We start from the raw sequence: 144,179 nt of genomic DNA, 5'->3' as shown, positions 1-144,179 counted from the left end.
GAACCCTGTGGTACCCCCATAGAGACTGCCAGAGGACCGGACAACATGCCCTCCGATTTGACACACTGAACTCTGTCTGCAAAGTAGTTGGTGAACCAGGCAAGGCAGTCATTAGAAAAACCGAGGCTATTGAGTCTGCCGATAAGAATATGGTGATTGACAGAGTCGAAAGCCTTGGCCAGGTCGATGAAGACGGCTGCACAGTAATGTCTTTTATTGATGGCGGTTATGATATCGTTTAGTACCTTGAGCGTGGCTGAGGTGCACCCGTGACCGGCTCGGAAACCGGATTGCACAGCGGAGAAGGTACGGTGGGATTCGAGATGGTCAGTGATCTGTTTGTTGACTTGGCTTTCGAAGACCTTAGCTAGGCAGGGCAGGATGGATATAGGTCTGTAACAGTTTGGGTCCAGGGTGTCTCCCCCTTTGAAGAGGGGGATGACAGCGGCAGCTTTCCAATCCTTGGGGATCTCAGATGATACGAAGGAGAGGTTGAACAGGCTGGTAATAGGGGGTGCGACAATGGCGGCGGACAGTTTCAGAAATAGGGGGTCCAGATTGTCAAGCCCAGCTGATTTGTATGGGTCCAGGTTTTCCAGCTCTTTCAGAACATCTGCTATCTGGATATGGGTAAAGGAGAAGCTGGGGAGGCTTGGGCGAGTAGCAGCGGGGGGGGCGGGGCTGTTGGCCAAGGTTGGAGTCGCCAGGTGGAAGGCATGGCCAGCCATTGAGAAATGTTTGTTGAAGTTTTCGATTATCACGGACTTGTCAGTGGTGACCGTGTTATCTAGCCTCAGTGCAGTGGGCAGCTGGGAGGAGGTGCTCTTGTTTTCCATGGACTTTACAGTATCCCAGAACTTTTTGGAGTTAGAGCTACAGGATGCAAATTTCTGCTTGAAAAAGCTGGCCTTTGCTTTCCTGACTGACTGCGTGTATTGGTTCCTGACTTCCCTGAACAGTTGCATATCACGGGGGCTCTTCGATGCTATTGCAGTTCGCCACAGGATGTTTTTGTGCTGGTCGAGGGCAGTCAGGTCTGGAGTGAACCAAGGGCTATATCTGTTCTTGGTTCTGCATTTTTTGAACGGAGCATGCTTGTCTAATATGGTGAGGAAGTAACTTTTAAAGAATGACCAGGCATCCTCAACTGACGGGATGAGGTCAATATCCTTCCAGGGTACCCGGGCCAGGTCGATTAGAAAGGCCTGCTCGCAGAAGTGTTTCAGGGAGCGTTTGACAGTGATGAGGGGTGGTCGTTTGACCGTGGACCCGTGGCGGATACAGGCAATGAGGCAGTGATCGCTGAGATCTTGATTGAAGACAGCAGAGGTGTATTTGGAGGGCAAGTTGGTCAAGATAATGTCTATTAGGGTGCCCATGTTTACGGATTTAGGGTTGTACCTGGTGGGTTCCTTGATGATTTGTGTGAGATTGAGGGCATCAAGCTTAGATTGTAGGACTGCCGGGGTGTTAAGCATATCCCAGTTTAGGTCACCTAACAGAACAAACTCTGAAGCTAGATGGGGAGCGATCAATTCACAGATGGTGTCCAGGGCACAGCTGGGAGCTGAGGGGGGTCGGTAGCAGGCGGCAACAGTGAGAGACTTATTTCTGGAGAGATTAATTTTTAAAATTAGAAGTTCGAACTGTTTGGGCATAGACTTGGAAAGTATGACAGAACTTTGCAGGCTATCTCTGCAGTAGATTGCAACTCCTCCCCCTTTGGCAGTTCTATCTTGACGGAAAGTGTTATAGTTGGGTATGGAAATCTCAGAGTTTTTGGTGGCCTTCCTAAGCCAGGATTCAGACACGGCAAGGACATCAGGGTTGGCAGAGTGTGCTAAAGCGGTGAGTAAGGCAAACTTAGGGAGGAGGCTTCTGATGTTGACATGCATGAGGCCAAGGCTTTTTCGATCACAGAAGTCAACAAATGAGGGTGACTGGGGACATGCAGGGCCTGGGTTTACCTCCACATCACCCGAGGAACAGAGGAGTAGTAGGATGAGGGTGCGGCTAAAGGCTATCAAAACTGGTCGCCTAGAGCGTTGGGGACAAGGAATAAAAGGAGCAAATTTATGGGCGTGGTAGAATAGATTCTGGGCATAATGTGCAGACCAGGGTATGGTGGGGAACGGGTACAGCGGAGGCAAGCCCAGGCACTGGGTGATGATAAGAGAGGTTGTATCTCTGGACATGCTGGTCTCAATGGGTGAGGTCACCGCATGTGTGGGGGGTGGGACAAAGGAGGTATCAGAGGTACGGAGAGTGGAACTACGGGGTCCATTGCAAACCAAAACAATGATAACTAGCCTGAACAACAGTATGCAAGGCATATTGATATTTGAGAGAGACATACAATAAGGCATAAAGTGATTGCAGGTCATGATTGGGAGAGCTAGCTAAAACAGCAGGTGAGATAACAGCAGCTAGTCAGCTAACACAGCAACAGAAGGTAAAAATGGCGACGACTGGGCAGAGAGGGTCGGATTAACTACACACAGATCCTGAGTTAAGGCACAGAGCCGACAGATAAAACACAAATAAACAGAATGGAGTACCGTGAATTAATGGACAGTCAAGCAGGCATCAGCTATGTAGCCAAGTGATCATAGTGTCCAGGGGGCAGCCGTAGATGGAGTAGTGAGGCCTCCACTAAGCTAGCCCGCGGCGTTTAAAGTTAGTAGCCCGGGGGGGTGGTCTGCTCAGACGGAGGGGGTCTGCTCAGACGGAGGCCGGTTGAGGGCACAGCGGATGGGGTATTTGTCTGCAGACCAGACGTGGTCGTGTCGACAGAGAATCCAAGCCGGATGGCGGTGGCGAAAGAGAGGTTGTGAGTTGTAGAATTGTGTTTGCTAACTGGTGCTAGCTTCGTGATTCAGACAGCTAGTCATGGGTAGCAAGCTAGCAGAAGATGGAGGTCTGTTTTTAGCCACGCCGTGCAATTCCGTCGGTAGATTAGTGGGGTTCCGTGTGGTAGAGGGGACCAATCCAATTGTCAAAATAGTTATAGTGGCCTAAGAAGATTGTTCGATAGACCTGTTCAGATAGCAGTCGATATGCTCAAGACAGCTAACGATTAGCGGGCCGCAGTTAGTATATGGACGTTCAGGTTACGTCGCGATGGAGGGGCCGGTTGAAATACTCCCTCGGGCAGATAACGTCGGTATCCCAGTCGTGAAGGCCCGGTGGGGCTCCGCATCGGCAGTAAAACGGGTCTGGATAGGTGATTGTAGCCCAGGAGTGGCTGATGGAACTCTTCAGCTGGCTAGCTCCGGGATAATTGGTGTTTGCTCCGGAATTGATGTTAGCCGATAGTCACTCGGATAGCAGCTAGTTAGCTGCAAGATCCAGGTGTAAATGTCCAGAGCTTGAGGTAAAAATCCGGGGATATGGAGAGAAAATAGGTCTGGTATGCTTTGGTCTGAGTCGCGTTGTACAAAACTGGCAATAGTTTTCCGAGCTAAAGGATAGCTGATGAGCGCTAGCTGTGGTTAGCTGAACTACTAACGTTAGCTTGTGAGCTGGCTAACTTCTGGTTAGCTTCTGTTGTAGATTTCGGATACGAGGTGAATAATACTTTTGAGGAAGAAAAAAAAACAGATCCGCACCACATTTGGTGAGGTGGGTTGCAGGAGAGTGTTTTGAAGTTGAGTTTTTAAGAAGAAAAGAATATATATATAAAAAGATATGCGAAGAAAAATATATAAAATATATATACACGGGACAAGACGAAGACAAAGGACATCTGACTGCTACGCCATCTTGGATATTGATGATACTGGATACTGGTTACTAACGAATGATAGGGAAGGTTCCATAGTGGGCCAAGCCGATATGACGGCTAACAGTAGATACTGGTTACTAACGAATGATAGGGAAGGTTCCCTAGTGGGCCAATATGACGGCAAACAGTAGATACTGGTTACTAACGAATGATAGGGAAGGTTCCCTAGTGGGCCGATATGACGGCAAACAGTAGATACTGGTTACTAACGAATGATAGGGAAGATCCCCTAGTGGGCCAAGCCGATATGACGGCTAACAGTAGATACTGGTTACTAACGAATGATAGGGAAGGTTCCCTAGTGGGCTAAGCCGATATGACGGCTTGGTGGACAAAGGGAAGTGGGCGTGGACTGAGATAGAAGCGGGAAAGACAAAAGGGATCACTACACACAGTTGATAAACTGTGAACAACAGTCCATCATTACTTTAAGGACCACCACAGGAATGACCCAGAGTTACTTTTGATGCAGAGGATAAGTTCATTAGTTACCAGCCTAGCAGAAATAGCAGCCCAAATACAGTTGAAGTCGGAAGTTTACATACATTAGCCAAATACATTTAAACTCAGTTTTTCACAATTCCTGACATTTAATCCTTGTAAAAATTCTCTGTCTTAGGTCAGTTAGGATCACCACTTTATTTTAAGAATGTGAAATGTCCTGGCTGATGTCTTGAGATGTTGCTTCTATATATCGACATAATTTTCCTACCTCATGATGCCGTCTATTTTGTGAAGTTCACCAGTCCCTCCTGCAGAAAAGCACCCCCACAACATGATGCTGCCACCCCCGTGCTTCACGCTTGGGATGGTGTTCTTAAGCTTGCAAGCCTCCTCCTTTTTCCTCCAAACATAACGATGGTCATTATGGCCAAACAGTTCTATTTTTTTTTTCATCAGACCACAGGACATTTCTCCAAAAAGTTCGATCTTTGTTCCCATGTGCAGTTGCAAACCGTAGTCTGGCTTTTTTATAGCGTTTTTGGAGCAGTGGCTTCTTCCTTGCTGAGCGGCCTTTCAGGTTATGTCGATATAGGACTTGTTTTTCTGTGGATATAGATACTTTTGTACCTGTTTCTTCCAGCATCTTCACAAGGTCCTTTGCTGTTGTTCTGGGATTGATTTGTACTTTTCGCACCAAAGTACGTTCACATCTAGGAGAGAGAATGGGTATCCTTCCTGAGCGGTATGGCGGCTGAGTGGTCCCATGATTTTTATACTTGCGTACTATTGTTTGTACAGATGAACGTGGTACCTTCAGGCGTTTGGAAATTGCTCCCAAGGATGAACCAGACTTGTGGAGGTCTACAATTTTTTTTCTAAGGTCTTGGCTGATTTCTTTGATTTTCCCATGATGTCAAGCAAAGAGGCACAGAGTTTGAAGGTAGGCCTTGAAATACATCCACAGGTACACCTCCAATTGACTCAAATTATGTCAATTAGCATATCAGAAGCTTCTAAAGCCATGACATAATCTTCTGGAATTTTTCAAGCTGTTTAAAGGCACAGTCAACTTAGTGTATGTAAACTTCTGACAACTGGAATTATGATACAGTGAATTATAAGTGAAATAATCTGTCTGTAAACAATTGTTGGAAAAATGACTTGTGTCATGCACAAAGTAGATGTCCTAACCAACTTGCCAAAAGTATAGTTTGTTAACAAGAAACGTGTGGAGTGGTTGAAAAATGAGTTTTAATGACTCCAACCTTAGTGTATGTAAACTTCCAACTTCAACTGTATATTATTCGAAATGCTAATCCTTTGCACACGAACGCTCACTCATTCAGTAATAATTGCAATCAATATATATTTACGCCCGTGTGCCGTTGTGATCTGTTGGAATCCGGTCCGTCTGCTGGAGAGTTTCATCCGAGTCTCTCTCTTTCTGTTTCCCTGAAGTTCAAAGTCTTTCTTGGTTAGAATGGGTACCTCAGATTACCATTCAGAAATGTTCTCATAGAATAGATGTTTCGTCGGTTGTCGGTATTCGCATCCCAGGTTTACATCATTTCTAGCTGCCCCCACAGACCCACCAATGCTCTTATTCTGTAGGGGTCGATAGTCTCATAGTTGAACCATTTCCAGCCGTGTAGCCAATGCTTCACGTGGGATGGTTTTCTAGTCTTGGCACTCAAACCTGTGCCACCTCAGCTTACACCATTTTATACAAGAATTAGATGCAAACCCCATAATTGAGAAATGTACACATTGAGACATAGTTACGTGTGTTTCCTGTCCTCTCTGAGGTGACCAAATGAAACACACTCAACATAACTGTCCCTTAAGTGTCCACGGACCCTTCCCACACTCTCAAAGGTGGACATATAGTTTAATTTTCCCATTTTGGGGATTTAGGAGTTCGGCCACGTGAAATCCTTTGTTCACTCTGTGGTCTCTCTCTGCATGAAAAGGGGGAGAGAGTCTCCGCCAGGAATTTACTACCTGAGATAACAGAACCTGGGTGTAGGAAAGGGGGAAGCCACAATCTATACCCAGAAAAGGCCACGTCATGACAATATGGAGTATGTCAGTTTGAATATAGAGTAGATCAGATTCCATGTGTTTAAATGGTCCTTTTTTAAACTCTGACTCTGTGTGTTTATCTGGGTGTCTTTCCTCCAGCACTACAGATAATACAGTGATATTTGGATGTGATGCATTTGCTCCATTGTTTACATTTGCATTGTTGGCCCACTGATGATTTAATGACATGAAAATATTCAGACTGTGTAATGGAAAATGTTAATTGTATATGTGTCCACATAACTGAGTATGTGACTAGCCTTGTGAAACTGTCCTATTATAATCTCCTGTTCCTGGGAGTATCATTCTGTGTTGCAAACCAGCTGCACCTGTGTCCTTGTATGAATAAAGTCCCTCCCAGGAACAGGAAACTAAAAAGGTATGTGCCCATCACCTAATGCTTCAGGAATTCAAACTGTCTACACTGTGCTGTGTAACTGTTATTCTCTCTGAGCTCAGAAATAAATAATCTTGGTTTGACTTGGACTCCAGCAGATCCTTATTTTATAATATCCACCACAACTCACCCACGGATTGCTGTTTATTAGTCTCAATGAAGAGTTCCTCTTTCGACTTTCCTGGTGGCATTTACAAGCCTCCCACTGATTGAATAAACGTTGTTACCCGAATGATGAGATGATTATTTTATTTGTCAAATGGCAACCAACCATCAATCATCATGTCACCAATATAAGACCATCAACATGTATTGGAATGGAGCATCAAGCTCATCACATGCTCTTTCACCACCCTGTGAAGTTCATAACTTATTTCATCTGTAGCCTAATAAACTACATTGGTTCCCAAGTCGTAGAGGGAGGACCACACAACATATCATCACGTGACTCCAAGTTAACTAAGATGTGATGGTTATTATATAAATATTTGCTCATAAAGGAGTTTCCACCTCCATTTCTCACTTATACATTTTTACTGACACAAAAATACAAACAAATTGTCAAACGAAGTAAGAAATTGTCTGTCGGCATTTATAAAAGTGTACAGGCATTTCCTGTTTCCTTCAGCCCGGTCATTACTTTTGAAATGGTTGGATCAATATCCACCTTCATGATATGGATGAAGCCTGATTTGGAATGTCTGAGTAGTTCTATCTGATGTCATAATATTTAGAATGTCTGAGTAGTTCTATCTGATGTCATAATACACCCCTCTGATAATCAAGTGATATTTGGAATGTCTGAGTAGTTATATATGATGTCATAATACACCCCTCTGATAGTGACACATTTGCTCCATTGTTTCCATTTCAGTTGGTTTCCCACTCTGATGATTTATATCTGACAGAGGGACTTTAAAGGAATAGTATGGTGACATCTTAGTGTGGTTTGAATGAAATAAGGTTATTAATCATAAACTCCTATAGCAACAATACACTGCAGCTTTGACATCAAGAAGAGAATGGGCTGATCGGTGGTGGTGCTACTCTATAGGTAAGGCTGTCCAATATTAATGTTCAATACACACAATAGGTTGATCGGTAGCCAGTTAGCTGTGCTGCTATATATATCTTAATTAACCACGTTTCTGTGGAACTGTGGTTCCAGCTCTCTTCAGGTCATTGACCAGGTCCCGCCGTGTAGTTCTGGGCTGATCCCTCACCTTCCTCATGATCATTGATGCCCCATGAGGTGAGATCTTGCATGGAGCCCCAGACCGAGGGTGATTGACCGTCATCTTAAACTTCTTACATTTTCTAATAATTGCGCCAACAGTTGTTGCCTTCTCACCAAGCTGCTTGCCTATTGTCCTGTAGCCCATCCCAGCCTTGTGCAGGTCTACAATTCTATCCCTGATGTCCTTACACAGCTCTCTGGTCTTGGCCATTGTGGAGAGGTTGGAGTCTGTTTGATTGAGTGTGTAGACAGGTGTCTTTTATACAGGTAATGAGTTCAAACAGGTGCAGTTAATACAGGTAATGAGTGGAGAACAGGAGGGCTTCTTAAATTAAAACTAACAGGTCTGTGAGAGCCGGAATTCTTACTGGTTGGTAGGTTTTCAAATACTTATGTCATGCAATAAAATGCAAATGATTTACTTAAAAATCATACAATGTGATTTTCTGGATTTTTGTTTTAGATTCCGTCTCTCACAGTTGAAGTGTACCTATGCTAAAAACTACAGACCTCTACATGCTTTGTAAGTAGGAAAACCTGCAAAATCGGCAGTGTATCAAATACTTGTTCTCTCCACTGTATAGCTTGATTAACCACATTTCCATCCAAAGTTTTTATGTCAGTAAAGTCATACCGTATAAAAACTCACGACAGCTGTGATGGAAACAGGAAGTTGTGATCGGTGGTGGTGTACACTCTATAGGTAAGGCTGTACAGTCAATGATGAATGTTCAATTCTCACAATAGGTTGATCAGTAGCCAGTTAGCTAGCTGTACAGTCCAATATGAATGTTCAATACACACAATAGGTTGGTTATGGAGGTGATGTACCACATTCAAAGTCCTGCAATAAGAGCTAAGATGCTAATATTTGTGTAAACTATACATAGTTGTGTTCTGTGGTTGTCAGTGAGTTGGCTGATATCCCATTTAATGAGGTCACTCCACAGTTAAGGCTGTACAGTGACTATACAAAGTCTACACTCTACACTTTGTGTTAGTAGCTGATGACAGAAGTGACAGCCTGTAAACACATCTAAGTTTGACACCGTCAGTGATGTTGAGCAGAGAATCAACCAGATTGATTCACAGTCAGTGTTGTTGAGCAGAGAATCAACCAGATTGATTCACAGTCAGTGTTGTTGAGCAGAGAATCAACCAGATTGATTCACAGTCAGTGTTGTTGAGCAGAGAATCAACCAGATTGATTCACAGTCAGTGTTGTTGAGCAGAGAATCAACCAGATTGTCCATGTTGAAGATACTCAGGTGCATAATACATTTTATTTGTTTAATTCTGTTTTATTCAATTAGAAAATGTACTCTGATTGAGAACAAGCACATCTGTGAGCGTTATGCATTATAACATCGATTGACTAAATGATGACGTTGACAGCTTTGTAGTAAAACCAGGGTTGGAGTCAATTCCATTTCAATTCCAGTCAATTCAGAAAGTAAACCAAATTCCACATTTTCCTCATTGAAAACCATAGAAGAGAATTGGCATTTTCAGTTTACTTCCTGAAGGCAGAATGGCAGTGAGATGCCACCCTCCTTCTCACATCCAGCCTGTTCCTGATATTCTGGTCTACATACACCAATGCAGAATGGCAGTGAGATGCCATCCTCCTTCTCACATCCAGCCTGTTCCTGATATTCTGGTCTACATACACCACCACAATCACTTACATTGCATAAGGGAGGTATTCAGACCTCTTGACTTTTTCCACATGTTGTTATGTTACAGCCTTGTTCTAAAATCGATTAAATTGGGATGTTTTCCTCATCAATCTACACACAACACCCCTTAATGACAAAGCAAAGACAGGGTTTTAGACATTTTTGCAAATGTATTTTATAATTAAAAACTGAAATATAACATTTACATAAGTATTCAGACCCTTTATTCAGTACTTTGTTGAAGCACCTTTGGCAGCAATCACAGCCTTGAGTATTCTTGGGTACACCTGTATTTTTCTCACATTCTTCTCTGCAGATCCCCTCAAGCTCTGTCAGGTTGGATGGGGAGCGTCGCTGCACAGCTATTTTCAGGTCTCTCCAGAGACGTTCGATCAGGTTCAAGTCCAGGCTCTGGCTGGGCCACTCAAGGACATTCAGAGACATGTCCCGAAGCCACTCCTGCGTTGTCTTGGCTGTGTGCTTAGGGTCATTGTTCTGTTGGAAGCTGAACCTTTGTCCCAGTCTGAGGTCCTGAGTGCTCTGGAGCAGGTTTTCATCAATGATCTCTCTGTATTTTTTTTATTTTTTATTTTTATTTATCCTTTATTTAACTAGGCAAGTCAGTTAAGAACAAATTCTTATTTACAATGACGGCCTACTAAAAGGCAAAAGGCCTCCTACGGCGGCTGGGATTCAAAATAAGAGTACATTTGCTCTGTTCATCTTTCCCTCGATCATGACTAGTCTCCCAGTCCCTGCCGCTGAAAAACAACCCCACAGCATGATGCTGCCACCACCATGCTTCACCGTATTTGCTCTATTGTTTACAGGATGATTTGTATCTTATAGAGCGTGGCTTTAAGGGAGTAGTATGGTCACATCTAGATAAAAACGAATGTGAAAAATGAACAGAGCAAATCTGTATTAAAACACTACCTATTCATATAAGTATTTATTCAACATTTACATATTCATATTAAGCTTCTACGTCTGTTTACAGGACGGTATTATTTGTAAGACGTAAGAGAAAATATATCAGCTTATTGTTAAATTATTATGACGTTCTTTCCAGTACAAAAAGTGTAGTAACTTGTTTCCAAACTGCGTTACCAACTCCAGTCAGCAGATGGCGGATGTGCGTCTTTTAGGTGATGCTTCTTGCGTGACGTATAATTTACTGGACGGAACGCTTCTTCACCAACAACAACGCGGCTACTCTTTCATCCATCTTGGTAGCTTGCTAGCCAACGTACGACTGAAAGATTGACGCTTTAGACCATGTTAATGTACATTATCTAATCTCAATGTTGTAAACACAATTCGGTTGACCTATCTACTGTTTAACTTTAACCTAATTTGCTTGTTCAATTTGCAAACTTGTTAAAGATTGATGCTGAGCCTAGCACTAGGCTAGTCGCTAATGCTAACTCGCTAGCTAACTCGCTACCTAACATCCCCGACCATGAGTTCGCTAAACTACTCAACCCCTGCTAAAGAAGAGGAGGTCTGCTGTACGGAGAAAGAAGCTCTGGCGCTGAACATTGTCGTGGAAGAAGAAGAGGAGGGTATTACAGTGAAAGAAGAGGAAGAACCTTTCATAATGAAAAAGGAGGAAGAGGAGGTTGTTATAGTGAAGGAAGAAGAGGCTGTTATAGTGAAGGAAGAAGAGGCTGTTATAGTGAAGGAAGAGGAGGCTGTTATAGTGAAGGAAGAAGACGCTGTTATAGTGAAGGAAGAAGAGAAAGAACCTTTCAGAATGAAAAGGGAGGAAGAGGAGGCTATCTCAATAAAGGTGAAGATGGAAGACGTTTTTGGAGTGAAAGAGGAGGAGACAGAAGATCCGATTAACACCAGTGAGTACTTTCTTAAACATGGGCACAAACTATGCAGTTGTTGAACTAATGTGTGGTTTTAAGGGGCATTCTAATGAAGTTCTACACTTGAATATGTTTCAAGCAAGGATGCAAACAAACAACGCATACACAGTTGTATAGCGGCAGAACAGGATACCGGGTAGGGAGTGGGCTATTTCAAGTTTTTCACTCACCACGTTTATTCCGAAAAATGTCTGTCCTCACTCTGGTAGCCTATGGACAAACATTAAGAATAAGCTACATGGTGAGTTGATCCCCTTTTGGCAGCTAGTTAGCTAGGTGAATTGATCATGCTACTTTGTATGCGGCGTTTGTTGGCATCCTTGTACTTTACGAAGATTTTGGAACAGATTCCTGTTGGAACGTTCCACAAATTATACCCACCCGTTTCCTACTGTTTACATTCTTAAAGGTTCAGTCTGCCATTGGTACATTTATTTTGGGGACTTTTAAATTAGATGTATTGAATTCTCCATGTGGTCTATATTAAAGTTCCCCTCATCTAATATAACAGTCTTTTCAAATTCAATATTGTTGCATAATTTCTACTTAAAATATCAAAGGGACACAAAAGGCACCCATTTAGTAGAACGACCCTTTAACATTTGCATCACAAACAATATTTTATAGTCCCTTTTTAGACACATTCATGCCTATTGTAAGACCCAATGAATCACAGTGGTGGAAAAAGTACCCAATTGTCATACTTGAATATAAGTAAAGATACCTTAATAGAAAATGACTCAAGTACACGTGAAAGTCACCCTTTCACATTTGCATCACAAACAATATATTTAAAAATCATGATGAAAGTTACCATTTCTTTTGAGACCCTATGATTGTAATAGACGGTTATAAGTTGAGTGTCTGTTTGATGTTGTCATTCAAGCAGGAGAGAGACATGACTATGGTGGATCCTCTGGGGAGCCTCAACAACATCCTGATGCTGACGAGTCAGAGAAGAGTCTCTCCAGATCAGAACACCAGATGGTACAGCTTGGTTTGGTCTAGCATACCGCTTGCTCTATCTGGGTCTGGGCTGGGTTTCTGTAAAGACACTTTATGACAACAGTGACATCAGCATCCATAATGATATGTATCTGTGTCCCCTCTTTATGGTTACCAGGACAACGCTAGCCCTTCCCCCCTCCCGGAGTCCCCGTTTCGTGCCTCTCCTGGTAGCACCTTACTGCTGGGTATGAAGAGGTTGTCTGTGCTGCTGGTGGACTGTAGGAAAACAACAGTGCTGAGTGGAACTGTGAGAGGAAGAGAAGAGAAGAAAGGATCAGATTTGACTCAACAAAGTAAGTGTTGTAGTTCAGTTTGAACATAAACAATAGATCTGTCCACTGGTATCTGTTACCAGGACAACCAGCAGAGTTCTGTTAGTTGACAGGAAGATAGACTGGTATCTGTTACCAGGACAACCAGCAGAGTTCTGTTAGTTATACAAATACAAAAAGGCACTCGCACATCTGAGCAATCTTATTTGCAGGTGCATGGCATCAATTGAACAAGATGAAGGAAAAGGAAACCGCACACTGCTCTTGATAGTATCACCGATATTTAATAAGCTTACGTATCGGCCACACGGCCTTCGTCAGAGCTTTTGGGATTTCTTGAAAGTTGCACCCTTATGTAGACCTGGCTCCACCCACATCCGTTCTACACATCGAAGGGGGTTGGAGGCAAAGGAAAATAAATAAGTGCTACCAAATATAACAATGTGCATTTCATAAATATTACAAAAGTGTATAAGGCGTATTGAACACTTCTGTATAATCTCAATGAGGACATAGCAAGTTCATTAGTCATTGGGTACATCATATGAAAAACGTCAGAATAATCTACAAGAGATTATCAAAATCCAACTTCAGAGACTTCGAGAGAAAAAAGAAACACGTTTGTTCCTGCATGGCACCACTCTTAGTGAGTATTGGCGCAACAAGCGCATTCCAAGAGGACTGAGAATACAGAAGGAGCCTACTATAGGTAATAACGACAAAACTTTCGTTCAGCAATGGGGTGAAATACTCAACAAATGCTCATTAGATTTAATGCTACTTATCGTGGAACATGTGTCGAAGGAAGTGAAAGAAGTTGAAGTTAAGATTAGCGAACATGAGGCTATAATGAAGGAGATTCTAGGACCTAATTTTACAACCATAGACGACACGATCAAGCAGTCCATTGGGAAATACAGAGACTCTCTACAAGCAACAAAAATCAGGAAATACCAGCGAGACACAGAGGATTACCAGCTCAACCAGGTGTACGCATGGGAAGGCCCAAGGACAGGAGCACGCAGAGGCCGACGGAGGGACGCACCGCTGATCGGGGGACGCAGATACGCAGCAGCGGGAGGACATGGAAACTTGGACACAGAGGCATCCACCGAGAGCGAATTCCCTACAGACAGTGACTCCAGCTTCCATGGCACACAGTCCGTTTTTTTAGCCCGGAAGCAACAGAGGGCTCCACGAAAGAAAAGAAACGATGCAGGAGAGGTAAGCGGTCGAAGAGGAGACCAGGAACACAGGCCGTGGACACGGAGCTACAGCGGGACGCGGTAATTAACCTCTCCAAAAAAGACCTTACTGACGCTCAAGTCTCAGTCTTATCCAAGGGCCTCTCTTTTGTACCTACATGTACAGATAAACCATTCGATACGAAAGTAGATCTGTTTAAATTCTTTCGCAAGATTAAACTTAAGCATGTGTTTTCGCAAAACACTGATTCGGGCCTAGTAACACATCAAGGAACTGGCACCCATTTTAAGCCCAAAAGCAAATTCTGTCCTATGGTTAACAACTCCTCGATTAATACCTATTGTAGGTTAGTCGAACAAGAAGCCATGTCAGTATATACAAGACAAACAAAACATATTCAGAAGAATCTCACGAGAACAGAAGAACTGGCACTCAAAGAATTAATGAAAGATTCATCTTTGGTTATAAAACCTGCAGACAAGGGTGGTGCTGTGGTTGTTTTAGACTATGACAAATATAAAGAAGAAATTCAGAGACAACTCAGCAATGAACGTTTCTATAGAAAACTGAGTGTTGATCCCACACAGGTGTTCCAAAGGGATATTTGCTCTAATTTGGAGCAAGCCCTATTAAACAACCTTATCTCAAAACCTGAATATGAATATCTTTGTTGCAAATGTGCCATACGTCCATGCTTATACATTTTACCGAAATGACACAAACCTAAAACACAACAAGGCAACTATCCAGGCAGACCAGTGGTTGCAGGAATAGGCTCAATGCTAGAGCCATTGTCAAACTTTGTAGACTCTTTTATTAAATCTCATGTGCAATCATTGCCATCACATGTAAAGGACTCTATAGACTTCATAAACAAGATCTCACCAATAACGGGTTTAAAAGAAGACTGTATTTTGGTCACATTAGATGTCGAGAGTCTTTATACCAGCATTCCCCATGTGGGGGGGCTGGCAGCACTAGCACACTATTTGGGAGACAGAGATACTAATGAATATCCACCAACAAACTTCATTCTAGAGTTGGCTGAATATGTTTTGACGTACAACTATTTCAGGTTTGATGATGAATACTATCTCCAAACGAATGGAACATCGATGGGCTCTACATTTGCTCCGAGCTATGCCAACCTCTATTTGGGTCTTTTTGAAGAACGTTTTGTTAATAATGAAAACGAGAATCCATTTTTGAATAAAGTCCTTAAGTGGTATCGATATATTGATGACATTTTTTGTATATGGGTAGGAACTGAAGAAGAACTGTCAGATTTTATGGCACTACTCAATGACATTGACCCCAATCTCAAATTCACTATTGAACGTGACACTAAACGTGTTCATTATCTCGATATGTGGATTGAGAAATCAAATGGAACCTTGTTTACAAGTCTATATAGAAAAGAAACGGACAGAAATACTCTATTACAGGGTGACAGCTTCCACCCTGAGCCATTAAAAAGAGGACTTCCAAGAAGCCAGTTTTTCAGACTGCGCCGTATATGCCGCTCCGCAGATGATTATCTAGAAAAAGCAGCAGAGATGCGCATGAGGTTTCTAAAAAGAGGCTATTCGTCACAATGTGTGGATGAAGCTCATAACTTGGCATGGGGGAAAACAAGAGATGAACTGTTACAAAAAAGACCCGCTAAAGCTACAGAACACTCCGTAATGTTCACAACTACATATACTTTGAATTCGCGAAAAGTGGGAGAGGTGGTCAAGAAACACTGGCATATTTTATCATCGGACCCAGCTTTGCCGGCTGAATTTAAATATCCACCACGTATTGTGTATAGGAGAGGTCGCAATTTACGCGATAAATTGGTTCATGCCAACTGCCAGCCACTTAAGAAAATTAGCCAAGCACTTTTACGCCCTCTACCAAATGGTAGCTATAAATGCAGAGGATGCGCACAGTGCAACAATATGATGAAGTGTCAATATTTCTGTCACCCACACACAGGAAAAAGGTTCCAAATAAATGACATTATTACGTGTTCCACCACCCATGTTATTTACATTATTAAATGTCCATGTGGGCTCTGTTATGTCGGTAAAACCACCCGCTCTCTCAAACAGAGAATTAGTGAACATAAAAGTTCAATCAGGAGAAACGACAGGGATTATCCAGTCGCTGTACATTTCAATGACATGAAGCATGACATTTCCACCTTTAGATTTTGTGGCATAGAGAAAGTTAAGATATCAGACAGGGGAGGTGATATTAATAATACTCTGAGTAAAAGAGAATGTTTTTGGATTTTCACCCTCCAGACATTGTTTCCAAAAGGACTTAATGATGAAATGCCTTTGTATGTTATGCTGTGAATTGGAACATGAAATGTGTGTCTCTTGTAGATTATTCTGACGTTTTTCATATGATGTACCCAATGACTAATGAACTTGCTATGTCCTCATTGAGATTATACAGAAGTGTTCAATACGCCTTATACACTTTTGTAATATTTATGAAATGCACATTGTTATATTTGGTAGCACTTATTTATTTTCCTTTGCCTCCAACCCCCTTCGATGTGTAGAACGGATGTGGGTGGAGCCAGGTCTACATAAGGGTGCAACTTTCAAGAAATCCCAAAAGCTCTGACGAAGGCCGTGTGGCCGATACGTAAGCTTATTAAATATCGGTGATACAATCAAGAGCAGTGTGCGGTTTCCTTTTCCTTCACAGAGTTCTGTTAGTTGACAGGAAGATAGACTGGTGGATATGGATGTTATGAATATCATAATACTGAAAAAGGATTCTGCCAATGAAAAGAGAGAAACCAATAGACCATATAAAACCTTGATGAAAGTTAGCTTTGGAGAAAAAGTTTCAATGATCCGTTGTAAGGTGCTTGTTTTACAAAAACTTTTCCTTAAAACATTATGGATGTTACATTGCCTGTCCCAGTCAACTCCCCTATCTTTACAAGACTGTAGAACAGGCAAACTAAACTCCAGACACTGTTAATTAATTAACTAATACTGGAGGAAAGCTGTGATCAGGCTGCCCACTCAAGAGAAAGCTTCAAACTGTAACCAGTGCCTGCAACCTTGTTCAGGTTATCAATCAACCTACCAGGGTAGTTACAAACAGTAAAGAAATTAAATCATCAACATATTTTGATCATATCTTTACGGATGCTGCAGAAATTAGTTTGAAAGCAGTATCCAAATTCATTGGATGTGGTGATCACAATATAGTAGCCATATCTAGGAAAACCACAGTTCCAAAAGGCTGGGCCTAATGTGCTATATAAGAGGTCCTACAATTGTTTGATTCCTATGTTGTTGATGTTGTAAGGTTATTATTTTCACAGTTAATAACTCACGGACACTAGAGAAGCTTTAACCAAGTTGATTTATTCCCAAAGGTTCTGTACATCTGTAATTCAGACATCCCAACATTTGTTCCATCCAGATATATATCTCACTTAAGACACTCCTCCTTCTCTCCAATCCTTACATCTTATGGTTCCACAGGAAGAGAGTAAAGAGGGTAACAGGATACCAAACCTTTATCTCCCTGATGAGAATCTGTCCTGACCTCAACCCCTCCTTCATCTAATCCACAGATGGCTGTAAAAACTGTTAAATCCACATGGATTGATGAGGATTTTAAAATGGTATGATGAAGAGGGAGGCAAAAGAGATGGCAAATAGGTCTGGCTGTATAACTGATTGGCAAACGTATTGCAAATTGAGAAATCATGTGACTAAACTGAATAAAAAGAAGAAACTACACTATGAAACAAAGATAAATGACATGAAGAATGATAGTAAAAATCTTTGGTGCATCTTCAATTACATTTTGGGCAAAAAAATCAACAATGACGTGTCACTGGTGTCTGACAACGTGGATGGAAAATGATTGAGGATAATAGCGGCCGATATTGCCACTCCTATTTGCCTTGTCTTTAATTTAAGCCTACTAGAAAGTGTGTTCCCTCAGGTCTGGAGGGAAGCTAAAGTCATTCCACTACCCAAGAATAGTAAAGCTCCCTTTACTGGCTTAAATAGCCGACCAATCAACCTGTTACCAACCCTTACATTTAAAAAAAATAAATGGTGTTTGGCCAGATACAATGCTATTTTACAGTAAACAAATTGAGACTTTCAGCTTATAGGGAAGTTCATTCAACAAGCACAGCACTTACAAATGACTGATTGGCTGAGAGAAATTGATGATAAAAATATTGTTGGGGCTGTTTTGTTAGACTTCAGTGCGGCTTTTGACATTATCGATCGTAGTCTGCTGCTGAAAAAAACGTATGGCTTTACACCCCCTGCTATATTGTGGATAAAGAGTTTTTTTTTTTTTATGTAAACTTTATTTAACTAGCCAAGTCAGTTAAGAACAAATTATTTTTTTCAATGACGGCCTAGGACTGCCTTGTTCAGGGGCAGAACGACAGAGTTTTACCTTGTCAACTCGGGGATTCGATCCAGCAATGTTTCGGTTACTGGCCTACCGCTCTAACCACTAGGCTACCTGCCGCCCCAGAGCTACCTGTCTAACAGAACACAGTGTTCTTTAATGGAAGCCTGTACAACAAAATCAAGGTAGAATCAGGAATTCCCCAGGGCAGCTGTTTGGCACCTTCTTTTTTCCAATCTTTACCAACAACATGCCAATGACATTTGAGTAAAGCCAGTGTGTCTATGTATGCGGATGACTCAACACTGTACACGTCAGCTACCACAGCGACTGAAATGACTGCAACACTTAACATAGAGCTGCAGTTAGTTTCAGAATGGGTGGCAAGGAATAAGTTAGTCCTAAATATTTCTGATTACCTTTAGTTACATGGCCTACTATGCTAATTCTGTAGCGGTATTGTTAGAGGGGGGTAAAGATAAAGATTTTGTTGGGGCGCCAGGCAGGTATTAACCCTAGTTATTAGAGTTAGTTATTACCTATTATAACATTATTATTATAAATATGATTAAAACCGAAAGGATGAGAGTAGAATAGATAGAGTAGCGCTTCCAGACACATTCTAAACATGATGGAGTCTTAAAGGAGGACTGTAGCATCTAATGATGAAACATTATGGAGTCTTAAAGGAGGACTGTAGCATGGAGTCTTAAAGGAGGACTGTAGCATGGAGTCTTAAAGGAGGACTGTAGCATCATGAGGTGGTCACCTGAAATGCATTTCAATTAACATGTGTGCCTTTTTAGAAGTTAAGTTGTGGAATTTCTTTTCCCTAAGCTTTAATTTGGTGTATTGCACTTGTGAATGCATGGAAGTTAAATATTTCTAATAAAAATATATATATTTTGCGCTCTGCAATTTCACCGGATGTGGTCGAAACGTTCCATTAGCGGAACCCCTAGCCATAACAGGTTTTAATGTGTTTGAGCCAATCAGTTGTGTTGTGACAAGGTAGGGGTGGTATACAGAAGATAGCCCTATTGGGTAAAAGACGAAGTTCATATTATGTCAAGAACAGCTCAAATAAGCAAAGAGAAACAACAGTCCATCATTACTTTAAGGACCACCACAGGAATGGGAGACCCAGAGTTACTTCTGATGCATAAGTTCATTAGAGTTACCAGCCTTAGAAATTGCAGCCCAAATAAATGCTTCACAAAGTTCAAGTGCTTTGTATCTTGTGCTTTGTATTTTCGACGTAAAAACAAGTTTTGGACTTCCACACAAAATTACTTCTTTAGTTATTTTATGTTTAAGGAAGTGTGTAGGTCACATTCTGTATCATACAGCTATGAAAGTTATATATTTAGAACCACCTGCTCGATTGGAATCTAGCGACGTCCGTGTCTTCAGTGTCCTAGAACTGTCTAGTTTTTTGTGTTCTGACTTGTAAAACAGGATGAATAAAATAAGTAATGTAAACATAGCAGTAATTGCCAGGAAGCTCTACATTTGTTTTAAAATCACACTATAATTGTTAAAACTGGCCTCAGGTTATTGAGAGATCTGATTTAGGATTTACCCTCGTAGCAAGGTTGTTTTATCATGTGGAGGTTTCATTCGGGTCTCTATTTAAAAATAACACTGTCTTTGGCAGGAGAAAGACCAGACTCAGAGGAACCAGAGCCAGGGACATCCAAACCAGCAAGACGACACCAATGCTCCCACTTTAGAAAGGGTTGTAACCGGTTATGGGACCTGAAACAACACGAGAAAATACACACAAGGGAGAAGCCTTACCACTGCTCCCAGTGTGGAAAGAGTTTTAACCAGAAAGGAAACCTGAACCTACACGAGAGAATACACACAGGGGAGAAGCCTTACCACTGCTCCCAGTGTGGAAAGTGTTTCAGCCAGTCAGGGGAGCTGAAACATGAGAGAATACACACCGGGGAGAAGCCTTACCACTGCTCCCAGTGTGGAAAGTGTTTTGGCAGTTCAGGGAAGCTGAAACAACACGAGAGAATACACACAGGGGAGAAGCCTTACCACTGTTCCCAGTGTGGAAAGGGTTTCAATCTGCCAGGGCATCTGAAACGGCATGAGAGAATACACACAGGGGAGAAGCCTTACCACTGCTCCCAGTGTGGAAAGGTTTTCGGCCGTTCAGGGGACCTGAAACAACACGAGAGAATACACACAGGGGAGAAGCCTTACCACTGCTCCCAGTGTGGAAAGGGTTTCAGGCGTTCAGGGGAGCTGAAACAACACGAGAGCATACACACAGGAGAGAAGCATTACCACTGTTCCCAGTGTGGAAAGGGTTTCAATCTGCCAGGGCATCTGAAACGGCATGAGAGAATACACACAGGGGAGAAGCCTTACCACTGCTCCCAGTGTGGAAAGTGTTTCAGCCAGTCAGGGGAGCTGAAACAACATGAGAGAATACACACAGGGGAGAAGCCTTATCACTGCTCCCAGTGTGGAAAGAGTTTTATGCTTTTAGGAACCCTTAAAGCCCACGAGAGAATACACACAGGGGAGAAGCCTTACCACTGCTCCCTGTGTGGAAAGTGTTTCAAGCGGTCAGGGGAGCTGAAACAGCATGAGAGAATACACACAGGGGAGAAGCCTTACCACTGCTCTCAGTGTGGAAAGTGTTTCAGCCGTCCAGGGGAGCTGAAACAACATGAAATAATACACACAGGGGAGAAGCCTTACCACTGCTCCATGTGTGGAAAGAGTTTTAATCAGAAAAGCAACCTGAACCAACACAAGAAAATACACAGAGGGGAGAAGCCTTACCACTCCTCCCAGGGTGCAAAGTTTTTGCCCATTTAGGAAGCCTGAAAGAACGCATGAGACTACACACAGAGGAGAAGGCTTAGAAATTGCTCAGACTGGGAAAACATATTACTCATCACAGTCACTTGAACGTCATGAGAGAATCCACACATAAGAGAATAATTACTTGTATATTGATATTTCACATCTCATTGACTTAAAATTCATCAGAGAACATACACAGTGCTCCCATTGTCTTATATTGTTGACTGATAATGTGTTTACTTGTTTTTACCATATGAAATTAAATGGTACAGGGTATACTCAAACATATAGTTGTTTGTTTTTATTAGAAAACATGAATTTAATATGTAGTATGTCAGTTTGAATATAAAGTAGATCAGATTCCATGTGTTTAAATGGTCCTTTTTTAAACTCTTTGTGTGTGTTTATCTGGGTGTGTCATTCCTCCAGCACTACAGAAAGTCAAGTGATATTTGGATGTGATGCATTTGTTCCATTGTTTACATTTGCAATGTTGGCCCACTGATGATTTAATGAAATGAAAATGTTCACAGACTCTGTAATGGAACATGTTAATTGTATGTGTCCACATATCTGCGTATGTGACGAACCTTGTGAAACTGTCCTATTATAATCTCCTGTTCCTGGGAGTATCATCCTGTGTTGCAAACCAGCTGCACCTGCTTCCTTGTATGAATAAAGTCCCTCCCAGGAACAGGAAACTATAAAGATATGTGCTCATCACCCAATGCTTCAGGAATTCAGACTGTCTACACTGTGCTGTGTAACTGTTATTCTCTCTGAGCTCAGAAATAAAGAATCTTGGTTTGACTTGGACTCCAGCAGATCCTTATTTTATAATATCCACCACAACTCTCCCACAGATTGCTGTTTATTATTGTCTCAATGAAGAGTTCCTCGTTCAACTTTTCTGGGGGCATTTACAAGCCTCCCACTGGTTGAATAAACGTTGTTTCCACGTCATTTCAACAAAACAAATCCATGTGATGATGATAGATGTAGAAAACTGATTGGATTTGTAAAAGCCATCAACATCAGGTATTTTTAGTTATTTTTCATCCAACTGGCAACCTAAATCCAATGACAGGTGACATTTTGTGTTGATTTCATGTTGAATTCACTTTAGTTGACGACTCAAAGAAATGTAAATAGAAACTAGATGTTGAACTGACGTCTGTGCCCAGTGGGCTGGATTGAATAAGTAGCAGGTGTTGGATCAATATCCACCTTAGTAGCTAAGTTTCCATGTAATTTGAGACAGATTTTCATGTGAATATTCAAAAATCTGCATAAAACAATATACGCAATTTCCTACCAGAAATGTTTCTATCAAACATACTCATTGCAGATAAATGGCTTTGCGTGCCAAACTTAAATATAAATATTTGAGCATAAAGGAGTTTCCACCGCCATTTCTGCTTAAACATTTTTACTGACACAAAAAGACCCCACCATGTCAAACGAACTAACATATCGTCTGTCGGCTTTTATAAAATTGTAAAGGCATAACCTGTTTCCATCAGCCTGGTCATTACTTTTGAAATGGTTGGATCAATATCCACCTTGATGATATGGATGAAGCCTGATTTGGAATGTCTGAGTAGTTCTATCTGATGTCATAATACACCCCTCTGATAATCAAGTGATATTTGGAATGTCTGAGTAGTTCTATCTGATGTCATAATACACCCCTCTGATAATCAAGTGATATTTTGAATGTCTGAGTAGTTCTATATGATGTCATAATTCACCCCACCTGCCACCCCAAATGATGGGCTATTGTGTGTAGATTGCTGAATATATATATATTTTTAAAATCCATTTTCAAATAAGGCTGTAACGTAACAAAATGTGGAAAAAGTCATGGTGTCTGAATACTTTCCGAAGGCACCGTACAAACATCACATTGAATATTCACCTCACTTTTGAAAAGCTCCATGAGGAAGAAAGGATTCCCAGATGATCTTTTAGATGTTCTGTCTTCAGGATGTTCTGGGTTGATGGCTGTTGGAAAGGGGAGGGGCAGTTGAGTGAGCTGGGGCCTTTTATGGCCCTGCCTCTGGGAGCCTCTCAGCTGTGACATGAGAGAGAGTGAGAGAGGGCCGACTTGTAAGATATTTTGTGCTATAAACGTACTTCTATTTGAAGAGCTTTTTGACCATTCAGGAACCTAATCTCAAGCAGTCATGAAAACATGAAAAAAATATTGTCCACACGAAAGACTGAATTTGGTAATAAAAATGATTTTTGACAAGTTATATGCATGAAAATAAAGATGTTAAAAAAAATGGACATTTTGGAGAGTTTTTTGCAGACTATATGAGAGGCCTAAGCCTTGTTGTGGATACATGTCTATAAAGATAGACTGGTATTAGATATCTGAACCATTTTTGGGGCACATGTTGACAAGATGTTGGGGAATCACTGGAGGGGAATATTGACCAACTGAGCATCTCAGTGTACAGCTCAATAAACACAAGAGTAGTTTTGTTACATTTCAGTCTTCTGTGATGAAGTGTCATATTGGGATGTAAACTCAAACATGAATACATTTAAACTGTATCTGACATGGTACTGGTGTCTTCTTTTTAAAGCCCATAACCATGTGTGTGATGTGTAAACAACAAAGGGCACCCCCCCCCCATAAAAAGATCCTGCAACAGAAAGCTGCACAATATGTTGAGAAAAGTATTTTGTTAACCAATAGTTAGTGATAGTGGGAACACATGGAGTAGGGTTTGATATAGTCATGGTAGGATACATGATAGTGGCAACACATGGAGTTGGGTTTGATATAGTCATGGTAGGATACATGATAGAGGCAACACATGGAGTAGGGTTTGATATAGTCATGGTAGGATACATGATAGTGGCAACACATGGAGTTGGGTTTGATATATTCATGGTAGGATACATGATAGTGGCAACACATGGAGTTGGGTTGGATATAGTCATGGTAGGATACATGATAGTGGCAACACATGGAGTTGGGTTGGATATAGTCATGGTAGGATACATGATAGTGACAACACATGGAGTTGGTTTGGATATAGTCATGGTAGGATACATGATAGTGGCAACACATGGAGTTGGGTTGGATATAGTCATGGTAGGATACATGATAGTGGCAACACATGGAGTTGGGTAGGATAAAGTCATGGTAGGATACATGATAGTGGCAACACATGGATTAGGGTTGGATATAGTCATGGTAGGATACATGATAGTGGCAACACATGGAGTAGGGTTGAAAATAGTCATGGTAGGATACATGATAGTGGCAACACATGGAGTTGGGTTGGATATAGTCATGGTAGGATACATGATAGTGGCAACACATGGAGTTGGGTTGGATATAGTCATGGTAGGATACATGATAGTGGCAACACATGGAGTTGGGTTGGATATAGTCATGGTAGGATACATGATAGTGGCAACACATGGAGTTGGGTTGGATATAGTCATGGTAGTATACATGATAGTTGCAAAACATGGAGTTGGGTTGGATATAGTCATGGTAGGATACATGATAGTGGCAACACATGGAGTTGGGTTCGACATAGTCATGGTAGGATACATGATAGTGGCAACACATGGATTAGGGTTGGATATAGTCATGGTAGGATACATGATAGTGGCAACACATGGAGTAGGGTTGGATATAGTCATGGTAGGATACATGATAGTGGCAACACATGGAGTTGGGTTGGATATAGTCATGGTAGGATACATGATAGTGGCAACACATGGAGTTGGGTTGGATATTGTCATGGTAGGATACATGATAGGGGCAAAACATGGAGTAGGGTTTGATATAGTCATGGTAGGATACGTGATATTGGCAACACATGGAGTTGGGTTGGATATAGTCATGGTAGGATACATGATAGTGGAAACACATGAAGTTGGATATAGTCATGGTAGGATACATGATAGTGGCAAAACATGGAGTAGGGTTGGATATAGTCATGGTAGGATACATGATAGTGGCAACACATGGAGTAGGGTTTGATATAGTCATGGTAGGATACATGATAGTGACAACACATGGAGTTGGTTTGGATATAGTCATGGTAGGATACATGATAGTGGCAACACATGGAGTTGGGTTGGATATAGTCATGGTAGGATACATGATAGTGGCAACACATGGAGTTGGTTAGGATAAAGTCATGGTAGGATACATGATAGTGGCAACACATGGATTAGGGTTGGATATAGTCATGGTAGGATACATGATAGTGGCAACACATGGAGTAGGGTTGAAAATAGTCATGGTAGGATACATGATAGTGGCAACACATGGAGTTGGGTTGGATATAGTCATGGTAGGATACATGATAGTGGCAACACATGGAGTTGGGTTGGATATAGTCATGGTAGGATACATGATAGTGGCAACACATGGAGTTGGGTTGGATATAGTCATGGTAGGATACATGATAGTGGCAACACATGGAGTTGGGTAGGATATAGTCATGGTAGGATACATGATAGTGGCAACACATGGATTAGGGTTGGATATAGTCATGGTAGGATACATGATAGTGGCAACACATGGAGTAGGGTTGAAAATAGTCATGGTAGGATACATGATAGTGGCAACACATGGAGTTGGGTTGGATATAGTCATGGTAGGATACATGATAGTGGCAACACATGGAGTTGGGTTGGATATAGTCATGGTAGGATACATGATAGTGGCAACACATGGAGTTGGGTTTGACATTTTCATGGTAGGATACATGATAGTGGCAACACATGGAGTTGGGTTGGATATAGTCATGGTAGTATACATGATAGTGGCAAAACATGGAGTTGGGTTGGATATAGTCATGGTAGGATACATGATAATGGCAACACATGGAGTTGGGTTCGACATAGTCATGGTAGGATACATGATAGTGGCAACACATGGATTAGGGTTGGATATAGTCATGGTAGGATACATGATAGTGGCAACACATGGAGTAGGGTTGGATATAGTCATGGTAGGATACATGATAGTGGCAACACATGGAGTTGGGTTGGATATAGTCATGGTAGGATACATGATAGTGGCAACACATGGAGTTGGGTTGGATATTGTCATGGTAGGATACATGATAGTGGCAACACATGGAGTAGGGTTTGATATAGTCATGGTAGGATACATGATAGTGGCAAAACATGGAGTAGGGTTTGATATAGTCATGGTAGGATACGTGATAGTGGCAACACATGGAGTTGGGTTGGATATAGTCATGGTAGGATACATGATAGTGGAAACACATGAAGTTGGATATAGTCATGGTAGGATACATGATAGTGGCAACACATGGAGTTGGGTTGGATATAGTCATGGTAGGATACATGATAGTGGCAACACATGGAGTTGGGTAGGATAAAGTCATGGTAGGATACATGATAGTGGCAACACATGGATTAGGGTTGGATATAGTCATGGTAGGATACATGATAGTGGCAACACATGGAGTAGGGTTGAAAAAAGTCATGGTAGGATACATGATAGTGGCAACACATGGAGTTGGATTGGATATAGTCATGGTAGGATACATGATAGTGGCAACACATGGAGTTGGGTTGGATATAGTCATGGTAGGATACATGATAGTGGCAACACATGGAGTTGGGTTGGATATAGTCATGGTAGGATACATGATAGTGGCAACACATGGAGTTGGGTTTGACATTTTCATGGTAGGATACATGATAGTGGCAACACATGGAGTTGGGTTGGATATAGTCATGGTAGTATACATGATAGTGGCAAAACATGGAGTTGGGTTGGATATAGTCATGGTAGGATACATGATAGTGGCAACACATGGAGTTGGGTTCGACATAGTCATGGTAGGATACATGATAGTGGCAACACATGGATTAGGGTTGGATATAGTCATGGTAGGATACATGATAGTGGCAACACATGGAGTAGGGTTGGATATAGTCATGGTAGGATACATGATAGTGGCAACACATGGAGTAGGGTTGGATATAGTCATGGTAGGATACATGATAGTGGCAACACATGGAGTTGGGTTGGATATAGTCATGGTAGGATACATGATAGTGGCAACACATGGAGTTGTGTTGGATATAGTCATGGTAGGATACATGATAGTGGCAACACATGGAGTTGGGTTTGATATATCCATGGTAGGATACATGATAGAGGCAACACATGGAGTAGGGTTTGATATAGTCATGGTAGGATACATGATAGTGGCAACACATGGAGTTGGGTTTGATATAGTCATGGTAGGATACATGATAGTGGCAACACATGAAGTTGGGTTGGATATAGTCATGGTAGGATACATGATAGTGGCAACACATGGAGTTGGGTTGGATATAGTCATGGTAGGATACATGATAGTGACAACACATGGATTAGGGTTGGATATAGTCATGGTAGGATACATGATAGTGGCAACACATGGAGTAGGGTTGAAAATAGTCATGGTAGGATACATGATAGTGGCAACACATGGAGTTTGGTTGGATATAGTCATGGTAGGATACATGATAGTGGAAACACATGAAGTTGGATATAGTCATGGTAGGATACATGATAGTGGCAACACATGGAGTAGGGTTGGATATAGTCATGGTAGGATACATGATAGTGGCAACACATGGAGTTGGGTTGGATATAGTCATGGTAGGATACATGATAGTGGCAACACATGGAGTTGGGTTGGATATTGTCATGGTAGGATACATGATAGTGGCAACACATGGAGTAGGGTTTGATATAGTCATGGTAGGATACATGATAGTGGCAAAACATGGAGTAGGGTTTGATATAGTCATGGTAGGATACGTGATAGTGGCAACACATGGAGTTGGGTTGGATATAGTCATGGTAGGATACATGATAGTGGAAACACATGAAGTTGGATATAGTCATGGTAGGATACATGATAGTGGCAAAACATGGAGTAGGGTTGGATATAGTCATGGTAGGATACATGATAGTGGCAACACATGGAGTAGGGTTTGATATAGTAATGGTAGGATACATGATAGTGACAACACATGGAGTTGGTTTGGATATAGTCATGGTAGGATACATGATAGTGGCAACACATGGAGTTGGGTTGGATATAGTCATGGTAGGATACATGATAGTGGCAACACATGGAGTTGGGTAGGATAAAGTCATGGTAGGATACATGATAGTGGCAACACATGGATTAGGGTTGGATATAGTCATGGTAGGATACATGATAGTGGCAACACATGGAGTAGGGTTGAAAATAGTCATGGTAGGATACATGATAGTGGCAACACATGGAGTTGGGTTGGATATAGTCATGGTAGGATACATGATAGTGGCAACACATGGAGTTGGGTTGGATATAGTCATGGTAGGATACATGATAGTGGCAACACATGGAGTTGGGTTGGATATAGTCATGGTAGGATACATGATAGTGGCAACACATGGAGTTGGGTTTGACATTTTCATGGTAGGATACATGATAGTGGCAACACATGGAGTTGGGTTGGATATAGTCATGGTAGTATACATGATAGTGGCAAAACATGGAGTTGGGTTGGATATAGTCATGGTAGGATACATGATAGTGGCAACACATGGAGTTGGGTTCGACATAGTCATGGTAGGATACATGATAGTGGCAACACATGGATTAGGGTTGGATATAGTCATGGTAGGATACATGATAGTGGCAACACATGGAGTAGGGTTGGATATAGTCATGGTAGGATACATGATAGTGGCAACACATGGAGTAGGGTTGGATATAGTCATGGTAGGATACATGATAGTGGCAACACATGGAGTTGGGTTGGATATAGTCATGGTAGGATACATGATAGTGGCAACACATGGAGTTGGGTTGGATATAGTCATGGTAGGATACATGATAGTGGCAACACATGGAGTTGGGTTTGATATAGTCATGGTAGGATACATGATAGAGGCAACACATGGAGTAGGGTTTGATATAGTCATGGTAGGATACATGATAGTGGCAACACATGGAGTTGGGTTTGATATAGTCATGGTAGGATACATGATAGTGGCAACACATGAAGTTGGGTTGGATATAGTCATGGTAGGATACATGATAGTGGCAACACATGGAGTTGGGTTGGATATAGTCATGGTAGGATACATGATAGTGACAACACATGGATTAGGGTTGGATATAGTCATGGTAGGATACATGATAGTGGCAACACATGGAGTAGGGTTGAAAATAGTCATGGTAGGATACATGATAGTGGCAACACATGGAGTTGGGTTGGATATAGTCATGGTAGGATACATGATAGTGGAAACACATGAAGTTGGATATAGTCATGGTAGGATACATGATAGTGGCAAAACATGGAGTAGGGTTGGATATAGTCATGGTAGGATACATGATAGTGGCAACACATGGATTAGGGTTGGATATAGTCATGGTAGGATACATGATAGTGGCAACACATGGAGTAGGGTTGAAAATAGTCATGGTAGGATACATGATAGTGGCAACACATGGAGTTGGGTTGGATATAGTCATGGTAGGATACATGATAGTGGCAACACATGGAGTTGGGTTGGATATAGTCATGGTAGGATACATGATAGTGGCAACACATGGAGTTGTGTTTGATATAGTCATGGTAGGATACATGATAGTGGCAACACATGGAGTTGGGTTTGACATTTTCATGGTAGGATACATGATAGTGGCAACACATGGAGTTGGGTTGGATATAGTCATTGTAGTATACATGATAGTGGCAAAACATGGAGTTGGGTTGGATATAGTCATGGTAGGATACATGATAGTGGCAACACATGGAGTTGGGTTCGACATAGTCATGGTAGGATACATGATAGTGGCAACACATGGATTAGGGTTGGATATAGTCATGGTAGGATACATGATAGTGGCAACACATGGAGTAGGGTTGGATATAGTCATGGTAGGATACATGATAGTGGCAACACATGGAGTAGGGTTGGATATAGTCATGGTAGGATACATGATAGTGGCAACACATGGAGTTGGGTTGGATATAGTCATGGTAGGATACATGATAGTGGCAACACATGGAGTTGGGTTGGATATAGTCATGGTAGGATACATGATAGTGGCAACACATGGAGTTGGGTTTGATATAGTCATGGTAGATTACATGATAGAGGCAACACATGGAGTAGGGTTTGATATAGTCATGGTAGGATACATGATAGTGGCAACACATGGAGTTGTGTTTGATATAGTCATGGTAGGATACATGATAGTGGCAACACATGAAGTTGGGTTGGATATAGTCATGGTAGGATACATGATAGTGGCAACACATGGAGTTGGGTTGGATATAGTCATGGTAGGATACATGATAGTGACAACACATGGAGTTGGTTTGGATATAGTCATGGTAGGATACATGATAGTCGCAAAACATGGAGTTGGGTTGGATATAGTCATGGTAGGATACATGATAGTGGCAACACATGGAGTTGGGTAGGATAAAGTCATGGTAGGATACATGATAGTGGCAACACATGGATTAGGGTTGGATATAGTCATGGTAGGATACATGATAGTGGCAACACATGGAGTAGGGTTGGATATAGTCATGGTAGGATACATGATAGTGGCAACACATGGAGTTGGGTTGGATATAGTCATGGTAGGATACATGATAGTGGCAACACATGGAGTTGGGTTGGATATAGTCATGGTAGGATACATGATAGTGGCAACACATGGAGTTGGGTTGGATATAGTCATGGAAGGATACATGATAGTGGCAACACATGGAGTTGGGTTTGACATTTTCATGGTATGATACATGATAGTGGCAACACATGGAGTTGGGTTGGATATAGTCATGGTAGTATACATGATAGTGGCAAAACATGGAGTTGGGTTGGATATAGTCATGGTAGGATACATGATAGTGGCAACACATGGAGTTGGGTTCGACATAGTCATGGTAGGATACATGATAGTGGCAACACATGGAGTTGGGTTCGACATAGTCATGGTAGGATACATGATAGTGGCAACACATGAAATAGGGTTGGATATAGTCATGGTAGGATACATGATAGTGGCAACACATGGAGTAGGGTTGGATATAGTCATGGTAGGGTACATGATAGTGGCAACACATGGAGTTGGGTTGGATATAGTCATGGTAGGATACATGATAGTGGCAACACATGGAGTTGGGTTGGATATAGTCATGGTAGGATACATGATAGTGGCAACACATGGAGTTGGGTTGGATATAGTCATGGTAGGATACATGATAGTGGCAACACATGGAGTTGGGTTTGATATAGTCATGGTAGGATACATGATAGAGGCAACACATGGAGTAGGGTTTGATATAGTCATGGTAGGATACATGATAGTGGCAACACATGGAGTTGGGTTTGATATAGTCATGGTAGGATACATGATAGTGGCAACACATGAAGTTGGGTTGGATATAGTCATGGTAGGATACATGATAGTGGCAACACATGGAGTTGGGTTGGATATAGTCATGGTAGGATACATGATAGTGACAACACATGGATTAGGGTTGGATATAGTCATGGTAGGATACATGATAGTGGCAACACATGGAGTAGGGTTGAAAATAGTCATGGTAGGATACATGATAGTGGCAACACATGGAGTTGGGTTGGATATAGTCATGGTAGGATACATGATAGTGGAAACACATGAAGTTGGATATAGTCATGGTAGGATACATGATAGTGGCAAAACATGGAGTAGGGTTGGATATAGTCATGGTAGGATACATGATAGTGGCAACACATGGAGTAGGGTTTGATATAGTCATGGTAGGATACATGATAGTCGCAAAACATGGAGTTGGGTTGGATATAGTCATGGTAGGATACATGATAGTGGCAACACATGGAGTTGGGTAGGATAAAGTCATGGTAGGATACATGATAGTGGCAACACATGGATTAGGGTTGGATATAGTCATGGTAGGATACATGATAGTGGCAACACATGGAGTAGGGTTGGATATAGTCATGGTAGGATACATGATAGTGGCAACACATGGAGTTGGGTTGGATATAGTCATGGTAGGATACATGATAGTGGCAACACATGGAGTTGGGTTGGATATAGTCATGGTAGGATACATGATAGTGGCAACACATGGAGTTGGGTTGGATATAGTCATGGAAGGATACATGATAGTGGCAACACATGGAGTTGGGTTTGACATTTTCATGGTATGATACATGATAGTGGCAACACATGGAGTTGGGTTGGATATAGTCATGGTAGTATACATGATAGTGGCAAAACATGAAGTTGGGTTGGATATAGTCATGGTAGGATACATGATAGTGGCAACACATGGAGTTGGGTTCGACATAGTCATGGTAGGATACATGATAGTGGCAACACATGGAGTTGGGTTCGACATAGTCATGGTAGGATACATGATAGTGGCAACACATGAAATAGGGTTGGATATAGTCATGGTAGGATACATGATAGTGGCAACACATGGAGTAGGGTTGGATATAGTCATGGTAGGATACATGATAGTGGCAACACATGGAGTTGGGTTGGATATAGTCATGGTAGGATACATGATAGTGGCAACACATGGAGTTGGGTTGGATATAGTCATGGTAGGATACATGATAGTGGCAACACATGGAGTTGGGTTCGACATAGTCATGGTAGGATACATGATAGTGGCAACACATGGATTAGGGTTGGATATAGTCATGGTAGGATACATGATAGTGGCAACACATGGAGTAGGGTTGGATATAGTCATGGTAGGATACATGATAGTGGCAACACATGGAGTAGGGTTGGATATAGTCATGGTAGGATACATGATAGTGGCAACACATGGAGTTGGGTTGGATATAGTCATGGTAGGATACATGATAGTGGCAACACATGGAGTTGGGTTGGATATAGTCATGGTAGGATACATGATAGTGGCAACACATGGAGTTGGGTTTGATATAGTCATGGTAGGATACATGATAGAGGCAACACATGGAGTAGGGTTTGATATAGTCATGGTAGGATACATGATAGTGGCAACACATGGAGTTGGGTTTGATATAGTCATGGTAGGATACATGATAGTGGCAACACATGAAGTTGGGTTGGATATAGTCATGGTAGGATACATGATAGTGGCAACACATGGAGTTGGGTTGGATATAGTCATGGTAGGATACATGATAGTGACAACACATGGATTAGGGTTGGATATAGTCATGGTAGGATACATGATAGTGGCAACACATGGAGTAGGGTTGAAAATAGTCATGGTAGGATACATGATAGTGGCAACACATGGAGTTGGGTTGGATATAGTCATGGTAGGATACATGATAGTGGAAACACATGAAGTTGGATATAGTCATGGTAGGATACATGATAGTGGCAAAACATGGAGTAGGGTTGGATATAGTCATGGTAGGATACATGATAGTGGCAACACATGGATTAGGGTTGGATATAGTCATGGTAGGATACATGATAGTGGCAACACATGGAGTAGGGTTGAAAATAGTCATGGTAGGATACATGATAGTGGCAACACATGGAGTTGGGTTGGATATAGTCATGGTAGGATACATGATAGTGGCAACACATGGAGTTGGGTTGGATATAGTCATGGTAGGATACATGATAGTGGCAACACATGGAGTTGTGTTTGATATAGTCATGGTAGGATACATGATAGTGGCAACACATGGAGTTGGGTTTGACATTTTCATGGTAGGATACATGATAGTGGCAACACATGGAGTTGGGTTGGATATAGTCATTGTAGTATACATGATAGTGGCAAAACATGGAGTTGGGTTGGATATAGTCATGGTAGGATACATGATAGTGGCAACACATGGAGTTGGGTTCGACATAGTCATGGTAGGATACATGATAGTGGCAACACATGGATTAGGGTTGGATATAGTCATGGTAGGATACATGATAGTGGCAACACATGGAGTAGGGTTGGATATAGTCATGGTAGGATACATGATAGTGGCAACACATGGAGTAGGGTTGGATATAGTCATGGTAGGATACATGATAGTGGCAACACATGGAGTTGGGTTGGATATAGTCATGGTAGGATACATGATAGTGGCAACACATGGAGTTGGGTTGGATATAGTCATGGTAGGATACATGATAGTGGCAACACATGGAGTTGGGTTTGATATAGTCATGGTAGATTACATGATAGAGGCAACACATGGAGTAGGGTTTGATATAGTCATGGTAGGATACATGATAGTGGCAACACATGGAGTTGTGTTTGATATAGTCATGGTAGGATACATGATAGTGGCAACACATGAAGTTGGGTTGGATATAGTCATGGTAGGATACATGATAGTGGCAACACATGGAGTTGGGTTGGATATAGTCATGGTAGGATACATGATAGTGACAACACATGGAGTTGGTTTGGATATAGTCATGGTAGGATACATGATAGTCGCAAAACATGGAGTTGGGTTGGATATAGTCATGGTAGGATACATGATAGTGGCAACACATGGAGTTGGGTAGGATAAAGTCATGGTAGGATACATGATAGTGGCAACACATGGATTAGGGTTGGATATAGTCATGGTAGGATACATGATAGTGGCAACACATGGAGTAGGGTTGGATATAGTCATGGTAGGATACATGATAGTGGCAACACATGGAGTTGGGTTGGATATAGTCATGGTAGGATACATGATAGTGGCAACACATGGAGTTGGGTTGGATATAGTCATGGTAGGATACATGATAGTGGCAACACATGGAGTTGGGTTGGATATAGTCATGGAAGGATACATGATAGTGGCAACACATGGAGTTGGGTTTGACATTTTCATGGTATGATACATGATAGTGGCAACACATGGAGTTGGGTTGGATATAGTCATGGTAGTATACATGATAGTGGCAAAACATGGAGTTGGGTTGGATATAGTCATGGTAGGATACATGATAGTGGCAACACATGGAGTTGGGTTCGACATAGTCATGGTAGGATACATGATAGTGGCAACACATGGAGTTGGGTTCGACATAGTCATGGTAGGATACATGATAGTGGCAACACATGAAATAGGGTTGGATATAGTCATGGTAGGATACATGATAGTGGCAACACATGGAGTAGGGTTGGATATAGTCATGGTAGGGTACATGATAGTGGCAACACATGGAGTTGGGTTGGATATAGTCATGGTAGGATACATGATAGTGGCAACACATGGAGTTGGGTTGGATATAGTCATGGTAGGATACATGATAGTGGCAACACATGGAGTTGGGTTGGATATAGTCATGGTAGGATACATGATAGTGGCAACACATGGAGTTGGGTTTGATATAGTCATGGTAGGATACATGATAGAGGCAACACATGGAGTAGGGTTTGATATAGTCATGGTAGGATACATGATAGTGGCAACACATGGAGTTGGGTTTGATATAGTCATGGTAGGATACATGATAGTGGCAACACATGAAGTTGGGTTGGATATAGTCATGGTAGGATACATGATAGTGGCAACACATGGAGTTGGGTTGGATATAGTCATGGTAGGATACATGATAGTGACAACACATGGATTAGGGTTGGATATAGTCATGGTAGGATACATGATAGTGGCAACACATGGAGTAGGGTTGAAAATAGTCATGGTAGGATACATGATAGTGGCAACACATGGAGTTGGGTTGGATATAGTCATGGTAGGATACATGATAGTGGAAACACATGAAGTTGGATATAGTCATGGTAGGATACATGATAGTGGCAAAACATGGAGTAGGGTTGGATATAGTCATGGTAGGATACATGATAGTGGCAACACATGGAGTAGGGTTTGATATAGTCATGGTAGGATACATGATAGTCGCAAAACATGGAGTTGGGTTGGATATAGTCATGGTAGGATACATGATAGTGGCAACACATGGAGTTGGGTAGGATAAAGTCATGGTAGGATACATGATAGTGGCAACACATGGATTAGGGTTGGATATAGTCATGGTAGGATACATGATAGTGGCAACACATGGAGTAGGGTTGGATATAGTCATGGTAGGATACATGATAGTGGCAACACATGGAGTTGGGTTGGATATAGTCATGGTAGGATACATGATAGTGGCAACACATGGAGTTGGGTTGGATATAGTCATGGTAGGATACATGATAGTGGCAACACATGGAGTTGGGTTGGATATAGTCATGGAAGGATACATGATAGTGGCAACACATGGAGTTGGGTTTGACATTTTCATGGTATGATACATGATAGTGGCAACACATGGAGTTGGGTTGGATATAGTCATGGTAGTATACATGATAGTGGCAAAACATGAAGTTGGGTTGGATATAGTCATGGTAGGATACATGATAGTGGCAACACATGGAGTTGGGTTCGACATAGTCATGGTAGGATACATGATAGTGGCAACACATGGAGTTGGGTTCGACATAGTCATGGTAGGATACATGATAGTGGCAACACATGAAATAGGGTTGGATATAGTCATGGTAGGATACATGATAGTGGCAACACATGGAGTAGGGTTGGATATAGTCATGGTAGGATACATGATAGTGGCAACACATGGAGTTGGGTTGGATATAGTCATGGTAGGATACATGATAGTGGCAACACATGGAGTTGGGTTGGATATAGTCATGGTAGGATACATGATAGTGGCAACACATGGAGTTGGGTTGGATATAGTCATGGTAGGATACATGATAGTGGCAACACATGGAGTTGGGTTTGATATAGTCATGGTAGGATACATGATAGAGGCAACACATGGAGTAGGGTTTGATATAGTCATGGTAGGATACATGATAGTGGCAACACATGGAGTTGGGTTTGATATAGTCATGGTAGGATACATGATAGTGGCAACACATGAAGTTGGGTTGGATATAGTCATGGTAGGATACATGATAGTGGCAACACATGGAGTTGGGTTGGATATAGTCATGGTAGGATACATGATAGTGACAACACATGGATTAGGGTTGGATATAGTCATGGTAGGATACATGATAGTGGCAACACATGGAGTAGGGTTGAAAATAGTCATGGTAGGATACATGATAGTGGCAACACATGGAGTTGGGTTGGATATAGTCATGGTAGGATACATGATAGTGGAAACACATGAAGTTGGATATAGTCATGGTAGGATACATGATAGTGGCAAAACATGGAGTAGGGTTGGATATAGTCATGGTAGGATACATGATAGTGGCAACACATGGAGTAGGGTTTGATATAGTCATGGTAGGATACATGATAGTGACAACACATGGAGTTGGTTTGGATATAGTCATGGTAGGATACATGATAGTGGCAACACATGGAGTTGGGTTGGATATAGTCATGGTAGGATACATGATAGTGGCAACACATGGAGTTGGGTAGGATAAAGTCATGGTAGGATACATGATAGTGGCAACACATGGATTAGGGTTGGATATAGTCATGGTAGGATACATGATAGTGGCAACACATGGAGTAGGGTTGAAAATAGTCATGGTAGGATACATGATAGTGGCAACACATGGAGTTGGGTTGGATATAGTCATGGTAGGATACATGATAGTGGCAACACATGGAGTTGGGTTGGATATAGTCATGGTAGGATACATGATAGTGGCAACACATGGAGTTGGGTTGGATATAGTCATGGTAGGATACATGATAGTGGCAACACATGGAGTTGGGTTTGACATTTTCATGGTAGGATACATGATAGTGGCAACACATGGAGTTGGGTTGGATATAGTCATGGTAGTATACATGATAGTGGCAAAACATGGAGTTGGGTTGGATATAGTCATGGTAGGATACATGATAGTGGCAACACATGGAGTTGGGTTCGACATAGTCATGGTAGGATACATGATAGTGGCAACACATGGATTAGGGTTGGATATAGTCATGGTAGGATACATGATAGTGGCAACACATGGATTAGGGTTGGATATAGTCATGGTAGGATACATGATAGTGGCAACACATGGAGTTGGGTTGGATATAGTCATGGTAGGATACATGATAGTGGCAACACATGGAGTTGGGTTGGATATAGTCATGGTAGGATACATGATAGTGGCAACACATGGAGTTGGGTTGGATATAGTCATGGTAGGATACATGATAGTGGCAACACATGGAGTTGGGTTTGATATAGTCATGGTAGATTACATGATAGAGGCAACACATGGAGTAGGGTTTGATATAGTCATGGTAGGATACATGATAGTGGCAACACATGGAGTTGTGTTTGATATAGTCATGGTAGGATACATGATAGTGGCAACACATGAAGTTGGGTTGGATATAGTCATGGTAGGATACATGATAGTGGCAACACATGGAGTTGGGTTGGATATAGTCATGGTAGGATACATGATAGTGACAACACATGGAGTTGGTTTGGATATAGTCATGGTAGGATACATGATAGTCGCAAAACATGGAGTTGGGTTGGATATAGTCATGGTAGGATACATGATAGTGGCAACACATGGAGTTGGGTAGGATAAAGTCATGGTAGGATACATGATAGTGTCAACACATGGATTAGGGTTGGATATAGTCATGGTAGGATACATGATAGTGGCAACACATGGAGTAGGGTTGGATATAGTCATGGTAGGATACATGATAGTGGCAACACATGGAGTTGGGTTGGATATAGTCATGGTAGGATACATGATAGTGGCAACACATGGAGTTGGGTTGGATATAGTCATGGTAGGATACATGATAGTGGCAACACATGGAGTTGGGTTGGATATAGTCATGGAAGGATACATGATAGTGGCAACACATGGAGTTGGGTTTGACATTTTCATGGTATGATACATGATAGTGGCAACACATGGAGTTGGGTTGGATATAGTCATGGTAGGATACATGATAGTGGCAAAACATGGAGTTGGGTTGGATATAGTCATGGTAGGATACATGATAGTGGCAACACATGGAGTTGGGTTTGACATAGTCATGGTAGGATACATGATAGTGGCAACACATGGATTAGGTTTGGATATAGTCATGGTAGGATACATGATAGTGGCAACACATGGAGTAGGGTTGGATATAGGCATGGTAGGATACATGATAGTGGCAACACATGGAGTTGGGTTGGATATAGTCATGGTAGGATACATGATAGTGGCAACACATGGAGTTGGGTTGGATATTGTCATGGTAGGATACATGATAGTGGCAACACATGGAGTAGGGTTTGATGTAGTCATGGTAGGATACATGATAGTGGCAAAACATGGAGTAGGGTTTGATATAGTCATGGTAGGATACGTGATAGTGGCAACACATGGAGTTGGGTTGGATATAGTCATGGTAGGATACATGATAGTGGAAACACATGAAGTTGGATATAGTCATGGTAGGATACATGATAGTGGCAACACATGGAGTAGGGTTGGATATAGTCATGGTAGGATACATGATAGTGGCAACACATGGAGTTGGGTTGGATATAGTCATGGTAGGATACATGATAGAGGCAACACATGGAGTTGGGTTAGATATAGTCATGGTACAACAAATATTGTGGTTAAACTCAAATATACTAATTGATAAAAATAAAAAAAAATTCTAAGAAATGTAAATGAAAAAAAAGGTAAAATTTTAATGAATGATATCATAAATAGGACTGGTGGAGTTATATCACACATACAGCTAACACAGACATATGGAAATGTCTGCTCTACCCAAAATTACAACCAACTAATTGCAGCATTACCACAAAAATGGGAAAAAAGTAAGGAGCTTTGTATGTCGGCCTCTGTACTAAAGAACATAAATGGTTTAAGAAAAGTATGATAAATAAAAGCATATACCAATTTCATTTCAGGACCAAAAAACGGACAGCTGTGCCATATACATTGCAAAATAGTTGGGAAGAGATTTTCCATGGCACGTGGTTTATGAATTGATACGCAAAACAACGCCGGATTCAAAACTTCAAAGTTTTCAATTTAAAATACTATACAAAATTCTGTCAACCAACAGAATGTTATATATATATCATACAATCATACATACAATCTTCCCAGCTCTGCAGATTTTGCTGTGAGGAGGCAGAGTCATTAGATCATTTATTTTGGTATTGCCTGTTTCTGTTCTCAGGTTCAGGAAACCTATAAATAGTATTGTTGGGAGAATCTGGAGAGAACGGGTATGTCAATTACTAATATCCCATATATACTATATCATTCTTAGTAAAGTAGTTATCTTCAACTCACAATCTGAGGATTCTATTCGATTGTATGAAAAGTTGTAGAAACATCTCAAGGATGATCAATGGAAACAGGATGCACCTGAGCTGAATTTCGAGTCTCATAGCAAAGGGTCTGAATACTTATCTAAACATTTATATTTTCAATATTCAAATTTTTCAATATTCATAAATTCATATCAGAATTGTTTGAATTAAATCAAAATACTACTCGTATTACAGAAAAGGTGGTAATGCTTCATGCCACCCATTGTTGGAGGCCTGTAGCATCTGATGTTTAAACATTATGGAGTCTAATGATTAAAAGGGAAGGGAAAGGGGATACCTAGTCAGTTGTACAACTGAATCCATTCACCCTAAACGTGTCTTCCTCATTGAACCCCTCTGAATCAGGGAGGTGCTGGAGACAGCCTTAATCGACGTCCACGTCATCGGCGCCCAGGGGACCACTTGTTGTTGGGGTTATTTGCCTTGCTCAAGGGCAGACCGGCAGATTTTTCCTACTCTCCGGCGTGGGGATTCGAACCGGAGACATTTCAGTTACTGGCCCAACACTCTTAACCGCTAGTCTACAAATGTTCCAACTTTAATTAATTATTTCTCAATGATGCTTTAAAGGAGAAGTTTACCCAACATCCAGAAACTCCTAAGTGATTCCATACTATGAAACTAGTCCAGTGGAGTTTGTCCTCTCCCCCTCTCTCTCCCTGTAGTGTTGTACTGAAACAGCTGCAAAAATGGGACTTGTGACGTTTCTGGATGCGGCCGTCGCTTTTCTGCTTTGCCAGTTAATAAATGATTCAGAAATCCACAAAGTGTGTGGACAAATTTGTTTTATTAAAGCTATTGGCCTTTGTCTTTCACCTTGAGAAAAAAAACACTTTTCAACCCATATTATCTATTACATAATAAAATAAAAGAGAATGGCGTCAGAGATGATGGCTGCCGTTTTATGGGCTGCTAATCAACCGTGCTATTTAGTTTGTTTTTTCACGTTGTTTGTATCTTGTTTTGTCCATAATGTTGCTGCTACCGTCTCTTATGACCGAAAAGAGCTTCTGGACATCAGAACAGCGATTTCTCACCTTGAACTGGGGGAATAATTTTTCTTTTTAATGATTCGGACGAGAGGGATTTACTCCAGACACCCGACAAGGCCCTCATCCCCATAATTCGCAGGAGAAAGAGACGGAGATATCGCGGACAGAGGTCGGAGTGCCTTGTAAGGATCTGGGGACGAGTGGGTAATCTGCCTTTACCATCGGTACTATTAGCCAACGTACAATCATTGGATAATAAAATAGACAAACTACGATCACATATATCCTACCAACGGGACATTAAAAACTGGAATATGTTCCACCGAGTCGTGGCTGAACGATGACATAACACTGTATCAGCAGGATAGAACAGTAGCCTCTGGTAAGAAAATGGGCGGCGGTCTATGTATATTTGTGAACAACAGCTTGTGCACAATATCTAAGGAAGTCTCAAGGTTTTGTTCGCCTGAGTTATAGTATCTCATGATAAGCTAGACCACACCATCTACCAAGAGAGTTTTCATCTACAGTTGAAGTCGGAAGTTTACATGCACCTTAGCCAAATACATTTAAACTCAGTTTTTCGCAATTCCTGACATTTAATCCTAGTAAAAATGCCATGTCTTGGGTCAGTTAGCCACTTTATTTTAAGAATCTGAAATGTCAGAATAATAGTTGAGAGAATTATTTATTTCAGTTTCTATTTCTTTCATCACATTCCCAGTGGGTCAGAAGTTAACATACACTCAATTAGTATTTGGTAGCATTGCATTTAAAATTGTTTAACTTGGGTCAAACGTTTTGGGTAGCCTTCCACAAGCTTCCCACGATAAGTTGTAAAATATATTTTGATTTGTTTAACACTTTTTTGGTTACATGATTCCTTTTGTTTTTTCATAGCTTTGATGTCTTTACTGTTATTCTACAATGTAGAAAATAGTAAAAATAAAGAAAAACCCTTGAATGAGTAGGCGTGTCCAAACTTTTGACTGGTACTGTACATTAAATTCCCTGGCAACAGCTCCAGTGGACATTTCCGCAGTCTCTCTGAGACATCTGTGACATTGTGTTGTGTGGCAAAACTGCACATTTTAGAGTGGCCTTTTATTGTCCCCTAGCACAAGGTGCACCTGTGTAATGACAATGCCCAATTTGAGAGAAAAAAAGCTTTTTGTACATATGTAAAAATTCTGGGATCTTTTATTTCAGCTCGTGAAACATGGGACCAACACTTTACATGTTGCATTTATATTTTTGTTGATTAAAGTATCAGTTTTAGATACATGTTATTTCATGACCATGTGAATGAACAAGCCTTTTCAGACTTTATAATATGGCTATATATAGACTTACTAAACTCAGCAAAAAAAGAAACGTCCCTTTTTCAGGACCCTGTCTTTCAAAGATCATTCGTAAAAATCCAAAATAACTTCACAGATCTTCATTGTAAAGGGTTTAGCCTTTTCTCAATATAGGGGGTGCTGTTTCAACGTTACCATTTATCGTTCCCAAATTAATCTGCCTCGTACTCAATTCTTGCTCGTACAATATGCATATTATTATTACTATTGGATAGAAAACAATCTCTAGTTTCTAAAACCGTTTGAATTATGTCTGTGGGTGAAACAGAACTCTTTCTGCAGCGAAATTCATGACAGGAACTGCGAAGGCCTGAAAACGAGGCTCTGTTCTCAGATCAGTTTAAAGCTCTGTATGTATCCTATGGGTCGACATGAACTGCACCCGCCTTCCCCTGGATGTCAGTAACCAATGAGGATTGAAATGGAGTTTCTACGCAGATCTCAGACCTTATAAAGCCACAAGGAACGGAGGGATCTTTCTTTTTGACGTTCGTCATGACGCAAAGCAAGACCTCAGGATGGCATTTTGAAACGCTCAGTTATCGGCCTTAGATATATCCGTCTGTAATTTAATTCGATATAGGTGCTAGAAACATCATAACGAAGTTATTTTAAACCGAGTTATATCAGTTTATGCCAGTTAGCTGCTAGTTCCAAAGTTTAAGAGGACTTTTTACAACCGAGCAACGATTCTTTTGGACAAAGGACATCTTGCCCAAGATTCTGATGGAAGCTCGTCCAAAAGTAAGAGCTATTTATGATGTTATTCCGTATTTATGTGGTAAAATGAAAAAGGATTTGTCCGCCATTATTGCGGCACTGGTCTGGCTGTAACGCACACTGTATGTCTAGTAACATTAATTTTAAAAATCTAACACAGCGGTTGCATTAATAACTAATGCATCTTTCATTTGCTGTCCAACCTATATTTTTTTGTCAAGTTTACGATTATTTATCGATTAGATTAGGTGCCTCTCCAAGATGGCGCCGGCCAGAATGCATGAAATGCTGCTAATGATCACATTGTATAACTACGATTTGTGCTGCTAAATATGCACATTTTCGAACAAAACCTATATGCATTGTGTAATATGATGTTACAGGACTGTCATCTGATGAAGTATATGAAGGTTAGTCCAATTATATATCTTTTGCTGGATTGTTACGATCGCTAACATTTGCTGCTGGTAAATGCGGTTGTGTTTCTGGCTATTGTGGTAAGCTAATATAATGCTATATTGTGTTTTCGCTGTAAAACACTTAAAAAATCTGACATATTGGCTGGATTCACAAGATGTTGGGCTTTCATTTGCTGTACGCTGTGTATTTTTCAGAAATGTTTTATGATGAGTAATTAGGTATTTGACGTTGGTCTCTGTAATTATTCTGCCTGCATCGACGCTATTTCAGATTGCAGCTGCAATGTAGAACTGTGATTTATACCTGAAATATGCACATTTTTCTAAAAAAACATATGCTATATAATAAATATGTTATCAGACTGTCATCTGATGAAGTTGTTTCTTGGTTAGTGGCTATTTATATCTTTATTTGGTCGAATTTGTGATAGCTACTGATGGAGTAAAAAACTGGTGGAGTAAAAAAAGTGGTGTCTTTTGCTAACGTGGTTAGCTAATAGATTTACATATTGTGTCTTCCTGTAAAACATTTTAAAAATCAGAAATGATGGCTGGATTCACAAGATGTGTATCTTTCATCTGGTGTCTTGGACTTGTGATTTAATGATATTTAGATGCTAGTATTTACTTGTGACGCTATGCTAGGCTATGCTAGTCAGCTTTTTTACTGATGGGGGTGCTCCCGGATCCGGGTTTGGGAGGAATTAGAGGTTAAACACTGTTTCCCATGCTTGTTCAATGAATCATAAACAATTAGTGAACATGCACCTGTGGAACGGTCGTTAAGACACTAACAGCTTACAGACAGTAGGCAATTAAGGTCACAGTTATGAAAACTTAGGACATCAAAGAGGCCTTTCTACGGACTCTGAAAACACCAAAAGAAAGATGCCCAGGGTGCCTGCTCATCTGCCTGAATGTGCCTTAGGCATGCTGCAAGGAAGCATGAGGACTGCAGATGTGTCCAGGGCAATACATTGCAATGTCCGTACTGTGAGACGCCTAACACAGAGCTACAGGGAGACAGGACGGACAGTTGATCGTCCTCGCAGTGGCAGACCACGTCTAACAACACCTGCACAGGATCGGTACATCCGAACATCACACCTGTGGGACAGGTACAGGATGGCAACAACAACTGCCTGAGTTAGGTCTAGGGCACTGCATCGCAGCGCTAGCTTTGCCACCAGAGACTCTGGGTTCGCGCCCAGGCTCTGTCGCAGCCGGCTGCGACCGGGAGGTCCGTGGGGCGACGCACAATTGGCCTAGCGTCGTCCGGGTTAGGAAGGGTTTGGCCGGTAGGGATATCCTTGTCTCATCGCGCACCAACGACTCCTGTGGCGGGCCGGGCGCAGTGCACGCTAACCAAGGTCGCCAGGTGCACGGTGTTTCCTCCGACACATTGGTGCGACTGGCTTCCGGGTTGGATGCACGCTGTGTTAAGAAGCAGTGCGGCTTGGTTGGGTTGTGTTTCGGAGGACGTATGGCTTTCGACCTTCGTCTCTCACGAGCCCGTACGGGAGTTGTAGCGATGAGACAAGATAGTAACTACTAACAATTGGATACCACAAAATTGGGGGGTAAAATTAAAAAAAATAAAACTGCCCGAGTTACACCAGGAACGCACAACCCCTCCATCAGTGCTTAGACAGCCTATTGAGGACAGAGAGAGAGTGGACTGAGGGCTTGTAGGCCTGTTATAAGGCAGGTCATCACCGGCAACAATGTTGCCTATGGGCACAGACCCACCGTCGCTGGACCAGACTGGACTGGCAAAAAGTGTGCTTCACTGCCGAGTCGCGGTTTTGTCTCACCAGGGGTGATGGTCGGATTTGCGTTTATCGTCGAAGGATAAATGAGCGTTACACTGAGGCCTATACTCTGGATTGGGATCAATTTGGAGGTGGAGGGTCCGTCATGGTCTGGGGCGGTGTCACAGCATCATCGGACTGAGCATGTTGTCATTGCAGGCAATCTCAACGCTGTGCGTTACAGGGAAGACATCCTCCTCCCTTATGTGGTACCCTTCCTGCAGGCTCATCCTGACATGACGCTCCAGCATGACAATGCCACCAGCCATACTGCTCATTCTGTGCATGATTTCCTGCAAGACAGGAATGCCAGTGTTCTGCCATGGCCAGCAATGAGCCCGGATCTCAATCCCATTGAGCATGTCTGGGACCTGTTGGATCGGAGGGTGAGGGCTTGGGCCATTCCCCCCCAGAAATGTCCGAACTTGAAGGTGCCTTGGTGGAAGAGTGGGGTAACATCTCACACCTAGAACTGGCAAATCTGGTGCAGCCCATGAGGAGATGCACTGCAGTACTTAATGCAGCTGATGGCCACACCAGATACTGACTGTTACTTTTGATTTTGAACCCCCCTTTGTTCAGGGACACATTATTCCATTTCTGTTAGTCACATGTCTGTGAAACTTGTTCAGTTTATGTCTGTTGTTGAATCTTGTGTAAATATTTGTATGAACATATGTTTTGTTTGCTGAAAATAAACGCAGTTGACAGTGAGAGGACGTTTCTTTTTTTGCTGAGTTTATATATAGTTACTATCAGTTTTAGGAACATCTACCCAAAATATTTCACCCTATTTTTTTTACTTTACCCAAAAAGTTAACGACATCAGCGTTTAGTCAAAATGTTGAACATTTGTGAACGTCTAAATAAATTGGGCCTTTTCAATAGCGTTTCGAACCCTTTCGACAACGGGGAGATGTTACTGATGTGCTTTGTGTCTTCGATGTAAAAACAAGTTTTAGACTTCCACTTAAAATTACTTTACTTATTTTAGGTTTAACTTCTACCACCTCAGAAACCCGGGTCCTTGAGCACACCCCACCACCCCCCACTGACTAGCATAGCGTCACAAGTAAATAGTAGTATCTAAATATTATTAAATCACAAGTCCAAGACACCAAATGAAAGATACAGATCTTGTGAATAAAGCCATCATTTCTGATTTTTAAAATGTTTTACAGGGAAGACAAAATATGTAAATCTATTAGCTAACCACGTTAGCAAAAGACAACTTTTTTTTTACTCCACCATTTTCTTACTGCATCAGTAGCTATCACATATCTGGCCAAATAAAGATAAACATAGCCACTAACCAAGAAACAACCTCATCAGATGACAGTCTGATAACATATTTATTGTATAGCATATGTTTTGTTAGAAAAATGTGCATATTTCAGGTATAAATCAGAGTTTACCATTGCAGCCACCATCCCAACTCTCCCCAAAGCGACTAGAATAACTACAGAGACCATCGTGTATTAGCTAATTACTCATCATAAAACATTTCTTAAAAATACACAGCGTACAGCAGATGAAAGACACAGATCTTGTGAATATAGCCAATATTTCAGATTTTCTAAGTGTTTTACAGCGAAAACACAATATAGCGTTATCTTAGCTTACTACAATAGTCAGTCACACAGTAGCATTGATTCAAGCCAAAAATAGCAATAACGTTATAAACCACCAAACGCTATTAATTTTTTCACTAACCTTCTCAGAATTCTTCAGATGACAGTCCTGTAACATCATATTACACAATCCATATAGAGTTTGATCGAAAATGTGCATATTTAGCGTCACAAATCGTGCTTATACAATGGAAATACTGTCCAACTACTCAAGCAATCTGCCCGGCGCCATCTTCGAAAGACACCTATTTTTATCGAAAACTATTCATAAACTTGACTAAAAAAATACAAGTTGGACAGCAATTGAAAGACAAATTCGTTCTTAATGCAATCGCTGAATTACATTTTTTAAATTAACCTTACTGCGCAATACTGGGTACAATACAGGGTGCGATAGCGCAACGCTACACGGAAAATTATGGTGTCATTTACATTTTACTTTTTCAACAGACCAACGATTTATCAGCATAAATAGTACTTACTATTAGCTGAACTCCCATCAGAATCTTGGTAAAGGTTTCCGTTGGCCAAAAGAATCGTTGCTGGGTTGGAGAATGTTTCCTTCGAAGTAGCAATTAGCAGTACACCATGGCATTTGAGAGAGATACCCAACTTTCTACAACGTCACAAAATGAAATGGACGAAAATTGCTATATATTGACAAACTGATAACTATCGGTTTAAAATAACAAGATTATGATGTCTTTAAAGCCTATAGCGAATAAAAATAGAGCCGGATATATCTAGTTTCTAAAACCAGAGATTCTAAAAAGACATGGCAAGTCGCTCTTTGCGTCAGGGCGCAGTTCCAAAAGGCTGGTCATCTCGGTTCCAACCAATTTATAGACTTTCTGAACTGTGTAGAGACTCCATTTGAAGGCCCTCTATTCGCTGACACCCAGGGGAAGGCGTATGCAGTGCATCTCAACCAATAGAAGACAGGCAAAGTTAAAGACAGCTCTCAGAGCAGATGATAAAATTTGCCATTCTCACACAGACATAGGAAAAGTGCTCTAAGTCCAGTTCTCTTTCACTTACAGACATAATTCAAACGGTTTTAGAAACTAGAGAGTGTTTTCTATCCAATAATAATAAGAATATGCATATTGTACGAGCAAGAATTGAGTAAGAGGCAGTTTAATTTGTAAACAACAATAAAAAAATAATGCTAACAGCTCCTCCTATTGACAAGAAGTTTTAAGGAAGTGTGTAGGTTGGATTCTGTATCATACAGCTATGAAGGTTATATATTAAGAACCACCTACTCGATAGGAATCCAGCGATGTCTGTGTCTTGAGTGTCCTAGAACTGTTTATTTTTTGTGTTCTGACTTGTAAAAACAGAATGAATAAAATAAGTAATGTAAACATATCAGTAATTACCAGGAAGCTCTACAACATTTGTTTTAAAATCACACAAAGATTAAAACTGGCCTCAGATTATTGAGGGATCTGATTAGGATTTACCCTCGTAGCAAGGCCGTTTTATCATGTGGAGGTTTCATTCAGGTCTCTATTTAAATAAACACTCTTTTTGTCTTTGACAGGAGAAAGACCAGACTCCGAGGAACCAGAGCCAGAGACGTCCAAACCAGCAAGAGGACACCACTGCTCCCACTGTGGAAAGGGTTTTAAACAGTTACGGGACCTGAAACAACATGAGAGAATACATACAGGAGAAAAGCCGTACCACTGCGCCCTGTGTGGAAAGAATTTTAACCACAAAGGATACCTGAAACAACATGAGAGAATACATACAGGAGAAAAGCCATACCACTGCTCCCAGTGTGGAAAGAGCTATAACCAGAGAGGATACCTGAAAAAACATGAGAGAATACATGCAAGGAGTTTCAACCAGAAAGGACACCTGATCCAACATGACAGAATACACCCATGTGTGAAGCCATACCACTGCTCACAGTGTGCAAAGAGTTTTACAAGGTTAGGGGGCCTGAAAATTCATGAGACAATACATACAGGAGAAAAGCCGTACCACTGCTCCCAGTGTGGAAAGGGTAGTAACCACTTAAGTGGCCTGAAAAGACATGAGAGAATACACACAGGGGAGAAGCCTTACCACTGCTCCCAGTGTGGAAAAAGTTTTACCCAGTTATGTAACCTGAAAACACATGAGAGAATACACACAGGGGAGAAGCCTTACCACTGCTCCCAGTGTGAAAAGAGTTTTAAGGAGTTGGGTAACCTGAGAAGACATGAGATAAACCACACAGGAGGTAAGGGTGTAGGCTGTTGAACAGTATGACATAGGACAGATGTAGGCCTCTGAACAGTAGGACATAGGACAGGAGAATGCCCAATACATGGTGGGACAGATGAGTCCAAATTTAATTCCAACCACCATGTCTTTGTGAGATGCAGATTAGGATCTCCGCATGTGGGGTTCCCACCGTGAAGCATAGAGAAGGAGGTGTGCGGGTGCTTTGCTGTTGACACTGTCAGTGATTTTATTTTCAGTTTATGGCACACTTAACCAGCAGCTACCACAGCATTCTGCAGCGATATCCCATCTGTTTTGGGCTTAGTGGGACTATCATTTGTTTTTCAACAGGACAATGACCCAACACACGTCCAGGCTGTGTAAGAAAACATGTGGAAATGCTTGAACCAATTTCTCATCTGCAATTTTGATTTCTGGTTTGTCTACTACCTCTAACACAGGAGTCACATTGCTATTAGGGAATGATATTGCTGGTGGTAACGTTACTCCTGTGTTAGAGGTAGTAGACAACCCAGAAATCAAAATTGCAGATGAGAAATTGGTTCAAGCATTTCCACATGTTTTTCCTGCTTGTGTCTTAACGAGGGCACTGTGACGACCCTCCCATTCTGTCTGTCTACCGTTTTCTCTCTCTCCTTGCTCTTGTTTCCCTATTAGGATGCCGGTGGGCGGAGTTGGGAGGGTCGTCAGCTACATGGGGAACACCTGGGCCCACTCTCCCAGGATAAAATCACCACTTCCCCATTCATCAAGAAAAACTCTCTCCAGGCAGACATTTTGATAGATTCGGTTATGTTTCATGGTGCTACCTAGTTTCGTTATAAAATAAATATATTTTGTTACTCCTGATCTCCACGTGGTCTCCTTTTTGTTACGGGCTCTGAGCCGGTTCGTGACAAGTGGGGGCTCGTCCGGGATATTTGAACGTATTGGTTTGGGAGAACGTGGAGGTACGTGTTTGGTTTGTGTGCTGCGTTGGAGAGAGTATAATGGTTAGTTTCCAGGCCCTGCCCAGCCTGGAAACTCTTGTCTACTTTCTGTTGGGACATCGGTCTGAGGTGAGTAATCGGCTGTGTACCTCAGTGGGAGATTTGGGTAGGGTAGTGGAACTTGCTACCCGGAGCTATAGCCTTTTACCCCTGATAGGCTTAGCGACCTGTTTCATTTTGGAAATATGTTGGGCATGGTTAATGTTTGTTATTTTTGTGTGGTGTCTGTGGACTGAGCAGTTGTCTCGGGGGCACATCCGTGGCTTGGTGGAATCTGCCAGCGTGCTGGGGGGTTTATTTCCTTGCCAGCGGGCTACAGTGCGTAAATACCCACCGCAAATCCACACGAAGACTAGGGTTGAGTTAATGTAGGTTTTGGGGAAGCTCCGTATCTCATCTCTCTTCTGTGGTACTCAGGGTGATTGTCATTTCTTGGGTTGTGGTCTGGTGTGCTCAGCAGAGGGGAAGAGTGAGAATTTTTTTTTGTAATTATGGCGTCTTTTGTAGAGGAGTTCATTCGCTTTCCATCAGAGGAATTGTTAGAATTAGGTACTAAAGAACAGCTGTTGAAAATCGCCGAATACTACAAGGTTGAAATTAGTGATAAACGTCTAAAGAATTCTATTAGGTTGATATTGAAGGCCAATCTGATGGAGAGTGGTATTCTTGAAGTTACCACTGGGCCAGCTTCTGCTGAGGAGTCATCTCCCCGTAATGTTACAATGGCCATTCCATCGGTTAGTCCTAGTAGTCTTCTTTTTGAACAGCAGAAAGAACTGCTTCTGTTACAGCAGCAGTATGATCGTGAGAAGCTAGAGTATGATCGGCAGCATGATCGTGAGAAGCTAGAGTATGATCGTGTAAAGTATGAAAAGGAATTAGATATGGAGCATGCTAAAATCAAGTTGCAACAAGAACGGATAGAGTTGGTTAGGGAAGGAAAGATTTCAGGGGAGAGTTTGTTCTGGGAAGGTGACTCAGATTTACCTAGGGGTCGTTCCTCTATGGGTCGTGCCCTGGACACATTTGATATTGTTGGGAACTTACGGTTATTGCCTCAGTTTAATGAAAAGGACCCTGAGACATTCTTTTCCTTGTTTGAGCGTGTTGCTGACGCTAGGAGTTGGCCTGATTCTGACCGCACCTTAATGTTGCAGTGTGTGCTGACTGGTAAAGCGCAGGAAGCATATTCAGCTCTTAGTGTACACGACAGTGCCAGTTATGATAAGGTTAAAACGGCTGTGTTACAAATTTATGAATTGGTCCCTGAGGCTTACCGCCAACGATTTAGAACTTTAAAAAAGGATGATAAACAGACTCATGTTGAGTTTGCGCGACAATTATCTTTACAGTTTAATCGCTGGTGTTCCGCCTCTGAAGTTGTGACCCTCCAAGGGCTGTGTGATCTGATTATGTTAGAGCAATTTAAGGACACAATCCCTGCTCATATTGCCACATATATTAACGAACGAAAAGTGAAGAATGTCGCTGAAGCTGCGGTTTTTGCGGATGAGTATGTGTTGACTCACAAAAGAGTCTTTGCAGAGCCCCGTATTCGGAATGAGTGGGGGCGTTCGGATAGATTTGGGCTTCGCTCACCGAGATACTTTGGTTCACGGGCAGAGTTCAATTCAACTAGGGTTGAGCCTGAATCCCGTGGAAGAGCTGACTTTGGGCAAGAGTGTCATTACTGTCATGATTCAGGTCATTGGAAAAACGAATGTCCGGTTCTCAGGGAAAAGGACAAATTCAGTACGCGTGATTACGTTAAATCTAAGCCTACGGCGTTAGCTGCGCCTGTTTCACATCAGTTCACTCATGACACAGGGTCTCAGGCGCAGGTGAAAGTCCATATTCACCCAGGCTATTTACCTTTCATTACGGAAGGTTTTGTGTCTATATTAGGGAGTAAGGAATTGGTGCCAGTGAAGATCTTGAGAGACACAGGTGCCTCCGAATCGTTTGTGTTGGAGTCTGTGTTACCCTTTTCAGCTGAGACTGATTCGGGGAAGAGTGTTCTAATTAGGGGAATAGGTTTGAACACTCTTTCAGTTCCATTACATAAAATGATGTTGGATTGTGGGCTGGTAAAAGGTGAGGTTGTTGTGGGGGTGCGTCCTTCGTTGCCTATTGAGGGTGTTGACGTTGTTCTTGGGAATAACTTGGCTGGTGATCGTGTATGGCCTGTCGTGTTTCCATCTCGAGTTGTTCCCATAAAGCCGTCAGTTGTTGAGATTCCAGATGAGAGTGTACAGAGCTCCCCAGGGATGTTCCGTGCGTGTGCAGTGATGAGTTCTATGAGTCGTGGCGAACTGCTCACTGTGCCGACTGATGAGAATACCACAAAGAAGTATGACACTGCTTTCCCTGTTATTCCGTTGTCTGTTACCCACTCAGATCTAGTCAGTGCGCAGCGGACTGACCCCACATTGGAAGAGTTGCGTGACCAAATTGTGCCTGTGGAACAGTTGGGAGATGTCACCCATTGCTATTTTCTCCAAGAGGATGTCCTGATGAGAAAGTGGGTGTCTCATGGTAGTCGTTTTCTGGGGGAGGCGATTAGTCAGGTTGTGGTACCAGTAAAGCTTCGTGAGTTGGTTTTGACAACTTCTCACAATGGTGTTGCTGGACATATGGGTGTGAGGAAAACATACCATCGCATATTAAGACATTTCTTTTGGCCTAGATTAAAGAGGGATGTCTCTGATTTCATCAAAACTTGTCACACCTGTCAATTAACTGGTAAACCTAATCAATCTATTAAGACGGTACCACGGTTTCCTACTCCTGTACTCAGCCAACCTTTTGAGTATTTGATCATTGACTGTGTGGGTCCTTTGCCTCGTACAAAAAAGGGTAGATTGAAATGAGTAGTCTGTTACGTTGGGAAGTGGCTAGGAATCGTTGGGAATTAAAAAATTAAGGACTTTGTTCTTTTCGTTGGAGTTTGTAGCTGATGTGGTCTCGTGCGCCCTCTTCCTGAATGTTTGTATGGTCAGGTTCTGTCTTTCCTGTCTATTCCGTCCTGGTCTGGGGAGCCTTCTTTCCTCTTAAAAGTTGCTTCCTATGCACTAATGTTGCTGAGGTCTGGGGTGTCTTCTTTTCTCTTAAATGTTGCTTCCTATGTATTAAGGTTGCTGAGGTCTGGGGAGTCTTCTTTCCTCTTAAAGGTTGCTTCCCGTGCACAAAGGTTGCTGAGGTCTGGAGAGGAGGTTGGCTGGGGCAAATTTGGAAGAGGGAACACGTACCCCTCATAAATTTGGGACGCAAGTGCTGTGTCAGTTTGGGACGCAGAGGGCGGTATGTTGTTCCGGGGTCCTTGTTGGTCCCCGGTTTTATGGGGGGGAATGTGACGACCCTCCCATTCTGTCTGTCTACCGTTTTCTCTCTCTCCTTGCTCTTGTTTCCCTATTAGGATGCCGGTGGGCGGAGTTGGGAGGGTCGTCAGCTACATGGGGAACACCTGGGCCCACTCTCCCAGGATAAAATCACCACTTCCCCATTCATCAAGAAAAACTCTCTCCAGGCAGACATTTTGATAGATTCGGTTATGTTTCATGGTGCTACCTAGTTTCGTTATAAAATAAATATATTTTGTTACTCCTGATCTCCACGTGGTCTCTCTTTTGTTACGGGCTCTGAGCCGGTTCGTGACAGCACAATCTCGCAAGCTTGGAGATGTGGTGGATTTGGCTAGTTCCATTTTTGAGAATGTTGAAGTAGAAGACAATGCACCGAGTATTCCTTCTGCAAGTCCGACAGTTTTTACTCCTGTAAAAACTAAGGCAGAGGACTGCGAAATCGCACCCCAATTACATGACATTCTTTTGTCTGTCACCCCTGAGAAGGTGATTGAATGTCAAAAAAGGAGACACCAGTCTTCGCAAGTGTTTTGCTTCGGTAATTTCCATTGAGGAAGCTAAAACTAGAGAGACTGCCTACTTTATGGAAGCAGGAGTTTTGATGCGTAAATGGGCAGCTCATGACACCGTTAATGACTGGAGTGAAGTGTGTCAAGTGGTTGTTCCTACACCGTTCCGACAGCAGGTGCTGTCACTCGCCCATGACCAGGCGTGGTCTGGACATTTGGGGATCACAAAGACTTATAACCGGGTCCTTCGTAATTTTTTCTGGCCAGGTTTGAAGTCTGACGTTGTCCAATTTTGTAAAACGTGTCACGTATGTCAACTCACTGGGAAAGCGAATCAAACAGTTCCTAGAGCACCGCTCTACCCGATTCCTGTGGTGGGGGAACCGTTTTGAAAGAGTGATAGTTGATTGTGTAGGTCCGTTGCCGAAAACCAGGTCAGGTAACCAGTTCCTATTAACAATAATGTACAGATAGCCTATATGAAGGGCTCAGCGAATGTGGTTGCTGACGCTCTATCACGGGTTTACTAACTGGGGAAGCGTTGGTTTTTGTTATTACAAACTGTATGTTTGCAATTTTTGTGGTGGGCGTGTTACGTTCCCCAGTTTCTGTGTTCTGTTTTGTATTTGAGTGTGTGTTTCAGGAGATGGCTTCCGGAAGTACTCCCCAACCAGCTGATTGGTCTACCCCAGGCTAATTGATGATTGGAGCTGACCCCGCCCCCTCGTCAAGAAGCAGCTGACACTAATCACCATTGCCACCTGAAGATAAAAGCCAGTGTTCTGCCCCAAGAGATGGGAGAGATTGAGAGTAGAGAGAGGAGAGAGATGAGATAAGGAGTAGAGATTTGGAGATTGAGAGAGAGAAAAATTAGATTGTGATATAGTTATTTGACAAAGGAGAGTGATGGAGTGCTGCATCAGATGACCTGGCCTCCACAATCACCTGACCTCAATCCAATTGAGATGGTTTGGGATGGTTTGGGATGAATTGGACCACAGAGGTTAGGAAAAGTGGCCAACAGCATTATCAGCATGTGTTGGAACTCCTACAAGACTGTTGGAAAAGCATTCCAGGTGAAGTTGGTTGAGAGAAAGCCAGGAGTGTTGCAAAGCTGTCATCAAGGCAAAAGGTGGCAAGTTTGAAGAATCTAAAATATATTTTGATTTATTTAACACTTTTTTTGGTTACTGATTCCATATGTCTTATTTCATAGTTCATAGTGAAAATAAAGAAAAACCCTTGAATGAGTAGGTGTGTCCAAACTTTTGACTGGTGCTGTACATAAAATCCCCTGGCAACCGCCTCAATGGACATTTCTGCAGTCAGCATGCCAATTGCCCGCTCCCTATGAGACATCTGTGCATTGTGTTATGTGACAGAACTGCACATTTTTGTGGCCTTTTATTGTCCCCGGCACAAGGTGCACATGTGTAATGATAATGCTGTTTAATCAGATTCTTGATATGCCACACCTGTCAGGTGGATGGATTATCTTGGCAAAGGATAAATGTTCACTAACAGGGATGTACCACTGCTCCCATTGTGGAAAGAGTTTTAACATGTTAGGAAACATGAAATATCATGAGCGAAATACACACAGGGAGAGTTTTACGGAGTTAGGGAAGCGGAAAGCTCATGAGCGTATACACACAGGGAGAAAGAAGCCTTACAAATTTCACTTTTCAATCCTAGGCGCTGCCCAGAACGAAGGCACCGTCCACCAGACAGACTGGACTTATAAACAAACACAAACAAAAACAAACTGTTCAAGTTCAAATTAAAAAGATACAAAACAACTACAACAAGTTCTGGGACATGTTTCAGTTGTGGTTTGGTTAAAGTCTGATTGAATAAGAGAAGGAATGTTCTGTTAATTACTGATGTCCCCTTTAAGAACGGAGCAGCCTTGGTCATGCACAGTGTTGTTCTATGTTAATCTGGTACTAACTCGTTTTAGTAAATGTGAAGCTCCAGTTCCATTCCTTGTATGCGGAGTCTTATGATATAAATAAGTAATAAGAGCTAAGACAAAGAGACACTACAGTTATTATAGAAACGTTTGCTTATATAGCCGTTTCCACAGCCATTTCTCGCTTATACATTTTTTACTGACATAAAAGGACAACTAACAACTTGTCAAACAAACTAACGAATTGTCTGTTGGCATTTATAAAAGTGCATATCCTGTTTCCGTCAGCCCGGTCATTACTTTTGAAATGGTTGGATCAATATCCACCTACATGATATGGATGAAGCCTGATTTGGAATGTCTGAGTAGTTCTATCTGATGTCATAATACACCCCTCTGATAATCAAGTGATATTTGGAATGTCTGAGTAGTTCTATATGATGTCATAATACACCCCTCTGATAATCAAGTGATATTTGGAATGTCTGAGTAGTTCTATATGATGTCATAATACACCCCTCTGATAATCATATGATATTTGGAATGTCTGAGTAGTTCTATCTGATGTCATAATACACCCCTCTGATAGTGATACATTTGCTCCATTGTTTCCATGTCAGTTGGTTTCCCACTCTGATGATTTTATATCTGACAGAGGGGCTTTAAAGGAATAGTATGGTGACATCTTAGTGGGGCTTTAAATAAATAGGATTATTAATCATAAACTCCTACAGCAATAATACACTGGAGCTTTGACATAAAGAAGAGAATGGGCTGATGGGTGGTGGTGCCATTACTGGACATAGTAACATATTAACTTTGTGCTGTTGATGTATTGCCACTAATAATATTATTTCAGAGAGTCTGAAACTCTGCTCCTAACAAGGAGATGAAGTACATCATGCTTCAATCACAGCTTCTGGAACTCTTCAGAACTTGTCTGATGTGCAGCGAAGGTGCCATGGACGGTGATGAAGGCTGTGGGAATGAAAATAGTGTTGTCACTATGGAAGAGGGAGCAGGCAGCCATCATCCAGTCTCTCAAGGACAAAGGTGCAGCACTGGTGTTAGTAGTTGATGACAGAAGTGACTGCCTGGACACACAGCAAAGTTTGACACCGTCAGTGTTGTTGAGCAGAGAATCAACCAGATTGATTCACAGTCAGTGTTGTTGAGCAGAGAATCAACCAGATTGATTCACAGTCAGTGTTGTTGAGCAGAGAATCAACCAGATTGATTCACAGTCAGTGTTGTTGAGCAGAGAATCAACCAGATTGATTCACAGTCAGTGTTGTTGAGCAGAGAATCAACCAGATTGATTCACAGTCAGTGTTGTTGAGCAGAGAATCAACCAGATTGTCCATGTTGAAGATACTCAGGTATATAATAATTGTATTTGTTTAATTCTGCTTTTTTCTATTAGAAAATGTATGTAAGAATGATGGAGGCCACTGTGTTCTTTGGGACCTTCAATGCTGCAGAAATGTTTTGGTCCACTTCCCCAATTCTGTGCCGTGACACAATCCTGTCTCGAAAAGAATATATCACATCAAATGTAGGCTACTTAAAGTTCATGAGAGAACAGGCATACTGGTCGTACACTTGTCTCATGTTTTTCTACAAAAATAGAATTGTGCTTTTGGTCATTAAGCCTCATTAAATCAAACTGTATAAAGCTGTATGTTTTTTATTTCAACACCTGCTCCTAAGCTGTACCTCAGTATATTACTGGTACCCCTGTATATAGCCTCCACATTAACTCTGTACTGGTACCCCTGTATATAGCCTCCACATTGACTCTGTACTGGTACCCCCTGTATATAGCCTCCACATTGACTCTGTACCGTTATCCCCTGTATATAGCCTCCACATTGACTCTGTACCGTTACCCCCTGTATATAGCCTCCACATTGACTCTGTACCGTTACCCCCTGTATATAGCCTCCACATTGACTCTGTACTGGTACCCCTGTATACAGCCTCCACATTGACTCAGTACTGCTACCCCCTGTATACAGCCTCCACATTGACTCAGTACTGCTAACTCCTGTATATAGCCTCCACATTGACTCTGTACTGGTACCTCCTGTATATAGCCTCCACATTAACTCTGTACTGGTACCCCCTGTATATAGCCTCCACATTGACTCTGTACTGGTACCCCCTGTATATAGCCTCCACATTGACTCTGTACTGGTACCCCCTGTATATAGCCTCCACATTGACTCTGTACTGGTACCCCATGTATATAGCCTCCACATTAACTTTGTACTGGTACCCCATGTATATAGCCTCCACATTGACTCTGTACTGGTACCCCATGTATATAGCCTCCACATTAACTCTGTACTGGTACCCCATGTGTATAGCCTCCACATTGACTCTGTACTGCTAACTCCTGTATATAGCCTCCACATTGACTCTGTACTGGTACCTCCTGTATATAGCCTCCACATTAACTCTGTACTGGTACCCCCTGTATATAGCCTCCACATTGACTCTGTACTGGTACCCCCTGTATATAGCCTCCACATTGACTCTGTACTGGTACCCCCTGTATATAGCCTCCACATTGACTCTGTACTGGTACCCCATGTATATAGCCTCCACATTAACTTTGTACTGGTACCCCATGTATATAGCCTCCACATTGACTCTGTACTGGTACCCCATGTATATAGCCTCCACATTAACTCTGTACTGGTACCCCATGTGTATAGCCTCCACATTAACTCTGTACTGCTACCCCCTGTATATAGCCTCCACATTGACTCTGTATTGGTACCCCCTGTATATAGCCTCCACATTGACTCTGTACTGGTACCCCCTGTATATAGCCTCCACATTGACTCTGTACCGGTACCCCATGTATATAGCCTCCACATTGACTCTGTACTGGTACCCCCTGTATATAGCCTCCACATTGACTCTGTACTGGTACCCCCTGTATATAGCCTCCACATTGACTCTGTACCGGTACCCCATGTATATAGCCTCCACATTGACTCTGTACTGGTACCCCCTGTATATAGCCTCCACATTGACTCTGTACTGGTACCCCCTGTGTATATAGCCTCCACATTGACTCTGTACTGGTACCCCCTGTATATAGCCTCCACATTGACTCTGTACTGGTACCCCCTGTATATAGCCTCCACATTGACTCTGTACAGGTACCTCCTGTATTCTTTATTGTGTTACTTTTTTTCTTTCGTTTATTTTTTCTTAACTCTTATTTTTCTTCAATCTGCATTGTTGGTTAAGGGCTTGTAAGTAAGCAATTCACAGTAAGGTTGTATTCAGCATTTCACGGTAAGGTCTACTACACCTGTTGTAATCAGCGCATGTGGGAAATAACAATTTATTTGAACTAAATATGGAGTATGTCAGTTTCAGTTTAGATGTAATTATATTTAGTATACTTTTATCACCAAATAATAATTGATTAAAACATACTACTTTGCATCCTCCTCTGGTTACATTGACTTCAATACAAAACCTAGGAGGATTCTCAAGGCTTCCATAGACTTATTATTATTATGACAACTTCCGGAGGACATCCTCCAACCTATCAGAGCTCTTACAGCATGAACTGACATGATGTCCAACCAATGAAAGGATCAGAGAATAAATCTAGGACTGAAAGCATAAGCTACAGCTAGCTAGCACTGCAGTGCATAACATGTGGTGAGTAGTTGACTCAAAGAGAGAGAAAGACAATAGTTGAACAGTTTTGAACAAATTATTTTATTCCAAAATGAAGGAGAAGCGAGAGAGAGATATTTCGTCACTTATTTTCCACTTTCAGTTTCACTTACTTAGCTAGCAAATGCAGATATCTAGTTTAGCCTACTCAAACACTTGGGTCAAACAAAGGGATGCTATGTTAGCTAGCTGGCTATGACTATCCAACACAACACTGGAACTCTTCCAAGTCATGGTAAGTTTTTGGTTTTACTAATTTATTGCCACTGGGACCCGCCAATGTAAGTGCTAAACTGCTTACTGACTGTACACTGTAATGTTACTGCATGATTGTAGCAGGTTTACTAACGCGTTAGTTCTATTAGCTATGTTGACTATGACATTACTTTAGCTAATATGGTGACAACGATGTAGGCTGTGTGTAGCAGTTATGGTATGGTTTGACTTGGAAAGGTTTTTTCGCCTGGTCACATACAGCTGATGTGTTGTGTATTGAAGTCCAGAAGCAAAGGGAAAAGGTGAGAGGAGGAGAGAAGGAATACAACGTGGCTGTTATGAAAGTGAACTGTGCTTATGCCTGATCAGGGGTGTATTCATTCCGCCGATTCTGTTGACAAATGTTTCTTAAACGGAACAAGACCAGGATAAACATACCTGAATTTGTCCAGTAATATCTCTATTTCAGCTAGATGCAGGCGAGAGTGTGCAAGGCGATATTGAATGTGTCACTGTCTGTCCATGTGTCACTGTCTGTCACCGCAAAATTTTCTCTCGACCTGTGTGAACCTACATTCTAAACTTTCATTCATAGGCTAGGTTGCTACCTCATGATGGGTATAGGGGAAATGTTAGTATCATGTAGTAGCCTAAACCTATTGCTGTTACATTGAACAGGGTGAGTGAAATATGAATGACAGTCATCCAATATGCTGTAATAGAATTAAGGCCATGCTCATGAAAAAACCAATCGTCCTGCCTCATCTTAAACGGCACTGACCACCTCTGTTTGGGTGGTGGACCATTCTTGGTACATATGGGAAACTGTTGAGCTGAAAAACCCAGCAGCGTTGCAGTTCTTGACACAAACCGATGCGCTTGGCACCTACTACAATTCCCCCGTTCAAAGACACTTAAATATTTTGTCTTCCACATTCACTCTCTAAATGGCACACATGCACAATCCATGTATCATGTCTCAAGGCTTAAAAATCCTTATTTAATCTGTTTCCCCCCTTCATCTACACGGATTGAAGTGGATTTAACTAGTGACATCAGTAAGGGATCATAGCTTTAGCCTGGATTCACCTGGTCAGTCTAAGTCATGGAAGGAGCAGGTGTTCTTAATGTTTTGTAGACTCAGTGTATAGCACTACAGATAATCAAGTGCTATTTGCATGTGATGCATTTGCTCTGTTGTTTACAGGATGATTTGTATCTTATAGAGCGTGGCTTTAAGGGAATAGTATGGTCACATCTAGATAAAAACGAATGTGAAAAATAAACAGAGAAAATGTGTATTAACACACTACCTATTCATATAAGTATTTATTAATCATCTACATATTCATATTGAGCTTCTACGTCTGTGTACAGGAACGTATTATTTGGAAGAGAAAATATATCAGCTTATTGTTAAATTATTATGACGTTCTTTCCAATACAAAAAGTGTAGTAACTATTGTTTCCAAACTGCGTTACCCACTCCAGTCAAGAGGTGGTGATGGGCGTCTTTCAGGTGATAATTCTTGCATGACGTATAATTTACTGGACGGGACGCTTCTTCACCAACAACAACGCGGATACTCTTTCAACCACCTACGTAGCTTGCTAGCCAACATAAAACAGAAAGATTGACGCTTTAGACCATGTTAATGTACATTAGCTAATCTCAGTGTTGTTAACGCAGTTCTGTTGACGTATCAACTGCTTAACTTTAACCTAATTTGCTTGTTCAATTTGCAAACTTGTTAAAGATTGATACTGAGCCTAGCACTAGGCTAGTCGCTAATGCTAGCTAGCTAGCTAACATCCCTGACCATGAGCACACCAAACTACTCCTCCCTTGCTAATGAAGAGGGGGTCTGCTGTATGGAGAAAGAATCTTTCAGAATGAAAAAGGAGGAAGAGGAGGGTATTACAGTGAAAGAAGAGGAAGAACCTTTCAGAATGAAAAAGGAGGAAGAGGAGGCTGTTATAGTGAAAGAAGAGAAAGAACCTTTTAGAGAGGAAGAGGATGCTATCTCAATAAAGGTGAAGGAGGAAGACGTTTTGGGAGTGAAAGAGCAGGAGACAGAAGATCCGATTAACACCAGTGAGTACTTTCTTAAAAGCAGGGACACAAACTATGCAGTTGTTGAACTGTGGGGGCGTTCTACTGAAGTTCTATATTTTAATATGTTGTTCAGTACTGTATAAATTGTTAAAGGTTCGATCTGCCATTGGTACATTTTTTGTTGGGACTTTTCAATTAGATGTATTGAATTCTCCATGTGGTCTATATTAAAGTTCCCCTCATCTAATATAACAGGCTTTTAAAATTCAATATTGGTGCATATTTTCTACTTAAAATATCAAAGGGACGCAAAAGTCACCCATTTTGTGGAACGACCCTTTTACATTTGCATCACAAACAACATTTTAGGAACTCATGATGAAAGTGGCCATTTTAGACATATGCATGCCTCTTGTAAGACTCTAAGATTGCAATAGATGGTCATAAGTTTACGATCTGTTTGATGTCCTCGTTAACACAGGAGAGAGACATGACTATTGTGGATCCTCTGGGGAGCCTCAACAACATCCTGATGCTGACGAGTCAGAGAAGAGTCTCTCCAGATCAGAACACCAGATGGTACAGCTTGGTCTGGTCTAGCATACAGCCTGCTCTATCGGGGTCTGGGCTGGGTTTCTGTAAAGACACTTCGTGACAACAGTGGCATCAGCATCCATAATGATATGTGTCTGTGTCCCCTCTTTTTGGTTACAGGGCAACGCTAGCCCTTCCTCCCTCCCGAAGTCCCTGTGTGGTGCCTCTCCCGGTAGCGCCTCACTGCTGGGTATGAAGAGGTTGTCTGTGCTGCTGGTGGACTGCAGGAAAACAACGGGGCTGAGTGGAACTGTGAGAGGAGGAGAAGAGAAGAAAGGATCAGATTTGGCTCATCAAAGTAAGTGCTGTAGTTTAGTTTGAACAAATAAATAGATCTGCCCACTGGTATCTGTTACCAGGACAACAAGCAGAGTTCTGTTAGTTGACAGGAAGATTGACTGGTATCTGTTACCAGGACAACCAGCAGAGTTCTGTTAGTTGACAGGAAGATAGACTGGTGGATATGGATGTTATGAATATCATAACACTGAAAAAAGATTCTGCCAATGAAAAGAGAGAAACCAATAGACCATATAAAACCTTGATGAAAGTTCGTTTTGGAGAGAAAGTTTCAAGATGATCCAATTTAAGGTGCTTGTTTTACAAAAACTTTTCCTTAAAACATTATGGATGTTACATTGCCTGTCCCAGTCAACCCCCCTATCTTTACAAGACTGTAGAACAGGCAAACTAAACTCCAGACACTGTTAATTAATTAACTAATACTGGAGGAAAGCTGTGATCAGGCTGCCCACTCAAGAGAAAGCTTTGAACTATAACCAGTGCCTGCAACCTTGTTCAGGTTATCAATCAACCTACCAGGGTAGTTACAAACAGTAGAGGAATGAAATCATCAACATATTTTGATCATATCTTTACTAATGCTGCAGAAATTTGTTTGAAAGCAGTAGCCAGATTCATCGGATGTTGTGATCACAATTTAGTAGCCATATCTAGGAAAACCACAGTTCCAAAAGGCTGGGCCTACTGTTCTATATAAGAGGTCATACAATTGTTTGTAGTGATTCCTATGTTGTTGATGTTGTTAGGTTCTTTTTTTTCACTCCTCCTTCTCTCCAATCCTTACATCTTATGGTTCCACAGGAAGAGAGTAAAGAGGGTAACAGGATACCACACCTTTATCTCCCTGATGAGAATCTGTCCTGACCTCAACCCCTCCTTCATCTAATCCACAGATGTCCATCTGTTTCCTCTGTTTCACACTTTGCTCTCCTCTCGTCACCCAACACATTCCGAAGCCATCTGTCTTTCTTCAGAGAACCATTAACTTCTGACATAACACCCAGTCTCTTTCACTTCCTATCACTTCTTTAATGTCTCTTTAATGTCTCAAAGTTTAGCCGATTCCAACAATGGAAATAATATATGTTGGTCCGTGGTGTGTAATGATGAGCCACCAGACGCTGCCCTTGACACATTTATGAAATTGCTTATCCCAGTTACTAATAAGCATTAAGAAAAATGACTGTAAAAACTGTTAAATCCACGTGGATTGATGAGGAATTTAAAAATGGTATAATGAAGGGGGAGGCAAAAGAGATGGCAAATAGGTCTGGCTGTATAACTGATTGGCAAACCTATTTCAAATTGAGAAATCATGTGACTAAACTGAATTAAAAGAACTACTACACTATAAAACAAAGATAAATGACATGAAGAATGATAGTAAAAATCTTTGGAGCATCTTCACTGACATTTTGGGCAAAAAAATCAACAATGACATGTCACCGGTGTCTGACAACGTGGATGGAAAATGATTGAGGATAATAGCGGCCGATATTGCCACTCCTATTTGCCTTGTCTTCAATTTAAGCCTACTAGAAAGTGTGTTCCCTCAGGCTTGGAGGGAAGCTAAAGTCATTCCACTACCCAAGAATAGTAAAGCTCCCTTTACTGGCTTAAATAGCCGACCAATCAACCTGTTACCAACCCTTACATTTAAAAATAATAAATGGTGTTTGGCCAGATACAATGCAATTTTACAGTAAACAAATTGAGACTTTCAGCTTATAGGGAAGGACATTCAACAAGCACAGCACTTACAAATGACTGATTGGCTGAGAGAAGTTGATGACGATAGAAATATTGTTGGGGCTGTTTTGTTAGACTTCAGTGCGGCTTTTGACAGTAGGTATCCTCGATCATAGTCTGTTGCTGAAAAAAACGTATGGCTTTACACCCCCTGCTATATTGTGGATAAAGAGTTTTTTGTTTAAATGTAAACTTTATTTAACTAGGCAAGTCAGTTAAGAACAAATAATTTTTTTCAATGACGGCCTAGGACTGCCTTGTTCAGGGGCAGAACGACAGAGTTTTACCTTGTCAGCTCGGGGATTCGATCCAGCAATGTTTCGGTTACTGGCCTACCGCTCTAACCACTAGGCTACCTGCCGCCCCAGAGCTACCTGTCTAACAGAACACAGTGTTCTTTAATGGAAGCCTGTACAACAAAATCAAGGTAGAATCAGGAATTCCCCAGGGCAGCTGTTTGGCACCTTCTTTTTTCCAATCTTTACCAACAACATGCCAATGACATTTGAGTAAAGCCAGTGTGTCTATGTATGCGGATGACTCAACACTGTACACGTCAGCTACCACAGCGACTGAAATGACTGCAACACTTAACATAGAGCTGCAGTTAGTTTCAGAATGGGTGGCAAGGAATAAGTTAGTCCTAAATATTTCTGATTACCTTTAGTTACATGGCCTACTATGCTAATTCTGTAGCGGTATTGTTAGAGGGGGGTAAAGATAAAGATTTTGTTGGGGCGCCAGGCAGGTATTAACCCTAGTTATTAGAGTTAGTTATTACCTATTATAACATTATTATTATAAATATGATTAAAACCGAAAGGATGAGAGTAGAATAGATAGAGTAGCGCTTCCAGACACATTCTAAACATGATGGAGTCTTAAAGGAGGACTGTAGCATCTAATGATGAAACATTATGGAGTCTTAAAGGAGGACTGTAGCATGGAGTCTTAAAGGAGGACTGTAGCATGGAGTCTTAAAGGAGGACTGTAGCATCATGAGGTGGTCACCTGAAATGCATTTCAATTAACATGTGTGCCTTTTTAGAAGTTAAGTTGTGGAATTTCTTTTCCCTAAGCTTTAATTTGGTGTATTGCACTTGTGAATGCATGGAAGTTAAATATTTCTAATAAAAATATATATATTTTGCGCTCTGCAATTTCACCGGATGTGGTCGAAACGTTCCATTAGCGGAACCCCTAGCCATAACAGGTTTTAATGTGTTTGAGCCAATCAGTTGTGTTGTGACAAGGTAGGGGTGGTATACAGAAGATAGCCCTATTGGGTAAAAGACGAAGTTCATATTATGTCAAGAACAGCTCAAATAAGCAAAGAGAAACAACAGTCCATCATTACTTTAAGGACCACCACAGGAATGGGAGACCCAGAGTTACTTCTGATGCATAAGTTCATTAGAGTTACCAGCCTTAGAAATTGCAGCCCAAATAAATGCTTCACAAAGTTCAAGTGCTTTGTATCTTGTGCTTTGTATTTTCGACGTAAAAACAAGTTTTGGACTTCCACACAAAATTACTTCTTTAGTTATTTTATGTTTAAGGAAGTGTGTAGGTCACATTCTGTATCATACAGCTATGAAAGTTATATATTTAGAACCACCTGCTCGATTGGAATCTAGCGACGTCCGTGTCTTCAGTGTCCTAGAACTGTCTAGTTTTTTGTGTTCTGACTTGTAAAACAGGATGAATAAAATAAGTAATGTAAACATAGCAGTAATTGCCAGGAAGCTCTACATTTGTTTTAAAATCACACTATAATTGTTAAAACTGGCCTCAGGTTATTGAGAGATCTGATTTAGGATTTACCCTCGTAGCAAGGTTGTTTTATCATGTGGAGGTTTCATTCGGGTCTCTATTTAAAAATAACACTGTCTTTGGCAGGAGAAAGACCAGACTCAGAGGAACCAGAGCCAGGGACATCCAAACCAGCAAGACGACACCAATGCTCCCACTTTAGAAAGGGTTGTAACCGGTTATGGGACCTGAAACAACACGAGAAAATACACACAAGGGAGAAGCCTTACCACTGCTCCCAGTGTGGAAAGTGTTTCGGCAGGTCAGGGGAGCTGAAACAACATGAGAGAATACACACAGGGGAGAAGCCTTACCACTGCTCCCAGTGTGGAAAGTGTTTCAGCCAGTCAGGGGAGCTGAAACAACATGAGAGAATACACACCGGGGAGAAGCCTTACCACTGCTCCCAGTGTGGAAAGTGTTTCGGCAGTTCAGGGAAGCTGAAACAACACGAGAGAATACACACAGGGGAGAAGCCTTACCACTGCTCCCAGTGTGGAAAGGTTTTCGGCCGTTCAGGGGACCTGAAACAACACGAGAGAATACACACAGGGGAGAAGCCTTACCACTGCTCCCAGTGTGGAAAGGGTTTCAGGCGTTCAGGGGAGCTGAAACAACACGAGAGCATACACACAGGAGAGAAGCATTACCACTGTTCCCAGTGTGGAAAGGGTTTCAATCTGCCAGGGCATCTGAAACGGCATGAGAGAATACACACAGGGGAGAAGCCTTACCACTGCTCCCAGTGTGGAAAGTGTTTTATGCTTTTAGGAACCCTTAAAGCCCACGAGAGAATACACACAGGGGAGAAGCCTTACCACTGCTCCCTGTGTGGAAAGTGTTTCAAGCGGTCAGGGGAGCTGAAACAGCATGAGAGAATACACACAGGGGAGAAGCCTTACCACTGCTCTCAGTGTGGAAAGTGTTTCAGCCGTCCAGGGGAGCTGAAACAACATGAAATAATACACACAGGGGAGAAGCCTTACCACTGCTCCATGTGTGGAAAGAGTTTTAATCAGAAAAGCAACCTGAACCAACACAAGAAAATACACAGAGGGGAGAAGCCTTACCACTCCTCCCAGGGTGCAAAGTTTTTGCCCATTTAGGAAGCCTGAAAGAACGCATGAGACTACACACAGAGGAGAAGGCTTAGAAATTGCTCAGACTGGGAAAACATATTACTCATCACAGTCACTTGAACGTCATGAGAGAATCCACACATAAGAGAAGAATTACTTGTATATTGATATTTCACATCTCATTGACTTAAAATTCATCAGAGAACATACACAGTGCTCCCATTGTCTTATATTGTTGACTGATAATGTGTTTACTTGTTTTTACCATATGAAATTAAATGGTACAGGGTATACTCAAACATATATTTGTTTGTTTTTATTAGAAAACATGAATTTAATATGTAGTATGTCAGTTTGAATATAAAGTAGATCAGATTCCATGTGTTTAAATGGTCCTTTTTTAAACTCTTTGTGTGTGTTTATCTGGGTGTGTCATTCCTCCAGCACTACAGAAAGTCAAGTGATATTTGGATGTGATGCATTTGTTCCATTGTTTACATTTGCAATGTTGGCCCACTGATGATTTAATGAAATGAAAATGTTCACAGACTCTGTAATGGAACATGTTAATTGTATGTGTCCACATATCTGCGTATGTGACGAACCTTGTGAAACTGTCCTATTATAATCTCCTGTTCCTGGGAGTATCATCCTGTGTTGCAAACCAGCTGCACCTGCTTCCTTGTATGAATAAAGTCCCTCCCAGGAACAGGAAACTATAAAGATATGTGCTCATCACCCAATGCTTCAGGAATTCAGACTGTCTACACTGTGCTGTGTAACTGTTATTCTCTCTGAGCTCAGAAATAAAGAATCTTCTTGTATGAATAAAGTCCCTCCCAGGAACAGGAAACTATAAAGATATGTGCTCATCACCCAATGCTTCAGGAATTCAGACTGTCTACACTGTGCTGTGTAACTGTTATTCTCTCTGAGCTCAGAAATAAAGAATCTTGGTTTGACTTGGACTCCAGCAGATCCTTATTTTATAATATCCACCACAACTCTCCCACAGATTGCTGTTTATTATTGTCTCAATGAAGAGTTCCTCGTTCAACTTTTCTGGGGGCATTTACAAGCCTCCCACTGGTTGAATAAACGTTGTTTCCACGTCATTTCAACAAAACAAATCCATGTGATGATGATAGATGTAGAAAACTGATTGGATTTGTAAAAGCCATCAACATCAGGTATTTTTAGTTATTTTTCATCCAACTGGCAACCTAAATCCAATGACAGGTGACATTTTGTGTTGATTTCATGTTGAATTCACTTTAGTTGACGACTCAAAGAAATGTAAATAGAAACTAGATGTTGAACTGACGTCTGTGCCCAGTGGGCTGGATTGAATAAGTAGCAGGTGTTGGATCAATATCCACCTTAGTAGCTAAGTTTCCATGTAATTTGAGACAGATTTTCATGTGAATATTCAAAAATCTGCATAAAACAATATACGCAATTTCCTACCAGAAATGTTTCTATCAAACATACTCATTGCAGATAAATGGCTTTGCGTGCCAAACTTAAATATAAATATTTGAGCATAAAGGAGTTTCCACCGCCATTTCTGCTTAAACATTTTTACTGACACAAAAAGACCCCACCATGTCAAACGAACTAACATATCGTCTGTCGGCTTTTATAAAATTGTAAAGGCATAACCTGTTTCCATCAGCCTGGTCATTACTTTTGAAATGGTTGGATCAATATCCACCTTCATGATATGGATGAAGCCTGATTTGGAATGTCTGAGTAGTTCTATCTGATGTCATAATACACCCCTCTGATAATCAAGTGATATTTGGAATGTCTGAGTAGTTCTATCTGATGTCATAATACACCCCTCTGATAATCAAGTGATATTTTGAATGTCTGAGTAGTTCTATATGATGTCATAATACACCCATCTGATAATTAAGTGATATTTTGAATGTCTGAGTAGTTCTATATGATGTCATAATTCACCCCACCTGCCACCCCAAATGATGGGCTATTGTGTGTAGATTGCTGAATATATATATATTTTTAAAATCCATTTTCAAATAAGGCTGTAACGTAACAAAATGTGGAAAAAGTCATGGTGTCTGAATACTTTCCGAATGCGCTGAACAAACATCACATTGAATATTCACCTCACTTTTGAAAAGCTCCATCAGGAAGAAAGGATTCCCAGATGATCTTTTAGATGTTCTGTCTTCAGGATGTTCTGGGTTGATGGCTGTTGGAAAGGGGAGGGGCAGTTGAGTGAGCTGGGGCCTTTTATGGCCCTGCCTCTGGGAGCCTGTCAGCTTGTGACATGATGAGAGAGAGTGAGAGAGGACCTACCTGTAAGATATTTTGTGCTATAAACGTACTTCTATTTGAAGAGCTTTTTGACCATTCAGGGACCTAATCTCAAGCAGTCATGAAAACATGAAGAAAATATTGTCCACACGAAAGACTGAATTTGGTAATAAAAATGATTTTTGACAAGTTATATGCATGAAAATAAAGAAGTTAAAAAAAAAATTGACATTTTGGAGAGTTTTTTGCAGACTATATGAGAGGCCTAAGCCTTGTTGTGGATACATGTCTATAAAGATAGACTGGTATTAGATATCTGATCCATTTTTGGGGCACATGTTGACAAGATGTTGGGGAATCACTGGAGGGGAATATTGACCAACTGAGCATCTCAGTGTACAGCTCAATAAACACAAGAGTAGTTTTGTTACATTTCAGTCTTCTGTGATGAAGTGTCATATTGGGATGTAAACTCAAATATGAATACATTTAAACTGTATCTGACATGGTACTGGTGTCTTCTTTTTTAAGCCCATAACCATGTGTGTGAAGTGTAAACAACAAAGGGCACCCCTCCATAAAAAGATCCTGCGACAGAAAGCTGCACAATATGTTGAGTAAATTATTTTGTTAACCAAGACTATATCCAACTCCATGTGTTGCCACTATCATGTATCCTACCATGACTATATCAAACCCTACTCCATGTGTTACCACTATCATGTATCCTACCATGACTATATCCAACCCAACTCCATGTGTTGCCACTATCATGTATCCTACCATGACTATATCAAACCCTACTCCATGTGTTTCCTCTGTCATGTATCCTACCATGACTATATCCAACCCAACTCCATGTGTTGCCTCTATCATGTATCCTACCATGACTATATCAAACCCTACTCCATGTGTTGCCACTATCATGTATCCTACCATGACTATATCCAACCCAACTCCATGTGTTGCCACTATCATGTATCCTACCATGACTATATCAAACCCTACTCCATGTGTTGCCTCTATCATGTATCCTACCATGACTATATCCAACCCTACTCCATGTGTTTCCTCTATCATGTATCCTACCATGACTATATCCAACCCTACTCCATGTGTTGTCTCTATCAAACCCTACTCCATGTGTTGCCACTATCATGTATCCTACCATGACTATATCCAACCCAGCTCCATGTGTTGCCACTATCATGTATCCTACCATGACTATATCCAACCCTACTACATGTGTTGCCACTATCATGTATCCTACCATGACTATATCCAACCCTACTCCATGTGTTGCCACTATCATGTATCCTACCACGACTAAATCCAACCCAACTACATGTGTTGCCACTATCATGTATCCTACTTGGCTGAAGCTTTGATCTAATGGAATAAGTATTAAGGAGCAGGGAGGTTAAAGGTCACTTCAGGATACAGCTGTTACTCTACAACAGTAAAAATGTGTACTGTTGGGGGTACTGGAGGACCAGCATTGGGAAACACTGCTTTACACTCTCCTAGATAATGTGTTACTGTTGGTGGTAGTGGAGGATCAGGATTGGTTAACACTGCTCTACACTCTCCTAGATAATGTGTTACTGTTGGTGGTAGTGGAGGATCAAGATTGGTTAACACTGCTCTACACTCTCCAAGATAATGTGTTACTGTTGTAGAGAGGACCAGGATTGGTTAACACTGCTCTACACTATCCTAGATAATGTGTTACTGTTGGGGGTAGTTGAGGACCAGGATTGGTTAACACTGCTCTACACTCTCCTAGATAATGTGTTACTGGTGTAGAGAGGAGTAGGATTGGTTAACACTGCTCTACACTCTCCTAGATAATGTGTTACTGTTGGTGGTAGTGGAGGACCAGGATTGGTTAACACTGCTCTACACTATCCTAGATAATGTGTACTGTTGGTGGTAGTGGAGGACCAGGATTGGTTAACACTGCTCTACACTATCCTAGATAATGTTTTACTGGTGTAGAGAGGAGTAGGATTGGGAAACACTACTCTACACTATCCTAGATAATGTGTTACTGTTGGTGGTAGTGGAGGACCAGGATTGGTTAACACTGCTCTACACTCTCCTAGATAATGTGTTACTGGTGTAGAGAGGAGTAGGATTGGTTAACACTGCTCTACACTCTCCTAGATAATGTGTTATTGGTGTAGAGAGGAGTAGGATTGGTTAACACTGCTCTACACTCTCCTAGATAATGTGTTACTGTTGGTGGTAGTGGAGGACCAGGATTGGTTAACACTGCTCTACACTCTCCTAGATAATGTGTTACTGGTGTAGAGAGGAGTAGGATTGGTTAACACTGCTCTACACTCTCCTAGATAATTTGTTACTGCTGTAGAGAGGAGTAGGATTGGTTAACACTGCTCTACACTCTCGTAGATAATGTGTTACTGGTGTAGAGAGGAGTAGGATTGGTTAACACTGCTCTACACTATCCGAGATAATGTGTTACTGTTGGTGGTAGTGGAGGACCAGGATTGGTTAACACTGCTCTACACTATCCTAGATAATGTGTACTGTTGGTGGTAGTGGAGGACCAGGATTGGTTAACACTGCTCTACACTATCCTAGATAATGTGTTACTGGTGTAGAGAGGAGTAGGATTGGTTAACACTGCTCTACACTCTCCTATATAATGTGTTACTGGTGTAGAGAGGAGTAGGATTGGTTAACACTGCTCTACACTCTCCTAGATAATGTGTTACTGTTGGTGGTAGTGGAGGACCAGGATTGGTTAACACTGCTCTACACTCTCCTAGATAATGTGTTACTGGTGTAGAGAGGAGCATGATTGGTTAACACTGCTCTACACTCTCCTAGATAATGTGTTACTGGTGTAGAGAGGAGTAGGATTGGTTAACACTGCTCTACACTCTCCTAGATAATGTGTTACTGGTGTAGAGAGGAGTAGGATTGGTTAACACTGCTCTACACTCTCCTAGATAATGTGTTACTGGTGTAGAGAGGAGTTGGATTGGTTAACACTGCTCTACACTCTCCTAGATAATGTGTTACTGGTGTAGAGAGGACCAGGATTGGTTAACACTGCTCTACACTCTCCTAGATAATGTGTTACTGGTGTAGAGAGGAGTAGGATTGGTTAACACTGCTCTACACTCTCCTAGATAATGTGTTACTGGTGTAGAGAGGAGTAGGATTGGTTAACACTGCTCTACACTCTCCTAGATAATGTGTTACTGTTGGTGGTAGTGGAGGACCAGGATTGGTTAACACTGCTCTACACTATCCTAGATAATGTGTTACTGTTGGGGGTAGTTGAGGACCAGGATTGGTTAACACTGCTCTACACTCTCCTAGATAATGTGTTACTGGTGTAGAGAGGAGTAGGATTGGTTAACACTGCTCTACACTCTCCTAGATAATGATTTACTGGTGTAGAGAGGAGTAGGATTGGTTAACACTGCTCTACACTCTCCTAGATAATGTGTTACTGGTGTAGAGAGGAGCAGGATTGGTTAACACTGCTCTACACTCTCCTAGATAATGTGTTACTGGTATAGAGAGGAGTAGGATTGGTTAACACTGCTCTACACTCTCCTAGATAATGTGTTACTGGTGTAGAGAGGACCAGGATTGGTTAACACTGCTCTACACTCTCCTAGATAATGTGTTACTGGTATAGAGAGGAGTAGGATTGGTTAACAGTGCTCTACACTCTCCTAGATAATGTGTTACTGGTGTAGAGAGGAGTAGGATTGGTTAACACTGCTCTACACTATCCTAGATAATGTGTTACTGGTGTAGAGAGGAGTAGGATTGGTTGACACTGCTCTACACTCTCCTAGATAATGTGTTACTGGTGTAGAGAGGAGTAGGATTGGTTGACACTGCTCTACACTCTCCTAGATAATGTGTTACTGGTGTAGAGAGGAGTAGGATTGGTTAACACTGCTCTACACTCTCCTAGATAATGTGTTACTGGTGTAGAGAGGAGTAGGATTGGTTAACACTGCTCTACACTCTCCTAGATAATGTGTTACTGGTGTAGAGAGGAGTAGGAAGGATGCAGTCTCAGGTTTGGAACGACTGAATGTATTTCAGCACCAACAGATCAAAGCGGAACAAAACCCAAACGTTGTTGTGCTCAAATTAGATCTTCATAAACAAAAAGGCACAGGGTGAACTATATAAAGTACTCAGGAAATAGTAGGAGAGATTCCTCTCAGGAAAACAAGTAACATTTTCAAATGACCGACAAAAAAGGCAGAGGGAGTGTATATATACAGTGATAGAGGGGCGATTGGAACCAGGTGTGTGTAATGATGACGAGACAAGTCCGGGGGTTGATGAGTGAAGGGCGTTTGACAGCAGTAGGTTCGGCAGCAGCTAGAAGGCCGGGGGTTGATGAGTGAAGGGCGTTTGACAGCAGTAGGTTCGGCAGCAGCTAGAAGGCCGGGGGTTGATGAGTGAAGGGCGTTTGACAGCAGTAGGTTCGGCAGCAGCTAGAAGGCCGGGGGTTGATGAGTGAAGGGCGTTTGACAGCAGTAGGTTCGGCAGCAGCTAGAAGTCCGGGGGTTGATGAGTGAAGGGCGTTTGACAGCAGTGGGTTCGGCAGCAGCTAGAAGGCCGGGGGTTGATGAGTGAAGGGCGTTTGACAGCAGTAGGTTCGGCAGCAGCTAGAAGGCCGGGGGTTGATGAGTGAAGGGCGTTTGACAGCAGTAGGTTCGGCAGCAGCTAGAAGGCCGGGGGTTGATGAGTGAAGGGCGTTTGACAGCAGTAGGTTCGGCAGCAGCTAGAAGGCCGGGGGTTGATGAGTGAAGGGCGTTTGACAGCAGTAGGTTCGGCAGCAGCTAGAAGGCCGGGGGTTGATGAGTGAAGGGCGTTTGACAGCAGTAGGTTCGGCAGCAGCTAGAAGGCCGGGGGTTGATGAGTGAAGGGCGTTTGACAGCAGTCGGTTCGGCAGCAGCTAGAAGGCCGGGGGTTGATGAGTGAAGGGCGTTTGACAGCAGTAGGTTCGGCAGCAGCTAGAAGGCCGGGGGTTGATGAGTGAAGGGCGTTTGACAGCAGTAGGTTCGGCAGCAGCTAGAAGGCCGGCAACGCTGAACGCCTAGACTGGACAGGAGGGGGAGCCAAAGCGAAGTCTGGTGTGACATAATGAGGGAAAATCAATAGAATATTTAATATATTTTCTCAAATTCCGTTTTCTCCGTTTAGTAATTTTCCAGGTTTCTGATTTGTTTCTGTTTTTCAGTTTTTCGCTCTCGAAATCACATTGTTAATAGAAAAACAACAAAAGGAGACCACTTTTGTCGTCTGAGAAAAATCTAAGACATTTTCAATTTTGTGTGTAGATACCCTTTAATTCAAGTGGCACCAGCAAGAGCCTTGCTTGGTTAGTGGTGTCTCTGTAGCACACATGTGATTGCAGAGTCTGCTGAACAAATCACAACTGGATTGATGCAAATAATCATGATATCATTCTGCCAGGTAAACATAGACTACTTTGTAGTTAACATTTAATTGACAAGGTTTGTGGGAAAACTTTTCCATCAACCAGAAGATGGTTGTCATTAGCATCATCGCTAACAGCTACACATAGTGGTAGACAAATGCACTCAGACAGGGGCATTTCCTGGCTGTTTCCTCTTCAGAAAGTTGAAGGAAAATACAAATCACTTAGGTGAATTTAAAAACGACTTGCAGGCAGTGGGTTAAAAATAACTATGACAAAAAATGAATACAAATTATACCACCACCCAAAAGGGCACTTTAGAGACAGGCAGGGTAAAGGGGCATGTGCTCTACACAGGTAGAGTCCTATCTGTCCATGTTTCCTTTTGCAAAGTGGGCACTGCTTTATGTGGCAACACCAACACTCACCTAAATATCCCATATGCCACTGGGTGAGAAGTTTTCATTGTTTTTGGGCAGAATTATGTGAGGTGTTGTTAGCGATGAGCCTTGGTCAATTTGACGAGGATGGCATATTCCAAGCTAATGTCGCCCTCTTCAATCTGTCACCTAATCCGCTTCAATCTGTCACCTAATGCGCAGGTCAGCCCTGGAGGAAGGTTTTGGCTCTAAGAAGTAAGATAACATAACATCTGGTTTTTAAATTACTTTTTTGACATTGCTTTATTTTTGTTCCAATCTGTGTTACCCACTCCAGTCAGCAGATGGCAATGTGAGTTTTTCAGGTAATGCTTCTTGCGTGACGTATAATTTAATGGACGGGGCGGGAGGCTTCTTCAACAGCGACAAAAGGCCTCTGATTCAACCAACGCGGTGGTTTGCTAGCGAACATAAAACCGGAGCATTTAAGCTCTTTAGACTAATCTTGTGTAAATTAATCTTGGTGTTTAGAACACAATTCTGTTTACGTATCTACTAGTTCATTTTAACGTAATTTGCTTCTTAAATTAGCGAATGTGTTAACTTCATACTGCACTAGGCTAATCGCCCAGAGCATAAACTCACTAAACTAGACGGAGAAAAGAAGTTCTGGTGAAAGGAGAGGAAGAAGCTTTCAGAATGAAAAAGGAGGAAGATCCCGTAACATTGAAGGAGGAGAATGTAGTGAAAGACGAGGAAGAACCTTTCAGAATCAAAAATGAGGAAGATGCCGTAACATTGAAGGAGGAAAATGTAGTGAAAGACGAGGAAGAACCTTTCAGAATCAAAAATGAGGATGAGGCCGTTACATTGAAGGAGGAGAATGTAGTGAAAGAAGAGGAAGAACCTTTTGGAGTAAAAGAGGAAGCTATCTCAATAAAAGAGGAGGAAGACGTTTTAGGAGTGAAAAGGGAGGAGGAGGAGTCAGAATATCCGATTACCACCAGTGAGTACTGTCTTAAAAACAGGGGCACAAACAGCAGTTGTTGAACTGTGGGGTTTTAAAGGGGGATTCTACTGAAGTTCTACACTTGAATATGTTGTTCAGTACTGCCATTGGTACATATATTTTTTTTAATCTATTTATTTTAATCTCCATGTGGTCTATATTAAAGCGCACTTCATCTTGTATAACAGGATTTTTACAATCCAATTCTGGTGCATAATTTCTACATAAAATATCAAAGGAATGCAAAAGGCACCCATTTCGTGGAACAACCTTTTTTATTTGCATCACAAAGAATATTTTACAAAATCATGATGAAAGTGGCCATTTTAGACATATGCATGCCTCTTGTAAGACTCTGTGATTGCAATAGATTGTCATACGTTTACCATCTGTTTGATGTTGTCATTCACACAGGAGAGAGACATGACTATTGTGGATCCTCTGGGGAGCCTCAACAACATCCTGATGCTGACGAGTCAGAGAAGAGTCTCTCCAGAACAGAACACCAGATGGTACAGCTTGGTCTGGTCTAGCATTCAGCTTCCTCTGTCTGGGGCTGGGCTGGGCTTCTGTAAAGCACTTTGTCAACAGTGACATCAGCATTCATAATGTTATGTGTCTATGTCCCCTCTTTGTGGTTACCAGGACAATGCTAGCCCTTCCTCCCTCCTGGAGTCCCCGTGTTGTGCCTCTCCCGGTAGCACCTTACTGCCGGGTATGAAGAGGTTGTCTGTGCTGCTGGTGGACTGCAGGAAAACAATGGGGCTGAGTGGAACTGTGAGAGGAGGAGAAGAGAAGAAAGGATCAGATTTGACTCATCAAAGTAAGTGCTGAAGTTTGAACAAATAAAATAGATCTGCCCACTGGTATCTGTTACCAGGACAACCAGTAGAGTTCTGTTAGTTGACATGAAGATAGACTGGTATCTGTTACCAGGACAACCAGCAGAGTTCTGTTAGTTGACATGAAGATAGACTGGTATCTGTTACCAGGACAACCAGCAGAGTTCTGTTAGTTGACATGAAGATAGACTGGTATCTGTTACCAGGACAACCAGCAGAGTTCTGTTAGTTGACAGGAAGATAGACTGGTATCTGTTACCAGGACAACCAGCAGAGTTCTGTTAGTTGACATGTAAAACCTTGATGAAAGTTAGATTTAGAGAGAAAGTTTCAAGATGATCTGATGTAAGGAGCGTGTTTTACAAAAACATTTTCTCAAAACATTATAGATGTTACATTGCCTGTCCCAGTCAACTCCCCTATCTTTACAAGACTGTAGAACAGGAACTTGTCAGCCCTGCATTAAGGACCAACATTGTGATAAATGGAACTGTATACAAGTTCCATTTAAGGACCAAAAAACTGACAGCTGTGCCATATACATTTAATTTTCCATATAAATTTCAAAATGGTTGGCAAGAGATTTTCAATGTACTGATTCCATGGCACGTGGTTTATGAATTGACACGCAAAATTATGCCGGATTCAAAGCTTAAATTATTATACAAAATCCTTGCAACCAATAGACTGTTATATATGGGGATATAATCTTCCCAGCTCTGCAGATTTTGCTGCGAGGAGGCAGTCATTAGATTATTTATTTTGGTACTGTCCATCTGTAGCTCGTTTTTTGGTCACAGGTCCAGGAATCACTGAAGAATTGCAACATTTACCTAGAATACATGATAGTGGCAGAACATGGAGTTGGGTTGGATATTGTCATGGTAGGATACATGATAGTGGCAACACATGGAGTTGTGTTGGATATAGTCATGGTAGGATACATGATAGTGGAAACACATGGAGTTGGGTTGGATATAGTCATGGTAGGATACATGATAGTGGCAACGCATGGAGTTGGGCTGGATATAGTCATGGTAGGATACATGATAGTGGCAACACATGGAGTTGGGTTACATATAGTCATGGTAGGATACATGATAGTGACAACACATGGAGATGGGTTGGATATAGTCATGGTAGGATACATGATAGTGACAACACATGGAGTAGGGTTTGATATAGTCATGGTAGGATACATGATAGTGGCAACACATGGAGTTGGGTTTGATATAGTCATGGTAGGATACATGATAGTGACAACACATGGAGCTGGGTTGGATATAGTAATGGTAGGATACATGATAGTAGCAACACATGGAGTAGGGTTTGATATAGTCATGGTAGGATACATGATAGTGGCAACACATGGAGTTGGGCTGGATAATAGTCATGGTAGGATACATGATAGTGGAAACACATGGAGTTGGGTTTGATAAAGTCATGGTAGGATACATGATAGTGGCAACACATGGAGTTGGGTTGGATATAGTCATGGTAGGATACATGATAGTGGCAGAACATGGAGTTGGGTTGGATATAGTAATGGTGGGACACATGATAGTGACAACACATGGAGTTGGGTGGATATAGTCATGGTAGGATACATGATAGTGGAAACACATGGAGTAGGGTTAGATATAGTCATGGTAGGATACATGATAGTGGCAACACATGGAGCTGGGTTGGATATAGTAATGGTAGGATACATGATAGTAGCAACACATGGAGTTGGGTTGGATATAGTCATGGTAGGATACATGATAGTGGCAACACATGGAGTTGGGTTGGATATAGTCATGGTAGGATACATGATAGTGGCAACACATGGAGTAGGGTTTGATATAGTCATGGTAGGATACATGATAGTGGCAACACATGGAGCTGGGTTGGATATAGTCATGGTAGGATACATGATAGTGACAACACATGGAGTTGGGTTGGATATAGTCATGGTAGGATACATGATAGAGGCAACACATGGAGTTGGGTTAGATATAGTCATGGTACAACAAATATTGTGGTTAAACTCAAATATACTAATTGATTAAAAAAATATTATTTTTCTAAGAAATTTACATTTAAAAAAAGGTAATATTTTAATGAATGATATCATAAATAGGACTGGTGGAGTTATATCACACATACAGCTAACACAGACATATGGAAATGTCTGCTCTACCCAAAATTACAACCAACTAATTGCAGCATTACCACAAAAATGGGGGAAAAGTAAGGAGCTTTGTATGTCGGCCTCTGTATTAAAGAACATAAATGGTTAAAGAAAAGTATGATAAATTAAAGCATATACCAATTTCATTTCAGGACCAAAAAACTGACAGCTGTGCCATATAAATTGCAAAATAGTTGGGAAGAGATTTTCGATGTCCCCAAATTCAAGGCACATTGTTTATGAATTGATACGCAAAACAACGCCGGATTCAAAACTTCAAATTTTTCAATTTAAAATACTTTACAAAATTCTTGCAACCAACAGAATGTTATATATACAGTGGGGAGAACAAGTATTTGATACACTGCTGATTTTGCAGGTTTTCCTACTTACAAAGCATGTAGAGGTCTGTAATTTTTATCATAGGTACACTTCAACTGTGAGAGACGGAATCTAAAACAAAAATCCAGAAAATCACATTGTATGATTTTTAAGTAATTAATTTGCATTTTATTGTATGACATAAGTATTTGATCACCTACCAACCAGTAAGAATTCCGGCTCTCACAGACCTGTTAGTTTTTCTTTAAGAAGCCCTCCTGTTCTCCACTCATTACCTGTATTAACTGCACCTGTTTGAACTCGTTACCTGTATAAAAGACACCTGTCCACACACTCAATCAAACAGACTCCAACCTCTCCACAATGGCCAAGACCAGAGAGCTGTGTAAGGACATCAGGGGTAAAATTGTAGACCTGCACAAGGCTTGGATGGGCTACAGGACAATAGGCAAGCAGCTTGGTGAGAAGGCAACAACTGTTGGCGCAATTATTAGAAAATGGAAGAAGTTGAAGATGACAGTCAATCACCCTCGGTCTGGGACTCCATGCAAGATCTCACCTCGTGGGGCATCAATGATCATGAGGAAGGTGAGGGATCAGCCCAGAACTACACGGCAGGACCTGGTCAATGACCTGAAGAGAGCTGGGACCACAGTCTCAAAGAAAACCATTAGTAACACACTACGCCGTCATGGATTAAAATCCTGCAGCGCATGCAAGGTCCCCCTGCTCAAGCCAGCGCATGTCCAGGCCCGTCTGAAGTTTGCCAATGACCATCTGGATGATCCAGAGGAGGAATGGGAGAAGATCATGTGGTCTGATGAGACAAAAATAGAGCTTTTTGGTCTAAACTCCACTCGCCCTGTTTGGAGGAAGAAGAAGGATGAGTACAACCCCAAGAACACCATCCCAACCGTGAAGCATGGAGGTAGAAACATCATTCTCTGGGGATGCTTTTCTGCAAAGGGGACAGGACGACTGCACCGTATTGAGGGGAGGATGGATGGGGCCATGTATCGCGAGATCTTGGCCAACAACCTCCTTCCCTCAGTAAGAGGATTGAAGATGGGTCGTGACTGGGTCTTCCAGCATGACAACGACCCGAAACATACAGCCAGGGCAACTAAGGAGTGGCTCCGTAAGAAGCATCTCAAGGTCCTGGAGTGGCCTAGCTAGTCTCCAGACCTGAACCCAATAGAAAATCTTTGGAGGGAGCTGAAAGTCCATATTGCCCAGCGACAGCCCCGAAACCTAAAGGATCTGGAGAAGGTCTGTATGGAGGAGTGGGCCAAAAAACCCTGCTGCAGTGTGTGCAAACCTGGTCAAGAACTACAGGAAACGTATGATCTCTGTAATTACAAACCAAGGTTTCTGTACCAAATATGAAGTTCTGCTTTTCTGATGTATCAAATACTTATGTCATGCAATAAAATGCAAATTAATTACTTAAAAATCATACAATGTGATTTTCTGGATTTTTGTTTTAGATTCCGTCTCTCACAGTTGAAGTGTACCTATGATAAAAATTACAGACCTCTACATGCTTTGTAAGTAGTAAAACCTGCAAAATCGGCAGTGTATCAAATACTTGTTCTCCCCACTGTATATCATACAATCATACATACATACATACAATCTTCCCAGCTCTGCAGATTTTGCTGTGAGGAGGCAGAGTCATTAGATCATTTATTTTGGTATTGCCTGTTTCTGTTCTCAGGTTCAGGAAACCTATAAATAGTATTGTTGGGAGAATCTGGAGAGAACTGGTATGTCAATTACTAATATCCCATATATACTATATCATTCTTAGTAAAGTAGTTATCTTCAACTCGCAATCTGTGGATTCTATTCGATTGTATGAAAAGTTGTAGAAACATCTCAAGGATGATCAATGGAAACAGGATGCACCTGAGCTGAATTTCGAGTCTCATAGCAAAGGGTCTGAATACTTATCTAAACATTTATATTTTCAATATTCATATTTTTCAATATTCATAAATTCATATCAGAATTGTTTGAATTAAATCAAAATACTACTCATATTACAGAAAAGGTGGTAATGCTTCATGACACCCATTGTTGAAGGCCTGTAGCATCTGATGTTTAAACATTATGGAGTCTAATGATTAAAAGGGAAGGGAAAGGGGATACCTAGTCAGTTGTACAACTGAATCCATTCACCCTAAACGTGTCTTCCTCATTGAACCCCTCTGAATCAGGGAGGTGCTGGAGACTGCCTTAATCGACGTCCACGTCATCGGCGCCCAGGGGACCACTTGTTGTTGGGGTTATTTGCCTTGCTCAAGGGCAGACCGGCAGATTTTTCCTACTTGCCGGCGTGGGGATTTCGAACCGTAGACATTTCAGTTACTGGCCCAACACTCTTAACCGCTAGTCTACAAATGTTCCAACTTTAATTAATTATTTCTCAATGATGCTTTAAAGGAAAAGTTTACCCAACATCCAGAAACTGCTAAGTGATTCCATACTATGAAACTAGTCCAGTGGAGTTTGTCCTCTCCCCCTCTCTCTCCCTGTAGTGTTGTACTGAAACAGCTGCAAAAATGGGACTTGTGACGTTTCTGGATGCGGTCGTCGCTTTGCTACTTTGCCAGTTAATAAATGATTCAGAAATCCACAAAGTGTGTGGACAAATTTGTTTTATTAAAGCTATTGGCCTTTGTCTTTCACCTTGAGAAAAAAACACCTTTCAACCCATATGATCTATTACATAATAAAAGTCTAATAAAACACCTTTCAACCCATATGATCTATTACATAATAAAAGTCTAATAAAACACCTTTCAACCCATATGATCTATTACATAATAAAAGTCTAATAAAACACCTTTCAACCCATATGATCTATTACATAATAAAAGTCTAATAAAACACCTTTCAACCCATATGATCTATTACATAATAAAAGTCTAATAAAACACCTTTCAACCCATATGATCTATTACATAATAAAAGTCTAATAAAACACCTTTCAACCCATATGATCTATTACATAATAAAAGTCTAATAAAACACCTTTCAACCCATATGATCTATTACATAATAAAAGTTTAATAAAACACTTTTCAACCCATATGATCTATTACATAATAAAAGTCTAATAAAACACCTTTCAACCCATATGATCTATTACATAATAAAAGAGAATGGCGTCAGAGATGACGGCTGCCGTTTTATGGGCTGCTAATCAACCGTGCTATTTAGTTTGTTTTTTCACGTTGTTTGTATCTTATTTTGTCCATAATGTTGCTGCTACCGTCTCTTATGACCGAAAAGAGCTTCTGGACACCAGAACAGAACACCAGAACAGAACATCAGAACAGCGATTTCTCACCTTGAACTGGGGGAAGAATTTTTCTTTTTAATGATTCGAACGAGATTTACTCCAGACACCCGACAAGGCCCTCAACCCCATAATTCGCAGGAGAAAGAGACGGAGATATCGCGGACAGAGGTCGGAGTGCCTTGTAAGGATCCGGGGACGAGTGGGTAATCTGCCTTTACCATCGGTACTATTAGCCAACGTACAATCATTGGATAATAAAATAGACAAACTACGATCACGTATATCCTACCAACGGGACATTAAAAACTGGAATATGTTCCACCGAGTCGTGGCTGAACGATGACATAACACTGTATCGGCAGGATAGAACAGTAGCCTCTGGTAAGAAAAGGGGCGGCGGTCTATGTATATTTGTGAACAACAGCTTGTGCACAATATCTAAGGAAGTCTCAAGGTTTTGCTCACCTGAGGTAGAGTATCACATGATAAGCTGTAGACCACACCATCTACCAAGAGAGTTTTCATCTACAGTTAGGTCAGTTTGCCACTTTATTTTAAGAATGTGAAATGTCAGAATAATAGTTGAGAGAATTTATTTCAGTTTCTATTTCTTTCATCACATTCCCAGTGGGTCAGAAGTTAACATACACTCAATTAGTATTTGGTAGCTGTTACGCACGCCTCTGAGACGAGGGAACGCTACTCCCTGCTACAACTCAATTCTCTGTGAAGTGCAAGAGGTATGGACTGCAGGTGCGAGAAAGGACGACAAAGGCAGAATTTACCGTTTACTAGGATTTATTTTCTTACACGGTAATATGGGGAAAAGGGGCTGGACGGAACCAAAGCAAAGAAAGTAAATATCAAAGTTCCCCCTCTCCTATCTAACCTGCCTACCCACTTACTTACCTAACTTAGCACCACCTGGTGCCCTAACCAAAATACAGGGGGTGGTCCGCCCAGGTCTTACCTAGTGTGCCTAGACAGTGAATATACTACGGGTATATGTATGCCCTCGGGCCTAAGCGCCTTCCCCTTCCCCCCTGGGAACAAATGAAACAGAATAATTATTAACAATTTCACAACAAAACTGAGTAAACTAACTCAGGCCACTAAAGAAGCTTTGACAAAGCAACAAACACAGAACTCTCTCTAATGATTTCTCCAAAACAGTCAATCTCCCTCTAATCTTTCTCCAAAATATTCAATTCTATCTCTGATCTCCAAATCTCTACTCTCCTCTTCCTGAGCAGAACACTGGCTTTTATATCTTCAGGTGGCAATGGTGATTAGTCAGCTGCTTCTTGACGAGGGGGCGGGGTCAGCTCCAATCATCAATTAGCCTGGGGTCGACCAATCAGCTGCTTGGGGAGTTACAGGAGTCATACCCCATGAAACACACATACTCAAATACAAAACAGAACACAGAAACTGGGGAACGTAACAGTAGCATTGCCTTTAAACTGTTTAACTTGGGTCAAACGTTTTTGGTAGCCTTCCACAAGCTTCCCACAATAAGTTGTAAAATATATTTTGATTTGTGTAACACTTTTTTGGTTACATGATTCCTTATGTTTTTTCATAGCTTTGATGTCTTTACTGTTATTCTACAATGTAGAAAATAGTAAAAATAAAGAAAACCCCTTGAATGAGTAGGCGTGTCCAAACTTTTGACTGGTACTGTACATTAAATTCCCTGGCAACAGCTCCAGTGGACATTTCTGCAGTCCCTCTGAGACATCTGTGACATTGTGTTGTGTGGCAAAACTTATTGTCCCCAGCACAAGGTGCACCTGTGTAATAATAATGCCCAATTTGAGAGAAATAAGCTTTTTGGGGCAAAAAAGTATTTAGTCAGCCACCAATTGTGCAAGTTCTCCCACTTAAAAAGATGAGAGAGGCCTGTAATTCATCATCATAGGTACACTTCACTATGACAGACAAAATGAGAAAATAAAATCCAGAAAATCACATTGTAGGATTTTTAATGAATTTATTTGCAAATTATGGTGGAAAATAAGTACATTTACATTTAAGTCATTTAGCAGACGCTCTTATCCAGAGCGACTTACAAATTGGTGCATTCACCTTATGACATCCAGTGGAACAGCCACTTTACAATAGTGCATCTAAATCTTTTAAGGGGGGGGGGGGGTCAGAAGGATTACTTTATCCTATCCTAGGTATTCTTTAAAGAGGTGGGGTTTCAGGTGTCTCCGGAAGGTGGTGATTGACTCCGCTGTCCTGGCGTCGTGAGGGAGTTTGTTCCACCATTGGGGGGCCAGAGCAGCGAACAGTTTTGACTGGGCTGAGCGGGAACTGTACTTCCTCAGTGGTAGGGAGGCGAGCAGGCCAGAGGTGGATGAACGCAGTGCCCTAGTTTGGGTGTAGGGCCTGATCAGAGCCTGGAGGTACTGAAGTGCCGTTCCCCTCACAGCTCCGTAGGCAAGCACCATGGTCTTGTAGCGGATGCGAGCTTCAACTGGAAGCCAGTGGAGAGAGCGGAGGAGCGGGGTGACGTGAGAGAACTTGGGAAGGTTGAACACCAGACGGGCTGCGGCGTTCTGGATGAGTTGTAGGGGTTTAATGGCACAGGCAGGGAGCCCAGCCAACAGCGAGTTGCAGTAATCCAGACGGGAGATGACAAGTGCCTGGATTAGGACCTGCGCCGCTTCCTGTGTGAGGCAGGGTCGTACTCTGCGGATGTTGTAGAGCATGAACCTACAGGAACGGGCCACCGCCTTGATGTTAGTTGAGAACGACAGGGTGTTGTCCAGGATCACGCCAAGGTTCTTAGCGCTCTGGGAGGAGGACACAATGGAGTTGTCAACCGTGATGGCGAGATCATGGAACGGGCAGTCCTTCCCCGGGAGGAAGAGCAGCTCCGTCTTGCCGAGGTTCAGCTTGAGGTGGTGATCCGTCATCCACACTGATATGTCTGCCAGACATGCAGAGATGCGATTCGCCACCTGGTCATCAGAAGGGGGAAAGGAGAAGATTAATTGTGTGTCGTCTGCATAGCAATGATAGGAGAGACCATGTGAGGTTATGACAGAGCCAAGTGACTTGGTGTATAGCGAGAATAGGAGAGGGCCTAGAACAGAGCCCTGGGGGACACCAGTGGTGAGAGCACGTGATGCGGAGACAGATTCTCGCCATGCCACCTGGTAGGAGCGACCTGTCAGGTAGGACGCAATCCAAGCGTGGGCCGCGCCGGAGATGCCCAACTCGGAGAGGGTGGAGAGGAGGATCTGATGGTTCACAGTATCGAAGGCAGCCGATAGGTCTAGAAGGATGAGAGCAGAGGAGAGAGAGTTAGCTTTAGCAGTGCGGAGCGCCTCCGTGATACAGAGAAGAGCAGTCTCAGTTGAATGACTAGTCTTGAAACCTGACTGATTTGGATCAAGAAGGTCATTCTGAGAGAGATAGCAGGAGAGCTGGCCAAGGACGGCACGTTCAAGAGTTTTGGAGAGAAAAGAAAGAAGGGATACTGGTCTGTAGTTGTTGACATCGGAGGGATCGAGTGTAGGTTTTTTCAGAAGGGGTGCAACTCTCGCTCTCTTGAAGACGGAAGGGACGTAGCCAGCGGTCAGGGATGAGTTGATGAGCGAGGTGAGGTAAGGGAGAAGGTCTCCGGAAATGGTCTGGAGAAGAGAGGAGGGGATAGGGTCAAGCGGGCAGGTTGTTGGGCGGCCGGCCGTCACAAGACGCGAGATTTCATCTGGAGAGAGAGGGGAGAAAGAGGTCAGAGCACAGGGTAGGGCAGTGTGAGCAGAACCAGCGGTGTCGTTTGACTTAGCAAACGAGGATCGGATGTCGTCGACCTTCTTTTCAAAATGGTTGACGAAGTCATCTGCAGAGAGGGAGGAGGGGGAGGAGGATTCAGGAGGGAGGAGAAGGTGGCAAAGAGCTTCCTAGGGTTAGAGGCAGATGCTTGGAATTTAGAGTGGTAGAAAGTGGCTTTAGCAGCAGAGACAGAAGAGGAAAATGTAGAGAGGAGGGAGTGAAAGGATGCCAGGTCCGCAGGGAGGCGAGTTTTCCTCCATTTCCGCTCGGCTGCCCGGAGCCCTGTTCTGTGAGCTCGCAATGAGTCGTCGAGCCACGGAGCGGGAGGGGAGGACCGAGCCGGCCTGGAGGATAGGGGACATAGAGAGTCAAAGGATGCAGAAAGGGAGGAGAGGAGGGTTGAGGAGGCAGAATCAGGAGATAGGTTGGAGAAGGTTTGAGCAGAGGGAAGAGATGATAGGATGGAAGAGGAGAGAGTAGCGGGGGAGAGAGAGCGAAGGTTGGGACGACGCGATACCATCCGAGTAGGGGCAGTGTGGGAAGTGTTGGATGAGAGCGAGAGGGAAAAGGATACAAGGTAGTGGTCGGAGACTTGGAGGGGAGTTGCAATGAGATTAGTGGAAGAACAGCATCTAGTAAAGATGAGGTCAAGCGTATTGCCTGCCTTGTGAGTAGGGGGGGAAGGTGAGAGGGTGAGGTCAAAAGAGGAGAGGAGTGGAAAGAAGGAGGCAGAGAGGAATGAGTCAAAGGTAGACGTGGGGAGGTTAAAGTCGCCCAGAACTGTGAGAGGTGAGCCGTCCTCAGGAAAGGAGCTTATCAAGGCATCAAGCTCATTGATGAACTCTCCGAGGGAACCTGGAGGGCGATAAATGATAAGGATGTTAAGCTTGAAAGGGCTGGTAACTGTGACAGCATGGAATTCAAAGGAGGCGATAGACAGATGGGTAAGGGGAGAAAGAGAGAATGACCACTTGGGAGAGATGAGGATCCCGGTGCCACCACCCCGCTGACCAGAAGCTCTCGGGGTGTGCGAGAACACGTGGGCGGACGAAGAGAGAGCAGTAGGAGTAGCAGTGTTATCTGTGGTGATCCATGTTTCCGTCAGTGCCAAGAAGTCGAGGGACTGGAGGGAGGCATAGGCTGAGATGAACTCTGCCTTGTTGGCCGCAGATCGGCAGTTCCAGAGGCTACCGGAGACCTGGAACTCCACGTGGGTCGTGCGTGCTGGGACCACCAGATTAGGGTGGCCGCGGCCACGCGGTGTGAAGCGTTTGTATGGTCTGTGCAGAGAGGAGAGAACAGGGATAGACAGACACATAGTTGACAGGCTACAGAAGAGGCTACGCTAATGCAAAGGAGATTGGAATGACAAGTGGACTACACGTCTCGAATGTTCAGAAAGTTAAACTTACGTAGCAAGAATCTTATTGACTAAAATGATTAAAATGATACAGTACTGCTGAAGTAGGCTAGCTGGCAGTGGCTGCGTTGTTGACTTTGTAGGCTAGCTGGCAGTGGCTGCGTTGTTGACACTACACTAATCAAGTCGTTCCGTTGAGTGGAATAGTTTCTACAGTGCTGCTATTCGGTGGCTAGCTGGCTAGCTAGCAGTGTTGATTACGTTACGTTGCGTTAAAAGAACGACAATAGCTGGCTAGCTAACCTAGAAAATCGCTCTAGACTACACAATTATCTTTGATACAAAGACGGCTATGTAGCTAGCTATGTAGCTAGCTACGATCAAACAAATCAAACCGTTGTACTGTAATGAAATGAAAATGTGATACTACCTGTGGAGCGAAGCGGAATGCGACCGGGTTGTTGAGTGCGGAAGTTCTATTCGGTAGACGTTGGCTAGCTGTTGGCTAGCTAGCAGTGATTCCTACGTTAAGGACGACAAATAGCTGGCTAGCTAACCTCGGTAAATTAAGATAATCACTCTAAAACTACACACTCTAAACTACACAATTATCTTGGATACGAAGACAGCAAAGACAACTATGTAGCTAGCTAACACTACACTAATCAAGTCGTTCCGTTGAGTGTAATAGTTTCTACAGTGCTGCTATTCGGTAGACGGTGGACGTTTGCTAGCTGGCTAGCTGCTGGGCAGATAGCAGTGTAGACTACGTTAGGACGACGAAATACGATAATTACGCAATTATCTTTGATACAAAGATGGCTTTGTAGCTAGCTAAGAAGAAATTGCTAAGATTAGACAAATCAAACCGTTGTACTATAATGAAATGTAAGGAAAAGTTATACTACCTGCGGAGCGAAGTGCGAATGCGACCGCTCGCTCCAACCCGGAAGTGACTTCAGTATTTGCCTCTTTGATGTCATAACTGTGACCTTTAATTCCGTCAGCTGTTTGTGTCTTAACGACCGTTCCACATCAAAGAGGCCTTTCTACGGACTCTGAAAAACACCAAAGGAAAGATGCCCAGGGTCCCTGCTCATCTGTGTGAATGTGCCTTAGGCATGCTGCAAGGAGGCATGAGGACTGCAGATGTGGCCAGGGCAATAAATTGCAATGTCTGTACTATGAGACGCCTAAGACAGAGCTTCAGGGAGACAGGACGGACAGCTGATCGTCCTCGCAGTGGCAGACCACGTGTAACAACACCTGCACAGGATCGGTACATCCGAACATCACACCTGCGGGACAGGTACAGGATGGCAACAACAACTGCCCGAGTTACACCAGGAATGCACAATCCCTCCATCAGTGCTCAGACAGCCTATTGAGGACAAAGAGAGAGTGGACTGAGGGCTTGTAGGCCTGTTATAAGGCAGGTCATCACCAGACATAACCGGCAACAACGTTGCCTATGGGCACAGACCCACCGTCGCTGGACCAGACTGGACTGGCAAAAAGTGCGCTTCACTGCCGAGTCGCGTTTTTGTCTCACCAGGGGTGATGGTCGGATTCGCGTTTATCGTCGAAGGAATGAGCGTTACACTGAGGCCTATACTCTGGATCGGGATCGATTTGGAGGTGGAGGGTCTGGGGCGGTGTCACAGCATCATCGGACTGAGCTTGTTGTCATTGCAGACAATCTCAACGCTGTGCGTTACAGGGAAGACATCCTCCTCCCTCATGTGGTACCCTTCCTGCAGGCTCATCCTGACACGACCCTCCAGCATGACAATGCCACCAGCCATACTGCTCGTTCTGTGCATGATTTCCTGCAAGACAGGAATGCCAGTGTTCTGCCATGGCCAGCAAAGAGCCCGGATCTCAATCCCATTGAGCACGTCTGGAACCTGTTGGATCGGAGGGTGAGGGCTAGGGCCATTCCCCCCCCAGAAATGTCCGGGAACTTGCAGGTGCCTTGGTGGAAGAGTGGGGTAACATCTCACAACAAGCACTGGCAAATCTGGTGCAGTCCATGAGGAGGAGATGCACTGCAGTACTTAATGCAGCTGGTGGCCACACCAGATACTGACTGTTACTTTTGATTTTGAACCCCCCTTTGTTCAGGGGCACATTATTCAATTTCTGTTAGTCACATGTCTGTGAAACGTGTTCAGTTTATGTCTGTTGTTGAATCTTGTGTAAATATTTGTATGAACATATGTTAAGTTTGCTGAAAATAAACGCAGTTGACAGTGAGAGGACGTTTCTTTTTTTGCTTATTTTATATATAGTTACTATCAGTTTTAGGAACATCTACCCAAAATATTTCACCCTATTTTTTTTACTTTACCCAAAAAGTTCACGACATCAGCATTTAGTCAAAATGTTGAACATTTGTGAACGTCTAAATAAATTGGGCCTTTTTAAATAGCGTTTTGAACCCTTTCAACAACGGGGAGATGTTACTGATGTGCTTTGTGTCTTCGACATAAAAACTAGTTTTGGACTTCCACTTAAAATTACTTTACTTATTTTTGGTTCAAGGAAGTGTGTAGGTCGGATTCTGTATCATACAGCTATGAAGGTTATATATTTAGAACCACCTGCTCGACTAGATTCCAGCGATGTCTGTCTAGAGTGTCCGAGAATTGTTTATTTTTTGTGTTCTGACTTGTAAAACAGGATGAATAAAATAAGTAATGTAAACATATCAGTAATTACCAGGAAGCTGGTAATTACTGTTTTAAAATCACACCAAGATTGTTAAAACTGGCCTCAGGTTATTGAGGGATCTGATTTACCCTTGTAGCAAGGCTGTTTTATCATGTGGAGGTTTCATTCAGGTCTCTTTAAATAAACACTCTGTTTGTCTTTGACAGGAGAAAGACCAGACTCCGAGGAACCAGAGCCAGAGACATCCAAACCAGCAAGAGGACACCACTGCTTCCACTGTGGAAAGGGTTTTAAACAGTTACGGGACCTGAAACAACATGAGAGAATACATACAGGAGAAAAGCCTTACCACTGCGCCCAGTGTGGAAAGAATTTTAACCACAAAGGATACCTGAAACAACATGAGAGAATACACACAGGGGAGAAGCCTTACCACTGCTCCCAGTGTGGAAAGAGCTATAACCAGAGAGGATACCTGAAAAAACATGAGAGAATACACACAGGGAGTTTTAACCAGAAAGGACACCTGATCCAACATGAGAGAATACACCCAGCTGTGAAGCCATACCGCTGCTCACAGTGTGCAAAGAGTTTTACAAGGTTAGGGGGCCTGAAGATTCATGAGACAATACATACAGGAGAAAAGCCGTACCACTGCTCCCAGTGTGGAAAGGGTTGTAACCACTTAAGTGGCTTAAGTGGTCCCGTGTGGCTCAGTTGGTAGAGCATGGCGCTTGCAACGCCAGGGTTGTGGGTTCATTCCCCACGGGGGGACCAGGATGAATATGTATGAACTTTCCAATTTGTAAGTCGCTCTGGATAAGAGCGTCTGCTAAATGACTTAAATGTAAATGTAAATGTAAAAGACATGAGCAAATACTCACAGGGGAGAAGCCTTACCACTGCTCCCAGTGTGGAAAAAGTTTTGCCCAGTTATGTAACCTGAAAACACATGAGAGAATACACACGGGGGAGAAGCCTTACCACTGCTCCCAGTGTGAAAATAGTTTTAAGGAGTTAGGTTACCTGAGAAGACATGAGATAAACCACACAGGAGGTAAGGATGTAGGCTGTTGAACAGTAGGACATACGAAAGATGTAGGCCTCTGAACAGTAGGACATAGGACAGGAGAATGCCCAATACATGGTGGGATAGATGAGTCCAAATTTGAGATCTTTAATTCCAACCGCCATGTCTTTGTGAGATGCAAAGTAGGTGAACAGATGATCTCCGCATGTGGGGTTCCCACCGTGAAGCATAGAGGAGGAGGTGTGCGGGTGCTTTGCTGTTGAGACTGTCAGTGATTTTATTTTGAGTTAATGGCACACTTAACCAGCATGGCTACCACAGCATTCTGCAGCGATATAGCATCTGTTTTGGGCTTAGTGGGACTATCATTTGTTTTTCAACAGGACATTGACCCAACACACCTCCAGGCTGTGTACGGGCTATTTGACCAAGAAGGAGAGTGATGGAGTGCTGCATCAGATGACCTGGCCTCCACAATCACCAGACCTCAATCCAATTGAGCTGGTTTGGGATGAATTGGACCGCAGAGGTTAGGAAAAGTGGCCAACAGCATTATCAGCATGTGTTGGAACTCCTACAAGACTGTTGGAAAAGCATTCCAGGTGAAGCTGGTTGAGAGAATGCCAAGAGTGTGCAAAGCTGTCATCAAGGCAAAAGGTGGCAAGTTTGAAGAATCTTAAAATATATTTTGATTTATTTAACACTTTTTTTGGTTACTGATTCCATATGTGTTATTTCATAGTGAAAATAAAGAAAAACCCTTGAATGAGTAGGTGTGTCCAAACTTTTGACTGGTGCTGTACATAAAATCCCCTGGCAACCACCTCAATGGACATTCCTGCAGTCAGCATGCCAATTGCCCGCTGTGTTGTGTGACAGAACTGCACATTTTTGTGGCCTTTTATTGTCCCCGGCACAAGGTGCACATGTGTAATGATAATGCTGTTTAATCAGATTCTTGATATGCCACACCTGTCAGGTGGATGGATTATCTTGGCAAAGGATAAATGTTCACTAAGAGGGATGTACCACTGCTCCCATTGTGGAAAGAGTTTTAACATGTTAGGAAACATGAAATATCATGAGCGAAATACACACAGGGGAGAATTAGGGAAGCAGAAAGCTCATACACACAGGGAGCGTATACACACAGGGAGAAAGAAGCCTTACAAATTTCACTTTTCAATCCAAGGTGCTACCCAGAACGAAGGCACCGTCCACCAGACAGACTGGACTTATAAACAAACAAACAAAAACGAACTAATTGTTCAAGTTCAAATCAAAAGATGCAAAATAACTGCAACAAGTTCTGGGACATGTTTCAGTTGTGCTTTGGTTAAAGTCTGATTGAATAAGAGAAGGAATGTTCTGTTAATTACTGATGTCCCCTTTAAGAACGGAGCACCCGTGGTCATGCGCAGTGTTGTTCTATGTTAATCTGGTACTAACTCGTTTTAGTAAATGTGAAGCTGCAGTTCCATTCCTTGTATGCGGAGTCTTTCTTATGATATAAATAAGTAATAAGAGCTAAGACAAAGAGACACGACAGTTATTATAGAAATATTTGCTTATAAAGTCGTTTCCACAGCCATTTCTCGCTTAGACATTTTTTACTGACAAAAAAAGACAACTAACAACTTGTCAAACAAACTAACGAATTGTCTGTTGGCATTTATAAAAGTGCATATCCTGTTTCTGCCAGCCTGGTCATTACTTTTGAAATGGTTGGATCAATATCCACCTTCATGATATGGATGAAGCCTGATTTGGAATGTCTGACTAGTTCTATATGATGTCATAATACACCCCTCTGATAATCAAGTGATATTTGGAATGTCTGAGTAGTTCTATATGATGTCATAATACACCCCTCTGATAATCAAGTGATATTTGGAATGTCTGAGTAGTTCTATATGATGTCATAATACACTCCTCTGATAATCAAGTGATATTTGGAATGTCTGAGTAGTTCTATCTGAGGTCATAATACACCCCTCTGATAGTGATACATTTGCTCCATTGTTTCCATGTCAGTTGGTTTCCCACTCTGATGATTTATATCTGACAGAGGGGCTTTAAAGGAATAGTATGGTGACATCTTAGTGGGGCTTTAAATAAATAGGATTATTAATCATAAACTCCTACAGCAACAATACACTGGAGCTTTGACATAAAGAAGAGAATGGGCTGATGGGTGGTGGTGCCATTACTGGACATAGTAACATATTAACTTTGTGCTGTTGATGTATTGCCACTCATAATATTATTTCAGAGAGTCTGACACTCTGCTCCTAACAAGGAGATGAAGTACATCATGTTTCAATCACAGCTTCTGGAACTCTTCAGAACTTGTCTGATGTGCAGCGAAGGTGCCATGGATGGTGATGAAGGCTGTGGGAATGAAAATAGTGTTCTCACTATGGAAGAGGGAGCAGGCAGCCATCATCCAGTCTCTCAGAAACCCATGTTGAGCCAGCAGTGTTGTCACTATGGAAGAGGGAGCAGGCAGCCGTCATCCAGTCTCTCAGAAACCCATGTTGAGCCAGCAGTGTTGTCACTATGGAAGAGGGAGCAGGCAGCCGTCATCCAGTCTCTCAGAAACCCATGTTGAGCCAGCAGTGTTGTCACTATGGAAGAGGGAGCAGGCAGCCGTCATCCAGTCTCTCAGAAACCCATGTTGAGCCATCAGTGTTGTCACTATGGAAGAGGGAGCAGGCAGCCATCATCCAGTCTCTCAAGGACAAAGGTGCAGCACTTGGTGTTAGTAGTTGATGACAGAAGTGACAGCCTGGACACACAGCAAAGTTTGACACCGTCAGTGTTGTTGAGCAGAGAATCAACCAGATTGATTCACAGTCAGTGTTGTTGAGCAGAGCATCAACCAGATTGATTCACAGTCAGTGTTGTTGAGCAGAGAATCAACCAGATTGTCCATGTTGAAGATACTCAGGTATATAATAATTTTATTTGTTTAATTCTGTTTTTTTTCTATTAGAAAATGTATGTAAGAATGATGTGTTATTTGGGACCTTCAATGCTGCAGAAATGTTTTGGTCCACTTCCCCAGATCTGTGCCGTCACACAATCCTGTCTCGAAAAGAATATATCACATCAAATGTAGGCTACTTAAAGTTCATGAGAGAACAGGCATACTGCTCGTACACTTGTCTCATGTTTTTCTACAAAAATATAATTGTGCTTTTGGTCATTAAGCCTCATTAAATCAAACTGTATACAGCTGTATGTTTTTTATTTCAACACCTGCTCCTAAGCTGTACCTCAGTATATTGACTCTGTACCGTTACCTCCTGTATATAGCCTCCACATTGACTCAGTACTGCTAACTCCTGTATATAGCCTCCACATTGACTCTGTACTGGTACCTCCTGTATATAGCCTCCACATTAACTCTGTACTGGTACCTCCTGTATATAGCCTCCACATTAACTCTGTACTGGTACCCCCTGTATATAGCCTCCACATTGACTCGACTCTGTACTGGTACCCCATGTATATAGCCTCCACATTAACTCTGTACTGGTACCTCCTGTATATAGCCTCCACATTAACTCTGTACTGGTACCTCCTGTATATAGCCTCCACATTAACTCTGTACTGGTACCCCCTGTATATAGCCTCCACATTGACTCGACTCTGTACTGGTACCCCATGTATATAGCCTCCACATTAACTCTGTACTGGTACCTCCTGTATATAGCCTCCACATTAACTCTGTACTGGTACCCCCTGTATATAGCCTCCACATTGACTCTGTACAGGTACCTACTGTATTCTTTATTGTGTTACTTTTTTTATTTCGTTTATTTACTAAATATTTTCTTAACTCTTATTTTTCTTAAATCTGCATTGTTGGTTAAGGGCTTGTAAGTAAGCAATTCACAGTAAGGTTGTATTCAGCATTTCACGGTAAGGTCTACTACACCTGTTGTAATCAGCGCATGTGGGAAATAACAATTTATTTGAACTAAATATGGAGTATGTCAGTTTCAGTTTAGATGTAATTATATTTAGTATACTTTTATCACCAAATAATAATTGAATTAAACATACTACTTTGCATCCTCCTCTGGTTACATTGACTTCAATACAACACCTAGGAGGATCCTCAAGGCTTCCATAGACTTATTATTATTATGACAACTTCCGGAGGACGTCCTCCAACCTATCAGAGCTCTTACAGCATGAACTGATGTCCAACCAATGAAAGGATCAGAGAATGAATCTAGGACTGAAAGCATAAGCTACAGCTAGCTAGCACTGCAGTGCATAACATGTGGTGAGTAGTTGACTCAAAGAGAGAGAAAGACAATAGTTGAACAGTTTTGAACAAATTATTTTATTCCAAAATGAAGGAGAAGCGAGAGAGAGATATTTCATCACTTATTTTCCACTTTCACTTACTTAGCTAGCAAATGCAGCTATCTAGTTTAGCCTACTCAAACACTTGGCTCAAACAAAGGGATGCTATGTTAGCTAGCTGGCTATGACTATCCAACAAAACACTGGAACTCTTCCAAGTCAAGGCAAGCTTTTGGTTTTACTAATTTATTGCCACTGGGACCTGCTAATGTAAGTGCTAAACTGCTTACTGACTGTACACTGTAATGTTACTGCATGATTGTACCAGGTTTACTAACGCGTTAGTTCTATTAACTATGTTGACTATGATGTTACTTTAGCTAATATGGTGACAAGGATATAGACTGTGTGTAGCAGTTATGAAATGGTTTGGCTTGGAAGGGTTTTTTCGCCTGGTCACACACAGCTGATGTGTTGTGCATTGAAGTCCAGAAGCAAAGGGAGAAGGTGAGAGGAGGAGAGAAGGAATACAACGTGGCTGTTATGAAAGTGAACTGTGTTTATGCATGATTAGGGGTGTATTCATTCCGCCGATTCTGTTGACAAATGTTTCTTAAACGGAACAAAACCAGGATAAACATACCTGAATTTGTCCAGTAATATCTCTATTTCAGCTAGATGCAGGCGAGAGTGTGCAAGGCGATATTGAATGTGTCACTGTCTGTCCATGTGTCACTGTCTGTCACCGCAAAATTTGCTCTCGACCTGTGTGACCTACATTCTAAACTTTCATTCATAGGCTAGGTTGCTACCTCATGGGCCGCGGCTTTTGTGGAGCGATGGGTAACCATGCTTCGTGGGTGACTGTTGTTGATGTGTGCAGAGGGTCCCTGGTTCGCGCCCGGGTATGGGCGATGGGACGGTCTAAAGTTATACTGTTCACCTTCTCTATCTTAGCTAGATGCAGGCGAGAGTGTGCAAGCCGATATTGAATGTGTCTGTCCATGTGTCACTGCAAAGGTTTAGGCTAGGTTGCTACCTCATGATGGGTATAGGGACAATTAGAGTATCATGTAGTAGCCTAAACCTATTGCTGTTACATTGAACAGGGTGAGTGAAATATGAATGACAGTCATCCAATATGCTGTAATAGAATTAAGGCCATGCTCATGAAAAAACCAATCGTCCTGCCTCATCTTAAACGGCACTGACCACCACTGTTTGGGTGGTGGACCATTCTTGGTAAACATGGGAAACTGTTGAGCTGAAAAACCCAGCAGCGTTGCAGTTCTTGACACAAACCGATGCGCTTGGCACCTACTACAATACCCCGTTCAAAGACACTTAAATATTTTGTCTTCCACATTCACTCTCTAAATGGCACACATGCACAATCCATGTATCATGTCTCAAGGCTTAAAAATCCTTATTTAACCTGTTTCCCCCCTTCATCTACACGGATTGAAGTGGATTTAACTAGTGACATCAGTAAGGGATCATAGATTTAGCCTGGATTCACCTGGTCAGTCTAAGTCATGGAAGGAGCAGGTGTTCTTAATGTTTTGTAGACTCAGTGTATAGCACTACAGATAATCAAGTGCTATTTGCATGTGATGCATTTGCTCTGTTGTTTACAGGATGATTTGTATTTTATAGAGCGTGGCTTTAAGGGAATAGTATGGTCACATCTAGATAAAAACGAATGTGAAAAATAAACAGAGAAAATGTGTATTAACACACTACCTATTCATATAAGTATTTATTAATCATCTACATATTCATATTGAGCTTCTACGTCTGTGTACAGGAACGTATTATTTGGAAGAGAAAATATATCAGCTTATTGTTCAATTATTATGACGTTCTTTCCAATACAAAAAAGTGTAGTAACTATTGTTTCCAAATTGCGTTACTCACTCCAACCAGCAGATGGCGATGTGCGTCTTTCAGGTGATGCTTCTTGCGTGAGGTGTCATTTTCTGGACCTGACCCTTCTTCAGGAACAACAACGCGGATACTCTTTCAACCACCCCGGTAGCTTGCTAGCCAACATAAAACTGAAAGGTTTACGTTTTAGACCATGTTTGTGTACATTAGCTAATCCCAGTGTTTTAAACAAATTTCGGTTGACGTATCAACTGCTTAACTTGAACCTAATTTGCTTGTTCAATTTGCAAACTTGTTAAAGATTGATACTGAGCCTAGCACTAGGCTAGTCGCTAATGCTACCTAGCTAGCTAGCTAACATCCCTGACCATGAGCTCACCAAACTACTCCTCCCTTGCTAATGACGAGGGGGTCTGCTGTATGGAGAAAGAATCTTTCAGAATGAAAAAGGAGGAAGAGGAGGCTGTTATAGTGAAAGAAGAGAAAGAACCTTTTAGAGAGGAAGAGGATGCTATCTCAGTAGAGGTGAAGGAGGAAGACGTTTTGGGAGTGAAAGAGGAGGAGACAGAAGATCCGATTTACACCAGTGAGTACTGTCTTAACAGGTACACAAACTCTGCAGTTGTTGAACTGTGGGGGCGTTCTACTGAAGTTCTATATTTTAATATGTTGTTCAGTACTGTATAAATTGTTAAAGGTTCGATCTGCCATTGGTACATTTTTTGTTGGGACTTTTCAATTAGATGTATTGAATTCTCCATGTGGTCTATATTAAAGTTCCCCTCATCTAATATAACAGGCTTTTAAAATTCAATATTGGTGCATATTTTCTACTTAAAATATCAAAGGGGCGCAAAAGTCACCCATTTTGTGGAACGATACTTTTACATTTGCATCACAAACAACATTTTGGAAATCGTGATGAAAGTGGCCATTTTAGACATATGCATGCCTCTTGTAAGACTCTAAGATTGCAATAGATGGTCATAAGTTTACGATCTGTTTGATGTCCTCGTTAACACAGGAGAGAGACATGACTATTGTGGATCCTCTGGGGAGCCTCAACAACATCCTGCTGACGAGGAAGAGAAGAGTCTCTCCAGATCAGAACACCAGATGGTACAGTTTGGTTTGTTCTAGCATACAGCTTGCTCTATCTGGGGCTGGGCTGGGCTTCTGTAAAGCACTTTATGACAACAGTGACATCAGCATCCATAATGATATGTGTCTGTGTCCCCTCTTTATGGTTACCAGGACAATGCTAGCCCGTCCTCCCTCCCGGAGCCCCTGTGTCGTGCCTCTCCCGGTAGCACCTTACTGCTGGGTATGAAGAGGTTGTCTGTGCTGCAGGTGGACTGCAGGAAAACAACGGGGCTGAGTGGAACTGTGAGAGGAGGAGAAGAGAAGAAAGGATCAGATTTGACTCATCAAAGTAAGTGTTGTAGTTCAGTTTGAACAAATAAATAGATCTGTTCACTGGTATCTGTTACCAGGACAACCAGCAGAGTTCTGTTAGTTGACAGGAAGATAGACTGGTATCTGTTACCAGGACAACCAGCAGAGTTCTGTTAGTTGACAGGAAGATAGACTGGTATCTGTTACCAGGACAACCAGCAGAGTTCTGTTAGTTGACAGGAATATGGACTGGTGGATATGGATGTTATGAATATCATAACACTGAAAAAGGATTGTGCCAATGAAAAGAGAGAAACCAATAGACCATATAAAACCTTGATGGAAGTTAGCTTTGGAGAGAAAGTTTCAATGATCTGTTGTAAGGTGCAAATTTAACAAAAACTTTTCCTAAAAACATTATGGATGTTACATTGCCTGTCCCAGTCAACCCCCCTATCTTTACAAGACTGTAGAACAGGCAAACTAAACTCCAGACACTGTTAATTAATTAACTAATACTGGAGGAAAGCTGTGATCAGGCTGCCCACTCAAGAGAAAGCTTTGAACCGTAACCAGTGCCTGCAACCTTGTTCAGGTTATCAATCAACCTACCAGGGTAGTTACAAACAGTGAAGAAATTAAATCATCCACATATTTTGATCATATCTTTACTAATGCTGCAGAAATTTGTTTGAAAGCAGTATCCAAATTCATCGGATGTAGTGATCACAATATAGTAGCCATATCTTGGAAAACCACAGTTCCAAAAGGCTGGGCCTAATGTGCTATATAAGAGGTTCATACAATTGTTTGTAGTGTTTCCTATGTTGTTGATGTTGTTAGGTAATTTTTTTCCACAGTAAATAACTCACGGACACTAGAGAAGCTTTAACCAAGTTGAATTATTCCCAAAGGTTATGTACAGCTGTAATTCAGACAACCCAACATTTGTTCCATCCAGATATATATCTCACTTAAGACACTCCTCCTTCTCTCCAATCCTTACATTTTATGGTTCCACAGGAAGAGAGTAAAGAGGGTAACAGGATACCAAACCTTTATCTCCCTGATGAGAATCTGTCCCGACCTCAACCCCTCCTTCATCTAATCCACAGATGGCTGTAAAAACTGTTAAATCCACGTGGATTGATGAGGAATTTAAAAATGGTATGATGAAGAGGGAGGCAAAAGAGATGGCAAATAGGTCTGGCTGTATAACTGATTGGCAAACGTATTGCAAATTGAGAAATCATTTGACTAAATAAAAAGAAGAAGAAACTACACTATGAAACAGATAAATGACATGAAGAATGATAGTAAAAATCTTTGGAGCATCTTCAATGACATGTCACTGGTGTCTGAGAACCTGGATGGAAAATGATTGAGGATAATAGCGGCCGATATTGCCACTTCTATTCGCGTTATCTTCAATTTAAGCCTACTAGAAAGTGTGTTCCCTCAGGCTTGGAGGGAAGCTAAAGTCATTCCACTACCCAAGAATAGTAAAGCTCCCTTTACTGGCTTAAATAGCCGACCAATCAACCTGTTACCAACCCTTACATTTTAAAAGAAAAATGGTGTTTGGCCAGATACAATGCTATTTTACTGTAAACAAATATAGACTTTCAGCTTATAGGGAAGTTCATTCAACAAGCACAGCACTTACAAATGACTGATTGGCTGAGAGAAATTGATGATAAAAATATTGTTTGGGCTGTTTTGTTAGACTTCAGTGCGGCTTTTGACAGTATCGATCATAGTCTGCTGCTGAAAAAAACGTATGGCTTTACACCTTTACACCTGCCGCCCCAGAGCTACCTGTCTAACAGAACACAGTGTTCTTTAATGGAAGCCTGTACAACAAAATCAAGGTAGAATCAGGAATTCCCCAGGGCAGCTGTTTGTCACCTATTTTTTCAATCTTTACCAACAACATGCCAATGACATTTGAGTAAAGCCAGTGTGTCTATGTATGCGGATGACTCAACACTACACGTCAGCTACCACAGCAACTGAAATGACTGCAACACTTAACATAGAGCTGCAGTTAGTTTCAGAATGGGTGGCAAGGAATAAGTTAGTCCTAAATATTTCTGATTACCTTTAGTTACATGGCCTACTATGCTAATTCTGTAGCGGTATTGTTAGAGGGGGGTAAAGATAAAGATTTTGTTGGGGCGCCAGGCAGGTATTAACCCTAGTTATTAAAGTTAGTTATTACCTATAATAACATTATTATTATAAATATGATTAAAACCGAAAGGATGAGAGTAGAATAGATAGAGTAGCGCTTCCAGACACATTCTAAACATGATGGAGTTTTAAAGGAGGACTGTAGCATGGAGTCTTAAAGGAGGACTGTAGCATGATGAGGTAGTCACCTGAAATGCATTTCAATTAACATGTGTGCCTTTTTAGAAGTTAAGTTGTGGAATTTCTTTCCTTAAACCTGTTTGGGATAGGGGGCAGTATTTTCACGTCCGGATGAAAAGTGTGCCCAAAGTAAACTGCCTGCTACTCAGGCCCAGAAGCTAGGATATGCATATAATTGGTAGATTTGGATAGAAAACACTCTAAAGTTTCTACAACTGTTAAAATAATGTCTGTGAGTATAACAGAACTTATTTGGCAGGTGAAACCCCGAGGACAAACCATCCAGGAGGAATTATTTGTTGTTGAGGTGACTCTTTTTTCAAATGGTTTTGTGTGGCACTTTTCTGTGGAACTTGGTTGCAGTTCCTATTGCTTCCACTAGATGTCAACAGTCTTTAGAAATTGGTTGATGTTTTTCTTTAGAGAAATGAAGAAGTACGGCTATTCAGAACGAGGGTCCAGCCTAGTGCTCTCTAATGTTTTGATGCTCCAGGTCACGCGCTTCACGTTGTTTTTATCCGGTATTGAACACAGTTTATCCCGTCTTAAATTTTCTTGATTATTTACGTTTTAAAATACCTAAAGTTCGATTAGGAAAGTTGTTTGAAATGTTTGGACAGCGTTTATAGGTAACTTATTAGATATTTTGTAGTCATGCTGGGCGAGTTGGAACCGGTGTTTTTTTTTTTTCAACGTGCCCACAGTGTAACACACTACGCCGCCAGGGACTCAAAATTGACATTTTGGAGGAATTGACGGAATTGATCGAACAAAAGGACCATTTGTGATGTTGTGGCAATGTTGTGTGACAAAACTGCACATTTTCGAGTGGCCTTTTATTATCCCCAGCACAAGGTGCACCTGTGTAATAATCAAGCTGTTCAATCAGCTTCTTGATATTATCTTGGCAAAGAATAAATGTTGACTAACAGGGATGTAAAAAATTCTGCAATCTTTTTTTTCAGCTCATGAAACATCCAACACTCAACACTTTACATGTTGAGTTTATATTTTTGTTTATTGTATTAACTATCAGTTTTAGGAACATCTACCCAAAATATTTCACCTTATTTTTTACTTTACCCAAAATATGACATCAGCGATAGTCAAAATGTTGAAAATCTGTGAACGTCTAAATAAGAAATTGGTCCATTTAAACAGCATGTGTCAAACCCTTTCAACAACGGGGAGATGTTACTGATGTGCTTTTGTCTCCATTGTAAAAAAACAAGTTTTGGACTTCCACACAAAATTACTTCTTTTGTTATTTTATGTTTATGGAAGTGTGTAGGTCACATTCTGTATCATACAGCTATGAAAGTTATATATTTAGAACCACCTGCTCGATTGGAATCCAGCGACGTCTGTGTCTTGAGTGTCATAGAACTATCCAGTTTTTTGTGTCCTGACTTGTAAAACAGGATGAAAAAAATAAGTAATGTAAACATATCAGTAATTACCAGGATGCTCTACAACATTTGTTTTAAAATCACACAAAGATTATTAAAACTGGCCTCAGGTTATTGAGAGATCTGATTTAGGATTTACCCTCGTAGCAAGGTTGTTTTATCATGTGGAGGTTTCATTTGGGTCTCTTTTTAAAAATAACACAGTGTATTTGGCAGGAGAAAGACCAGACTCAGAGGAACCAGAGCCAGGGACATCCAAACCAGCAAGACGACACCAGTGCTCCCACTGTAGAAAGGGTTGTAACCGGTTATGGGACCTGAAACAGCACGAGAAAATACACCACTCCTCCCAGTGTGGAAAGAGTTTTAAGGGTTTAGGAAACCTTAAAGCTCATGAGAGAATACACACAGGGGAGAAGCCTTACCACTGCTCCCAGTGTGGACAGTGTTTCAGCCAGAAAGGAAACCTGAACCAACACGAGAGAATACACACAGGGGAGAAGCCTTACCACTGCTCCCGGTGTGGAAAGTGTTTCAGCCATTCAAGGGAGCTGAAACAACACGAGAGAATACACACAGGGGAGAAGCCTTACCACTGCTCCCATTGTGGAAAGAGTTTTAAGGTTTTAGGAAACCTTAAAGCTCACGAGAGAATACACACAAGGGAGAAGCCTTACCACTGCACCCAGTGTGGAAAGTGTTTTAATCAGCCAGGGCATCTGAAACGGCACGAGAGAATACACACAGGGGAGAAGCCTTACCACTGCTCCATGTGTGGAAAGAGTTTTAACCAGAAAAGCAACCTGAACCAACATGAGAAAATACACAGAGGGGAGAAGCCTTACCACTCCTCCCAGGGTGCAAAGTTTTTGCCCATTTAGGAAGCCTGAAAGAACACATGAGACTACACACAGAGGAGAAGGCTTAGAAATTGCTCAGACTGGGAAAACATATTACTCATCACAGTCACTTGAACGTCATGAGAGAATCCACACAGAAGAGAAGAATTACTTGTATATTGATATTTCACATCTCATTTACTTAAAATTCATCAGAAAACATACACAGTGCTCCCATTGTCTTATATTGTTGACTGATAATGTGTTTAATTGTTTTTACCGTATGAAATTAAATGGTACAAGGTATACTCAAACATATATTTGTTTGTTTTTATTAGAAAACATGACTTTAATATGGAGTCTGTCATTTTGAATATAGAGTAGATCAGATTCCATGTGTTTAAATGGTCCTTTTAAAACTCTGACTGTGTGTTTATCTGGGTGTGTCATTCCTCCAGCACTACAGATAATACAGTGATATTTGGATGTGATGCATTTGCTCCATTGTTGACATTTGCATTTTTGGCCCACTGATGATTTAATGAAATTAAAATGTTCAGACTCTGTAATGGAAAATGTTAATTGTATGTGTCCACATAACTGAGTATGTGACTAACCTTGTGAAACGGTCCTATTATAATCTCCTGTTCTTGGGAGTATCATTCTGTGTTGCAAACTTTGTATGAATAAAGTCCCGCCCAGGAACAGGAAACTATAAAGATATGTGCTCATCACCCAATGCTTCAGGAATTCAAACTGTCTACACTGCGCTGTGTAACTGTTATTCTCTCTGAGCTCAGAAATAAAGAATCTTGGTTTGACTTGGACTCCAGCAGATGCTTATTTTATAATATCCACCTCAACTCTCCCACGGATTGCTGTTTATTATTGTCTCAATGAAGAGTTCCTCGTTCCACTTTCCTGGGGTCATTTACAAGCCTCCCACTGGTTGAATAAACGTTGTTTCCACGTCATTTCAACAAAACAAATCCATGTGATGATGATAGATGTAGAAAACTGATTGGATTTGTAAAAAGCCATCAACATCAGTTATTTTTAGTTGTTTTTCATCCAACTGGCAACCTAAATCCAATGACAGGTGACATTTTTAGTTTCACCCAACTGGCAACCTAAATCCGACTCAAAGAAATGTAAATAGAAACTAGATGTTGAACTGACGTCTGTGCCCAGTGGGCTGGTTGGAATAAGTAGCAGGTGTTGGATCAATATCCACCGTCGTAGCTAAGTTTCCACCTGCTGTTAAAGTGGCAGTGTTTCTATCAAACACACTTATTGCGGATAAAAGGCTTTTGCTGTTACATTGTATTGTATTGTTACATTCTGCATGAAACAACATACGCATTTTTAACATTCCCATGTACTGAATAAGAAAAATACAAATTAACAAGTTAAAATACAAGTTAAATGGGTTTCCATCACATTTTCAACTCTACTGATGTTTTTTTTTAAACTGTTGTGTTTATATAGAAAACGTGTTCTTGGCACATGCACTGTAGCCAGCAGCTCACAGATACAGTGCTGGTAGGCTACCTACATGATGAGATTATTATGGATAAGAGACATATTCTTTTATTTGTCAAATGGCAACTAAGCATCGATCATGTCACCAAAATAAGACCCTCAAAATATATTGGAATGGAGCATCAAGCTCATCCCGTGAAGTTTCACCACCCTGTGAATTTCATAACTTATTTAGTCTGTAGCCTAATAAACTACATGGGTTCCCAAGTTGTAGAGGGAGGACCACACAACATATCATCGCGTGACTCCAAGTTAACTAAGATGTGATGGTTATTATATAAATATTTGCACATGAAGTAGTTTCCACCGCCATTTCTCACTAAAATGTTTTTACTGGCACAAAATGATCCCACCATGTAAAACTAACTAACAAATTGTCTGTCTGCATTTATAAATTGTTCAGGCATATCCTGTTTCCATCAGCCCGGTCATTACTTTGGAAATGGTTGGATCAATATCCACCTTCATGATATGGATGAAGCCTGATTTGGAATGTCTGAGTAGTTCTGTCTGATGTCATAATACATCCATCTGATAATCAAGTGATATTTGGAATGTCTGAGTAGTTCTATATGATGTCATAATACACTCTGATAGTGATACATTTGCTTCATTGTTTCCATGTCAGTTGGTTTCCCACTCTGATTTAATCTGACAGAGGGGCTTTAAAGGAATAGTATGGTCACATTTACAGGTTGTGGCTCAGTATTCTTAGTATGATGTGAAGAAAGAACAATTACCTTTTTTTATAATAATGTATTTTCCTATTCAGCTTCTACATCTGCGGAGAGACAAACAGCATCTTAAAATTTATAAAGTAATAAGTATACACTTCTATTTTCACAATTTTAATGATTATTAATCATAAACTCCTATAGCAACAATACACTGCAGCTTTGACATCAAGAAGAGAATGGGCTGATGGGTGTTGGTGCTACTATATAAGTAAGGCTGTCCAATATGAATGTTCAATACACACAATAGGTTGACTGGGGAGATGATTTCCCAATAAGAGTCCTGCAATAAGAGCTAAGATGCTAATATTTGTGTAAACTATATATATTTGTGTTCTGTTGTTGTCACTGAGGTGGCTGATGTCCCACTCCATAGTTAAGGCTGAACAGTGACTATAGGAAGTCTATACCCCCTTGACATTTATTTCACATTTTGATCCCTTAAAATTACATCTAAAAAGGGATTAAATTCGATTTTATAGAACATGTTCAACAATTTGTTTTGTTTTATATTATAATTGGATAAGTCCCCCCCCCCCCCCCCCCACTGAGGTGGGTTTTAATTTTTTACCTGGGCTTTGCTCCTTTCATATTTATTTTGATCCTGACAAACTCCCCAGTCCCTGCCGGTGACAAGCATACCCATAACATGATGCTGCCACCACAATACTTATTGTGTGGTTAATGTGTGGTCTATCTCCAGGTCATCAGACTGTTAAATAGTTACCTCTAGCCGGCCTCCGCCCAGTACCCTGCCCTGAACTTTAGTCACTGTTACAAGCCGTCTACCACCCAGTACTCCACCCTGTATTCTAGTCAAGTCTCATCCTATATAACTACTGCTGTTCACACCTTTCCTATTAAAATAAGCTCCAGAATGTCTATACACACAATCATATACATTGTAAACAAACTGTATAATTATATTCCGGACTCTGACATTAATCGTTCTACTATTTCTATAATTCTTCATCCTTAAAATAAATTGTGGGGATTTGCATTTATTGTTTTGTTAGATATTACAGCACTGTTTCGCTACACCCGCGATAACATCCAAGATATATGTGAATGCAGCCATCATCCAGCCTCTCAGAAGCCCATGTTGAGCCAGCAGTGTTTTCACTATAGAAGAGGGAGCAGGCAGCCATCATGGCAGCTGATGACAGGAGTGACAGCCTTGGACACACAGCAAAGTTTGACACAGTCAGTGTTGTTGAGCAGAGAATCAACCAGATTGATTCACAGTCAGTGTTGTTGAGCAGAGAATCAACCAGATTGATTCACAGTCAGTGTTGTTGAGCAGAGATTCAACCAGATTGATTCACAGTCAGTGTTGTTGAGCAGAGAATCAACCAGATTGATTCACAGTCAGTGTTGTTGAGCAGAGATTCAACCAGATTGATTCACAGTCAGTGTTGTTGAGCAGAGAATCAACCAGATTGATTCACAGTCAGTGTTGTTGAGCAGAGAATCAACCAGAGAATCAACCAGGTTGTTGAAGTTATTCTGTTGCATAATACATTTTATTTGTTTAATTCTGTTTTATTCAATTAGAAAATGTACTCTGAATGAGAACAAGCACATCTGTGAGCGTTATGCATTATAACATCGATTGACTTACTCACTATCATCTCATATGTATATACTGCGAAATGTATCCTATATTATCTATTCTACACTATCTATTGCATCAGCCGCTCTAACACTGCTCATCCATATATTTATATTTATATATTCTAATCCCATTCCTTTACTAGATTGTGTGTATTAGGTTTTGTTGTGGAATTGTTGGATCTAGAAGCACAAGCATTTCGCTACACTCACAATAACATCTGCTAACCATGTGTATGTGACCAATAACATCTGCTAACCATGTGTATGTGACCAATAACATCTGCTAACCATGTGTATGTGACCAATAACATCTGCTAACCACGTGTATGTGACCAATAACATCTGCTAACCATGTGTATGTGACCAATAACATCTGCTAACCACGTGTATGTGACCAATAACATCTGCTAACCATGTGTATGTGACCGATAACATCTGCTAACCATGTGTATGTGACCAATAACATCTGCTAACCATGTGTATCCGACCAATAACATTTGATTTGACTAATTGATGACGCTGACAGCTTTGTAGTGAAAAACAGGGTTGGAGTCAATTCCATTTCAATTCCAGTCAATTCAGGAAGTAAACCAAATCACAATTCCACATTTTCCTCATTGAAAACCATAGCAGAGAATTGGAATTTTCAGTTTACTTCCTGAATTTACTGGAATTTAAATAGAATTGACCCCAACCCTAATTAAAACTGAATATTCCTTTTTACCTGTCTCCAAACCACAGCACTTTAACACCACATCCAGCCTGTTCCTGTTCCTGTCTCCAAACCACAGCACTTTAACACCACATCCAGCCTGTTCCTGTCTCCAAACCACAGCACTTTAACACCACATCCAGCCTGTTCCTGTCTCCAAACCACAGCACTTTAACACCACATCCAGCCTGTTCCTGTTCCTGTCTCCAAACCACAGCACTTTAACACCACATCCATCCTGTTCCTGTCCCCAAACCACAGCACTTTAACACCACATCCAGCCTGTTCCTGTTCCTATCCCCAAACCACAGCACTTTAACACCACATCCAGCCTGTTCCTGTCTCCAAACCACAGCACTTTAACACCACATCCAGCCTGTTCCTGTTCCTGTCTCCAAACCACAGCACTTTAACACCACATCCAGCCTGTTCCTGTTCCTGTCTCCAAACCACAGCACTTTAACACCACATCCAGCCTGTTCCTGTTCCTGTCTCCAAACCACAGCACTTTAACACCACATCCATCCTGTTCCTGTCCCCAAACCACAGCACTTTAACACCACATCCAGCCTGTTCCTGTTCCTGTCTCCAAACCACAGCACTTTAACACCACATCCAGCCTGTTCCTGTTCCTGTCTCCAAACCACAGCACTTTAACACCACATCCAGCCTGTTCCTGTCTCCAAACCACAGCACTTTAACACCACATCCAGCCTGTTCCTGTCTCCAAACCACAGCACTTTAACACCACATCCAGCCTGTTCCTGTTCCTGTCTCCAAACCACAGCACTTTAACACCACATCCATCCTGTTCCTGTCCCCAAACCACAGCACTTTAACACCACATCCAGCCTGTTCCTGTTCCTATCCCCAAACCACAGCACTTTAACACCACATCCAGCCTGTTCCTGTCTCCAAACCACAGCACTTTAACACCACATCCAGCCTGTTCCTGTTCCTGTCTCCAAACCACAGCACTTTAACACCACATCCAGCCTGTTCCTGTCTCCAAACCACAGCACTTTAACACCACATCCAGCCTGTTCCTGTTCCTGTCTCCAAACCACAGCACTTTAACACCACATCCAGCCTGTTCCTGTCTCCAAACCACAGCACTTTAACACCACATCCAGCCTGTTCCTGTCTCCAAACCACAGCACTTTAACACCACATCCAGCCTGTTCCTGTTCCTGTCTCCAAACCACAGCACTTTAACACCACATCCATCCTGTTCCTGTCCCCAAACCACAGCACTTTAACACCACATCCAGCCTGTTCCTGTTCCTATCCCCAAACCACAGCACTTTAACACCACATCCAGCCTGTTCCTGTCTCCAAACCACAGCACTTTAACACCACATCCAGCCTGTTCCTGTTCCTGTCTCCAAACCACAGCACTTTAACACCACATCCAGCCTGTTCCTGTTCCTGTCTCCAAACCACAGCACTTTAACACCACATCCAGCCTGTTCCTGTCTCCAAACCACAGCACTTTAACACCACATCCATCCTGTTCCTGTCCCCAAACCACAGCACTTTAACACCACATCCAGCCTGTTCCTGTCTCCAAACCACAGCACTTTAACACCACATCCAGCCTGTTCCTGTTCCTGTCTCCAAACCACAGCACTTTAACACCACATCCAGCCTGTTCCTGTCTCCAAACCACAGCACTTTAACACCACATCCAGCCTGTTCCTGTCTCCAAACCACAGCACTTTAACACCACATCCAGCCTGTTCCTGTTCCTGTCTCCAAACCACAGCACTTTAACACCACATCCATCCTGTTCCTGTCCCCAAACCACAGCACTTTAACACCACATCCAGCCTGTTCCTGTTCCTATCCCCAAACCACAGCACTTTAACACCACATCCAGCCTGTTCCTGTCTCCAAACCACAGCACTTTAACACCACATCCAGCCTGTTCCTGTTCCTGTCTCCAAACCACAGCACTTTAACACCACATCCAGCCTGTTCCTGTTCCTGTCTCCAAACCACAGCACTTTAACACCACATCCAGCCTGTTCCTGTTCCTGTCTCCAAACCACAGCACTTTAACACCACATCCATCCTGTTCCTGTCCCCAAACCACAGCACTTTAACACCACATCCAGCCTGTTCCTGTTCCTGTCTCCAAACCACAGCACTTTAACACCACATCCAGCCTGTTCCTGTCTCCAAACCACAGCACTTTAACACCACATCCAGCCTGTTCCTGTCTCCAAACCACAGCACTTTAACACCACATCCAGCCTGTTCCTGTTCCTGTCTCCAAACCACAGCACTTTAACACCACATCCAGCCTGTTCCTGTTCCTGTCTCCAAACCACAGCACTTTAACACCACATCCAGCCTGTTCCTGTCTCCAACCCACAGCACTTTAACACCACATCCAGCCTGTTCCTGTCCCCAAACCACAGCACTTTAACACCACATCCAGCCTGTTCCTGTTCCTGTCTCCAAACCACAGCACTTTAACACCACATCCAGCCTGTTCCTGTTCCTGTCTCCAAACCACAGCACTTTAACACCACATCCAGCCTGTTCCTGTTCCTGTCCCCAAACCACAGCACTTTAACACCACATCCAGCCTGTTCCTGTTCCTGTCTCCAAACCACAGCACTTTAACACCACATCCAGCCTGTTCCTGTCTCCAAACCACAGCACTTTAACACCACATCCAGCCTGTTCCTGTTCCTGTCCCCAAACCACAGCACTTTAACACCACATCCAGCCTGTTCCTGTTCCTGTCCCCAAACCACAGCACTTTAACACCACATCCAGCCTGTTCCTGTCTCCAAACCACAGCACTTTAACACCACATCCAGCCTGTTCCTGTCTCCAAACCACAGCACTTTAACACCACATCCAGCCTGTTCCTGTCCCCAAACCACAGCACTTTAACACCACATCCAGCCTGTTCCTGTCTCCAAACCACAGCACTTTAACACCACATCCAGCCTGTTCCTGTTCCCAACCCACAGCACTTTAACACCACATCCAGCCTGTTCCTGTTCCTGTCCCCAAACCACAGCACTTTAACACCACATCCAGCCTGTTCCTGTTCCTGTCTCCAAACCACAGCACTTTAACACCACATCCAGCCTGTTCCTGTCTCCAAACCACAGCACTTTAACACCACATCCAGCCTGTTCCTGTCTCCAAACCACAGCACTTTAAACACCACATCCAGCCTGTTCCTGTCTCCAAACCACAGCACTTTAACACCACATCCAGCCTGTTCCTGTCTCCAAACCACAGCACTTTAACACCACATCCAGCCTGTTCCTGTCTCCAAACCACAGCACTTTAACACCACATCCAGCCTGTTCCTGTTCCTGTCTCCAAACCACAGCACTTTAACACCACATCCAGCCTGTTCCTGTTCCTGTCTCCAAACCACAGCACTTGAACACCACATCCATCCTGTTCCTGTCCCCAAACCACAGCACTTTAACACCACATCCATCCTGTTCCTGTCCCCAAACCACAGCACTTTAACACCACATCCAGCCTGTTCCTGTACCTGTCTCCAAACCACTTTCTGGTCTACATACACCAATGCTGAATGGCAGTAAGATGCCACCCTCCTTCTCACATCCAGCCTGTTCCTGATATTCTGGTCTACATACACCAATGCTGAATGGCAGTGAGATGCCACCCTCCTTCTCACATCCAGCCTGTTCCTGATATTCTGGTCTACATACACCACCACAATCACTTACATTGCATTCGGGAAGTATTCAGACCCCTTGACGTTTTCCACGTGTTGTTACAATACAACCTTATTATAAAATGTATTCAATTGGGAGATTTCCTCATCAATCTACACACAACACCCCATTATGACAAAACAAAAACAGGATTTTAGACATTTTTGCTAATGTATTTTAAAATTTATTCAGACCCTTTACTCAGTACTTTGTTGAAGCACCTTTGGCAGCGATTACACCCTGTTCTTCTTGGGTATGACGCTACCATCTTGGCACACCTGTATTTGGGGAGTTTCTCCCATTCTTCTCTACAGATCCTCTCAAGCTCTGTCAGGTTGGATGGGGTCGCTGCACAGCTATTTTCAGGTCTATTCAGAGTTGGTCTATCGGGTTCAAATCCAGGCTCTGGCTGGGCCACTCAAGGACATTCAGAGACATGTCTCGAAGCCACGTCCACACTGTATTGGCTGTGTGCTTAGGGTCGTTGTCCTGTTGGAAGGTGAACCTTTGCCCCAGTCTGAGGTCCAGAGTGCTCTGGAGCAGGTTTTCATCAATGATCTCTTTGTATTTTGCTCCGTTCATCTTTCCCTCTATCATGTCTTGCGGTCGCTGCCGCTGAAAAACATCCCCACAGCATGATGCTGCCACCCATGCTCCAACGTAGTGATGGTGCCAGGTTTCCTCCAGACCTGACGCTTGGCATTCAGGCCAAAGAGTTCAATCTTGGTTTCATCAGACCAGAGCATTTTGTTCCTCATGGTCTGAGAGTCCTTAAGGTGCCTTTTGGCAAACTTCAAGATGGCTTTCAGGTGCCTTTTCCTGAGGTGTGGCTTCCGGCTGGCCACTCTACCATAAAGGCCTGATTGGTGGAGTGCTGCAGAGTTGGTTATCCTGGAAGGTTCTCCCATCTCCACAGAGAAACTCTGGAGCTCTGTCAGACTGACCATCAGGTTCTTGGTTCCTCCTAAGCTGTACCTCAGTACATTGACTTTGTACCGTTACCCCCTGTATATTGTCTCCACATTGACTCTGTACTGGTAACCCCTGTATATAGCCTCCACATTGACTCTGTACTGGTACCCCCTGTATATAGCCTCCACATTGACTCTGCACTGTTACCCCCTGTATATAGCCTCCACATTGACTCTGTACTGGTACCTCCTGTATATAGCCTCCATATTGACTCTGTACCGGTACCCCCTGTATATAGCCTCCACATTGACTCTGTACTGGTACCCCCTGTATATAGCCTCCACATTGACTCTGTACTGGTACATTTACATTACATTTACATTTAAGTCATTTAGCAGACGCTCTTATCCAGAGCGACTTACAAATTGGTGCATTCACCTTATGATATCCAGTGGAACAACCACTTTACAATAGTGCATCTAAATATTTTAAGGGGGGGGGGGGTTAGAAGGATTACTTTATCCTATCCTAGGTATTCCTTAAAGAGGTGGGGTTTCAGGTGTCTCCGGAAGGTGGTGATTGACTCCGCTGACCTGGCGTCGTGAGGGAGTTTGTTCCACCATTGGGGTGCCAGAGCAGCGAACAGTTTTGACTGGGCTGAGCGGGAACTGTACTTCCTCAGAGGTAGGGAGGCGAGCAGGCCAGAGGTGGATGAACGCAGTGCCCTTGTTTGGGTGTAGGGCCGGATCAGAGCCTGAAGGTACGGAGGTGCCGTTCCCCTCACAGCTCCGTAGGCAAGCACCATGGTCTTGTAGCGGATGCGAGCTTCAACTAGAAGCCAGTGGAGAGAGCGGAGGAGCGGGGTGACGTGAGAGAACTTGGGAAGGTTGAACACCAGACGGGCTGCGGCGCTCTGGATGAGTTGTAGGGGTTTAATGGCACAGGCAGGGAGCCCAGCCAACAGCGAGTTGCAGTAATCCAGACGGGAGATGACAAGTGCCTGGATTAGGACCTGCGCCGCTTCCTGTGTGAGGCAGGTACCTCCTGTATATAGCCTCCACATTGACTCTGTACTGGTACCTCCTGTATATAGCCTCCACATTAACTCTGTACTGGTACCCCCTGTACGTAGCCTCCACATTGACTCTGTACTGGTACCTCCTGTATATAGCCTCCACATTGACTCTGTACTGGTACCTCCTGTATATAGCCTCCACATTGACTCTGTACTGGTACCCCATGTATATAGCCTCCACATTGACTCTGTACTGGTACCCCCTGTATATAGCCTCCACATTGACTCTGTACTGGTACCTCCTGTATATAGCCTCCACATTGACTCAGTACTGGTACCTCCTGTATATAGCCTCCACATTGACTCTGTACTGGTACCTCCCTGTATATAGCCTCCACATTGACTCTGTACTGGTACCTCCCTGTATATAGCCTCCACATTGACTCTGTACTGGTACCCCCTGTATATAGCCTCCACATTGACTCTGTACTGGTACCCCATGTATATAGCCTCCACATTGACTCTGTACTGGTACCTCCTGTATATAGCCTCCACATTGACTCTGTACTGGTACCTCCTGTATATAGCCTCCACATTGACTCTGTACCGGTACCCCCTGTATATAGCCTCCACATTGACTCTGTACTGGTACCTCCCTGTATATAGCCTCCACATTGACTCTGTACTGGTACCCCCTGTATATAGCCTCCACATTGACTCTGTACTGGTACCCCATGTATATAGCCTCCACATTGACTCTGTACTGGTACCCTCTGTATATAGCCTCCACATTGACTCTGTACTGGTACCTCCCTGTATATAGCCTCCACATTGACTCTGTACCGGTACCTCCTGTATATAGCCTCCACATTGACTCTGTACTGGTACCCCCTGTATATAGCCTCCACATTGACTCTGTACTGGTACCCCCTGTATATAGCCTCCACATTGACTCTGTACCGGTACCTCCTGTATATAGCCTCCACATTGACTCTGTACCGGTACCTCCTGTATATAGCCTCCACATTGACTCTGTACTGGTACCCCATGTATATAGCCTCCACATTGACTCTGTACTGGTACCTCCCTGTATATAGCCTCCACATTGACTCTGTACCGGTACCTCCTGTATATAGCCTCCACATTGACACTGTAGCCACGGTATAGTTGTTTTATTGTGTAACTTTTTTTCTTAACTCTTATTGTTCTTAACTACATTGTCAGTAAGACTTTCACGGTAACACCTACACCTGTTGTAGCTTTGTAGCGTAGCTTTAAGGGAATAGTATGGTCACATCAAGATACAAATTAACAGAGTAAATGTGTATTAACACACTACCTAGGTATTCTTTCATCATCTACATATTCATATTAAGCTTCTACGTCTGTGTACAGGAACGTATTAGTTGTAAGACGTAAGATAAAATATATCAGTTTATTGTTCAATTATTCAATTATTATGACGTTCTTTCCAATACAAAAAGTGTAGTAACTATTGTTTCCAAACTGCGTTACCCACTCCAGCCAGCAGATGGCGATGTGCGTCTTTCAGGTGATGCATCTTGCAACGTATAACTGACTGGACGAACAATAGACTGAACGGGATGCTTCTTCAGGAAAAACGTCGCGGATACTCTTTCATCCATCTCGGTAGCTTGCAAGCCAACATAAAACTGAAAGATTGACGTTTTAGGCCATGTTAATGTCCATTAGCTAATCTCAGTGTTCAAAACACATTTCAGTTGACGTTAACTTGAACCTAATCTGCAAATTTGTTAAAGACTGATACTGAGCCAAGCACTAGGCTAGTCGCTAATGCTAATTAGCTAGCTAGCTACCTAGCTAACATACATGACCATGAGTTCACTAAACTACTCCTCCCCCGCTAAAGAAGATGAGGTCTGCTGTTTGGAGAAAGAAGCTCTGGCGCTAAACATTGTCGTGAAAGACGATGAGGAGGATATTACAGTGAAAGAAGAGAAAGAACCTCTGGCGCTGAACATTGTCGTGAAAGACGAAGAGGAGGATATTACAGTGAAAGGAGAGAAAGAAGCTTTCAGAATGAAAAAGGAGGAAGAGGAGGCTGTTATAGGGAAAGAAGAGGAAGCACCATCTTCCTCTCTAAACGGTTCTATCTCAATAAAGGTGAAGAAGGAAGACGTTTTGGGAGTGAAAGAGGAGGAGACAGAATATCAGATTAACACCAGTGAGTACTGTCTTAAACACAGAGTCACACACTATGCCGTTGTTGAACTAAGGTGGGGTTTTAAAGGGGCATTCTACTGAAGTTCTACACTTGAATATGTTGTTCAGTACTGTAGGAATTGTTAAAGGGTCAATCTGCCATTGGTACATATATTTTTGGGACTTTTAAATTAGATTTAATTATATAATATAACAGGCTTTTAAAATTCAATATTGGAGCATAATTTATACTTAAAATATCAAAGGGACACAAAAGGCACCCATTTCATTTAGATATATTAATGCCTCCTGTAAGATCCTATGACTGTAATAGACGGTAATAAGTTTACCATCTGTTTGATGTTCTTGTTCACACAGGAGAGAGACATGACTATTGTGGATCCTCTGGGGAGCCTCAACAACATCCTGATGCTGACGAGGAAGAGAAGAGTCTCTCCAGATCAGAACACCAGATGGTACAGCTTGGTCTGGTCTAGTATACAGCTTGCTCTATCGGGGGCTGGGCTGGGTTTCTGTAAAGCACTTTATGTCAACAGTGACATAAGCATCCATAATGATATGTGTTTGTGTCCCCTCTTTATGGTTACCAGGACAACGCTAGCCCTTCCTCCCTCCCGGAGTCCCCGTTTCGTGCCTCTCCCGGTAGCGCCTTACTGTTGGGTATGAAGAGGTTGTCTGTGCTGCTGGTGGACTGCAGGAAAACAACGGGGCTGAGTGGAACTGTGAGAGGAGGAGAAGAGAAGAAAGGATCAGATTTGACTCATCAAAGTAAGTGCTGTAGTTTAGTTTGAACAAATAAATAGATCTGCCCACTGGTATCTGTTCCCAGTAGGGCTGTCCCTGACTAATACAAATACAGCTTTGCACACTGTTGGCATTCTCTCAACCAGCTTCATCTGGAATGCTTATCCAATATTCTTGAAGGAGTTCCCACATATGCTGAGCACATGTTGGCTGCTTTTCCGTCACTCTGCGGTCCAGCTCATCCCAAACCATCACAATTCGGGTTGAGGTCGGGTGATTGTGGAGGCCAGGTCATCTGATGCAGCACTCCATCACTCTCCTTCTTGGTCAAATAGCCCTTACACAGCCTGGAGGTGTGTTGGGTCATTGCCCTGTTGAAAAACAAATGATAGTCCCAATAAGCTCAAACCAGATGGGATGGCGTATCGCTGCAGAATGCTTTGGTAGCCATGCTGTTTAAGTGTGCCTTGAATTCTAAATAAATCACAGACAGTGTCACCAGCAAAGCACCATCACTCCATGCTTCACGGTGGGAACCACACATGCGGAGATCATCCGTTCACCTACTCTGCGTCTCACAGACATTTCGGTTGGAACCGAAAATCTCAAATTTGGACTCATCAGACCAAAGGACAGATTTCCACTTGTCTAATGTCCATTGCTCTAATGTCCATTGCTCGTGTTTCTTGGCCCAAGCAAGTCTCTTCTTCTTATTGATGTCCTTTAGTAGTGGTTTCTTTGCAGCAATTCGACAATGAAGGCCTGATTCACGCAGTCTCCTCTGAACAGTTGATGTTGAGATGTGTCTCTTACTTGAACTCTGTGAAGCAGTTATTTGGGCTGCAATTCCTGAGGCTGGTAACTAATGAACTTATCCTCTGCAGCAGAGGTAACTAATGAACTTATCCTCTGCAGCAGAGGTAACTAATGAACTTATCCTCTGCAGCAGAGGTAACTAATGAACTTATCCTCTGCAGCAGAGGTAACTAATGAACTTATCCTCTGCAGCAGAGGTAACTAATGAACTTATCCTCTGCAGCAGAGGTAACTAATGAACTTATCCTCTGCAGCAGAGGTAACTAATGAACTTATCCTCTGCAGCAGAGGTAACTAATGAACTTATCCTCTGCAGCAGAGGTAACTAATGAACTTGTCCTCTGCAGCAGAGGTAACTAATGAACTTGTCCTCTGCAGCAGAGGTAACTAATGAACTTATCTTCTGCAGCAGAGGTAACTAATGAACTTATCCTCTGCAGCAGAGGTAACTAATGAACTTATCCTCTGCAGCAGAGGTAACTAATGAACTTATCCTCTGCAGCAGAGGTATCTAATGAACTTATCCTCTGCAGCAGAGGTAACTAATGAACTTATCCCCTGCAGCAGAGGTAACTAATGAACTTATCCTCTGCAGCAGAGGTAACTAATGAACTTATCCTCTGCAGCAGAGGTAACTAATGAACTTATCTTCTGCAGCAGAGGTAACTAATGAACTTATCCTCTGCAGCAGAGGTAACTAATGAACTTATCCTCTGCAGCAGAGGTAACTAATGAACTTATCTTCTGCAGCAGAGGTAACTAATGAACTTATCCTCTGCAGCAGAGGTAACTAATGAACTTATCCTCTGCAGCAGAGGTAACTAATGAACTTATCCCCTGCAGCAGAGGTAACTAATGAACTTATCTTCTGCAGCAGAGGTAACTAATGAACTTATCCTCTGCAGCAGAGGTAACTAATGAACTTATCCTCTGCAGCAGAGGTAACTAATGAACTTATCCTCTGCAGCAGAGGTAACTAATGAACTTATCCTCTGCAGCAGAGGTAACTAATGAACTTATCCTCTGCAGCAGAGGTAACTAATGAACTTATCTTCTGCAGCAGAGGTAACTAATGAACTTATCCTCTGCAGCAGAGGTAACTAATGAACTTATCCTCTGCAGCAGAGGTAACTAATGAACTTATCCTCTGCAGCAGAGGTAACTAATGAACTTATCTTCTGCAGCAGAGGTAACTAATGAACTTATCCTCTGCAGCAGAGGTAACTAATGAACTTATCCTCTGCAGCAGAGGTAACTAATGAACTTATCCCCTGCAGCAGAGGTAACTAATGAACTTATCTTCTGCAGCAGAGGTAACTAATGAACTTATCCTCTGCAGCAGAGGTAACTAATGAACTTATCCTCTGCAGCAGAGGTAACTAATGAACTTATCCTCTGCAGCAGAGGTAACTAATGAACTTATCCTCTGCAGCAGAGGTAACTAATGAACTTATCCTCTGCAGCAGAGGTAACTAATGAACTTATCCTCTGCAGCAGAGGTAACTAATGAACTTATCCTCTGCAGCAGAGGTAACTCTGGGTCTTCCTTTCCTGTGGTGGTCCTCATGAGAGCCAGTTTCATCATAGCTCTTTATGTTTTTTGGGACTGTACTTGAAGAAACTTTCAAAGTTCTTGACAATATTCCTGATTGACTGACCTTCGTGTCTTAAAGTAATGATGGACTGTTGTTTCTCTGCTTATTTGAGCTGTTCTTGCCATAATATGGACCTGGTATTTTACCAAATAGGGCTATCTTCTGTGTACCACTCCTACCTTGACACAACACAACTGATTGGCTCAAACGCACTAAGAAGGAAAAACACAAATTTGTTTTTAACAAGGCACACCTGTTAATTGAAATGGATTCCAGGTGACTACCTCATGAAGCTGGTTGAGAGAATGCCAAGAGTGTGCAAAGCTGTCATCAAGACAAAGGGTGGCTACTTTGGAGAATCTCAAATATAAATATATTTTGATTTGTTAAACACTTTTTTTTGTTTACTACACGATTCCATATGTGTTATTTCATAGTTTTGATGTCCTCACTATTATTCTACAATGTAGAAAATAGTAAAAAAAAGAAAGAAAAACCCTTGATTGAGTAGGTGTGTCCAAACTTTTGACTGGTTCTGTATATTTATATATACTGAACAGACATATCATCGCAACGATTTACATGAGTCATGTAAATACCTTTATTAGGCCCTAATCAGTTACATGACTGGGCAGGGATGCAGCCATTGGTGGGTCTGTGGGAGCGTAAGCCCACCCACTTGGGAGCCAGGCCCAGCAAATCAGAATTAGTTTTCCCCACAAAAGGGCTTTGTTACAGAGATACATACTCCTCAGTTTCATCAGATGTCCGGGTGGCTGATCCTCAGACGATGTGGAGGTCCTTGATCTGCAGTTGTGAGGCCTGTTGGACGGACTTCCAAATACTCTAAAAAGATGTTGGAGGCGGCTGATGGTAGAGAAAGCAACATTCAATTCCCTGGTAACAGCTCCAGTGGATATTCCTGCAGTCCCCAATCCATTTTCACACTCCCTCAAAACTTGAGACATCTGTGGCATTAGAGTGGCTTTTATTGTCCCCAGCACAAGGAACACCTGTGTAATGCTGTTTAATCAGCTTCTTGATATGCTACACCTGTCACGTGGATGGATTATCTTGGCAAAGCAATGTAAATAAATTTACACATAATTGGAGAGTGGAGGTTTCATTCTGGTCTCTTTTTATGTAAACACTGTCTTTGGCAGGAGGAACACCAAACTTGGAGGAACCAAAGACCAGCAAGACGACACCAGCAAGACAAACACCAGCAAGACGACACCTCTGATCCCAGATCAAGTTAGGTAGCCTGAAAAGACCTGAGGGGACACACACAGGAGAGAAGCCGTACCATTGCGCCCAGTGTGGAAATAGTTTTAGCCGGTTAGGAAGCCTGAAAGCTCATGAGCGAATACACACAGGAGAGAAGCCATACCATTGCGGCCAGTGTGGAAAGAGTTTTAGCCTGTTAGGAAGCCTGAAAGCTCATGAGCGAATACACTCAGGAGAGAAGCCATACCATTGCGGCCAGTGTGGAAATAGTTTTAACCAGTTAGGAAACATGAAAAGACATGGGAGGATACACACAGGGGAGAAGCCATACCACTGCTCCCAGTGTGGAAAGAGTTTTACTGCGTTAGTTAAGCTGGAAGCTCATGAGCGAATTCACACAGGGGAGAAGCCTTACTACTGCTCCCATTGTGGAAAGAGTTTTAACCATTTAGTTAACATGAAAAGACATGAGAGGATACACACAGGAGCGAAGCCTCACCATTGCTCCCAGTGTGGAAAGGGTTTTAAGCGGTTAGACACCCTCAAAGATCATTTGCGAATACACACAGGGGAGAAGCCTTTCCGTTGCGCCCAGTGTGGAAAGAGTTTTAGCCGGTCAGGAAGCCTGAAAGAGCATGAGCGAATTCACACAGGGGAGAAACCTTACCACTGATCCCAGAGTGCAATGCGTTTTTACCCAATTAGGACGCCTGAAAGAAGACATGAGACCGCACACGGGGGAGAAGCCTTACAAATGTTCAGACTGTGGGGAAGGCATTTCACTCATCAGTCACTTAAAAAATATGTGAGAATCCACACAGGAGAGAATAATGATTCCTAGTGTGTAAATGTATATTTCACATCACATTTACTTAATTACTTCTCCTTGTGGGTATATTGATATTTCACATCACATTGACTTAAAATTCATCAGAGAGCATACACAGTGTTCCCATTGTCTTATAATGTTGACTGATAATGTGTTTACCTGTTTTTACCATATGAAATTATATGGTACAAAGTTTCCTCAAACATATATTTGTAAGTTTTTATTAGAAAATATGAATTGAATATTGTTGTGTCTTTGCCATCATTAAAAGTGGAGACTTATTTTATCAAATCAATTCTCTGTAATTATTATTTTGTGATTAATCTAATAATGTAAATGTAATTAGCTAGGAAGTCGGGGCACCAAGGAAAATCTTCAGATTACAAAGTTATAATTTTCTGAATATAACTCTTCAGATATTTTAATATCTGATCAATTAGTCATATATTAATTAATTATTCTTTACCTCACGTCAGTCTCATTCCAAACGTCGTAAATTGTTGGTTATCTGCACGAACCCAGCCTTTTTTTATAAATCATCCATACACCAATTTGCTTAATCATTTATTTACTAACTAAATAATCACAGAAATGCGCAAACAAACAGTAGATACTGGTTACTAACGAATGATAGGGAAGATTCCCTAGTGGGCTAAGCCGATATGACGGCAAACAGTAGATACTGGTTACTAACGAATGATAGGGAAGATTCCCTAGTGGGCTAAGCTGTTATGACGGCAAACAGTAGATACTGGTTACTAACGAATGATAGGGAAGATTCCCTAGTGGGCTAAGCTGATATGACGGCTTTGACAAAGGGAAGTGGGTGTGGACTGAGAAAGAAGCGGGAAAGACAAATGGGTTCATTACACACATTACACACATAAGTACAGTTGAAGTCGGAAGTTTACATACACATTAGCCAAATACATTTAAACTCAGTTTTTCACAATTCCTTACATTTAATCCTTGTTGTCTGTCTTAGGTCAGTTAGGATCACCACTTTATTTTAAGAATGTGAAATGTCCTGGCTGATGTCTTGAGATGTTGCTTCTATATATCGACATAATTTTCCTACCTCATGATGCCGTCTATTTTGTGAAGTTCACCAATCCCTCCTGCAGAAAAGCACCCCCACAACATGATGCTGCCACCCCCGTGCTTCATGGTTGGGATGGTGTTCTTCAGCTTGCAAGCCTCCTCCTTTTTCCTCCAAACATAACGATGGTCATTATGGCCAAACAGTTCTATTTTTTTTTTCATCAGACCACAGGACATTTCTCCAAAAAGTTCGATCTTTGTTCCCATGTGCAGTTGCAAACCGTAGTCTGGCTTTTTTATAGCGTTTTTGGAGCAGTGGCTTCTTCCTTGCTGAGCGGCCTTTCAGGTTATGTCGATATAGGACTTGTTTTTCTGTGGATATAGATACTTTTGTACCTGTTTCTTCCAGCATCTTCACAAGGTCCTTTGCTGTTGTTCTGGGATTGATTTGTACTTTTCGCACCAAAGTACGTTCACATCTAGGAGAGAGAATGGGTATCCTTCCTGAGCGGTATGGCGGCTGAGTGGTCCCATGATTTTTATACTTGCGTACTATTGTTTGTACAGATGAACGTGGTACCTTCAGGCGTTTGGAAATTGCTCCCAAGGATGAACCAGACTTGTGGAGGTCTACAATTTTTTTTCCAAGGTCTTGGCTGATTTCTTTGATTTTCCCATGATGTCAAGCAAAGAGGCACAGAGTTTGAAGGTAGGCCTTGAAATACATCCACAAGTACACCTCCAATTGACTCAAATTATGTCAATTAGCATATCAGAAGTTTCTAAAGCCATGACATAATCTTCTGGAATTTTTCAAGCTGTTTAAAGGCACAGTCAACTTAGTGTATGTAAACTTCTGACAACTGGAATTATGATACAGTGAATTATAAGTGACATAATCTGTCTGTAAACAATTGTTGGAAAAATGACTTGTGTCATGCACAAAGTAGATGTCCTAACCAACTTGCCAAAAGTATAGTTTGTTAACAAGAAACGTGTGGAGTGGTTGAAAAATGAGTTTTAATGACTCCAACCTAAGTGTATGTAAACTTCCAACTTCAACTGTATATTATTCGATTATTTTTTTTAATTTTTTTTTTAATCTTTATTTTAACAGGGAAAACAGACTGAGACCTGGATCTCTTTTACGGCTGTGCCCTGTGTAAACATGTTGACATGTACAGTTTTAGACATACAGACAAGAACATTTCAAAACATACACAATTCAACAGAAACAATCACAGACAACATCATATTGATCCTCCATAAACATTTTAAAATGGGCAAGGGACACCAGAGTGTCTAACTTAAGTTGGATCTGCAGTTTGTTCCATAAATAAGGTGCAAAGGAACTGAAGGCAGTCCAACCCAACTCTGTGGAGACCGCAGGAGTCTCTAAAGTAATCCACATCTGTGATCTGGTTTTAAAATTAGTACATCTTGTGGAAATTAATGATGATATATATGGAGGTAGTTTTAAAAGAAGTGCTTTATAAATAAGCAAGAGAGCATGTTGCTCTCGCCTCACAGATAGAGAGACCCAACCCACATGTTGATATAGGATACAGTGATGAGTTCTGTAACTATCACCCGTGATAAACCTGAGTGCACAATGGTAAATAGCATCCAGTGGTTTTAATGTGTTTGCCGATGCATGCATATAGATAATATCACCATAATCTAAAACGGACATAAAAGTAGCCTGCACAATTTTTTTCCTATTTACAGAGGACAGACAAGCCCTGTTTCTGTAAAGGAATCCTATCTTGAATTTGAGCTTTTTTCCCAATTCAGTAACATGTTTTTTAAAAGAAAGCCTATCATCTAACCATACCCCTAAGTATTTATATGCAGAGACCTTATTGATTTGAGTACCATCCAAGCTAGTGATTACAAACGTGTTTCTAACTGAGAGTTTAGACCTAGAAAAAAACATGACATTTGTTTTCTTAGCGTTTAAAACAAGTTTAAGCTATAAAAGAGAACCCTGTAGTATCCTAAAATCAGACACCAACTGCATTAAAGCTTGGTCCGCTGTTGGAGCAATAGAGTACATCACTGTGTCATCTGCATATAAATGGAATTTACAATATCTGACATCATCACCAATGTTGTTTATATAAAGTGAGAACAATAGTGGGCCAATTATTGAACCCTGAGGGACCCCTTTAAGTAACTGTAAGGGGTCAGACTTGACCCCATCGACCATGACGGCTTGAGTTCTATCTTTAAGATAGTCATAAAACCATCGGCAGGCATCAGTGCCCAGTCCTATAGATGACAGCTTACTCAAAAGGATAGCATGGTCTACAGTGTCAAAAGCTTTTGACAAATCTACAAACAACGCAGCACAGTGCTTTCTATCGTCTAAGGCATTTGCAATATCATTTACAACAAGCATAGTGGCCGATGTGGTACTGTGTTTGGATCTAAAACCAGATTGATTGGTACTAAGAATACTGTTAGCAGAAAGAAAAGATTGTAACTGTTTGTTGACTATAGATTCTAGAATCTTTACCAGACAAGGGAGCCTAGAGATGGGTCGATAGTTATCCAAATCACTACCGTCACCTCCCTTATGTAATGGCAGAACAAAAGCTGCTTTCCACACCTTAGGGATATTTCCTGTGCTTAATGTTAGATTAAAAATGTGTGTTACTGGACCAGCAAAAATAGGTGCAGCACACTTAAGTAAGTACGGGTCTAAATTGTCAGCGCCTAAGGATTTCTTAGTATCAATGGCACACAGGGCAATTAGAACCTCTGCTTCAGTTATTTTCTGGAAACTAAAAACAGGGTTACCATTTTTCAGAGTAACGGTTGAAAAGCAAGACGAAAAATCAACTAACTGGCCAGTACCACAAAGTCCACTTTTCCTTTCAAATAAAAAACCAGCAGAGATGAAATGCTTATTAAAAGCATCACAAATATCATTTTTTTCAGTTAGAATACAGAAGTCTGAGGTAATTTGCTTAGGAAGAGAAACAGCAGAATTCCCCCGTTTCAGTGAATTAACGGTTTTCCAGAATTTTGCAGGATCTCCTGCAGAATCTGTCATAGCATTAAGGAAGTAATTTGATTTTGCCTTTTTGACAGCTGCAGTACATTTATTTCTCAATTGCCTAAAAAACAGCCAATCAGCTGGAGTACCTGTTTTCCTCGCCAAGGCCCAGGCCCGATTCTTTTGCAGGAAAAGACCTGACAATTCAGGAGAGAACCAAGAACTGGTTCGGTTTCTTACTCTGTGATTCTTAAGCGGGGCATGTTTATCAGACATAGAGGTAACAATAGAAGAGAAAAAAGCAAGGGCTAAAACCGGGTCCAGAAAGCAGCAAGTGGATAAAAGCTCAGAGTGATATAAGTCAAGGATAAAAGCTTGCTGTGAGAAATGTTTATAATTTCTCTTAGAGATTATACAGGGATCAGAGTGTTTCAGCCTGGTATCTCTAATACAAGCAATAGGGCAGTGGTCACTGATATCATTTGCAAAAACCCCACTGGCTGTGTATTTATGGGGGATATTTGTTAGAATAATGTCTAGTAGAGTGGATTTTACTGGGTTCTTAAAGTTGAGACGGGTTGGTTTAGTTATCAGCTGAGTTAGATTTAGCTCAGTACAAATGCCTTTTAATTTATCGGATACTGGTGAGAGCCAATCCAGGTTAAAATCTCCCAAAATCAGTAATTCAGAGTTTGCATAATTAGACAGTATATCAGATAAATTGCATAGAGTACAAGGAGGAGCTGAGGGGGGGCGATATACCCCTGCTAGAGTTAAATGAGCATTATTACCAAGTACCACGTTTAAAACTAGACATTCATATTGCTTTGAGACAGAGGTTGATATGGACACAGAAACATTTAAGCAGCATTTAACATAAATCGCAATGCCACCACCTCTACCAACTCTATCAGTTCTATAAATATTGTATCCAATCAACTGAACATCTGAATCTGGCACAGAATCACACAGCCACGATTCAGATACAATCAGAACGTCAACATTTGATTGTGAGACCAAAATTTCAATAAAGTCCAACTTTTGGATCAGGCTTCTAGCATTCAAATGAATTATTCCAATACCATTGCTACAGGAATTCATATCAGATGGAGTATCCAAGGTAGCACCTGAAGCTGCACTGGATGAGCAATAAACCATTTTCGAGCTATTGACAGAGCTCAATTTTATGGGGACAAGATTACTACTAACAATACCTCTCTGCATGTGAGTAGTATTCGCAATACGGTGATTGGACAATAATCTAGGAATTGCAGAAAGGTTGTTAACTGTAGTTTGTTCCATATTTGCAATTGAGGAACTAATTAATGAAACTGGGAGAGGAGCATTGAACATAGTCTGATAGGGGAGTGTACAATCCCAAAAGTCAACCCCCGAGAAAACACAACGTCAGGTATCAAAGGCTCTACATGAGGCAAGAGTAAGAGACATGTTGGTGGAGAGGATGCTGGAGCCGTACCTGTTAAGATGTAAATTGTCCCGAAGAAATAGACCTGGTCGGTCTGTAAAAGCTGCAAAGTTATCCACAAAAGGAATTCCCATCGTGCAGCAGTATCCCTTAAGCCAGGTGTGTAATTGGCGTATACGACTAAAAACCATATCCGTGTAGCGTGGGGATGGAAATGGACCGGAAACAACACACTGCTTCCCAGATTCCAGCAGCGTATTTATCAATGTTTTAAAATCGTCTCTCAATTTCTCTGACTGCTGGAGTTTAATGTCATTTGACCCAACATGGACAATGACAGTTGAAGAGTGCTTGCTAATAAGTAGCGGTAGCATGGAATCTAGGTCAGAGATCCTAGCGCCAGGGTAGCAGAAAGTCTCAGCTTTCCGGATTGAAACGTTTCGGACCATGGATGAACCCACCACGAGAACGGAAGGACTACAGATGGGTTTATTGGGTAAATGACGGGGCCTCTCCCAGGTGATCTGCCTCCTAGCAGGTTGAGGGGGGCTAGCAGCTGAGACTGACGACCTAGTGGCAGGCAAGGAGCGCAGATGAGTGTGCTTGGGCACTTCCACCTGAGAGTGAGATGGCAGCAGTAGAGATGAAGCGGAGGGACCCTGTACAGTATGATTGGAATGCACTTCCAGGTCTTCCAGGACCTTGAATCTCCTCCCCAATTGTAGCACCTCCGAAACATTTGATGGATTCCGTTTCCTGGAGTGCTTTCCTCCCCGGACAGCAATCCAGGCATCCTGAGGCGGAGTAGAAGGGGTGGAACAGACCAGGCCCTTCGGTTTAGCTCCTAGTCTGGGCCATGGCTCATTTAAGGGAACCGAATGGAGTTTCACAGTTACAGGCTCCCCAGAAGTGGAGGTGCCGAGCCAGGGGCAGGTGACGTCGTCGATTTTGGAGGTGGTTTGTATAACCATGGAGTCCAGGAGTTCTTCGTCCTCTAAGGATGCTAATCCTTTGCACACGAACGCTCACTCATTCAGGAATAATTGCAATCAATATATATTTACGCCCGTGTGCCGTTGTGATCTGTTGGAATCCGGTCCGTCTGCTGGAGAGTTTCATCCGAGTCTCTCTCTTTCTGTTTCCCTGAAGTTCAAAGTCTTTCTTGGTTAGAATGGATACCTCAGATTACCATTCAGAAATGTTCTCATAGAATAGATGTTTCGGCGGTTGTCGGTATTCGCATCCCAGGTTTACATCATTTCTAGCTGCCCCCACAGACCCACCAATGCTCTTATTCTGTAGGGGTTGATAGTCTCAGAGTTGAATCATTTCCAGCCATGTAGCCAATGCTCTTATTCTGTAGGGGTTGATAGTCTCAGAGTTGAATCATTTCCAGCCATGTAGCCAATGCTCTTATTCTGTAGGGGTTGATAGTCTCAGAGTTGAACCATTTCCAGCCATGTAGCCAATGCTCTTATTCTGTAGGGATTGATAGTCTCAGAGTTGAACCATTTCCAGCCATGTAGCCAATGCTCTTATTCTGTAGGGGTTGATAGTCTCAGAGTTGAACCATTTCCAGCCATGTAGCCAATGCTCTTATTCTGTAGGGGTTGATAGTCTCCGAGTTGAACCATTTCCAGCCATGTAGCCAATGCTCTTTTTCTGTAGGGATTGATAGTCTCAGAGTTGAACCATTTCCAGCCATGTAGCCAATGCTCTTATTCTGTAGGGGTTGATAGTCTCAGAGTTGAACCATTTCCAGCCATGTAGCCAATGCTCTTATTCTGTAGGGATTGATAGTCTCAGAGTTGAACCATTTCCAGCCATGTAGCCAATGCTCTTATTCTGTAGGGATTGATAGTCTCAGAGTTGAACCATTTCCAGCCATGTAGCCAATGCTCTTATTCTGTAGGGATTGATAGTCTCAGAGTTGAACCATTTCCAGCCATGTAGCCAATGCTCTTATTCTGTAGGGATTGATAGTCTCAGAGTTGAACCATTTCCAGCCATGTAGCCAATGCTCTTATTCTGTAGGGGTTGATAGTCTCCGAGTTGAACCATTTCGAGCCATGTAGCCAATGCTCTTATTCTGTAGGGGTTGATAGTCTCAGAGTTGAACCATTTCCAGCCATGTAGCCAATGCTCTTATTCTGTAGGGATTGATAGTCTCAGAGTTGAACCATTTCCAGCCATGTAGCCAATGCTCTTATTCTGTAGGGGTTGATAGTCTCAGAGTTGAACCATTTCCAGCCATGTAGCCAATGCTCTTATTCTGTAGGGGTTGATAGTCTCAGAGTTGAACCATTTCCAGCCATGTAGCCAATGCTCTTATTCTGTAGGGGTTGATAGTCTCCGAGTTGAACCATTTCCAGCCATGTAGCCAATGCTCTTATTCTGTAGGGATTGATAGTCTCAGAGTTGAACCATTTCCAGCCATGTAGCCAATGCTCTTATTCTGTAGGGGTTGATAGTCTCCGAGTTGAACCATTTCCAGCCATGTAGCCAATGCTCTTATTCTGTAGGGGTTGATAGTCTCATAGTTGAACCATTTCCAGCCATGTAGCCAATGCTCTTATTCTGTAGGGGTTGATAGTCTCAGAGTTGAACCATTTCCAGCCATGTAGCCAATGCTCTTATTCTGTAGGGGTTGATAGTCTCCGAGTTGAACCATTTCCAGCCATGTAGCCAATGCTCTTATTCTGTAGGGGTTGATAGTCTCAGAGTTGAACCATTTCCAGCCATGTAGCCAATGCTCTTATTCTGTAGGGGTTGATAGTCTCCGAGTTGAACCATTTCGAGCCATGTAGCCAATGCTCTTATTCTGTAGGGATTGATAGTCTCAGAGTTGAACCATTTCCAGCCATGTAGCCAATGCTCTTATTCTGTAGGGGTTGATAGTCTCAGAGTTGAATCATTTCCAGCCATGTAGCCAATGCTCTTATTCTGTAGGGATTGATAGTCTCAGAGTTGAACCATTTCCAGCCATGTAGCCAATGCTCTTATTCTGTAGGGATTGATAGTCTCAGAGTTGAACCATTTCGAGCCATGTAGCCAATGCTCTTATTCTGTAGGGATTGATAGTCTCAGAGTTGAATCATTTCCAGCCATGTAGCCAATGCTCTTATTCTGTAGGGATTGATAGTCTCAGAGTTGAACCATTTCCAGCCATGTAGCCAATGCTCTTATTCTGTAGGGATTGATAGTCTCAGAGTTGAACCATTTCCAGCCATGTAGCCAATGCTCTTATTCTGTAGGGGTTGATAGTCTCAGAGTTGAACCATTTCCAGCCATGTAGCCAATGCTCTTATTCTGTAGGGATTGATAGTCTCAGAGTTGAACCATTTCCAGCCATGTAGCCAATGCTCCACGTGGGATGGTTTTCTAGTCTTGGCACTCAAACCTGTGCCACCTCAGCTCACACCGAGGTATGCGTTGTCTAAACTATTCGCAATCACAGCTCACGCGGTGGGTTTGCTCAGTCTGAGGATGATTTCTTTTTATGAGGGGCTTTTATTCGTAACAATAGGAAAGGGCGGTTCCATGATCATGTCTGTGCTCACGGGGACGGGCCAATGACTTAGTTAAACTTTTAAAGGAATACAATTCTCTCCCGTTAAAGGTTTACCATCACATAACTGTCCCTTAAGTGTTCACGGACCCTTCCCACACTCTCAAAGGTCACGGACCCTTCCCACACTCTCAAAGGTCACGGACCCTTCCCACACTCTCAAAGGTCACGGACCCTTCCCACACTCTCAAAGGTCACGGACCCTTCCCACACTCTCAAAGGTCACGGACCCTTCCCACACTCTCAAAGGTCACGGACCCCTCCCACACTCTCAAAGGTCACGGACCCTTCCCACACTCTCAAAGGTCACGGACCCTTCCCACACTCTCAAAGGTCACGGACCCTTCCCACACTCTCAAAGGTCACGGACCCTTCCCACACTCTCAAAGGTCACGGCCCCTTCCCACACTCTCAAAGGTCACGGCCCCTTCCCACACTCTCAAAGGTCACGGACCCTTCCCACACTCTCAAAGGTCACGGACCCTTCCCACACTCTCAAAGGTCACGGACCCTTCCCACACTCTCAAAGGTGGACATATAGTTTAATTTTCCCATTTTGGGGATTTAGGAGTTCGGCCACGTGAAATCCTTTGTTCACTCTGTGGTCTCTCTCTGCATGAAAAGGGGGAGAGAGTCTCCGCCAGGAATTTACTACCTGAGATAACAGAACCTGGGTGTAGGAAAGGGGGAAGCCACAATCTATACCCAGAAAAGGCCACGTCATGACAATATGGAGTATGTCATTTTGAATATAGAGTAGATCAGATTCCATGTGTTTAAATGGTCCTTTTAAAACTCTGACTGTGTGTTTATCTGGGTGTGTCATTCCTCCAGCACTACAGATAATACAGTGATATTTGGATGTGATGCATTTGTTCCATTGTAAATACATTTGCATTGTTGGCCCACTGATGATTTAATGACATGAAAATATTCAGACTGTAATGGGAAATGTTAATTGTATGTGTGTCCACATAACTGAGTATGTGACTAGCCTTGTGAAACTGTCCTATTATAATCTCCTGTTCCTGGGAGTATCATTCGGTGTTGCAAACCAGCTGCACCTGTGTCCTTGTATGAATAAAGTCCCTCCCAGGAACAGGAAACTATAAAGATATGTGCTCATCATCCAATGCTTCAGGAATTCAGACTGTCTACACTGCGCTGTGTAACTGTTATTCTCTCTGAGCTCAGAAATAAAGAATCGTGGTTTGACTTGGACACCAGCAGATCCTTATTTTATAATATCCACCTCAACTCTCCCACGGATTGCTGTTTATCATTGTCTCAATGAAGAGTTCTTTGTTTTACTTTCCTGGAGGCATTTACAAGCCTCCCACTGGTTGAATAAACGTTGTTACCCGAATGATGAGATCATTATTTTATTTGTCAAATGGCAACCAAGCATCAATCATCATGTCACCAGAAGAAGACCATCAAAATGTATTGGAACGGAGCATCAAGCTCATCACATGCAGTTTCACCACCCTGTGAAGTTCATAACTTATTTCATCTGTAGCCTAATAAACTACATGGGTTCCCAAGTCATAGTGGGAGGACCACACAACATATCATTACGTGACTCCAAGTTAACTAAGATGTGATGGTTATTATATAAATATTTGAGCATTAAGGAGTTTCCACAGCCATTTCTCGCTTAGACATTTTTACTGACACAAATATACAAACAAATTGTCAAATGAAGTAACAAATCGTCTGTCGGGATTTATAAAAGTGCATATCCTGTTTCCATCAGCCCAGTCATTACTTTGGAAATGGTTGGATCAATATCCACCTTCATGATATGGATGAAGCCTGATTTGGAATGTCTGAGTAGTTCTATCTGATGTCATAATACACCCCTCTGATAATCAAGTGATATTTGCAATGTCGGAGTAGTTCTATCTGATGTCATAATACATCCTCTGATAATCAAGTGATATTTGGAATGTCGGAGTAGTTCTATATGATGTCATAATACACCCCTCTGATAGTGATACATTTGCTCCATTGTTTCCATGTCAGTTGGTTTCCCACTCTGATGATTTATATCTGACAGAGGGGCTTTAAAGGAATAGAATGGTGACATCTTAGCGGGGCTTTAAATAAATAGGATTATTCATTAATTTAATACTCCTATACCAACAATACATTGCAGCTTTGACATCAAGAAGAGAATGGGCTGATGGGTGGTGGTGCTACTATATAGGTAAGGCTGTTGTCACGATCGTGTGGAGGAGAGACGGACCAAAACGCAGCATGTGGAAAATAAGCCATCTTCTTTTTATTTTACTACGAAGATGAACATGAAACGAAACACTATTACAAACTATACAAAAACAACAAACGACCGTGAAGCTATAAACGTAGTGCACACACACACACACACACACACACACACACACACACACACACACACACACACACACACACACACACACACACACACACACACACACACACACACACACACACACACACACACACACACACACACAACAAACGTTCAACATAGACAATTCCCCACAAACAGCTAAAGCCTATGGTTGCCTTAAATATGGCTCCCAATCAGAGACAACAATCACCAGCTGTCTCTAATTGAGACCCAATTTAGGCAACCATAGACTTTCCTAGATAACTACACTCAACCATAGACACAGCTAGACTTCTATACTAAACATAAACCCAACTACTCTAATAAACCCCCTAAACTTTACAACCACCCTAGACACTACAAAAAACACATACATTCCCCATGTCACACCCTGACCTAACTAAAATAATTAAGAAAACAAAGAATATTAAGGCCAGGGCGTGACAGCTGTCCAATATGAATGTTCAATACACCCAATAGGTTGATCAGTAGCCAGTTAGCTAGCTGCTACAGTCCAATATGAATGTTCAATACACACAATAGGTTGATCGGTAGCCAGTTAGCTAGCTGCTACAGTCCAATATGAATGTTCAATACACACAATAGGTTGATCAGTAGCCAGTTAGTTAGCTGCTACAGTCCAATATGAATGTTCAATACACACAATAGGTTGATCGGTAGCCAGTTAGCTAGCTGCTACAGTCCAATATGAATGTTCAATACACACAATAGGTTGATCAGTAGCCAGTTAGTTAGCTGCTACAGTCCAATATGAATGTTCAATACACACAATAGGTTGGTTATGGAGGTGATGTACCACAGTCAAGAGCATCAAGCTCATCACATGCACTTTCACCACCCTGTGAAGTTCATAACTTATTTCATCTGTAGCCTAATAAACTACATGGGTTCCCAAGTCGTAGTGGGAGGACCACACAACATATCATCACGTGACTCCAAGTTAACTAAGATGTGATGGTTATTATATAAACGTTTGAGCATTAAGGAGTTTCCACAGCCATTTCTCGCTTAGACATTTTTACTGACACAAATATACAAACAAATTGTCAAACGAAGTAACAAATCCTCTGTCGGGATTTATAAAAGTGTTCAGGCATATCCATTCTGATGATTTATATCTGACAGAGTGGCTTTAAAGGAATAGTATGGTGACATCTTAGCGGGGCTTTAAATAAATAGGATTATTCATTAATTTAATACTCCTATACCAACAATACACTGCAGCTTTGACGTCAAGAAGAGAATGGGCTGATGGGTGTTGGTGCTACTATACAGGTAAGGCTGTCCAATATGAATGTTCAATACACACAATAGGTTGATCAGTAGCCAGTTAGCTAGCTGCTACAGTCCAATATGAATGTTCAATACACACAATAGGTTGATCAGTAGCCAGTTAGCTAGCTGCTACAGTCCAATATGAATGTTCAATTCTCACAATAGGTTGGTTATGGAGGTGATGTACCACAGTCAAAGTTCTGCAATAAGAGCTAAGACACTAATATTTGTGTAAACTATACATAGTTGTGTTCTGTGGTTGTCACTGAGTTGGCTGATATCCCATTTTATGAGGTCACTCCACAATTAAGGCTGTACAGTGACTATACAAAGTCTACACTCTACACTTTGTGTTAGTAGCTGATGACAGAAGTGACAGCCTGGACACACATCAAAGTTTGACACCGTCAGTGTTGTTGAGCAGAGAATCAACCAGATTGATTCACAGTCAGTGTTGTTGAGCAGAGAATCAACCAGATTGATTCACAGTCGGTGTTGTTGAGCAGAGAATCAACCAGATTGTCCATGTTGAAGATACTCAGGTGCATAATACATTTTATTTGTTTAATTCTGTTTTATTCAATTAGAAAATGTACTCTGATTGAGAACAAGCACATCTGTGAGCGTTATACATTATAACACCGATTGACTAAATGATGACGTTGACAGCTTTGTAGTAAAACCAGGGTCGGAGTCAATTCCATTTCAATTCCAGTCAAATCAGGAAGTAAACCAAATTCCACATTTTCCTCATTGAAAAACATAGAAGAGAATTGGCATTTTCAGTTTACTTCCTGAATTTACTGGAATATTCTAAAATTGATTAAATTGGGAGGTGTTCCTCATGAATCTGCACAACAATTGTGACACTGTAATGACGAAGCAAATACAGGATTTTAGAAATGTTTGCAAATGCATTTTAAAATTAAAACTGAAATATCACATTTAAATAAGTATTCAGAACCTTTACTCAGTGCTTTGTTGAAGCACCTTTGGCAGCGATTACAGCCTCAAGCCGCCTTGGGTATGACACTACAATCTTGGCACACCTGTATTTGTGGAGTTTCTCCCATTCTTCTCTGCAGATCCTCTCAAAGTCTGTCAGGTTGGCTGGAGAGCGTCGCTGCGCAGCTATTTTCAGGATTTCTTCAGAGTTGTTCGATCGGGTTCAAATCCGGGTTCTGGCTGGGCCATTCAAGGACATTCAGAGACTTTTCCCAAAGCCACCTCTATGTTTTTCTACTGTGTGCCTTGTGTTGTTTTCCTGTTGGAAGGTGAACCTTTGCCCCAGTCTGAGGTCCTGAGTGCTCTTGAGCAGGTTTTCATCAATTATCTCTCTGTCCTTTGCTCCGTTCATCTTTCCCTCGATCCTGACTAGTCTCCCAGTCCCTGCTACTGAGAAGTGGCTTCCGTCTGGCCACTCTACCAAAAAGGCCAAATTGGTGGAGTGGTGCAGAGATGGTTGTCCTTCTGGAAGGTTCTCCAATCTCCACAGAGGAACTCTTGAGCCCTGTCAGAGGGACCATCGCGTTCTTGGTAACCTCCCTGGCCAAGGCCCTTCTCCCCCAATTGTTCAGTTTGGCCGGGCGGCCAGCAATAGGAAGAGTCTTGGTGGTTCCAAACTTTCCATTTAAGAATGATGGCGGCCACTGTGTTCTTTGGGACCTTCAATGCTGCAGAAATGTTTTGGTCCACTTCCCCAGATCTGTGCCGTGACACAATCCTGTCTCGAAAGGAGTATATCACATCAAATGTAGGCTACTTAAAGTTCATTAGAGAACAGGCATACTGGTACGAGCACTTGTCTCATGTTTTTCTACAAAAATAGAATTGTGCTTTTGGTCATTAAGCCTCATTAAATCAAACTGTATAAAGCTGTATGCTTTTTATTTCAACACCTGCTCCTAAGCTGTACCTCAGTATATTGACTCTGTACCGTTACCCCCTGTATATAGCCTCCACATTGACTCTGTACTGGTACCCCTGTATATAGCCTCCACATTAACTCTGTACTGGTACCCCCTGTATATAGCCTCCACATTAACTCTGTACTGGTACCACCTGTATATAGCCTCCACATTAACTCTGTACTGGTACCCCCTGTATATAGCCTCCACATTGACTCTGTACTGGTACCCCCTGTATATAGCCTCCACATTGACTCTGTACTGGTACCCCTGTATATAGCCTCCACATTAACTCTGTACTGGTACCCCCTGTATATAGCCTCCACATTAACTCTGTACTGGTACCCCTGTATATAGCCTCCACATTAACTCTGTACTGGTACCCCCTGTATATATCCTCCACATTAACTCTGTACTGGTACCCCTGTATATAGCCTCAACATTGACTCTGTACCGGTACCCCATGTATATAGCCTCCACATTAACTCTGTACTGGTACCCCCTGTATATAGCCTCCACATTGACTCTGTACCGGTACCCCCTGTATATAGCCTCCACATTGACTCTGTACCAGTACCCCCTGTATATAGCCTCCACATTGACTCTGTACTGTTATCCCCTATATATAGCCTCCACATTGACTCTGTACCGGTACCCCCTGTCTATAGCTCCACATTAACTCTGTACCGGTACCCCATGTATATAGCCTCCACATTGACTCTGTACCGCTACCCCCTGTATATAGCCTCCACATTGACTCTGTACCGGTACCCCATGTATATAGTCTCCACATTAACTCTGTACAGGTACCTCCTGTATTCTTTATTGTGTTACTTTTTTTCTTTCGTTTTATTACTAAATATTTTCTTAACTCTTATTTTTCTTAAATCTGCATTGTTGGTTAAGGGCTTGTAAGTAAGCAATTCACAGTAAGGTTGTATTCAGCATTTCACGGTAAGGTCTACTACAGTTTAGCCTACTCAAACACTTGGGCCAAACAAAGGGATGCTATGTTAGCTAGCTGGCTATGACTTTCCAACACAACACTGGAACTCTTCCAAGTCAAGGTAAGCTTTTGGTTTTACTAATTTATTGCCACTGGGACCCGCCAATGTAAGTGCTAAACTGCTTACTGACTGTACACTGTAATGTTACTGCATGATTGTAGCAGGTTTACTAACGCGTTAGTTCTATTAGCTATGTTGACTATGACATTACTTTAGCTAATATGGTGACAAGGATGTAGGCTGTGTGTAGCAGCTATGGTATGGTTTGACTTGGAAAGGTTTTTTCGCCTGGTCACATACAGCTGATGTGTTGTGCATTGAAGTCCAGAAGCAAAGGGAAAAGGTGAGAGGAGGAGAGAAGGAATACAACGTGGCTGTTATGAAAGTGAACTGTGTTTATGCATGATCAGGGGTGTATTCATTCCGCCGATTCTGTTGACAAATGTTTCTTAAACATGGATAAACATACCTGAATTTGTCCAGTAATATCTCTATTTCAGCTAGATGCAGGCGAGAGTGTGCAAGGCGATATTGAATGTGTCTGTCCATGTGTCACTGTCTGTCACCGCAAAATTTGCTCTCGACCTGTGTGAACCTACATTCTAAACTTTCATTCATAGGCTAGGTTGCTACCTCATGATGGGTATAGGGGAAATGTTAGTATCATGTAGTAGCCTAAACCTATTGCTGTTACATTGAACAGGGTGAGTGAAATATGAATGACAGTCATCCAATATGCTGTAATAGAATTAAGGCCATGCTCATGAAAAAACCAACCGTCCTGCCTCATCTTAAACGGCACTGACCACCTCTGTTTGGGTGGTGGACCATTCTTGGTACATATGGGAAACTGTTGAGCTGAAAAACCCAGCAGCGTTGCAGTTCTTGACACAAACCGATGCGCTTGGCACCTACTACAATACCCCGTTCAAAGACACTTAAATATTTTGTCTTCCACATTCACTCTCTAAATGGCACACATGCACAATCCATGTATCATGTCTCAAGGCTTAAAAATCCTTATTTAACCTGTTTCCCCCCTTCATCTACACGGATTGAAGTGGATTTAACTAGTGACATCAGTAAGGGATCATAGCTTTAGCCTGTATTCACCTGGTCAGTCTAAGTCATGGAAGGAGCAGGTGTTCTTAATGTTTTGTAGACTCAGTGTATAGCACTACAGATAATCAAGTGCTATTTGCATGTGATGCATTTGCTCTGTTGTTTACAGGATGATTTGTATCTTATAGAGCGTGGCTTTAAGGGAATAGTATGGTCACATCTAGATAAAAACGAATGTGAAAAATAAACAGAGAAAATGTGTATTAACACACTACCTATTCATATAAGTATTTATTCATCATCTACATATTCATATTGAGCTTCTACGTCTGTGTACAGGAACGTATTATTTGGAAGAGAAAATATATCAGCTTATTGTTAAATTATTATGACGTTCTTTCCAATACAAAAAGTGTAGTAACTATTGTTTCCAAACTGCGTTACCCACTCCAGCCAGCAGATGGCGGATGTGCAATCTTTCAGACGATGCTTCTTGCGTGACGTATAATTTACTGGACGGGTCGCTTCTTCTGGAACAACAACGCGGCTACTCTTTCAACCACCTCGGTAGCTTGCTAGCCAACATAAAACTGAAAGATTGACGCTTTAGACCACGTTTATGTACATTAGCTAATCTCACTGTTGTAAACACAATTCTGTAGACGTATTAACTGGTTAACTTTAACCTAATTTGCTTGTTCAATTTGCAAACTTGTTAAAGATTGATGCTGAGCCTAGCACTAGGCTAGTCGCTAATGCTAACTAGCTAGCTAACATCCCCGACCATGAGTTCACTAAACTACTCCTCCCCTGCTAAAGAAGAGGAGGTCTGCTGGACGGAGAAAGAAGCTCTGGCGCTGAACATTGTCGTGAAAGAAGAAGAGGAGGGTATTACAGTGAAAGGAGAGAAAGAACCTTTCAGAATGAAAAAGGAGGAAGAGGAGGTTGTTATAGTGAAGGAAGAAGAGGCTGTTATAGTGAAGGAAGAAGAGGCTGTTATAGTGAAGGAAGAAGAGGCTGTTATAGTGAAGGAAGAAAAGGCTGTTATAGTGAAGGAAGAAGAGGCTGTTATAGTGAAGGAAGAAGAGGCTGTTATAGTGAAGGAAGAAGAGGCTGTTATAGTGAAGGAAGAAGAGAAAGAACCTTTCAGAATGAAAAAGGAGGAAGAGGAGGCTGTTATAGTGATAGAAGAGAAAGCACCTTTTAGAGAGGAAGAAGAGGCTATCTCAATAAAGGTGAAGGAAGAAGACGTTTTGGGAGTGAAAGAGGAGGAGACAGAAGATCAGATTAACACCAGTGAGTACTGTCTTAAAAGCAGGGGCACAAACTCTGCAGTTGTTGAACTGTGCAGCGTTCTACTGAAGTTCTATACTTGAATATTTTTTGAGCAAGGATGCCAACAAACAACGCATACACAGTTGTATAGCGGCAGAAAAGGATACCGGGTAGGGAGTGGGCTATTTCATAAAGTGTTTCACTCACCACGTTTATTCCGAAAAATGTCTGTCCTCTCTCTGGTAGCCTATGGACAAACATTAAGAATAAGCTACATGGTGAGTTGATGCCCTTTTGGCAGCTAGTTAGCTAGGTGAATTGATCATGCTACTTTGTATGCTACGTTTGTTGGCATCCTTGTACATTACGACGTTTTTGGAATAGATTCGTGTTGGAACGTTCCACAAATTATACCCACCCGTTTCCTACTGTTTACATTCTTAAAGTTTCAATCTGCCATTGGTACATTTATTTTGGGGACTTTTAAATTAGATGTATTGAATTCTCCATGTGGTCTATATTAAAGTTCCCCTCATCTAATATAACAGTCTTTTCAAATTCAATATTGTTGCATAATTTCTACTTAAAATATCAAAGGGACGCAAAAGGCACCCATTTAGTGGAACGACCCTTTTACATTTGTATCACAAATAATATTTTATAGGCCCTTTTTAGACACATTCATGCCTATTGTAAGACCCAATGAATCACAGTGGTGGAAAAAGTACCCAATTGTCATACTTGAATATAAGTAAAGATACCTTAATAGAAAATGACTCAAGTATACGTGAAAGTCACCCTTTCACATTTGCATCACAAACAATATATTTAAAAATCATGATGAAAGTGGCCATTTTATTTGGTCTCTTGTAAGACCCTATGATTGTAATATATTGTCATACGTTTACCATCTGTTTGATGTTCTCATTCACACAGGAGAGAGACATGACTATGGTGGATCCTCTGGGGAGCCTCAACAACATCCTGATGCTGACGAGGAAGAGAAGAATCTCTCCAGATCAGAACACCAGATGGTACAGCTCGGTCTGGTCTAGCATACAGCTTCCTCTATCAGGGGCTGGTTTTCTGTAAAGCACTTCATGACAACAGTGACATCAGCATCCATAAGGATATGTGTCTGTGTCCCCTCTTTATGGTTACCAGGACAACGCTAGCCCTTCCTCCCTCCCGGAGTCCCCGTGTCGTGCCTCTCCCGGTAGCACCTTACTGCTGGGTATGAAGAGGTTGTCTGTGCTGCTGGTGGACTGCAGGAAAATAACGGGGCTGAGTGGAACTGTGAGAGGAGGAGGAGAGAAGAAAGGATCAGATTTGACTCATCAAAGTAAGTGTTGTAGTTTAGTTTGAACAAATACAATAGATCTGCCCACTGGTATCTGTTACCAGGACAACCAGCAGAGTTCTGTTAGTTGACAGGAAGATAGACTGGTATCTGTTACCAGGACAACCAGCAGAGTTCTGTTAGTTGACAGGAAGATAGACTGGTATCTGTTACCAGGACAACCAGCAGAGTTCTGTTAGTTGACAGGAAGATAGACTGGTATCTGTTACCAGGACAACCAGCAGAGTTCTGTTAGTTGACAGGAAGATATACTGGTATCTGTTACCAGGACAACCAGCAGAGTTCTGTTAGTTGACAGGAAGATATACTGGTATCTGTTACCAGGACAACCAGCAGAGTTCTGTTAGTTGACAGGAAGATATACTGGTGGATATGGATGTTATGAATATCATAACACTGAAAAAGGATTCTGCCAATGAAAAGAGAGAAACCAATAGACCATATAAAACCTTGATGAAAGTTAGCTTTGGAGAGAAAGTTTCAATGATCCGTTGTAAGGTGCAAATTTTACAAAAACTTTTCCTTAAAACTTCCTTATGGATGTTACATTGCCTGTCCCAGTCAACCCCCCTATCTTTACAAGACTGTAGAACAGGCAAACTAAACTCAAGACACTGTTAATTAATTAACTAATACTGGAGGAAAGCTGTGATCAGGCTGCCCACTCAAGAGAAAGCTTCAAACTGTAACCAGTGCCGGCAACCTTGTTCAGGTTATCAATCAACCTACCAGGGTAGTTACAAACAGTAGAGGAATGAAATCATCAACATATTTTGATCATATCTTTACTAATGCTGCAGAAATTTGTTTGAAAGCAGTATCCAAATTCATTGGATGTAGTGATCACAATATAGTAGCCATATCTAGGAAAACCACAGTTCCAAAAGGCTGGGCCTAATGTTCTATATAAGAGGTCATACAATTGTTTGTAGTGATTCCTATGTTGTTGATGTTGTTTGGTTATTTTCTTTCACAGTAAATAACTCACGGACACTAGAGAAGCTTTAACCAAGTTGAATTATTCTCAAAGGTTATGTACATCTGTAATTCAGACATCCCAACATTTGTTCCATCCAGATATATATCTCACTTAAGACACTCCTCCTTCTCTCCAATCCTTACATCTTATGGTTCCACAGGAAGAGAGTAAAGAGGGTAACAGGATACCAAACCTTTATCTCCCTGATGAGAATCTGTCCTGACCTCAACCCCTCCTTCATCTAATCCACAGATGGCTGTAAAAACTGTTAAATCCACGTGGATTGATGAGGAATTTAAAAATGGTATGATGAAGAGGGAGGCAAAAGAGATGGCAAATAGGTCTGGCTGTATAACTGATTGGCAAACGTATTGCAAATTGAGAAATCATGTGACTAAACTGAATAAAAAGAAGAAACTACACTATGAAACAAAGATAAATGACATGAAGAATGATTTTAAAAAGCTTTGGAGCACCTTAAATTCAATTTTGGGCAAAAAAATCAACAATGACATGTCACTGGGGTCTGACAACGTGGATGGAAAATGATTGAGGATAATAGCAGCCAATATTGCCACTTCTATTCGCATTATCTTCAATTTAAGCCTACTAGAAAGTGTGTTCCCTCATGCTTGGAGGGAAGCTAAAGTCATTCCACTACCCAAGAATAGTAAAGCTCCCTTTACTGGCTTAAATAGCCGACCAATCAACCTGTTACCAACCCTTACATTTAAAAAAATAAATGGTGTTTGGCCAGATACAATGCTATTTTACAGTAAACAAATTGAGACTTTCAGCTTATAGGGAAGTTCATTCAACAAGCACAGCACTTACAAATGACTGATTGGCTGAGAGAAATTGATGATAAAAATATTGTTGGGGCTGTTTTGTTAGACTTCAGTGCGGCTTTTGACAATATCGATCATAGTCTGCTGCTGAAAAAAACGTATGGCTTTACACCCCCTGCTATATTGTGGATAAAGAGTTTTTTTTGTTTAAATGTAAACTTTATTTAACTAGGCAAGTCAGTTAAGAACAAATTATTTTTTCAATGACGGCCTAGGACTGCCTTGTTCAGGGGCAGAACGACAGAGTTTTACCTTGTCAGCTCGGGGATTCGATCCAGCAATGTTTCGGTTACTGGCCTACCGGTCTAACCACTAGGCTACCTGCCGCCCCAGAGCTACCTGTCTAACAGAACACAGTGTTCTTTAATGGAAGCCTGTACAACAAAATCAAGGTAGAATCAGGAATTCCCCATGCCAGCTGTTTGGCACCTTTTTTCAATCTTTACCAACAACATGCCAATGACATTTGAGTAAAGCCAGTGTGT

The sequence above is a fragment of the Salvelinus namaycush genome, unplaced genomic scaffold (genome assembly GCF_016432855.1).
Source record: "Salvelinus namaycush isolate Seneca unplaced genomic scaffold, SaNama_1.0 Scaffold7, whole genome shotgun sequence".
In the NCBI taxonomy this organism is placed as follows: domain Eukaryota; kingdom Metazoa; phylum Chordata; class Actinopteri; order Salmoniformes; family Salmonidae; genus Salvelinus; species Salvelinus namaycush.
Note: the sequence above shows the minus strand (reverse complement) of the source record.